Source organism: Maylandia zebra, linkage group LG19 (genome assembly GCF_041146795.1).
Source record: "Maylandia zebra isolate NMK-2024a linkage group LG19, Mzebra_GT3a, whole genome shotgun sequence".
Taxonomy (NCBI): domain Eukaryota; kingdom Metazoa; phylum Chordata; class Actinopteri; order Cichliformes; family Cichlidae; genus Maylandia; species Maylandia zebra.
The window spans coordinates 10340948-10460870 of record NC_135185.1 but is presented as its reverse complement, the minus strand read 5'-3'; the positions used below and the strand labels follow the sequence as shown (position 1 = coordinate 10460870).

General features: G+C 42.2%; 7 protein-coding genes, 3 long non-coding RNA genes and 1 pseudogene across 12 annotated transcripts; 6 read left to right on the top strand and 5 right to left on the bottom strand.

The window, feature by feature from the left end:
- Nucleotides 1-3011: 3011 nt before the first annotated feature.
- On the top strand, nucleotides 3012-50627 carry LOC101483449 (interferon-inducible GTPase 5-like; annotated as a pseudogene). Its single transcript, XR_013094680.1, has 4 exons — nucleotides 3012-3095; nucleotides 4069-4639; nucleotides 49998-50057; nucleotides 50263-50627. The product of XR_013094680.1 is annotated as an interferon-inducible GTPase 5-like (transcript).
- On the bottom strand, nucleotides 19473-29878 carry LOC143414008 (interferon-inducible GTPase 5-like). The gene is made up of 4 exons (XM_076877596.1): nucleotides 29316-29878; nucleotides 22191-22381; nucleotides 21003-21573; nucleotides 19473-20195 (listed from the first exon to the last, which is right to left on the bottom strand). The coding sequence occupies exons 1-4, from the start codon at nucleotides 29863-29865 to the stop codon at nucleotides 19573-19575; spliced, it is 1935 nt and encodes a 644-aa protein (XP_076733711.1). The 5' UTR covers nucleotides 29866-29878; the 3' UTR covers nucleotides 19473-19572.
- On the top strand, nucleotides 27115-28208 carry LOC106675415 (uncharacterized). The gene is made up of 3 exons (XR_003022527.2): nucleotides 27115-27273; nucleotides 27347-27405; nucleotides 27745-28208. It is a non-coding gene; the product is annotated as an uncharacterized LOC106675415 (long non-coding RNA).
- A 2533-nt stretch (nucleotides 50628-53160) lies between the features above and the next one.
- LOC112432373 (uncharacterized) lies at nucleotides 53161-54747 on the top strand. Its single transcript, XR_013094690.1, has 5 exons — nucleotides 53161-53226; nucleotides 53657-53735; nucleotides 53935-54052; nucleotides 54170-54231; nucleotides 54384-54747. It is a non-coding gene; the product is annotated as an uncharacterized LOC112432373 (long non-coding RNA).
- An 812-nt stretch (nucleotides 54748-55559) lies between these two features.
- On the top strand, nucleotides 55560-58156 carry LOC112432416 (uncharacterized). Its single transcript, XM_076877864.1, has 8 exons — nucleotides 55560-55710; nucleotides 55806-55899; nucleotides 56300-56663; nucleotides 56759-57042; nucleotides 57143-57257; nucleotides 57628-57729; nucleotides 57931-58098; nucleotides 58143-58156. Exons 4-8 carry the CDS (start codon nucleotides 56962-56964, stop codon nucleotides 58154-58156), a joined length of 480 nt encoding a protein of 159 aa, XP_076733979.1. The 5' UTR covers nucleotides 55560-55710; nucleotides 55806-55899; nucleotides 56300-56663; nucleotides 56759-56961.
- Nucleotides 58157-58317: 161 nt separating this feature from the next.
- LOC143413900 (uncharacterized) lies at nucleotides 58318-58866 on the top strand. The gene is made up of 2 exons (XR_013094458.1): nucleotides 58318-58375; nucleotides 58610-58866. It is a non-coding gene; the product is annotated as an uncharacterized LOC143413900 (long non-coding RNA).
- Nucleotides 58867-61469: 2603 nt separating this feature from the next.
- On the bottom strand, nucleotides 61470-66038 carry LOC143413986 (uncharacterized). The gene is made up of 7 exons (XM_076877562.1): nucleotides 65671-66038; nucleotides 65027-65233; nucleotides 64411-64576; nucleotides 62923-63444; nucleotides 62719-62786; nucleotides 62165-62208; nucleotides 61470-61678 (listed from the first exon to the last, which is right to left on the bottom strand). The coding sequence occupies exons 3-7, from the start codon at nucleotides 64445-64447 to the stop codon at nucleotides 61627-61629; spliced, it is 723 nt and encodes a 240-aa protein (XP_076733677.1). The 5' UTR covers nucleotides 64448-64576; nucleotides 65027-65233; nucleotides 65671-66038; the 3' UTR covers nucleotides 61470-61626.
- Nucleotides 66039-76115: 10077 nt separating this feature from the next.
- LOC143414139 (interferon-inducible GTPase 5-like) lies at nucleotides 76116-86152 on the bottom strand. Its single transcript, XM_076877863.1, has 3 exons — nucleotides 86140-86152; nucleotides 79916-80529; nucleotides 76116-76571 (listed from the first exon to the last, which is right to left on the bottom strand). The coding sequence occupies exons 1-3, from the start codon at nucleotides 86150-86152 to the stop codon at nucleotides 76116-76118; spliced, it is 1083 nt and encodes a 360-aa protein (XP_076733978.1).
- A 4528-nt stretch (nucleotides 86153-90680) lies between these two features.
- Nucleotides 90681-94350, bottom strand: LOC101482654 (interferon-inducible GTPase 5-like). The gene is made up of 2 exons (XM_076877862.1): nucleotides 93792-94350; nucleotides 90681-91318 (listed from the first exon to the last, which is right to left on the bottom strand). The coding sequence occupies exons 1-2, from the start codon at nucleotides 94348-94350 to the stop codon at nucleotides 90681-90683; spliced, it is 1197 nt and encodes a 398-aa protein (XP_076733977.1).
- Nucleotides 94351-106050: 11700 nt separating this feature from the next.
- Nucleotides 106051-111019, bottom strand: LOC143414124 (G2/M phase-specific E3 ubiquitin-protein ligase-like). Of its 2 annotated transcripts, none has more exons than XM_076877822.1 (8): nucleotides 110895-111019; nucleotides 110747-110812; nucleotides 109498-110541; nucleotides 109177-109391; nucleotides 108779-109046; nucleotides 108480-108634; nucleotides 108036-108274; nucleotides 106051-106781 (listed from the first exon to the last, which is right to left on the bottom strand). In XM_076877822.1, exons 3-8 carry the CDS (start codon nucleotides 109621-109623, stop codon nucleotides 106531-106533), a joined length of 1254 nt encoding a protein of 417 aa, XP_076733937.1. In that variant the 5' UTR covers nucleotides 109624-110541; nucleotides 110747-110812; nucleotides 110895-111019; the 3' UTR covers nucleotides 106051-106530. The 2 variants fall into 2 exon arrangements, with proteins under 2 accessions (XP_076733937.1, XP_076733938.1); XM_076877823.1 differs by having other exon boundaries at nucleotides 110476-110541.
- A 4359-nt stretch (nucleotides 111020-115378) lies between these two features.
- Nucleotides 115379-116812, top strand: LOC143414138 (uncharacterized). The gene is made up of 2 exons (XM_076877861.1): nucleotides 115379-115647; nucleotides 115948-116812. Exons 1-2 carry the CDS (start codon nucleotides 115379-115381, stop codon nucleotides 116810-116812), a joined length of 1134 nt encoding a protein of 377 aa, XP_076733976.1.
- The last annotated feature ends 3111 nt before the right edge of the window (nucleotides 116813-119923 follow it).

Below are 119923 nucleotides of genomic sequence, written 5' to 3'. Positions count from 1 at the left end.
TGGTGAATGTTTGGGTTTAGTGCGAACAACTGCATCCAATTTCCACAGTTGGCCTAATGTTCGTCACTGGTCACCAGTTATCTCAATATCTCAATCGTATCCATATGGCGTTCAAAACACAGTCTGAGTACTCACAGCCAATCGTCTATCATGTCGGGCAGCCTTGTGGGATTTCAAACAGCTGTAGCCGCTGCTTGTTCTTCGATAAGCCGGGTCTGAGCCAGCTCCGTTCAGCCAGAACTCTGTTATTGTGGTTCCAAATTGGTAGATGTCGTTCAATGTCTTCCATCGAGAGTGTCACCAGACACACGACCCAACCGAGCATCGAGTATCCGGCAGCAAATGTCTCCGCAGGACAATCGGGCTCTCCCAAGCCCAGGAAGCTGTCAATTCCGTTACGGGACCAGTTGATCAAATCCATAATTCTTTAGGTTTTAAAGAACAAGACTGAGAAACTCTTTGAGGGTTAGAGTTAGACGAGACTAGACGAACACATAGAAGCAGCAGCAGGGACGATAAGGGAGAGAGAGGGGAAAGATGCGTCCGCCTGCTCTGAGAGCCAAAGAAACTCTCTTTGGACAGTTCATGACTGAGTGTGAAGCCATCAGCTTCCTCGTGTCGCACACTCTGACCTCCACAGCAGCAGCATGAGCCCATACAGAGTCGGAGTGCCAACCTCTGGGGCTGAAATAAACTCAATGCAGGAGTCCACGACCTGCACCTGTTATACAAGAGATGCTTTTTAATGGTCGATTATATATAAATAGATATTATATTGAAGACATTTAAACTTAAGTGTGAATATTTTTACACTTAAGTCCAAATATTGATCACACACAGATACAAGTGAACAGATGAGAAGCTCACCTTGAACGCACCTCTCTGATTTTGTACTGAACTCTCTCATTCTTACCTCAGGACTGACATCGCTGTCGTCTCTGAGACACAAAAGACTTTTTCAGCAGGTACTCATCAGCTGAAACTTGAGTGTACAGATTCCCGGAAGATGGATGGATTTCAAAACTGGGATTGACTCTGTTGTTTCTGGGCTGATCAGAGAGAATGATGCTGAGGCCTCTGATACACTGATCACTGCACTGAGGTGTTCAGATCCAGAACTTTTTAAAAGCACTTCCTGAACATCATCAGGAGGCATGATGATCATAAAGTCTTTGTAGGTTGCTGTGGAAGAGAGGGCCACTGATGCTGCAGTCACTGTGTGCTTCCTCTGCTGCCGTCAGTGCAGCTGTGGGGCCTTCAGGAGGTTTTTTGATGCAGACAGTGGTGAACAGCACAACATGCTGTCAGAGAGTCTCTGCAGAAATGAGACATTAAGACCAAGTACATAATGTGTGTGACAGCACCAACATGCTGGAGTACTGGGGTAAGCAGGTCTGGTCTAACTGGGCAGTTCAGGAGTTGAATTGTCTTTAATAAAGTCCCACAGAAGCACTGGTTACATCCAAGTTCTTTCCAGTCTTAATTCAGTGCAGAGATAGTTGAATGGAGTCAACGGAGTCATAGATCATTACAGAAACAGTCACACCAGCGTCAATTTGTTGGCACCAGCAATAACTCAAAATGTCCACAAGAGGCCACTGTAGACCTTAAATAGCACATGATGGCAAAACTGTTTAATTAAACAGTGGAACAGTCCTTTAACTCATTCCAGAGGGGTTACGGGGGGTTATGACCCCCCCAATAATCAGACCCAACCAATATAACTCCCCCAATAAAATAATGAATTATCTCGCATAATTAGGCTGTTGATCTTCTTTACTCATTTCAGGTATTACCAGCAAAATAGTTGCATGTTTAATCATCTGGGAATTTACCCAAATTTACTTAATTATTTAGACAGAGATCTTGACACCCCCCCCCCCCCCCCCCCCCAAATGTGCAGCACAAAGTTACACCAATGTTCTTAATACAGCTGGATGTAATTATCGTGGCCACTGCTATTGAATTTGTACTAAATATAATCTTGCCACCATAACGTCAAGAGTACAGTAAAAATTGATCAGTGTGACATATAATCTTCACATGCCTGAACAGGTGTAACCACAACCACACGAAGTTGGGTTAAAACGGCAATGCTGTGCACCCGAATATCGACTCTGTAGTAACACAAAGAGGTAACGAAGCAGAATCCAGTAGAAGGAGGAAGATGTTGCAGCAAAGCTGAGGAAGATCAGGTGATTGTCTGGCAGGTAAACAACAGGTCTGAACTGACACCTGCCTGGCCATGAGGAGTGATGGCCTTCCCCAAATTGTTTTCTCAATTCCTGTTTCTCTATCAGTCACGGTCAAATCTAAACGAGGATGTGGTCTCAGCTCGTGAAATCAAACTGAATCAAATGTAAATGTCATTAAATGTGTCCTTGTTGGTCAGCGATAGACGGAGGAGACACTCTGTATCCTCCAGCCTCAGAGTGGACGTGACTTATTTATGGACAAGTCATTCCTATTTACTCAAACTCCCTGCACTCAGCGTTGTTGAGCAGCGTTGTTGGGTGCTCTGTGTAAATATGCTTCTGCCCTGCTTGTGGTGCTGTTTGTCTGTGATACAGCTGTCATATAGATGTTGGTCTGACACACTACAAGCTATGATAAGTATCTAAATGGCCTTTACACAGATGGCTGTAAAACCTGGTTTTACTGCAGTTATTAATTGTTAATCATTGGCTGAGTGCAGCATGCTGGTCTATACCTTTATGTTGGTAAAGAATAAATTCAGTGTCTAACTCAAGTCTAACACAAAAGTTCCAACTTTGTTCACTTTGTGATGAAGCTGCTCTTCATCAGAAAGTGAACAAAGTTGTACTGAGGAATGAAGAGCACAGGAGGAGGCCTCTGCTGTTTGACATGAGCAGCGTCACTCTGCAGCTCTTTGTGCTCCACCTGTAGCTGCTGCTCATCCATCAGCATCTAACAGGTCACTTTCAGTGTTTCAGGCCCTGCAGGATCATGTTTGCAGTATGTTTGTATGTTTGTTTTAGAACAGTGATCATTTTAGAACCGCTGACAGCTACAGAGACGACCAAAGATCATCGTGAGCTGTTTTCAGGGGGCGGAGCTACAGGTCACATGTACAGGTAGGAACAGAGTTCACTCTAAAGCTCTATAACAGACTGACCTCCACCATCAGACTCACTGCTGCATGCAGTACTTCTCATCAGCACAGCACGCAGGTAAACCTCCATCAACTTTCCAAGTTCTGTCTGCAGAATCTACTGTGACGGTCCTCGGTCAGTTTACGTTTTACTCTTTGAATGATGGTTTTCTGTTGTATTATATTTATTGTTCCTGGTTTCTGTTCTGTCTCTGTGCCTCGCCTCATGTTTCCATGTCTCAGTGTCTAGACTGTGTCATGCTGAAAGTCTCATGCTTCCTGTTTTATTGTGATAGTCCCTGTCCTGCGTTCAGTGTATTGAGTTTTGCTTCTCTGTGGCCCTATGTCTACTTTGTTTATTGCTGGTTCATCTGTTCTTCATCCTCTGCTTTCCTCTGTCGATGTTTCCATGTCTCAGGTTCTGTGTTCCTAGTTTCAGGCTTTTGTAATGTTTTATATTTTCCTCATGTTCTTTAGTTTAGCTTTTCCGTCCCCCTCGTCGTTGTTGCTTTGTAGTATTTCTGTTTAGCCAACGTAAAGACTCGCCTTTTGTTAATACCCACCTCATCGCCGTGTGTCTGTGCCTCCTCTCTCATCTCCACACGGTCTGCCTCACAGACTGTGATATCATCTCACCTGTTCTTACTCTGAACATGTCGTGTTTGTCTCAAATAGGTACGATGTGTACAATCATTTGTGTGTAACTGTTGAGGACTCACAAGCGCGTGCTTCAATCCACACACAAATACGAAACAATCTGACCACAAAACTATTTTACATCACCTGTCAGATCAAAGGAAATAATATTGTGATTAACAGAGATTGGAAATTATAGTTTTAATAAAATAAGGAAAAACACAAAGTTTAAATCATGTTTCACTGAAACAGTCTTCAGTCTTTACATTAGACTGTTTGTAGAAAACAAAAATGTAACACGGGTAGTTTCTTCTCTACAGCCATCAGGGACCAGCGTGAGTCTTCAGCCTGAGCGCGAATCAGTTACAAGAGAAATGAAGAAAGCTCTGCAACACACCGACAGACCATCAGATGTTGGAAAGATCATGGAGTCACTACAGGACAACAACACCCAACTAAATATCGCCATCACAGGAGAATCTGGCTCTGGGAAATCCACCTTTGTTAACGCTCTCAGAGACCTGTCCGATGGTGACGAGGGAGCTGCTCCTACTGGTGTTACAGAAACCACCTCAGAGGTCGCACCGTACCCCCATCCAAACTATCCCAATGTTACTTTTTGGGATCTCCCTGGAATCGGCACCACCAAGTTTCCAGCTGATGAGTACCTGGAGCTTGTTGGATTTGAGAAGTTTGACTTCTTAATCATCATCTCAGCCGTTCGCTTCAGAGAAAATGACGTGAAACTCGCTCAGGAGATTCAGAGGATGGAGAAGAAGTTCTAGTTTGTTCGCTCAAAGATTGACAACGATTTACGAGCTGAAGAAAGAAGTCAGAGAGAGTTTAAGGTGGAGAAGACTCTTTCGCAAATCAGACAAGACAGCATTCAAGGTGAGTGTCACATGAGATCATTTATGTGAGTGAGACCAGTTTCTGGATTTAATGATGGTGATGCAGTTGTTGGAGAGTTCAGGCCACAGTTGGACAGTTAAACTCTGTTAGTTTTATGACTGTGTGGCTGCAGGATGCTGGAGGATGCTGCTAGTGTCCAGCTTTCAGCTCCGCCAGTATGACTTCTCCCTCTTACACAAAGCCTTAGAGAGCGGCCTTCCTGAAGTCAAGAGAGATGCTCTGCTGTTGGCCACGCCCAGTATCAGCTGCGAGATCATCAACAAGAAGAAAGAAGCTTTCAAGGTATGATTGTACTGTCAGCCATTGTCTACAGCTTTACTGGAGTCTGTTCAGCATACTCAAGTCTTAATATACTCAATACTCATACTCAAGTCATACTGTCTTAAAGAAATATCCACATGCCACGACCAAGGGGGGTTGTACCCCGTAGATATGGAATATGTAACGGTGTGGAGAGATTAGGGATGGGTATTGATAAGATTTTCACGATTCCGATTCCATTTTTGATTCTGTTTAATGATTCGATTCTTTATCGATTCTTTTTAAAAAAGGAGAACACTAAGGTCGATTAGCTCAGAACTTTGTTTTATATCTTCTCTTTGAACAAGACAGAAATGTAGGAGTAACATGGCCTTACAAACCCAACAGTGAGATCTTAAGAGATCCAGCCTACGGCTCTTCAATGGGGTATCACAGGGTCCATCCATCCATCCATCCATCCATCTTCATCCGCTTTATCCGAGGCCGGGTCGCGGGGGCAGCAGCCTAAGCAAAGAGGCCCAGACCTCCCTCTCCCCAGCCACCTCCTCCAGCTTGTCCGGGGGAACACCAAGGCGTTCCCAGGCCAGCCGAGAGATATAATCTCTCCAGCGTGTCCTGGGTCTGCCCCGGGGCCTCCTCCCGGTGGGACATGCCTGGAACACCTCACCCAGGAGGCGCCCAGGGGGCATCCTTGTCAGATGCCCGAACCACCTCAGCTGGCTCCTTTCGATGTGGAGCAGCAGCTGCTCTACTCTGAGCCCCTCCCGGATGGCCGAACTTCTCACCCTATCTCTAAGGGAGAGGCCAGCCACCCTTCGGAGGAAGCTCATTTCTGCTGCTTGTATCCGCGATCTCGTTCTTTCGGTCACTACCCACAGCTCATGGCCATAGGTGAGGGTAGGGACGTAGATCGACCGGTAAATTGAGAGCTTCGCTTTTACACTCAGCTCCCTATCACAGGGTCCCCAGGAAAAAAATTGTAAATGTAAAATAATAAAATAAATATTCTTCTGTAGCAATTACACAAGAATATCCAGTAATGTCCCTGCCTACAATTAAACACATTCACTTACTGAAAATCATCTGCTGTGGCAAATGGGTGCAAGCCTTTTACCACAAACTTAGTCACTGCTTGGTGACATTCGTCTATCCTGGCTTGAAAGGAGACGCTACCGGTAGACTGCAGCGAGAACTGCCAGCATCTGAGCCAGACTCTGTCTGTCTGTCTCATCATGGTCACCTAAATGCACAGTAATGGCAGGTTTTGTAATAAGGCAGATCGCGCTAACATAATATGCACTGTTAGTTGATTATTTACCTGCCGCATTAACGGGAGAGGACGTGCAAACGTTACCGCTGCTGCTGGGTTGAGATTCACGAGTCCGGAGCGATTTAAAAACACGACATTCATTTAAGGTCAAAACACGCGATGAAATATCTACTTTGCAAGTATTGCAAGCTGCCCTGTTGTCATCCGTTCTCATAAAGTATAACCAAACTTTTGAGCGTTTGAGCCGCTTTCCTGCCAGGTAAATGATGCAACGTGGTGACGTCATTCGGGGCGACTGGAATCGATAAGTGAATCGTTTGCAAAAATGGCAAACAATTCCAAGGAATTAAATCAATGGGAACCGGTTCTCAACAAGGTTTCGATACCCATCCCCAGGAGAGATAGTCTCGATTTGCTAGAGAACACCAGGATACTTTTGTAGCTGACAGCTGGTAACTGTGCAGGGGCGGATCTAGCAAAGTTTTGCCAGGGGGGCAGGTGGGGCATTAACAAGGAGAGGGGGGCACAAAGAAATACTTTATTTTCTTATTCGCATTTGAAATGTCTAGCTTTAATAAATAACTATCTGGATCTTACAACCAAAGTTTTTATCTGATGTAAAATGTATAGAAATCCATTACTGTACGTAGTAATTTTTTTTCAGGGTCCCATCATAATTTCTTCAGAAGTAAGTACTGTACATGATGCCAGTATTTTCCCACATTTTCTAGATTCTGTACCAGTACTGTGTGTAAAATGCCATCAAAAAGTCAGTTAAGTTTTATTCTTTCTCACCTGTCTTTCTATCTCCTTTCACTTTTTAAAGGTTGCCATGTTAGAAAAAATATTTGCCCTACCATGCTGTTTATTGATGTGGCAAATGAATGGTTTATGAAAATATATCTAAATCTGTCATTTATTATTTTTAATATTCAGTAATGATCATGTCTCACCTCTAGTCTTCTCTGTCTTAATTTCAGGTTTCCACCATGTGTTGTAGATAGTTCAGAAGGTTAACTGGACCAAGCAGTCTTTGGGTTTTGGCCAAGTACTGTTTAGAATACCAGAATAGGGAGGATGGTGTAGGTTTAAGAAATATATATATACCAACAAGACAGCGTATATATAGAGAGAGTTTGTTTTCATTCAAAGGCTTTATGGTTTGTCCTATACCTGGTGGGCCAGTCTCTAGTCAAAATGCCCGGGCCGATGTTTTTGTCCCAGTCCAGCCCTGTTTGCTGGCAATGAGTCTTTTACAGCACTGTGTAGTGTTGTAATTCAACGATATTGGAGGGTTTTTGAGGATGAACCGCCTTTCTATGTCAGAAAGGTGGCAAAACAGTCCAGGTGGCCAACCACTGGTCCGGCAGGTAACAAAGTAACTAAATACACTCTGCATAAAGAATGTAATAGAACATTTTTGATATTAAGATGGTAAATGGTAAATGGCCTGCATTTGTATAGCTCTTTTCTAGTCCCTAATACGGTGGCTGGGAAGTGCAAATTGCAACAAATTAAAAAACCGCAACAAAATACAAAAACCCCACAACAAAATATAAAAACCCCACAACAAATTACAAAAACCCCACAACAAATTAAAAATCCTTGACGGAAAGGGATTGTCTGAAATACCGGAAGTGACACAAGCGTGATGTCACGAGAGGGGGCGTGGCCAGGATTTTTGGTTGAGGCGCCACATTTCTGGGCCGAACAAAGCGCTAGCGAAAGAGCGAAAGTACACGGATAACACCAGCTATGGTTCGTACTTGCTGTGCGGTCGGTTGTAAAGTTAGATCGCACGACCGGCAAGGGAATAAGGTTGAAAAGGGTTTATCTTTTCATTCTTTCCCCACCTGGAAGCAACATGAGGCAGCTCATGTATCGGATGTTACCAAAAGAATGCGTCTAGTCTGGATAGCAGTTGTGAGATGAGCTGATATCCAGTTCTCTTCCATCTCCAAATATCTGTTGGTGTGCTCCAGACATTTTCATTCCCGTAAGTTATAGATATGTCCATATCAATCTTTATCCGGTCTTTAAGTCTGACGTCACTAGCCGTGTCTGGGCTCAAACTCAGCTGCACGTCCATAAATCACAGGATCACTGTGGACCGCGGTAAAGTGAGCCGTCATTTGTGAGCCGCGGTCAAGCCAGCCGCCTCTTATCCGCCGCATAAATTTCTTGCGCTTTTACACCAGTCTTTACGGTAGCGCGTTTTCGCTTTATGTGCCGATTGAAAGCCTATACCCGTGCACACGTGCAGTCGCACACGCATGCGCGCACACAAATTACAATGAAACAGCCCAATACAGTCAATACAATTATGGAAATGTCAGAAATTCATTAAAAATCATCCTGAGTAGTTGAGGTCCAACTTTCAACAGATTCCTCCTCTGGGACACCTACTGTACCTGTGTGCCAAGTTTCATCCAGATTTACTGTAGAATTCCGTAACCAGGACTTTAATGATGTTAAATAGCGTGTTTCTAAGCGATTTGAAGAAAAAGAGCGAACATGTGTAGGTTCAGTCCAGACGGTTCTCATATTTCCTCTTTTTCCGAGGTCGTCATTTAGGAACGTGGTGGGTAGCCGAAAACGTAATATGGTGACGATTTGTCACCTAGCGTAAAATGTTACGCTTTGGGAGTGAGAACGTGTTGCAATACAGCCAATACAATAGAATTATGTCAATTTTCAAAAATTCATTAAAAATCATCCTGAGTAGTTGAGGTCCAACTTTCAACAGATTCCTTCTCTGGGACACCTACTGCACCTGTGTGCCAAGTTTCAGCCAGTTTTACTGTAAAATTCCTCAGAAATTAAAGGAAACTTATATTCAACGCAATCAGCCAATACACTACAATTATGTCAATTTTCAGAAATTCATTAAAAATCATCCTGAGTAGTTGATGTCCAACTTTCAACACATCCCTCCTCTGGGACACCTACTGCACCTGTGTGCCAAGTTTCATCCAGATTTACTGTAAAATTCCTCAGAAATTAAAGGACATTTATATGCCATTCAATACAGCCAATACAATAGAATTATGTCAATTTTGCAAAATTCATTAAAAATCATCCTGAGTAGTTGAGGTCCAACTTTCAACAGATTCCTTCTCTGGGACACCTACTGTACCTGTGTGCCAAGTTTCATCCAGATGTACTGTAAAAGTCCTCAGAAATTAAAGGAAACTTATATTCAACGCAATCAGCCAATACACTACAATTATGTCAATTTTCAAAAATTCATTTAAAATCATCCTGAGTAGTTGAGGTCCAACTTTCAACAGATTCCTTCTCTGGGACACCTACTGCACCTGTGTGCCAAGTTTCATCTAGATCTACTGTAATATTACTCAGAAATTACAAGAAACTTATATTCAACGCAATACAGCCAATACAATAGAATTATGGAAATTTCAAAAATTCATTAAAAATCATCCAGAATAGTTGAGGTCCAACTTTCAACAGATTCCTTCTCTGGGACACCTACTGTACCTCTGGGCCAGGTTTCATCTCAATCTGCTGCATCAATAATTGTTTAATATTGATGGATCAAAAGTGCTGCTGAGAGAGTCATGACAGGGACTATAAAGAGACAGCATATTTGCTTTTCTTCACTGACTCGCTCTGAAATCCAGATTTTAATTTTGGAATATTATGTGTACTTGTGGTTCCTATAGAAGTTTAAGGTTGAACGGTAATCAGAGTCTTCATCTCTTAGGCCTCTCTTCTGTGGATGCAGCTCACATCATTCTGTACAATACGATCATTTTTAATTCTACAACTGTTTATAACCTGCATAGTTCACATTTCTGTATAGCTGTATATCTCATATTCTGTATAGTTTTTTTTATTTCATATTCTGTATAGTTTTTTATATTTATATCCTGTTCATAGCCTGTACATAGCTTGTACTCACTACAGCCTGTAACTATACTTAAAGTTATAGCATATTCATAACATACCTTCATACCGTGTACATTGTAACATACCATAATAGACCCATTTCTGTAATATACTTACATACCTATATTATTGCTAATATAAATTCTAATATATCTATATCATGGCTAAAGCACTTCTGGATGGATGCAAACTGCATTTTCTTGCCTTGTACCTGTGACATGTGCAATGACAATAAAGTTGAATTCTATTCTATTCTAAATTAATTCAGAAGACAAACACCCGTCTCTGCTTTTGAGATTAGCATTAAAACCCTCAGTTTTGACAAATAATACAGTTATAGTGGATCAGGTGCCCCTGAATCTTCCCTTATTTGTGCTGCAATAAGCCTAGGCTCTTGCGGGCTTCCCATCATGTATGAATTTTTTCCTTCTTTGCTCGTTCTGTGTTTATACACCTCTCTGCATTTAATCATTAGTTAGTATGTATCTCTTGCCCAGTGTATATGTTGTCCTGTCTCCTTTTCATCAACCTCAGCCAGTCACAGTAGATGGCTGTCTCTCCTTGAGCCTGTTTCTGCCAGATGTTTCTACCTCTTCAAATGGAGTTTTTCCTTCCCACTCACACTAAATGTTAGCTCATATGGGGTACTTAAATTGTTGGGGTTTTCTTTGTATTATTGTTGTGTTTTTACCCAGCAACATAAAGTGTCTTTAGGTGACTGTTGTTGTGATTTGGCGCTGTACAGGGAGTGCAGAATTATTAGGCAAATGAGTATTTTGTCCACATCATCCTCTTCATGCATGTTGTCTTACTCCAAGCTGTATAGGCTTGAAAGCCTACTACCAACTAAGCATATTAGGTGATGTGCATCTCTGTAATGAGAAGGGGTGTGGTCTAATGACATCAACACCCTATATCAGGTGTGCATAATTATTAGGCAACATCCTTTCCTTTGGCAAAATGGGTCAAAAGAAGGACTTGACAGGCTCAGAAAAGTCAAAAATAGTGAGATATCTTGCAGAGGGATGCAGCAGTCTCAAAATTGCAAAGCTTCTGAAGCGTGATCATCGAACAATCAAGCGTTTCATTCAAAATAGTCAACAGGGTCGCAAGAAGCGTGTGGAAAAACCAAGGCGCAAAATAACTGCCCATGGACTGAGAAAAGTCAAGCGTGCAGCTGCCAAGATGCCACTTGCCACCAGTTTGGCCATATTTCAGAGCTGCAACATCACTGGAGTGCCCAAAAGCACAAGGTGTGCAATACTCAGAGACATGGCCAAGGTAAGAAAGGCTGAAAGACGACCACCACTGAACAAGACACACAAGCTGAAACGTCAAGACTGGGCCAAGAAATATCTCAAGACTGGTTTTTCTAAGGTTTTATGGACTGATGAAATGAGAGTGAGTCTTGATGGGCCAGATGGATGGGCCCGTGGCTGGATTGGTAAAGGGCAGAGAGCTCCGGTCCGACTCAGACGCCAGCAAGGTGGAGGTGGAGTACTGGTTTGGGCTGGTATCATCAAAGATGAGCTTGTGGGGCCTTTTCGGGTTGAGGATGGAGTCAAGCTCAACTCCCAGTCTTACTGCCAGTTTCTGGAAGACACCTTCTTCAAGCAGTGGTACAGGAAGAAGTCTGCATCCTTCAAGAAAAACATGATTTTCATGCAGGACAATGCTCCATCACACGCGTCCAAGTACTCCACAGCGTGGCTGGCAAGAAAGGGTATAAAAGAAGTAAAACTAATGACATGGCCTCATTGTTCACCTGATCTGAACCCCATTGAGAACCTGTGGTCCATCATCAAATGTGAGATTTACAAGGAGGGAAAACAGTACACCTCTCTGAACAGTGTCTGGGAGGCTGTGGTTGCTGCTGCACGCAATGTTGATGGTGAACAGATCAAAACACTGACAGAATCCATGGATGGCAGGCTTTTGAGTGTCCTTGCAAAGAAAGGTGGCTATATTGGTGGCTGATTTGTTTTTGTTTTGTTTTTGAATGTCAGAAATGTATATTTGTGAATGTGGAGATGTTATATTGGTTTCACTGGTAAAAATAAATAATTGAAATGGGTATATATTTGTTTTTTGTTAAGTTGCCTAATAATTATGCACAGTAATAGTCACCTGCACACACAGATATCCCCCTAAAATAGCTAAAACTAAAAACAAACTAAAAACTACTTCCAAAACCATTCAGCTTTGATATTAATGAGTTTTTTGGGTTCATTGAGAACATGGTTGTTGTTCAATAATAACATTATTCCTCAAAAATACAACTTGCCTAATAATTCTGCACTCCCTGTATAAATAGAATAGAATAGAATCGAGTACTTCAGACCGGGAGATTGGCAAAATGTATAAATAGGATGGCGATTAGGGGAATTGGAGACAGCTGTGTAACACAGCAGGGATACATTGGGAATAAGAAGACAGTGGACGTAAGACTCAACACAAGAAAGAGACAAGAGGCCACCAAACTAAAACACAGACCTAAGATACATGAGCTTGACACAAACAAAACCATAAACATACGTGAAGACAAGACTGTCTTTAACACTAGAGTGTTTTCACAAGTCTTCCATCCACTTGTGGAACGCTGAAAAAGACCTACACTTAAAAGCAATATGGAACTGAAAACAAAAGAATACATAATGTAAACATATCATCAAATAATCTAGGACTCACAAACAATGATATGATGAACAGAACTATAAAGAACAAAACTGAGAAATGCTTGGTAAACTGACCAAGAACTATGTCATCATGTCATTTTTTAAATATCATAGTTAATGTGTCCTGATTTGTAGATAGTGCCATCTTACAAATACAAGGAAATCCAACTGGGTGACAAGCCAGAGTTGTCTGCCCACACACCCACTGACTAGAAAAAGGGTTGAAACCTCAACTACTCAGGATGATTTTTAATGAATTTCTGAAATTGACATAATTCTGTTGTATTGGCTGTATTGCATTGAATATAAATGTCCTTTAATTTCTGAGGAATTTTACAGTAAATCTGGATGAAACTTGGCACACAGGTACAGTAGGTGTCCCAGAGGAGGGATGTGTTGAAAGTTGGACCTCAACTACTCAGGGTGATTTTTAATGAATTTTTGAAAATTGACATAATTGTAGTGTATTGGCTGCATTGCATTGGATACAAGTACCCTTTAATTTCTGAGGAATTCTACAGTAAGTCTGGATGAAACTTGGCACACAGGTACAGTGGGTGTCCCAGAGGGGGGATGTGTTGAAAGTTGGACCTCAACTACTCAGGATGATTTTTAATGAATTTTTGAAAATGGACATAATTCTATTGTATTGGCTGTATTGCATTGGATACAAGGAACCTTTAATTTCTGAGGAATTTTACAGTAAATCTGGCTGAAACTTGGCACACAGGTACAGTAGGTGTCCCAGAGAAGGAATCTGTTGAAAGTTGGACCTCAACTACTCAGGATGATTTTTAATGAATTTCTGAAAATTGACATAATTCTATTGTATTGGCTGATTGCGTTGAATATAAGTTTCCTTTAATTTCTGAGGAATTTTACAGTAAAACTGGCTGAAACTTGGCACACAGGTGCAGTAGGTGTCCCAGAGGGGAGATGTGTTGAATGTTGGACCTCAACTACTCAGGATGATTTTTAATGAATTTTTGAAAATTGACATATTTGTAGTGTATTGGCTGTATTGCATTGGATACAAGTACCCTTTAATTTCTGAGGAATTCTACAGTAAATTTGGCTGAAACTTGGCACACAGGTGCAGTAGGTGTCCCAGAGAAGGAATCTGTTGAAAGTTGGACCTCAACTACTCAGGATGATTTTTAATGAATTTCTGAAAATTGACATAATTCTATTGTATTGGCTGTATTGAATTGAATACAAGTACCCTTTAATTTCTGAGGAATTCTACAGTAAATCTGGCTGAAACTTGGCACACAGGTACAGTAGGTGTCCTAGAGGAGGGATGTTTTGAAAGTTGGACCTCAACTACTCAGGATGATTTTTAATGAATTTTTATATAAAGCGAAAAGGCGCTACCGTAAAGACTGGTGTAAAAGCGCAAGGAAATTTATGCGGCGGATAGGAAGCGGCTGGCTTGACCACGGCTCACAAATGACGGCTCACTTTACCACGGTCACTGTGGCATCACTGAGAGTTGAAAAACTATCTAAAGTCTTTCATCTGTAATAAAATGATCAGCGTTCTGCTCTACCATGTGTAACAATTGAGTTTATCATCAAGGCATCCATGAAAACGAAACGGAATATATGACATTTAACAGAGTTAGAAATTAGCAGGAAGTTAGCTTGCTAGCTTCCATCTAAATGAGGGATTTTGGAAACAAATTCAAACGTACAGCTCTGCTATCACTTCCAACATAAATGAAGACAGAAAACTAAACAGCAGTGACGTTTGTAGGGTACTGTGAGTAAAATGCGTTTGATCTTCTCTCGAACATTCAAATTAGTGCAATCATAAATTCATTCATGAGGTGCAAATTAGAGTGAGAACATGTGGAGGCTCTGGCTACGTTCACACTGCACGCGAAAGCGCATCAAATCCGACTTTTTTGACCGTATGCGACCCATATCCAATCATGGTATGACGGTGTAAAAACAGCACAAATCCGATATTTTCAAATCCGATCTGGGTCACTTTCGTATGTGGTACTTAATCTGATACATATCTGATGTTTTAGAAAGCAACTGCTGTTTGAATGGTCATGTCGCATTAAATCCGTCTTTTATTTCACTGACACAAAACATATGCCAATTATCAGCGCTGGAGAAGACATTGAGAACACACGAGCGCTTCGTGTGCATCCCGTGCAGATGTTAGTGAAACTGTTGGGAAGACAACGTGAACATTTTATTTATACTGTATAATCTGCAGATTCTGACAGAAATCTGCAACTATCCTTTGAAGCACCGCTCCTTTCTAAAACAACAATAAGGATAATTATTAGGCCATATATAAATAACAAAATAATAACTTAAAGCAAAATTGGACAACGTAAAGTCTGAAACAAGTCTTTATATTAAGGGCCATCAGTCAAACAATACTGTTTGGTCTGGGTCTAAACAGAGCGCGTTGTGTGTGACGTCTTCTTTTGCGCATGCGGGCCACTTTGAGGGTTCACAAAGGACCGCGTTTGCTGTCACATTTTATTTGTAGTGTGAACAAGCAGACACAAAATCAGATTTAAATAAAAAAAAAAAATCGGAATTGAGCATTAAGACCTCCAGTGTGAACGTAGTCATAGTGAGTTCGGTGCATTGATGTGACATTGTCCTGAAGGATTTAGTTATTCTCAATGGTTAAAGAAATTGCAATTATTTATTCATATTTATTATAAATAATCCTAATTATATATCTTGCTTCCATGTTTGTGTCCTGTGTCACAAAAAATAAATTTTTTACTATAATACATTGATTAATGACCTGCAGAATCTCCTTATCATATTACGTGTCCATAATTGTCACCTAAAGTCAAACTTTATGCTTTCTCCATCTTGAAAGTGATCACATCCTTGCATTACATACTTTAGGTTCATTTTCTGAAGGCAGGTTTCTGAAAGAGAACAGGCAGATTTGGAATATAACATGCAGCGTTCTATAGATGGACACATAAAAAAATGAAAAATTACATGTATGTGCTAACTTTCTAAATACTTTGTTACATTTATGATAAAATGGATTTGAAAGTAGATAAAACACATTTATGTCGGCCTTGTCTCATTAGAGTCCTTGTCTTTAAATTAACTTTGTATGTTTCAGGTACTGCACTCTCAAAGACTGAATGAACCAGCATTGGGTCATTGTGAGCATCACAGGGAAGGTTGAAGCTGCCCACTGCACCTGTATGGCCGGAGTCGTGGAGACCTGCATCCATGGCGCTGCTCTTCTGTTTAATGTAGAAGCAACAGTGCAGATCTGTGGCACAAGGACTGTTACAGATGAACCTGCATACTGGGTTTTTCTGGGTAATATGACCAAGATACAGCCAGAGGTTGGCCATAAGATAGACTTCTCCTCTTCAGCTGCCCAAAAACGGCTCTGCATCAAAACATAAACAGACCATCCGTATTGACAGGTAAAAGGAGCCGTCCTCAAAACAGAAAAATCCCACCTGCTACTTTGGAGGAGTTGTCACTGCTATTGGAATCTTTGCTGGAACACAGTAAAGCTGTGGGTTGTGGGAATGACCCATAATGTTTTATATAGGGATCTAGATTTATGCCTGAAATGCACTGCCATGTAAATAATTTGCATTTACTGAATATGTACTGACTGAGTACCACTGTTCAAAAGTTGAATAAAGAAACAAACTAATTTTTGCTCTTTTTTTATTAAAACCATTTTGTAGAACATCACATCAGTTACAATGTAGAATCCATGTCATTTATAGTTTATAAAGGACAAAATGTTTACATAAAATCATGACAGCATTTACATGATATCACCCACTACTAACGTTACTTTATTTACTATCAATTACTTCAATTTATCTTTTGAAAAATTACCGCTATTTATACAGCACAAGACTTAAGAATATTTAACAGGAGCAAGTTTCATTCTCCCCTGGTTTTACTATCACACTGTTCACCAAAACAGCAGCAAACCTTCACCATCTTATCCAGGAGGGTCACCTCTTCACCCTCACATGGAAGAAGTAATCTGGTTGGCATGGTGGTATGTTTGAAGCAGGTCCCTTGTGTAGCGCTGGAACCCAGTCACGATGTGTTTCATCCATTTCATAGGCTGGTTTGCTGCAATAATGCCAAATAATTAGCAACTCTATAAATAGAAGGTACTTCTGCAAAATCACTCTGTGGCTGCCGTCAGCAGCAGTTATGCAATTTAAGACAATTTTATGGTTCAAGTTACAATGAATAAGTGAAATACTTTATTGTTAATATATGTGTGTGATGTAATGTATGTTGTTGGTTGGAAATACATTTAAAAAGGGTTTACAGAATGTTTCCGGGGTGGAACCAATGTTTAGTCTGTTGTTTGAGGTCGACGGCATATTCTGGTACACGCTACACTTGGTAGAGCGCAGCATGCTTTCGTCTCTCTCTGGTGGTGGTAGAGACATGTAGACGCATGCAACGGAGTGTCCGACTATGGGAAAGAATGACACTACAAGAAGCGTTTTCATTAACCCCTGCAAGTTAATGCGGCCAATGAGGTATGCAATTTGTATATGTTGTGATAGAAAATAAGATGTTTGTTTGTGATAGAGCGAGCGAGTTTATGGTAACCACATGTATATGTTAGCATTTTGTAAAGGTCAAATTGTGAGCATTTATGTTGTTTAATAATGTACTTTATTGTTTATTCTCTATGAGAACAATGTACGGTGGAAATTGATTATTTTATGTTGTTGTACAGTTCTCACGGCATCGTTATGGCATCTCTGGTGGCATTGTTGGTGGCGCCCGTGTGCAATAAATGCCAGTAAATCAAGAACGCCTTGTGTTCGTTTTTCAACTTGGAGGGAGTTACACACTCAGTAGGATGTTTTTTTTCTAATTTGCTATGACCTCAGAGCGCATCGAAAATAAAACTAATAGGCTATAAAGAGTGATATGAACATATTTAGAACTTACCGGAATAAAAATGTCTGGAGCACCAACAGATATTTGGAGATGGAAGAGAACTGCACGTCAGCTCGTCTCACAGCTGCTATCCAGGCTAGACGCCTTCGTTTGGTAACACACGAGCTGCATCATGTTGCTTCCAGGTTGGGAAAGAATGAAAAGACAAACCCTTTTCAAGCTTATTCTCTTGCCGGTCGTGCGATCGAACATTGCAGCCGACCACACAGCAAGAACGAACCATGGCTATGCTTTCGCTCCTTTTTCACTTAGACCCCCAAAATGGCGGATCGGGCCAAAATCCTTTCCACGCCCACCCCGTGACATCACGCTCCAAAGCCTTATTAGGCTAATCGTTGTGTCACTTCCGGTATTTCAGACAATCCCTTTCCGTCAAGGATATTTAATTTGTTGTGGGCTTTTTGTAATTTGTTGTGGGCTTTTTGTATTTTGTTGTGGGTTTTTTTTTAATTTGTTGCGGTTTTTTAATTTGTTGCGATTTGCACTTCCCAGCCACCGTACCCTAAGGACCCCAAAGCGCTTTACACTACATTCAGTCATTCACCCATTCACACACACATTCACACAGATGATGAAAACTGTAAAGACTTCAGATTTTATTGCAGTTTAGCCAAACCTGAAAATGGTTTAGATTGTTGGAGTGTCTTTTGCAAAGGTGACCGTGTTATGAAAAACTGTTTGGAGAAGTGCAGGAAGAGTGGTGAGAATTATTTTTCTGCTGTGAGAAATGAGCCAAAGTGATTAAGAAAAAGTGAAATCATCTCATTTTTAAAGTGAACACAAAGCACCGTTTTTTTTTTATGTAAACCAAAGAATGAGAATTTAGAAACATTAAAAAAAAACAAAGTTGTGACAGACTGCAGATTCATGAATTTTCACTAATTTGCTCAAAGACTGTTCAGAGCTAACAGTGTGTCCAACTCACCAATGCCGAGAGAGCTGAAGAACTCTCTATGTTAAAATATATTTCATTTAAAACACTTCTTAAATAGAGACATAAATGGTAAAAATGTTTATCAAGAACAATTTATTAATGAAAAGCAGGAATAACGTTGATAAACATTTGGATTCATATCTGTATTATTTGTGTGGTAGTTCCTCACTGTGACCACTGGAGGGCAGTGAACTCTCATCACAATCTACAGTCAACAGGACAAAAACACCACAGAGCAGTTTCTGTTGCATTAAAAGTATTTATTATGCTGTAAGCGACGATATGATATTAAAAGAGTTTCATCACAAAGTAAATCAAACAGAGGAAATTCAGACGATGATGTTTCAGGAGCAACTATCACATCACCTGATCTGTAAACAGTGATGACATCACCAAATCAGACAAAGGATTAGAACAAAGCTCTTCTAGCAGGTTTTATCTGAATAACAACATCACATTTGTTCCTGTATTGATGTGATGAGAAGAAATGAGACCTGCTGAGGCCTCTGCTACATTTATCAGCTATAGTAGGATAATGGCTCAAATGTGCAGCTGCAACATGATTTGGTTCCAATATATTTATATTTAATCATCCATCCATCCATCCATTCGCTTCCGCTTATCCTTTTCAGGGTCGCGGGGGGCGCTGGAGCCTATCCCAGCTGTCATAGGGCGAGAGGCGGGGTACACCCTGGACAGTTCGCCAGTCTGTCGCAGGGCTAACACACAGGGACAGACAACCATTCACACTCACATTCATTCACACCTAGTGGCAATTTGGATTATCCAATTAACCTATCCCCACAAGATGCATGTCTTTGGACATATTTAATCATTTCAATTAATTTCAATTGAACTTTTTTAAGTTTCATTCATCTTTTACTTTTAGATTCACACTGATGTGTTCAGCCTAAAGCTCTTTCAAACACCCTCTGAGCATCATCAGCGAGCTTATCAAGGATCAATTTCAGAATTTTGTAAGTTGTGGTACCAGAGAGACCCGCTGATACTAGAATTCCAATAAATGGAATCCATCTGAGCACTTCCTCTGCTGCAATTAATGCAGCTACGGCCCCAAGTTGGGCTATCACCGTCAAGAGGAGCTTTTTAGTTATTTCTACTGCAGCCAGTGGTGAAATGATGACAGCACACAGATCAGCATATGGCACACCTGTTCTGTCAGAAAGTCTCATCAGAGACGGGACATCGAGACCAAACGCAAAAACATAATCTGTGACAACACCAACCAGCAAAACAGCATCAACAGCAATAGAAAGACCAGGAACTGGAACAGCTGCTCCAGCTGCAGACAGAGTAGCCCAGTATTTTACTTTGGATTTCAGAGCTTGTTTCTTCTTCCTGATGATCTCTGGGTTGAAGTTGGGCATGGCTCGCAGCAGAGCATCTCTCTTGTGTGCAGGAAGGTCTCTGTCTAAGGTCTCATGTAAGAGAGAGAAGTTGTACAGGTGGAGCTCAAAGCTGGACACCAGGAACACCTGTGGAGACTCGATGCCTTGTGTCTGAAGACCTGCGTCACAGAAGAAACACACAGTGTGAAGATTAAGTATGAAACAATAAATGATCTAAAACTAGGCTTTTCCATTCAGGGGATTCATTGACTCCTCTGACTCCACAGAGTTATAAAGGATTATAGTTTAGTTGTGTATAGTTTAGAATAATCTTGGATCATATCTGCTGCTGTTTGTCACGGGAATGATTAGAGTGTTTTTTATGTAAGATTAATATGAAGAGAAACTGCAGCCCAGAGAGTCTGAACAATACCAAACAAACACTGAGTTAGAGATTAACAGCAGCAGGCAGCTGTTCTTCAAGAAACATCAAACAACTAAAGTGTAATGTTTGTTGATGGAGACAAAAACTGGAGATAAAACTGATTATATGTTTATACATTGTTGACCCAATAAATGAATTTGATTGGATTGATCATTTTATCTTGTCAGTTAAAAATGAACAAATAAATTAAAAATCTGTTCTCATCCTAAATTTTGGTATCAACCTGAAAGAGGCAGTAGCAGTTTAATGAGTGATCAGTGTAATAAAGTTCAGCTGTCCAATAAAAGCCTGACCTCTCCAGCAGCTGCAGGAGGACAGATCTAAATAACTTTATACACTTGAAACATCAAATAAAGTTCATCCAGCTTCTCTCAGTGATTACTGATAATCAAAGTAATTTGTAATTTTTCTGAGTATGCGATGATGCAAACAATAGAAAATAAAGTTTATTCCATTCACACACAGCCACAAAGTGAACATTATTAAAGAACACATCCAGAAATTAATCTCACACTGGGATAAATGATCACTGAATACTCACCTTTAACGCAGTCGTCTCTGATTTTTGTCAGAGCTTTGCCTTCATTGAAGTCTCTCTTTCTTCTCTCAGCTCGCATATTGTTGTCAATCTTTGATCGAACAAAGTAGAACTTTTTCTTCATCCTCTGAATCTCCTGAGCGAGTTTCACATCGTTTTCTGTGAAGCGAGTGTCTGAGATGATGATGAAGAAGTCAAACTTCTCAAATCCAAAAAGCTTCAGGTACTTCTTAGCTGGAAACCTGGTGGTGCCGATCCCAGGAAGATCCCATAAAGTAACATTGGGATACTTTGGATGGGGGTACGGTGTGACCTCTGAGGTGGTTTCTGTAACACCAGTAGGAGCAGCTCTCTCATCATCATCGGGCAGGTCTCTGAGGGCGTTAACAAAGGTGGATTTACCTGCCCCTGATTCTCCTGTGATGGCGATATTTAGTCTGATGTTTTTCTCCTTCATCATTAACTCAGTGATCTTTGCAGCAGCTGCTGGTCGGTCATTCTTCAGCAGAGCTTCATTAATTTCTTCTTTAACTAATGCAAATCCAAATTGGTCATCTGTGCTTGTACTTAAAGCCTGAAACAGTAAAGGGGACAAAATGTACTTTTGTGATTTGGGAGGCATGAAATGTAACTATGTATGATCTAACATCATAACACACAACTGGCCTAAAATTCCACAATTAAATAATTCCACAAACAAAAATAAAATACCTGAAATATAAGCTGGAGCCAAATTATGGAGATTCATAATTAATTTCTTAATATTTATTCTTTTTCTGTCTCAGAGGACTGAAATATTTTTATTGGATTGAAATGGGCTTAAAATAAATCTGTGGTTGACATTTTTAACTCTGAATTGAAAAGTTAAAAAACAAAATGTTTGTTAGGCTGGAAAGAAAATGATCCGAGCTCAGACCAGCACACAGTGTGTAAAAACAGTCTGAATTGAGATGCTGTGTGAAGTTACAGGAAATGTTTGAAACCTAAAACTATGATGCCTGTCACAGTTGGGATTTAAAGCAGCAGCCAATGATCGGATCAGTGTGTTTTCACACAGGCCACAGTTACACTCATGAGAAAAACATTTTCTCAGTTCTCCTTCCTCAGGATTTACTAAGGTAAGCAGCAGCCAGGTACTGCTAACTGATCAACAGGACAATGATCCTAAACACAGCAACAATACAATCTTACCTTGAAAGCTTCTTTCTTCTTGCTGATGATCTCCAGGTTGAAACTGGGTGTAGCAAACAGCAGAGCATCTCTCTTGAGTTCAGGGAGCTCTCTCTCTAAGGTCTCTTGTAAGAGAGAGAAGTCGTACATGCTGAGATCAAAGCTGGACACTAGGAAGACCTGTGGAGACTCGATGCCCAGTCCTCTGACTCCTGTGTCACAGAAGGAAAACATGTTGTGACGATCACAAAAAGAAAATATAAAATGGTAGCTGTTCTTATTATTAGTTACAAAGAATTATCAGTTGATTCAGCTTCAGTTTCCTGCAACCCTGTGGAATAGCATTGTGAGTTTCAGGTTATTGTTTTGTCACAACATCTCAGATATAGAGGACCCAGACTATTGTCCCCCCCACTGAACAAGGCCAGTCAGACACAGAGGAGTCCTCCGATGAGTCCTCTGAAGAGAAAATGGATATTGAGTCTAACAGAATGAGCCCCTCTTACTGCTCTAGCCACAATATTCTGAATTAGTCGGCCAGGGCTTGCACCTGGGTTTAGTACTGTCTCCCCAATAGATGCATGGAAGATGTTCAGTGTTGGGACTAACGCGTTATTAAGTAACGCGTTACAGTAACTACGTTAATATTGTGGTAACGAGCACGGTAATTAGTTATTATGCCAAAACCAGGAACGCGTTACTCGTTACTGGGATTTAGATAGGCTCGTTATTCGTTACTTCGTGTGGTGGCTATCGCGGAGCTTCCACAGATTCAATAACATTAGCAAGTGGTGGAGGCCAGCAGGTGGATGAAGGAAAAGGGAGGCAAGAGGAGAGACCCGAAGCGGCCGCTGGTCCGAGTGTCAGGAGAACTGAACTTCAGGTAAGAAGTTATAACCTGCAGTCCATCTGGGTCAGATATGAACCAAGTTTAGGTGGAGTTTATTTTCGTTATGCTGACTTTTTCGTACTGTGTGCTAGCTAGCATCACGGAGTTTCTATACAGCTGGGTGGGTGCTATGTTACTGATGTTGAACTTTATTTTGTTCATAAGGTTAATTATTAGAGTTGCCAACCGTCCTGTAAAAAACGGAATCGTCTCGTATTCAGAGAAAATATTACGCGTTTCGTATTGAGGTGAAAAGGAACAGTTTGTCCCGGACTTCAGTTACAATGAAAAAGACACAAAGCTGGAGTTACTCTGTCTTTGCTGCACAGCTGCCTCTTCTTCTCTCATCCTCTCACCCTCCCTCTCCTGTTTCTACTTCAATCATGAAACTGATCAATGATCAGCTGATCGGCTTTTCTCTCTTGTTTATTTATCGCCCACTTTGCGCCAGAAAGAGGAAACCAAACAACAGCAGCACGTTTAAGCTTGATCAGCTGTTGTTAGAATTTATTTAATATTAATTTCTAGTATCAGGTGATGTTTGCTGGAGCCACAGCTGTAAAGCTGCTGGTCATGATATCAGTTTGGTTATCTGGTGAGAGGGAAACATGAAGATGAAACCAGGAGATGTCCTTACTGAATCATCAGAGCTGTGATGGAGAAACAGGTTTACCTTTTAGTTAACATGAATGAGTTGAAGGGAAGTTATGAACTGTTTCTGAGCGACAAATAACACCAGGATCCTTTTCTAAGTAGCTGACAGCTGGTAACTGTGCAGGAGCGGTTCTAGCAAAGTGTTGCCAGGGGGCCAGGTAGGGAATTAAAAGGGAAAGGGGGGCACAAAGAAATACTTTCTTATTCTCATTTAAAATGTCTCACTTTTAAAAAAATAATTATCTGAATCTTACAACAAACAATTGATAGATTGATACATATATACCATCAGAACAGTGTACATCACTGTCACAACAGTGTTTGTTTTCATTCAAAGGCTTTATGATTTTTCCTAGTCAAAATGCCCGGGACGATTTTTTTGTCCCAGTCCAGCCCTGTTTGCAGCTCATCTGCAGTCTGGTGTTGCCTACATCTTCCTATTCAGAAGGCAGAATTTCCGAGTTCTGAGTACAATCGAAAGCACCACGACTGCAGTTTTTGTGTTGGATGTAAAAAGCAGGCTAGGATAGAATCAGGTGTGGGATTTCTATCGTGGAAATGTGCACATTATTTTTTCCTTTCTATTGGTAGGTGGCACAGTGCACTTGTGGCAAGTAAGCAAGCTAGAAGACTGGCAATCTTGCTGGATATCCAGTTACGGAAGCAACACATTAACAAGAGAATTCTGAGTAAAACCAAAGTTACTTTCCCTAGTAACTAGTTACTCTGAAAGTAACGAGTAACTTGAAGTAACTGAGTTACTTTTGATAGAAGTAACTAGTAATGTAACTAAGTTACTAATTTAAAGTAACTTACCCAACACTGCTGATAATATAATAGAAGAGGTGCTGTCATACACAAACATGGAGGCACAAGGAGTAGCCACAGACAGGGGAAAAGAGTGGAAAAATGTAATCAAACATAAGCTGGCCTTCATTTGATTGACCATTCTTGCAGGAAGTGAGAAGAACTGGGAGGTACCAGTCGGTGTGCTTTTTGGGAGTCCTCTGCATAACCCATTGTACAAGGCCACTATGTCAATTCAAAGATTTAAAGATATTCGCCCGTCTTGCACTTTGATGACAAGAGGACCAGAGCCTACCGACTGAAAACAAACGACGTGGCAGCTTTCCGCTACATATGGGGCCTGTTCCTGGTCAACTGCAGGCAGAAATTCATGCATAGTGATTGTGTTACAGTGGATGAACAACTTGTGCCTTTCAGAGGGAAGACCCAGTTTTTGCAGTATATGCCGAGCAAGCTTACAAAAGTGATATACGTGATACAAAAACTCCAATTTCTTAAAATTAATGAAAAAATAAATAAAAATGCAAAGGGCCTCATGTCACAAACATGTTTTATGAGGAATACCTCAAATATGAAAATATTACAACTCTTCGTTTTAAAGATTTTGAAGAATAACAACCGAGTTTACAGCAAAATGCAATGATTTTATTTGGGGTCATTTTTGACCCCACTCGTGGAAGAGTGTAGGTATTGGTAGGTTGTGCATCCAAGGGTTAAACTCTCAAAGTTCTAACCTTTGTAAAAAAATATAATAAAATAACACATACATATAGGATCTTGGGGGTGGGCACGCTACACGTCATCCAGATGACAATCAGGGTGTACACCTCACCCCTGGCGTCGTTGCCCACCTCTCAATTTTAAATACACGTAGACATTGAGGGCTATCAGGAGGGACTATGTGCTTAACTGATGCTCTCTGGCAGGTAGCTCCATGCCCTCCTGGGTTTTAAATGCACCTTAGAACACACATGCATCAACACTACATATGAGCAGGCGGAGGGAGGTTTGGAGTCTTCACACACCCCCGGTCTCTGTTGCCTGTTGGGACGGGGGGGGCTGGAAGGAGGAGCTGGCCGTCCAATTGGGGTCTGGAACGTGGGGCCTCCCTGCTGCTGCGGAGTCGGGGCAGTCTGCTTCACTCCACCCAAGGGTAACACTACCTCGGTCTGGGTGCAGTTTCCCCCTCCAAGGGCAAGGGTACCTAGACCCGGGGCTTAGAGTACGCTTGGGGAGTGTGATTGTGTGCACAGCGTCTCTCTATGTCTGTCTCCACGTTGGTTGAGTGTGGAGTGAGTGCATATGAGAGCATGAGGGTGAGAATGGATGTTTGTATCTGTGTGTGCCTGTATGTCTGTGTCTATTTGTCAGGTTGGGTATCAGACGCCACCTCTCTGGGGACATCTCAGGCCCTCCAGGGTATGGAGGCCTATCTCCCCCCACCACCACTTCCCCTGCTGGTGGCGGACTCCCTCAGACATCGGTGCGTTGGTGGTTCTTTGTGTCTGGGGATGGGCGTCCAGGTACAAACCGGCTCACTCCTTGGTGGCTGCTTATCGGGGCCTGGAGCCTGGGGCTCGCTCGGGCCACTCCGGAGGTGGGGTGCCCCCGGCCCCTCGGCCTGGGGCTCGGTCACTCAGGCACAGCTGGCTGCCGGCGGAGCTCACGGGCGCGTCACTGCAACCCCCCCTGGCTTCTGCTCTGCGGCTGCTGAGTGAACCCTCATCTGGGACTCTCCTCAGCTCTTACTGGGACAGTGGCGCGGCTGCCCCTCTGTTGGTCTTCCTTGGTCTCTTGTGTTCTGGGGGCCTCTGGATGTCTGGAGTTTTGATCTCCTCCATACCTGCTTCATGCCCTGGAGGACGGGGCTGTGGCCCCCCCACACCCTCTAGCAGATCATTACATGAAGGAACCTTTTAAAAACAAACGCGCTCACAGGTGTACACACGGGTGATCACACACACAAACTACACCCTTTTTGGCTCCTACCTCAAAGCACACTGTGTTCTGTTGATCTTATGTGCTGCACAATAATGTTTAATATTTAGTATTTACTGTTATATTCCCATATATCATCGTGATGTTGTTTATTGTATTGCTCTCTTTTTCTTTGCTTGTTTTCTCTTTTTTCTTTCTCAACAGGTGATCCAGGTGATCGATAGATGGATATTTTGTCTTTTTTTTTGTTTGTTTTTTGCCCTTTATCCCCGTCCCTCTTCCCCGCTGTTTTTCTTTCCCTCTTTCTTTCTCCCTTTTCTTTTCCCCAGTCAAGTCTGTCCCGTGTTCAGCAAATGAAAATAAAATAAACAAAAAAAGCAAAGGTGAATCAAATGGACCAATACGGCAAGGCTGGGATTGGTCCATCTTTCTTCGCCTTTAGACAATAATTCTGATGGCAAAAGAACCAAACGGGACAGGCAAAAAAAAAAAAAAAAAAAAAGCACGCAAAATTGCACTAAAAGAATCCGTGAAACAGTGAGACTGCAAAAGGTGATCAGCGTTATAGCGAGGGACCACTGTAATTGTAAAGATAAGTCACAACACACCCTTTGTGAATACTAATATATAGAGACCCTTATGTAACCCAGAGTAATTTCCTGCACTTATTTCCTGCCATTGAACGCATCACAAATGCATGACTCCAACCACATGACTTTGCTCAGCCAATCGAATGGCATGTAGGTCATAGTAAGCCTGTCCCGGCTTCCTCCCGTCAGATGCGTGGAGGCAAGCCAGGTGACAGAGCTGTTGCAGGTGTGTATTGGCAAACATTTGCTTTTCCCGTTTTAATGCATTTTCTTAACACCAACTAACTTATGCAACTTAGATGCTGATTACTGTGAGCCAGAGCCATAATGTTGTTGTGCACTGAACAGAATGGAATTGGTGAGTTTGAACTTTTAATTGACTGTTTGTATTGCTACCAGCTGACCCTAATCGGCTGCTGCCGGTCCAAACAATTTGATTTTGATTTGACTGATAGTTGTTGAATAACAAATGTTGTGGAGCTACATAGTATGTATGTATGTATGTATGTAGCAGTTGAAATGTTTTCAGTTAAATCCTTATTGGTTAGAAATATTATATTTAACCAATATATTGTTTGTTTATTTTTATAAATTGTGTACACAGGAACAAGAATAACTTAATGTATTTAGCTTAATTGGCTGACATTTTTGTATGTTGTTCTTGTGATTTCTTATTGGCCTTGTTTATTTAATGCAGGCCAGGTGAACCTTTTTTGGGTATGGAAAAGGATGGCGAGCCAATGAACGGCTAGGAGCAGGACTCATTCTGCATTGAAGCTTCCACTGGACTGGTAGGAAGCTATCAAAGGCGACGCTCTGTCCCGTAATTTCCGAATACACTGATTTCCACAATCATACACACCAGTTCCCCCGTTTATGGACAATAGCGCTTGGACATCTCTCATGGATATTCAGATAAAACTCATGGACTTCAGTGTGGATCAGTGTTTTCGATGTTAACATGTGTTATTTATGGGGAACTTTTTTTGAGAATCTATATTGCTTGGTATAAGCCAGAAGAATTTGCTTAGTTGCCTTTGTGCACCCCCACTGGGTTTTTCTATTAATTAAATAGCTACAGCAGGAATGATTATTTAAGCTTTCATTTTCTTTTCTTAATTTTCTTTGCTTTCGGTTAAATACATGGTACCTGCAAAAGCATTTTGTGTTGTGTGTATTTAATTACTGCCCATCAGCTCCAGTAGCATTCCTAAATCTTCTGATTAATAATAATCACACTCAATCCCTAGCCTGTATTAACTCATTAGCGCTACATCAGTGTTACACTTACCTGTAATCATTCATGTATGTTTTAATATCCTGTGGCTTTTTTTCACGGTTTGTTGACATGCGGTGTAGGTGTGTACTGATATCGACATAACGGGGAAACATCTGGCTTTGACTATTGTTCACCTGTAGTTTGAATGCTGGACATTTGCCTGTTTAAATCATAAGAACTGTCACTATACAGAGATGTGCTTCTGCTGCAGTGATGCAGTTCTGCTTGTGTTGAGTGATGTAAACAAATTTGGATATCACACTGCAAGGTACAGAAGCAGTACATCCTCCAGCCACACAGTTAGTGTTCAGTATAATAAAACTTCCTCAAAGCAGATTTAAATTATTTTATTGTCCAGTTGCAGCTGAAACTAACACCATCATTAAATCCAGAAACTGACCTCAGGTACAAATCACACAGGTCTGCAACCAAAAAACTAAAGAGAAATTTGGGTTGTTTCTTACAGAGTTTTACTCACTGAAACTGGGAAAAATATTTAAAAAATTCCATCTTATCAGGTTTTCTTGCAAAATGCTTTTAGTTTTTATTAAACGTAAAAATTTCCCTTTTTAAACTGAAATCTGGTATCCTATACCTGAGTCAAAAAAACATCCAATAATGATTTCATACATTAATTAATGCAAAATGCAAATAGAAATTGGGGGGGGGGGGGGGGGTTGTGCTTGGCGGTATGAAGAAAACGGATGATCATGTCCCAAAAGGTTTATTCTGTTCACAGCCAAAGGTAATGGATCTCAGAACACTTATGCATAATTAATTGTAATAAAACATTGATTTTTTTCATCGCTGTTGTGCTTTTTTTAATGTAAGCTCCTCATGTTTTGAAGAGAAACTGTACATGATGGAGGGACATGGAGATCATTTTTTGATTTAGCACCATAAAAAACATAACATTTAACAAAAATATCTCATGCAGCTGAAATTTTTTTCAGACCTGTGTTATTTTGCATCTGAACGAGGTCGCTCACCTTGAAAGCAGTCGTCTCTGATTTTTGTCAGAGTCTCCTCTTCACTGAAGTTTCTCTTTTTTCTCTCAGCATTTATATCGTCATCAATCTTTGAGCGAACAAAGTAGAACTTTTTCTCCATCTTCTGAATCTCCTGAGCGAGTTTCACATCATTCTCTTTGAACCGAACAGCTGAGATGATGATGAAGAAGTCAAACTTCTCAAATCCAACACGTTCCAGGTACGTGTCAGATGGAAAATTTGGGGTACCAACTCCAGGAAGATCCCAGAATTTAACATTGGGATAGTTTGGATGGAAGTATTCTTTAACCTCCATGGTGCATTCTGTAACACCAGTAGGAGCAGCTCCCTCGTCATCATCACTCACACCTCTGAAGGCATTAACAAAGGTGGATTTGCCAGAACCAGTTTTCCCAGTGATGGCGATATTCAGTGTGATGCCGTCCATCCCCAGTGGCTTCTTGACTATTCCAACAGCTGATGGTTTGTCATGGAGTTGTAGAGCTTTAATTTCTTTTGTAACTGATTTACAGTCAGTTTGAACAGCCATCCTGATCCTCGATAACTGCAGTAAGAGAGATGTTGAAAGTTATTACACAACTGGAAAAATAATACCTAATTTTTTTTTCAGTTAACATACAAAACTGTATGATGTCAAGACCATTTCAGTGCATTGAAATTGTCTTAATACATTTCAAGGCACTGAAAATTTTAAGTTCTTAAAATTTCCTTCCATAATATCGGAGGAGTAGAGCTGGGCGATAGAACGATAACGATATGTATTGCGAAATAACTTTTTCTCGATAGAAAAATGAAACTATTGCGATAGACATCTCTCTCTCTCTTCCTCTCTTAAAAAAGCCGAACCAATTACAGCCGCAGCGTCACGTCACATGACTTGTTACGTACAGCACAAGTGCCAAGCCGCACATGTGTATTTGTTTGGGAAGCAGCCAGCTGCCGTGCCGGCCGGGTAATGGAGGCGGGTAATGAGTGTGCCGACTAGAGAAAAATCAACCGAGAGCGTGACCGAAGGTTACCGAAGAGAAAACAGATGATGGTTCCAATGCTGGAGAGATTGTCGAAAGGAAGGCCAGAGAAGTTGCATAGTGTGGAGGTATTTTGGCTATTTGAAGTCTTACAAAAAACAGAGTAGCACGCACTGTAAATTGTGCCAAAAGCATGTTCCCACAAAGTCACAAACCTTTTTGATCACCTGAAGCAGTGCCACCCACTAGAGCACGCTCAATCTCTGACTGAAAGTGCTTTCGTCATCGAAAACAACCAGGGGAATCCCTGCGAAGCAGCAACAGTCAATTGAGTCGGCTTTCTCCAGCGTCTTACCATATGACAAAAAAACTAAGAGACAGCGACATAATGAATGCCATAGCCTACTGTCTTGCTAAAGACATGCTACCAATAAATGAAGGATTCAAGCAGCTAATTAAGGTAATGGATCCTTGTTACAAACTCCATGGACGTGAACATTTCTCTCAGACAGCGCTTCCAAAGCTATATAGAGAGTGCCATGAGGCTGTTGAGAAGGAGCTACAAACTGTGTTGTTCTTCGCTACTACATCCGACATGTGGTCAAGTTGCACGTCAGAAACTTACCTTAGCCTTACTGCCCACTATATCGACCAAGACTGGAATCTCTACGTCTCTTAGCTTTTTTGTCATATGGGCTGCCTTTTGTGTAGTTTGCAATATTTGCCTTTATTTATCTGAAATTGAAGTCTCAGACACAGTGTGATTTTATCCTGGTGGAAGCAAAGCAGGAAAACTGAGGGAGTTCATGATGATGTTTATGTGAAGCGCAGTTTGGATCTTCTTTTGTTGCTGGTTCAGTCAATATTGTTTGGAGAGAGATCAAACTAACAGCTTTAGAATCAGCGCAAGAAGGAACACAAAGTGCGGACCCGCCGAAACATCAGAATCAGCGAGCTGTCGGCTTTCAGCCCCGACCGTGTCCGTGCTGTCGGGTGAGAAAGTCACATCTGACTGATTCTGATCCATCGGCGGGTCGAGCTTTGTGTTTACGTCTTTGTGCAGAATCCGTGTTCCTGCTCTCATTTACTGTTTTAGCTGTTTGGTGGTTGTAGAAATTTTGTGAGGTTTAAGCTGAGATTCTGGCATTTCGGGCAAAATAAAATTATATTAAAAAAATCAATTCAGGATTTTAATGAATTGATAACACGTTATCCAAGCCAGAATTGATTTTAATCGATAAATCGATAATCAAAATCCACCCCTACAAAGGTTTCACAGGGCCAAAGTAGTGTGATTTACATGCACAAACTGGAGTCCATTAGATAGATATGATACAAACCACTGCAGTGCAGTACCTGTAATACCTACAGCATGTTCTAATCGCTCTAATAGGATATTATGGTCAACAGTATCGAACGCTGCACTGAGGTCTAGCAGGACAAGCACAGAGATGAGTCCACTGTCAGAGGCCATAAGAAGATCATTGCAACCTTCACTAAAGCTGTTTCTGTGCTGTGATGAGCTCTGAAACCTGACTGAAACTCTTCAAATAAACCATTCCTCTGCAGATGATCTGTTAGCTGTTTGACAACTACTCTTTCAAGGATCTTTGATATAAAGGAAGGTTGGAGATTGGCCTATAATTAGCTAAGACTGCTGGGTCTAGAGATGCTTTTTGAGTAAAGGTTTAACTACAGCCAGCTTGAAGGCCTGTGGTACATAGCTGATTATTAGACATAGGTTGATCATATTTAAGATCGAAGAATTAATTAATGGCAGGACTTCTTTGAGCAGTTTTGTAGGAATGGGGTCTAAAAGACACGTTGATGGTTTGGAGGAAGTAATTATTGAAGTTAACTCAAAGTGTTTTCAGGAAACAAAATGTTCTGTTAGAGTTGATTCTTTTAAGATTGTCATTTGTGCAAAGTCACATGACCATTGCTTTTATGTGTGTTGATAATATGTTCTTTCCATATTAGATTTGAACCTTTGCATACAGGCAGCAGTCTCTTCACTGTAACTTTCTATTGCACATTTTGAAACCACAAGTTTCTGTTCTTTTTAAGATTAGCAGGATAAAACTATGCTCTGTTAACGCCCGGCTTCAGTTAATTCAATTTAAGGTTGTCCATAGACTGCACTATTCCAAAACCAAATTGAACAAGATTTTTCCTAACGTTTCCCCCAAATGTGATAAATGTAAACTTGTGGACGGTACTCTTGGCCATCTTTTTTGGTCCTGTTCTACGCTTACAGCCTTTTGGACTAGTATTTTTAGTTTCTATAGCATTGTTTACGATAGGCAACTGTATCCTGACTGTCTTATGGTGATCCTGGGCTGCTCCAGCGACTCCTTGGCACTTCCCTTTGCTGTTCAACAGGCCCTCATGTTTGGTATGGTGATTGCCAAACGTCTGATTCTGGGGGAGTGGAAATCTGCCTCCCCTCCCTGCTTTAAGAGGTGGCTCGAGGAGATGGTCTCCTGTTTATACCTGGAAGAAATTTGGTTCTCTACGTCTGATTCCATGGAGAAGTTCAGGAAGATATGGGGGCCCTTTATAGACCACATTCACGTCGGCAGTAATGACACCCGGTTACGCCAATCGGAGGTCACTAAAATCAATATTGAATCGGTGTGCAACTTTGCTAAAACAATGTCGGACTCTGTAGTTTTCTCTGGTCCCCTCCCCAATCAGACCAGGAGTGACATGTTTAGCCGCATGTTCTCCTTAAATTGCTGGCTGTCTGAGTGGTGTCCCAGAAACGATGTGGGCTTCATAGATAATTGGCAAACCTTCTGGAGGAAACCTGGAGTTGTTAGGAGAGACGGCATCCATCCCACTTTGGATGGAGCAGCTCTCATTTCTAGAAATATGGACAAATTTATTAAACCCCCCAAAATATGACTATCCAGAGTTGGGACCAGGAAGCAGAGTTGCAGTCTTACACGCCTCTCTGCAGCTTCTCTCCTCCTGCTACCCCCCCAAAAACCCATCTCCATAGAGACTGTGTCAGCTTCCAAAAAGACAAAAAACAAACTAAAAACCAGCAACAAACAACTTAAACAGAAACAATCACAAAGAAAGAACAATACAGTATCCACATCTGAACCAAAGAGTAAAACAGTGAAATGTGGATTATTAAATATTAGGTCTCTCTCCTCCAAGTCTCTGTTAGTACATGACTTAATAATTGATCAACAAATCGATTTACTCTGCCTTACAGAAACCTGGTTGCAGCAGGATGATTATATTAGTTTAAATGAATCAACACCCCCGAGTCATTCTAACTACCAGAAATCTCGAAGCACAGGCCAAGGGGGCGGTGTGGCAGCAATTTTTCACACCAGCCTACAGTGGGGCAAAAAAGTATTTAGTCAGCCACCGATTGTGCAAGTTCCCCCACCTAAAATGATGACAGAGGTCAGTAATTTGCACCAGAGGTACACGTCAACTGTGAGAGACAGAATGTGAAAAAAAAAATCCATGAATCCACATGGTAGGATTTGTAAAGAATTTATTCGTAAATCAGGGTGGCAAATAAGTATTTGGTCAATAACAAAAATACAACTCAATACTTTGTAACATAACCTTTGTTGGCAATAACAGAGGTCAAATGTTTACTATAGGTCTTTACCAGGTTTGCACACACAGTAGCTGGTATTTTGGCCCATTCCTCCATGCAGATCTTCTCGAGAGCAGTGATGTTTTGGGGCTGTCGCCGAGCAACACGGACTTTCAACTCCCGCCACAGATTTTCTATGGGGTTGAGGTCTGGAGACTGGCTAGGCCACTCCAGGACTTTCAAATGCTTCTTACGGAGCCACTCCTTTGTTGCCCGGGCGGTGTGTTTTGGATCATTGTCATGTTGGAAGACCCAGCCGCGTTTCATCTTCAAAGTTCTCACTGATGGAAGGAGGTTTTGGCTCAAAATCTCACGATACATGGGCCCATTCATTCTGTCCTTAACACGGATCAGTCGTCCTGTCCCCTTGGCAGAGAAACAGCCCCATAGCATGATGTTTCCACCCCCATGCTTCACAGTAGGTATGGTGTTCTTGGGATGCAACTCAGTATTCTTCGTCCTCCAAACACGACGAGTTGAGTTTATACCAAAAAGTTCTACTTTGGTTTCATCTGACCACATGACATTCTCCCAATCCTCTGCTGTATCATCCATGTGCTCTCTGGCAAACTTCAGACGGGCCTGGACATGCACTGGCTTCAGCAGCGGAACACGTCTGGCACTGCGGGATTTGATTCCCTGCCGTTTTAGTGTGTTACTGATGGTGACCTTTGTTACTTTGGTCCCAGCTCTCTGCAGGTCATTCACCAGGTCCCCCCGTGTGGTTCTGGGATCTTTGCTCACCGTTCTCATGATCATTTTGACCCCACGGGATGAGATCTTGCGTGGAGCCCCAGATCGTGGGAGATTATCAGTGGTCTTGTATGTCTTCCATTTTCTGATGATTGCTCCCACAGTTGATTTCTTCACAGCAAGCTGCTTGCCTATTGTAGATTCACTCTTCCCAGTCTGGTGCAGGTCTACAATACTTTTCCTGGTGTCCTTCGAGAGCTCTTTGGTCTTGGCCATGGCGGAGTTTGGAGTCTGACTGTTTGAGGCTGTGGACAGGTGTCTTTTATACAGATGATGAGTTCAAACAGGTGCCATTCATACAGGTAACGAGTGGGGGACAGAAAAGCTTCTTACAGAAGACGTTACAGGTCTGTGAGAGCCAGAGATTTTCCATGTTTGAGGTGACCAAATACTTATTTGCCACCCTGATTTACGGATAAATTCTTTACAAATCCTACCATGTGAATTCATGGATTTTTTTTTCACATTCTGTCTCTCACAGTTGAAGTGTACCTCTGGTGCAAATTACTGACCTCTGTCATCATTTTAAGTGGGGGAACTTGCACAATCGGTGGCTGACTAAATACTTTTTTGCCCCACTGTATTAATTAATGAAAGACCAAGACAGACTTTTAATTCATTTGAAAGCCTGATGCTTAACATTGTCCACCCCAGCTGTAAAACTCAGAAACCAGTCTTACTTGTTATCATCTATCGTCCACCTGGGCCTTACACAGAGTTTCTGTCTGATTTCTCAGACTTTTTATCTGATTTAGTTCTCAGCTCAGATAAAATAATTATTGCGGGTGATTTTAACATCCATGTAGATGCTAAAAATGACAGCCTCAACATGGCATTTAATCTGTTATTAGACTCAATTGGTTTCTCTCAAAATGTAAAAGAACCCACCCACCACTTTAATCACACTCTAGATCTTGTTTTAACATATGGCATAGAAACTGAACATTTAACAGTGTTTCCTGAAAACCCTCTCCTGTCTGATCATTTCCTGATAACATTTACATTTACAATAATTGATTACACAGCGGTGAAGAGTAGACTTTATCAAAGTAGATGTCTTTCTGAAAGTGCTGTAACTAAGTTTAAGAATATAATCCACCCGCTGTTATCATCTCCAATGCCCTGTACCAACATAGAGCAGAGCAGCTATCTGAACGCTACCCCAACAGAGGTCGATTATCTTGTTAATAATTTCACCTCCTCACTACGTACGACTCTGGATACTGTAGCTCCAGTGAAAACTAAGGTCTCTAATCAGAAGTACCTGACTCCATGGTATAATTCTCAAACACGTACCCTAAAGCAGATGACTCGTAATCTGGAGAGGAAATGGCGTGTCACAAATCTAGAGGATCATCATTTAGCCTGGAGAAATAGTTTGCTGCTTTATAAGAAAGCCCTCCGCAAAGCCAGAACATCTTACTATTCATCACTGATTGAAGAAAATAAGAACGACCCCAGGTTTCTCTTCAGCACTGTAGCCAGGCTGACAAAAAGTCAGAGCTCTTTTGAGCCAACCATCCCTTTAACGTTCACTAGTAATGACTTCATGAACTTCTTCACAAATAAAATTTTTATCATTAGAGAAAAAATTACCAATAATCATCCCACAGATGTAATATTATCTACAGCTACTCTTAGTGCCATTGATGTTAAGTTAGACTCTTTTTCTCCAATTGATCTTTCTGAGTTAACTTCAATAATTACTTCCTCCAAACCATCAACGTGTCTTTTAGACCCCATTCCTACAAAACTGCTCAAAGAAGTCCTGCCATTAATTAATTCTTCGATCTTAAATATGATCAACCTATGTCTAATAATCGGCTATGTACCACAGGCCTTCAAGCTGGCTATAGTTAAACCTTTACTCAAAAAGCCATCTCTAGACCCAGCAGTCTTAGCTAATTATAGGCCAATCTCCAACCTTCCTTTCATATCAAAAATCCTTGAAAGAGTAGTTGTCAAACAGCTAACAGATCATCTGCAGAGGAATGGTTTATTTGAAGAGTTTCAGTCAGGTTTCAGAGCTCATCACAGCACAGAAACAGCTTTAGTGAAGGTTACAAATGATCTTCTTATGGCCTCTGACAGTGGACTCATCTCTGTGCTTGTCCTGCTAGACCTTAGCGCAGCATTCGATACTGTTGACCATAATATCCTATTAGAGCAGTGGTTCTTAACCTGGGTTCGATCGAACCCTAGGGGTTCGGTGAGTCGGTCTCAGGGGTTCGGCAGAGCCTCCACCATGACATGCACGGCTCATTTTGTGCACCAATAAAAAACATATCTATGTCTTGAATTTGAATTTTTTTTTTTTTTTTTCACTAAAGAGGGGTTCAGTGAATGCGCATATGAAACTGGTTGGGTTCGGTACCTCCAACAAGGTTAAGAACCACTGTATTAGAGCGATTAGAACATGCTGTAGGTATTACAGGTACTGCGCTGCAGTGGTTTGTATCATATCTATCTAATAGACTCCAATTTGTTCATGTAAATGGAGAGTCCTCTTCACACACTGAGGTTAATTATGGAGTTCCACAGGGTTCAGTGCTAGGACCAATTCTGTTTACATTATACATGCTTCCCTTAGGCAGTATCATTAGAAGACATAGCATACATTTACACTGCTATGCAGATGACACCCAGCTCTATCTGTCCATGAAGCCAGATAACACACACCAATTAGTAAAACTGCAGGAATGTCTTAAAGACATAAAGACCTGGATGGCCGCTAACTTTCTGCTTCTTAATTCAGATAAAACTGAGGTTATTGTACTCGGCCCTGAAAATCTTAGAAATATGGTATCTAACCAGATTCTTACCCTGGATGGCATTACCTTGGCCTCCAGTAACGCTGTGAGGAACCTTGGAGTCATTTTTGACCAGGACATGTCCTTCAACGCACATATAAAACAAATATGTAAGACTGCTTTCTTCCATTTGCGCAACATCTCTAAAATTAGAAATATCCTGTCTCAGAGTGACGCTGAAAAACTAGTTCATGCATTTATTACTTCCAGGCTGGACGACTGTAATTCATTATTATCAGGATGTCCAAAAAACTCGCTGAAAAGCCTTCAGCTAATCCAAAATGCTGCAGCAAGAGTACTGACAGGGACTAGAAAGAGAGAGCATATTTCTCCTGTTTTGGCTTCCCTTCATTGGCTTCCTGTTAAATCCAGAATTGAATTCAAAATCCTGCTCCTCACATACAAGGTCTTAAATAATCAGGCCCCATCTTATCTTAATGACCTTGTAGTACCATATCACCCTATTAGAGCACTTCGCTCTCACTCTGCAGGCCTACTTGTTGTTAGTTAAAGCATATAGTTAGGGCTGGACCAGGTGACCCTGAATCCTCCCTTAGTTATGCTGCAATAGATGTAGGCTGCCGGGGGATTCCCATGATGCATTGAGTTTTTCCTTTCCAGTCACCTTTCTCACTCACTATGTATTAACAGGCCTCTCTGCATTGAATCATATCTGTTATTAACCTCTGTCTCTCTTCCACAGCATGTCTTTATCCTGTCTTCCTTCTCTCACCCCAACCGGTCGCAGCAGATGGCCGCCCCTCCCTGAGCCTGGTTCTGCCGGAGGTTTCTTCCTGTTAAAAGGGAGTTTTTCCTTCCCACTGTCGCCAAAGTGCTTGCTCATAGGGGGTCATATGATTGTTGGGTTTTTCTCTGTATCTATGAAGTGCCTTGACTTTTGTTGTGATTTGGCGCTATATAAATAAAATTGAATTGAATTGAATTGAATTGAATTAAGAAGGACAGTTCACGCCCTGGGTCCTGACCATGTTGTTTTAACTGCTTTCATTCTGAGCTGTTGCCCATAACTGTTATTGCATAATTGGTATCGGCTCCTCCTAGCGATCTTTGGATTTGATCTTGTGGATTGGACTCACTAGATTATGAGTTGTTTGACATGTATACCAGTTGCTTTTTTTTCTTCTCTGCTGTTCTTAATAAGTGCTGGCCGTGTACCCTGTTGTGGGGTTTGTTGCTCTGTTTCTTTTTTTTTTTTTTTTTTTTTTTGTTTGTTTGTTTGTTCCTGTGTTTTGTTTTTGATTTTTTGTTGTTGTTATTGTCTTTATTGTCTGTGTTCCTCTGTCCCGCTGTTTGTGAATGTGTAAAAATTTTGAAACTTGCATAAATAAATACATTAAAAAAATAAAAAATAAAAAAAAAGATTAGCAGGACTGTTTACTTCTGCTTTTGTACATGTTGGTTTGTTAAAAGGTCATGCCCTATATGGAGTGACTTGAGAAGAGGTCGCGTCATGTACGATGTGACAGGAAAATCTCACACACACACACGCTCTGCTTAACTACTTGTAATTGCTGGTTGTCAATAAAAGAGACGACGAGGGAAGTCGGAGAGAGAACTTCCCTTGCGGGCAAGTAAAACCGACTGAGCTCTGAGTGTCTTGCTTCGTTCACAGTTATAGTCTCTGAGACAGCGAGGTCTGCAAGTTGAGACCTAACATGTTCAGTTTCTATGCCATATGTTAAAACAAGATCTAGAGTGTGATTGATCTGCTGTGTCAAAAGGGTCATGAATTGATTAGGTCCTGGCTTCTTTCAAACATGCTGTCATACAGCCCCCTCATCAAAAAGAGCAACTTGAACTCTTGTGTTTTTTCTCATTCCAGGCCCATTTTGGATACTATATTGTTTTGCTTTGATTTTTGTTTCAGATTTTTGGCTTGGAAGCTGACACAGTCTGTCAGGTTTATATTGCTGATTGTCATTTATGCTTAGAAATATTTAACCATATATGCTTAGAAGTGCATAATCGATTGTGTAGTGATAGGATGTGTGATCCTTAGGAGTCTGCAAAGGCTTTGTGTGCATTCCAGAGTGTTCTGGCATTCACACCCACATCCTGGGAGCATGGGAGAGGTCGTACCTGCTCTTATTGTTTTATGGTAGAATAAACGTGGCTATGTCTGTTTTACTCTAAGTGCTTTTTGTTTAAATGAACTGTTGGACTTCCAGACCAGCAGGTTTAGGGAAGTCTTTATGGGGTCACACTCTGACACACACACACACACACACACACACACACACACACACACACACACACACACACACACACACAGGCAAGGTACTCTTTGTGTGTATGATGTCATATGTTAATGAACCTATGTATATTCATGTAACCTCAATAAAAGAGCAGTGTTACGGGGGAGCGGACGAGAGCAACTGGGGTCAAGCGAAGGAACGGCGTTTGTCCAGTTCTCTCCCGTGCACGAGAAACATAACGAACTTTGCCTACTCGTGTCTTGCTTCTGCTGTGTACTTAAATTGTCTTGAACGTTCCAGCGAAAAGGTTTAAGCTACAAACCTATCACAGTCTCTAATGGATGGGGTGTTGGGTGATAACAGGAGACGAGAAGCTGCAGATGTGCTAACACAAAGTCAGAATAACTTAATTTGTTTTGCAGGATGTTTCACAAAATGAAAATACATATGTGGTGGGGCGTGCACTGCGGTGCCATGCGGACACACCTTCAGAGTATCCACAATCACACCTGTTTTGTTAAAACACAGGGAATCAGCGTTGGAAGTTGATGTGGACTGTGGTGCGATGTGTAATAAAGATGGCTCTGAACTACGTGTCTCAATCACACCACAATGGTGCCAAAAACCCAGGAAGCGGCACAGCGGGTCCTTACCGGAGCCAGAAAAGAGAGGAACTGCTCCAGATGGCAGCCGTCCAGCGGGAGCAGGCGGCGGAGCAGCAGGAAGAGCAGCTGTGCCTACTGGGGGAGGAGAAGCCGCTGCGTGAGGGCCCACTCCACACTGTGAGACAAACTGCACACAAACAGTTTGTGTGTTTGCTGATGTTTGTTGAGCTGATAGAAACACTGTATCTGAAATTACCTGACACTTAAATAAAAGTAACTCCCTGGATGCTGAAGTACTGCAACCACAATTTATAGACACCTGCAATCAGTAGCGGTTTTTGATATGGGCGACATGGGTGGTTGCCCAGGGCGACATCACGGGCATTAATAACAACAAAAAATTGCTCGCGCATATTTGGAATGTCATAGGCACCGATCGGTTTTCTATCGCCCATTTGCTGGGAGTAAAGGCGTCCTCCATTTGCGAGGTGCGCCTGCTGCTTTGCAGTACAGGAGAGGGCGGGGCTTCTCTGGCTGGCTGGAGCAGCATCTAATAACCAACTCGCAAAATAAAACAAAATAAAAACAAACCAACAAACACAAAAACACCAGACATCATGATACAGACCTACAATTTACACCGATGTTTTTTCGAAATTCTATAACAGTGAGCGTGAGAGCCCTCGGTGCGCCTGCTCGCTGCTGAAGTCAAAGTAAACTTTATTGTCATCTCCGCTACCGGTTGCCGCTACATACAGTCCAGTATATAGCGAGACGAGACGACGAGGCTCCAGTTACAGCAGTGCAAGTAAACAAACAATAAATATAAGTTCAAGGTTCAAGGTTCTTTATTTGTCACATGCATAGTCATACAAGTATAACACACAGTGAAATGTAGCCTGACACGCTCCTCGACATGTGCAAAAATGGGGGGAGGGGGGGGTAGAGGAAGAACATTATATATATATATATATAGTATATACATTGGGTGAATGTGCAGTAGTAGCAGCAAGCAGGTGAATTCTGTACATTAATAAGAATAGACATCTGACTATTTTACAGGATAGACAATATAAACATATTTAAAATTAAAGGAATTTGAAATGTACATTGTTCCTTGGTTTAGTGTCTGGAAGAGAGTCCTGTCTCAGTCAATTATAGATGATGTGAGAGGGCGGGTGTGTGTGTTTAGGGCCCGGATGGCTTGGGGATAGAAGCTCCTCTTGAGTCTCTCTGTCCTTGCCCGGATGATGCGGAACCTTCTACCAGATTGCAGGAGTTGGAACAGTTTGTTGCAATAATGGGACGGGTCCTTCAGTATCTGCGTGCTCTAGTCTGGTATCTCCTGGTGTAGGTGTCCTGAAGCGGGGGGAGAGCAATCCTGCAGCAGCGTTCTGCTGTACGGATCACTCTCTGGAGAACTTTTTGGTCCTTCACACAGCTGTTCCCAAACCACGATGTCATGTTCTGTGTGAGGATGCTCTCCACAGCGCCTGTATAGAAAATCCTGAGGATCTTTGGAGAGACCCTGAACTTCCTCAGTTGTCGTAGGTGATACAGGCGCTGCCTAGCCTTTTTGGTCTGGGCCTGAATGTGGGCAGCCCATGTCAGGTCTGAGGAGATGTGGACACCAAGATACTTGAAGGACTGCACCCTCTCCACTGGAGCTCCATTGATGATAATGGGCTTGTAGTCTCTGTGCTGACTCCTTCTGAAGTCCACCACCAGCTCCTTGGTCTTGCCGACGTTCAGCTGGAGGTGGTTGTCCTGGCACCAAGATGCCAGATTCTTCACTTCATCCATGTAGGCCGCCTCATCGTTGTTGGAGATGGCACCCAACACCACTGTGTCGTCAGCAAACTTCACAATGGTGTTGGAGCCATGGGTGGCCACACAGTCTGAAGTGTAGAGGGAGTAGAGCAGTGGCGAGAGGACACATCCCTGTGGTGCTCCTGTGTTGATGGTGATACTGTTGGAGAAGCACCTGCCTACCCTCACCACCTGAGTTCTGCCAGTGAGGAAGTCCAACACCCATGCACACAGACGGCTGTTAAGTCCCAGATCCCTCAGCTTTGTGAACAGTCTGCAGGGCACTATTGTGTTAAACGCTGAACTGTAATCAACAAACAGCATTCGCACATAGTTACCCTGTTTCTTGTCCACGTGGCTGAGAGTGGTGTGCAGGACGTGGGTGATGGCATCCTCTGTGGATCTGTTGGATCTGTAGGGGAACTGCAGCGGATCTGTGGTGTCTGGGATGGAGGAGGAGATGATGTTCTTCAGCAGCCTCTCAAACACCTTCATTACTACCGAGGTCAGTGCAACTGGCCAGTAATCGTTCAGGGATGAGGGTTTGCTGTTCTTGGGCACAGGGATGATGGTGGATCTTTTGAAGCATGTGGGGACCACAGACTTCGCCAGGGACTCGTTGAAGATGTAAGTGAACACACCTGCTAGCTGGTCAGCACAGCAGCGCAGCAGACGGCCGGTGATGCCGTCTGGCCCCGCCGCTTTCCTTGTGTTCACTCTCCTCAATGCCGCTCGGACGTCATGCTCCACGATGCTGGTCACCGGTCTCTCGCTGATGACGTCACTGTCCTCGGTAGTCAGGCGGTAGATAGCATTAGCCGCCTGGCTAACCTCGAAATGGGCGTAGAACTGATTCAGCTCGTTGGTGAATGCAGAGTCGGCGTTGATCGGCGCAGTGTCCCTGGCTTTGTAGTCCGTAATGGTGCGTAGTCCGTGCCACATACTCCGTGTGTCGCCCTGGTGGAAGCAGGACTCCACACGTTCCCGGTACCAGCGTTTGGCATCTCTCACCGTGCGCCGCACACTGTATGAGGCCGCTTTGTAGGCGCTCATATCGCCAGTGGTGAGACCCGCGTTGTAGGAGGCGGTCCTGGCGTTTACTGCAGTGCGGATCGATCTGTCCATCCACGGTTTCTGGTTTGGGAATGTGGTGACTCTCGCAGTGGGGATAATCTCCTCCGCTAGCATATTGACGAAGCATCCGGGCAAGGACAGAGAGACTCAAGAGGAGCTTCTATCCCCAAGCCATCCGGGCCCTAAACACACACACCCGCCCTCTCACATCATCTGTAATTGACTGAGACAGGACTCTCTTCCAGACACTAAACCAAGGCACAATGTACATTCCAAATTCCTTTAATTTTAAATATGTTTATATTGTCTATCCTGTAAAATAGTCAGATGTCTATTCATATTAATGTACAGAATTCACCTGCTTGCTGCTACTACTGCACATTCACCCAATGTATATGTCACGGGGTGAAACGGGACAAGTTATTTAGAGTTTTTACTGTGCATGTTTTGCATGTTTTAATATTTTAATATTGTATATTGGGTTTGTTTGGATGAGTTCTATTGCATGTTTTTATCCTATTTAATTGAACACCTGTCCTGTAAAGACTCCACCCCTATCTGATTACTAACTTGATTTCACCTGAGAGGTACCAGAGAGGCCAATAAGAGGGCCGGGTAGACGACAGAAAGGAGCGCTCTTTGAGGACGAGTGGGGAAGGAAAGCTTTGCTTTGAGGAGTTGCGCTCGAAGGCTAGAGGCTGAGCGCCTCGGCTTCGGGCTGGAGGCTCGGAGCGGAAGAGACGAAAGAGAGTGACCGGAGTGACTGAGAAGCCGAGCCAGAGATATAGAGAGAAGGCTTGGGCTGTAGAACTGTGATTGACGGCTGCGCTTGAAGGCTAGAGGCTGAGGGCCTCGGCTGAGGGCTGGAGACTCGAGACGAATGAGACCAGAGAGGCTGGAGAAAGACAGCCAGTAGTGATGCATAAAGAGTTGGAGTGTGCCATGAGCAGAGGCGGCGAAGCAGCTGGTGTTGATACACGGTTCACGAAAAGCGGCGGGCGGAGTTGAGAGCTCTGCCCACCGGGGTAAGTCTCTGACTTATCCCTTTTTATGAAGTAAAACTGTCTAGAGGAATAGTGACTGCCGCTCCTCCCTTTCTCCAGCATATCGGGACGCGAATGCGGAAAGGAAGGAGAGGACTCCGCTGGGTTTCCCTTTTTATACTACTTCGCTGGATTTCTTAGCTCCCTGGGACTTTTAGGTCGTGGCGCAGGCCACAGGACTTTTAATGTTGGTTTATTGATTGTTTGTGTTATCCCTTGGCCAGGGTTGTTTTAATTTATTTTATATTTTTTAAAGATAATAAATCATATTTTAATCTGACAGTTTTAATGTGTGCTTCCCCTCGGTGGCTCCACTGCTCAATCCGGTTGGAGGAAGATTTTCTTCCTTCGCACAAAACCCACGGTGGTAATAAAGTCGGGGCTTTCTTTCCTTGTTTTTTCTTCCTTTACACGCCCACGCGCCCCGCTCCGCCGTGATATATATATATATATATATATATATATATATATATATATTGAGATATATATATATATATATATATATATATATATATATATATATATATATATATATATATACACACAACCAACACCCAGCACGCCCCTGCGGGCGGTTTATCCTTCAAGCTCGGGTCCTCTACCAGAGGCCTGGGAGCTTGAGGGTCCTGCGCAGTATCTTAGCTGTTCCCAGGACTGCGCTCTTCTGGACAGAGATCTCCGATGTTGTTCCCGGGATCTGCTGGAGCCACTCGCCTAGCTTGGGAGTCACCGCACCTAGTGCTCCGATTACCACGGGGACCACCGTTACCTTCACCCTCCACATCCTCTCGAGCTCTTCTCTGAGCCCTTGGTATTTCTCCAGCTTCTCGTGTTCCTTCTTCCTGATATTGCTGTCATTCGGAACCGCTACATCGATCACTACGGCCGTCTTCTTCTGTTTGTCTACCACCACTATGTCCGGTTGGTTAGCCACCACCATTTTGTCCGTCTGTATCTGGAAGTCCCACAGGATCTTAGCTCGGTCATTCTCCACCACCCTTGGGGGCATCTCCCATTTTGACCTCGGGACTTCCAGGTTATACTCCGCACAGATGTTCCTGTACACTATGCCGGCCACTTGGTTATGGCGTTCCATGTATGCCTTGCCTGCTAGCATCTTGCACCCTGCTGTTATGTGCTGGATTGTCTCTGGGGCATCTTTACACAGCCTGCACCTGGGGTCTTGCCTGGTGTGATAGACCCCAGCCTCTATGGATCTTGTGCTCAGAGCTTGTTCTTGTGCTGCCATGATTAGTGCCTCTGTGCTGTCTTTCAGTCCAGCTTTGTCCAGCCACTGGTAGGATTTCTGGATATCAGCCACCTCCTCTATCTGCCGGTGGTACATACCGTGCAGGGGCCTGTCCTTCCATGATGGTTCCTCGTCTCCCTCCTCTTTCTTGGGTTTCTGCTGCCTGAGGTATTCACTGAGCACATTTAGATTGGTCATTTTAATGCAATTTTATTTAATGCAATTTTATTCAACAGAAACTCAATTTCCCCTTTTTAGAATTGACAATAAATATTGAATTTTATTTATCTCCACTGTGTATGTATATATATATATATATATATATATATATATATATATATATATATATATATATATATATATATATATATATATATATGTGTGTGTGTATATGTATACATATGTGTATATGTATATATATATATACATTATATATATATGTGTGTGTATATATATATATATACATTATATATATGTGTGTGTGTATATATATATATACATTATATATATGTGTGTGTGTATATATATATATATATATATACATTATATATATGTGTGTGTGTATATATATATATATATATATACATTATATATGTGTATGTGTGTGTATATGTGTATATATGTATGTGTGTATATATGTATGTATATATATATATATGTTCTTCCTCTACCCCCCATTTTTGCACATGTCGAGGAGCGTGTCAGGCTACATTTCACTGTGTGTTATACTTGTATAACTATGCATGTGACAAATAAAAAATCTTGAATCTTGAATTGAATCATACTGCTACTTCCGTAAACTCGTTGATGTCGACTGCGCATGCTCTGAACATGTCCCAGTCGACGTCGTTGAGTGCGTCCTGTAGCTTAGCTTCTGATCGGGCAGTCCACCGTTTTACCTCCCTCGTGGTTACGTCTTCCCTCCGTATGTTTTGTTTATACTGGGGAATGAGGAAGATGGCGTTGTGGTCAGACTTCCCAAAAGCCGGGTGTGAGACAGCTTTGTAGCCCTGCTTGTATGGCGTGTAGCAGTGATCCAAAATACGATCCCCTCGCGTTGGACACGAGACATGCTGGTAAAAGTTTGGCATGACAGTAAGAGAGTAAGAAAATAAATACACACTTTAGGACTCGGGGTAAAGGGATCAATAACAATTTATAATTTACAGTTTGATGATTTAAAGTCTCACAAAAGCCGTCGAAAGGGGAGGAGGGGGGCCTGCTGCTTCCAAATAGAGCACATTTCATTCATAATGATGTAAATCCAAGCCCATCATGTATTCATGATTTGGATCATGAATACGTTTGATCTGTGTGAAATCCCAGAAATAAACAAAGTGAATCTGTGAACTAAGGTGTAGGTGTGTTAGGTTATGTTGTGGTGATCCTTGGGTTGGTGGATTTGTGTTCATACTGGAGTGCAAAATTAAAACCAAGATGGACAAGAAAAGTTTAAAGCCATCAGGTGCTCAGTTTAGAAGAAAGAGAAGAGGAGGAGAAACGAGCAAAAGATACAGGTAAGCAGATGTGTGATTGGATAATGGCAGGTCATCCTGAAACAATCAGAATACTTTATTAATCCCTAAAGAAATTATATGTTACAGTTGCTCCAAGAAGAAATGGTAAAAATAGATCATCCTGTTGCAGCTTTTACACATTTAAAAAAAAGCACCAATGAACATGCTCCAGTGACTAGCCAGCACGTCATGGAGTGGGTGGGAGGTATTATCCAACTTTGTCTTTATCTTGGACAACAGCCACCTCTCAGACACCACCCTAACAGAGGCCAGCTCCATCCTCACAACATTACTGGCCTTGTGATCAGTTTATTGAGTCTGTTGGCTGCCTCTACCAGTGTGTGAATGGATGGATGACTGGGTGTGTAAAGCACTTTGGGGTCCCTAGGGGGGACTAGTAAAAGTGCTACACAAATACAGGCCATTTACCATTCTTTACAACATCAAGTGAGCTATATACAAATGTGGGGAAGGCCAGGGGTTCCACGGGATGGAGAGGGACACCACACTCGATTGTTGATCCACACACAACCGTACACACGCTCCGCTCTCGCCACACGCATGCACAGGTATCCAGGGAACGTTCATCATACTTTAAGCCAGCGACAAGAAGCTCTGAGCCACTGTCTTAAATATTGGCCATGAGAAGCAGGATAACGAGCCACAGGTAAGTGATTGTTTGCAGGTGTGTGGGCCAAAGGCTGGAGCCCACAGTAAGCTCCGCCCAGGCAGAAAGGAGACAGGAGAGAGAGAGAGAGCGAGAGAAAAGCAACAGCAAAAACACGTAGCCCACCTGAGCTGACCGGGTAGACACAGGGACCATGACAGCTATAGATGAACTTAAGTCTGTTTTGAGAATATAAGTACTAGAAAGTACAGATATTTGTTTAAAAATGTTGGGATTAAAAGGAAAAAGTTGTCAGAAATACAAACACTCAAGTAAAGTGCAGGAACTTTACAATTCTACTTAAGTACACTAACAAAGTATCTGTAAAGCCACTGCCATTATCATAATGAAAATAACTCAGCCTTTACCAAGAAACTAGAAGTAATATATTAGAAGGAAAAATAAAAAGTTTCAAAACAGAAACTGCTGGTCAAAAGCCAGAATCAAGAAACTTTTATATATGTAGTTCCAACTGTCCGTGTCCTGCTGAGCTTAAGATGCTGAAAGCTGTTGAACTCAGAGACTCTTCTTCTTTGAGGCAGTTGGCAAACAAAAAATTGCTAAAATCCAACAGAACCACAAAGCAGCAGGGAGTGCAGATCAAAATGTCAGGTAGCATATTCAGAGCTTTTAAATGAAGAAAACCTTAATTAAAAAAAGATAAAAGTTCAGACAGCTGGGGGTAGAACTGCAGACTGCCCAGTAAATCAGCAGCCTCACTTTTACAGTAAGGGGGATAAATGTTGCAGTTCAACAAGTTAAAACTAATCATATAGGTAACTGATGATGAACCAGAATCTTGATAATAATTTAGTTACATGAATTTTTGTGAAGAACATTTAAAAGTTCCACATTGTAACGGCGGTCTGGCGAGGAAGGAGCGACCAGTAGGTCCAGAGGGGCACGTGGTGTGAAGGTTAGCCGGACATCTCGGAGGTCAGTCAGTCAAAGTAACAGTCCTTTATTTGGCGTTAACAGAACAAGACCATACAAGCCAGGTCTCCGCGGCTCTACCCTGTTCATACATACGTACATGTGCCAGGGTTAAGTAGTCACCGACGCCATTTTACGTTCTCTGTAAACAGATGCACGGAGAGCAACGTGCTCGCCTGTAATGGCGGCCGCTGCACTCACACTAGTGAACCTTCCAACTATTACAATAATAGGACGACACCCCGTAGCAGTATTATACCATAATAAGTGTTGTTGCAACATGTAGAACTAAATGTGTAGAAGTTTGAAATATTCAAAAACCAAAGCAACAACAAAGTAATGATTAGAAGTTTAACAGGAATGTACCAGCTTTTAACAACCTCACCAGCTATTTGTGTAGAGATTGTTACGTTTACGAGGCGCACCCAAATGCATCACAGTCATTGATTTTTGCCATGTAGACACAAAGGTTTACATTTCACTACATATAACTTAAGTTATAGTTTCATATCTGGACTGATTTATGAAGCATTTTCACACCACAGAAATACAAACTTACACGTACCTGCGTCTCCAGTTTCTTGAGCTCTTTCTGGTTTCAGTTTAGTTTCAGTTTATAACTTCAATTGTCAGCAGCAGAAGTTACTGTGGACCTCCAACCAATCAGAGCACTGCTGGATGTTTTATGGTACCATAACCGTGTTTACTTTAAAGTTATTATAGTTCAGTGAAACTAAATACTAAAAACAGATGTGGATAATCATTTTAGTGACCTAAAATAAAAAATAATTTTGAAAACAAAACAAATGATTTTGTGATCTCAGAAACTTAAACTAAAATAAGTTCTTCTGTGACACACCGTAATGTGTGGTCACATTATGTGAATTCATTTTGTATACCGTGTAAGTTTTCAGGTGTAGTTTTGTTAAAGAAGAGCCTTAATTTTGGGATTTTTGTTGGAGAGCCAACATGTTGTGTGATCCTAAGTTACGTGGGGCACCTAGTGAGATGGTTTATTGTGATATTACCGCTTGTCTCCAGATCTGACAGAAACGAGAGAGGAAAACACAATACATGTCCTCCATCTCATCACTATTACTCATCACATTAGCTTAAATGTTACACATAAAATGCCACAGTGTATTATAAAATGTATAAATATATAATAAGCTTAATAAGGAATATATAGCAACAGTAAGCTATAAAATCACCAATATGAAAACACGACTCCAGTCTGTACATGGTGGCTTACAAGTTACACTATGAGTTCAAATCCTTTACACATGTATAAAGTCAGTCGGCTCACTGAATCTGCTGAATGATAAAATGCAGTTTTAGATGTTTTTATTATTTTGTATCTTAACATCATATTGTGTGTTTTTTCTGTGCCAGGACTCAGAGATTTAGGTGTCGAGTCTCCGCAGGTGTTCCTGGTGTCCAGCTTTAAGCTCCACCTTATTTGGGCAATGAGGGCGCCAAAGCACATCAGGTTTAAATTTCGCGGGCAAAACAAACTAGCTCACAATTGCTATTGCGCCATCCAATGGACACAATTGGAACAGCAGTTTCTTTATTGAAAAATTGCTGCTCATTTTTATACTTTACAAAATCATCTCATGGGCCGGATTAAACCTGTTTGCGGGCCTGATCCGGCCCGGGGGCCATACGTTTGACACCCCTGCCTTAGACAGAGACCTTCCTTCAAAGAAGAGAGATGCTCTGCTGTTCGTCATGCCCAACATAAACCCAGAGATCATCAGGAAGAAGAAAAAAACTTTCAAGCGCCGATTATATTGGTTGGCCACTCTGTCTGCAGCTGGAGCAGCTGTTCCACTTCCTGGTCTTTCTATTGCTGTTGATGCTGCTGTGCTGGTTGGTGCCGTCACAGATTATGTTTTTGCGTTTGGTCTCGATATCCCGTCTCTGAAGAGACTTTCTGACAGAACAGGTGTGTCATACGTTGATCTGCAGGCCGTCATCATTTCACCACTGGCTGCAGCAGAACTACACTACAACGTATAAAGTTCTGAATGTTATCCTCAGTGAGCTCGCTGAAGATGCTCAGAGTGTGTTTGAAAAAGCTCTGGGTCAGTGAAAGTTAAATGAAGCTTAGTGACTGTGTGCTGTGTGTAAATTCTCCTAAACGACTGAATCCAGGCACCAGTTTAGCTCACAGGTTCAACAGGTGACCTCATGTGTGGCTAAATGCAGAGTCCTGGATTTGACCTCTGACCCTGATGTGTGTCTGCTCCACACTCTCGCTCTCACTGCAATATTTAACAAAGGCAAAACAATATATATGTACTGAGTTACATTCATGGTGTAGCTGCACATTTATCTTTACTGGCGATCGTGGCTCAAGAGTTGGCAGTTCGTCCTGTAATCGGAAGTTTGCTGGTTTGAGCCCTGGCTCGGACAGTCTCCGGTGCCTACTGCTGGTCATCACAGGGCCCGGTGGCGCCAGTGTCCGGCAGCCTCGCCTCTGTCAGTGCGCCCCAGGGCAGCTGTGGCTACAATGTAGCTGCCATCACCAGTGTGTGAATGTGTGGATGACTGAATGTAGTGTAAAGCGCTTTGGGGTCCTTAGTGACTAGTAAAGCGTTATATAAATACAGACCATTTACCATTTCACAGTGATCAGAATAAATTTGATCCTGTTTGACAGATAAAACCTGTTTATAACGTAGAGGAGCTGCTGAATCATTGCTGTGATGCTTTTTCACATTGTGTGTGTAATCAGCTGATATGACGGCTGCTGCTTATTCATCTAAATTTATCTGAACTTGTATTTTATTTTTGATTTAGTAAAATGATAAAACAGTTTGTGTTCACTGCCCTCCAGTGGTCAGAATCAGGAACTACAACACAATATAAACTGTTTATAACCATCAGCCATGTTAATAATAAAATGCTTTTTATAAACATATTAGCATTAGTGTAAGTGTGTTTGATTTGTTTTTAATTCAACAACATATTTCACTGAATAAGTTTAAATTAAATTTTATTTATATGGCGCATTCATAACAACTGTCCAATTATTCATCTGTTAGAAAATAACAGAAATGGCAGGCATTTCACAGAGAATGATGGAAAAAGAAAAACCCTGTTAATGATAAACCGCGATGAGGAAGAGAAAAATGTCACAGTGTGTCAGAGCTCTGAGTTCAGGAGCTGAAAGCAGGAAAGGGTTTGACCACAAAGACAGAAGCTGACAATGTACCACAAATTTATTTCTTCTTGTAGGTCTGAAGTTTAATTATTAAATGAAAAGTGTTTACATTAATTCCTGAAATGAGTCAAAGGCAATAAACAATCACAATCATTACAAACAAGAACCCTAAAATAAGCAGTTCATTCATAAAAACATTTAAAAGCACCGCTATAAAAGAGAGTTCATGTCCTTTGGTGTTCAGCCTAAAGGCAGGAAACTCAGTGAGGTATAATGGAATATTTGCATTTAGATTTTTGATGTTTGTTTGTTTGAGTTTTAACTTCCTCATTTTGTTTTATTATCACTGGAGGATGATGAGCGTTTAGCTCTTGATGCAATATTTGAGTTTTGGTTCTTTTACATTATTCGGTGCTGCTGAAGTTTTTATTCGTGGGTTTAGTTCCTCGTTTCAAAATTATTGTTTCTAAGTTCCCTCCTATTGGTTGGACTGATTATTCAGGACTTTATTGTTGAGCTGCAGGATTTTAAATTAAATTCTGCATTTAACAGGAGCCAGAGAAGAGAAGCTTGTATAGAGGAAATATGATCTCTACTTTAGTCCCCTTCAGTACTCGAGATCCTGAGAGACAGCACTTCCTGACAATAATGAATTACAGTCGTCCATCCCAGAAGTAATAAATGCATGAACTAGTTTTTAAGCATCACTCTGAGACAGGATGTTTATAATTTTACAGATATTGTGCAAATGGAAGAAAGCAGTCCTACATATTTTTTTTAAATATCTACATTAAAAGTCGATGGTTAAATGTTCCTTAGAGTTCCTGAACAACCCGTTCTCACTCCCGACGCGTAAAATAATGACGATTTGTCACGTCCCTTAACTTCTCATGCTGACGCCTAAGGTACCCTTCCACGTTTTTATGTGACGCTGTGGGTTGTCAATTCATTCCAATATGAACCCGCTCGCGGCGATCAGAGACGCTTCGAGCAGAGGCTCCAGCCATCCATTTACTCCAATAATAACCCCGTCACGGCGAAACATGACGCCGTGAAGCACAATCTAACTGGAGAACCGGGGACCCTCTCCGCGAACGGGTTTTTCTCCCTAATTTAATGCTTTCTTTTAATGACATCGTTAACATTTCTCAACAAAAACACGAAAGTATCACTGATAATTCAACAATAAAATCGCTTCATGTTGTGGCCATCACACAGTGTTTTCCAAACTGATTCACGATCTGAAAGTGCGCAGATTTAACGTACATAATCCTTTGTTAGGTTTATTATTTTCATTTCACACGTAAAACACATTTATAGATTCATTCACCACTCCTGTTAGTTTTGGACGCGCTCGGCTCCAGCCAATCAGACGCAAAGGCTGATGGGAGAACAGAGAGACCCATTTATAAGAATAAGAAAATGAGGCGGAACTGATTGATTCTAATGCAGGTATGTAAAAAATACATATATTTAAAGTAATACCTTGATGTGTGTTTCAAAGTTTGTTTTTTCATAAACGCTTCAAACAAACAGAGGTGACTGATCTCGGAAACGGTGTAATGTATTTAAAAATGGCTACAGCTACCGTCAGCATGCTTGCTAGGTAACGACTACACGTGTCTACTGCAGCATTAGCCATTTAATCCAACGATGATGGATTAAATCTATTACAAACGTTAAAGGACTTGTGTGCTGCAAAATACCCTCACATGGTGCGTAAAGCAGTTTTTGCGCTAAGAGTTCTGCTAGCTCTTTACAAACTGATGATGCTAACGTTAATTGCTAACATTAACCGGAGCGCCAAGACTGAAAATCATTTGAATTGCGTTAGTTATGTGTTTATGTCACTGAGTTCTGCAAAAATCTCTTTCCTCTTTAGCTTGCAAATGAGTGATTCAGAGGATCCCGAGCTGGAGGAAGAGCTTCAGGCTGCTGACGAACTCCTTCAAGATATGCAGGTAACATTTTTAGTGGAAACAGTTGTTAAAGAGGGAACACGCTTGTCTAATATTTTGTACGGAGTAAACGTTATGTTATTTGAATTTTTTTTTTAAGTTTATGTCAAATTAAGTTGGTTAACTTAACATGTTTTATAATCTTTGCTTTAATCATAGACTGTATTTTAGGTGTTCCCTTTTTTCCTTGTTAATTGCGTAGAATGATGCACAGAGTGAACCTCAGCCAAGACCAGTGCGCTGGAAAAAACGTGACAGACAGGGAGCTTTTATTCCTCAAAGACCATCAACCAGTCGAAGTACTAGTTGCATGCCACGTGGTCAGTGTTCACACAACCATTGATTTTATCTCACAACTTGTTTTCACCAAAGAATTTCAGTAAGTAAATATTCTTCATCCCCCCCCCCCCCCCCCCCCCCCCCCCCCCACTGTCCAGAGAGCAGCATCAATGTCCACGTGAAGAACCTAGTTATGTTGCCAGTGTCAACCCAACAAAAGGTACTTTACCTTCTTGTATATATTGTGATTTCTGTTTACTTTTATATTTGTTGTTATAGTTGAGTTATGCAGGGCTTTTGTGGAGTCCTAAGAAACATACTGCCTAGAGTGTTTTTCAGAGTTTCTTCCTTTCTTTATTTTTTTTCTGTTAGTGTATGGAACTGAGGTGCTTCGTCAGGAGCTCCTTCAGTTGTTGGAGGATGGAGAAGAGGACGCAGCCATGACTTGTGAGACGTCGTCTGAGTCAGCTGCTACTCACTGGGCGATCAGAAATATGGTGTCCTCGCAAAAGTGGAAAGAGGCCAGGCCTTGTCTTATAGACAATATGTTAGCTACTCTGGATCCACAGTCACACCGTGTGTGTCAGTGTGGCAAACAAGTAGTTGTGAGGTGTCTGGACTGCCTGCCTCTTCCATTCCTTTGTGCTGACTGTGATATTGCAGTTCACACACGCTTTGTCCTGCACAACAGAGAGGCAGTAACAGGAGGGTTTTTGCAGCCTTCATCAGAGTTTCACAAGCCAATAGGTACAGTTTTTAAGTCTTATGCATTTCTTGCTATGTATGAGTATGAGTGGGTGCTGTTATTGTATATTTATTGTGTATCAGTTAATTTCTAATTCTTTTTATATATATTGTGTGTTTTAATGTTAGTTCGACTGTTGCCTGTGCAAAGACCAGACTGTGTGTGACTGCCCAGCAGGTAACGTTGAGGTTTCACCCGGTGCAATTGTGGCTCTTGTAACCATAAATGGTAAGTTGCCCTTTTGTCACACACTACATACACAATAGATGTGTTTGGAGGTTTTATTGCAAATTGTGCATTGCTATCTTGGTTTTAATTACCCTCGGCCCGCAGTATATGTGGGCACCTGTCAAAGGTCATTTGGATTTACCAGACCGATTTGAAAACAACATGAAAAAAATGAATGCTTTGAGCCATGACTGAATTTATCCTTATCCTTTCTAAAGGCCGTTATAACCTTGCACTGCCAGTGGTGAGCTGCACCAGCTGTAGCCTAATGTGGTCCCCCTCAGTTAAGGACATCCTGGGTAGTGGATATTGGCCTGGCACCTTAAATTTCTGCACCCTGTTTTCAATGGATGTCTTTCAGTCTTTCTATGACATTAAGAAGCTGCACCAGGGATGTCACTTAAGGCATTTGTCAAAATGCTGGATGAACGAACAGCCCATTTTGGAAGGGTGAGTTTCTAAATTTGCTAAGTTTAAGGAAATTGTGCAAATCAATGTTTATGATGACTGTCCTTGAATATTCTGTTGTATGTCCTCTATGTAAAAGAATGGCCGAATATCAGCTGATGCCTTCAGTAAAAGTTTCTTGGAGTGGAGTGCTGTAAAGTTTGAGGTGGACAGGATGTGCAAGGAGCCATGCTTTAGCTGCCCTGCCTGCACTCCAGACATGCTTGCCGTCTCAGTTGATGGAAACCGCAAGCTTTATCGCTTTCAGTCTAATGCAAGGTACGTTATGCATTGTGTACATAAGTCAAATATGGATTTGTAGAAAAATGTATTTTAATGTTTCTTTTCAAACAACTGTCACTGTGTTCGTTCAGCACTTCAGAGCAGGGGAACTTTGAAGGTGTCTTCATTGAAAAAGATGAGGAAGTTGCTGAGTTTGTGAAATACATCCAGAGACACACAAATCATGTAAGATACACATATATATATATATTAGTGCTGTTAGCGTTACTCTTGTTAAAATGACGTTAATGCCGTAACCATATACACATACGTGTGTGTGTGTGTGTGTGTGTGTGTGTGTGTGTGTAGACATATATGGATGGGTCGATATTTTTTTTTATTTTTCTCTTGGTGTTGTCGTAATACTATTTACTTTACTTTATCTTAATGTTTACTTAATTTTGTCACCATGTGTATTTAAAAAAAACAACATGATTTTTATTTTGTGTTATCAGTGCTGTCCTGGGGAGATCTGAGGTCTTGTGTGACTCGAGGCTAATTCAGCTAATTGTTATGCATTTGTTTTAAAAAGTTTGTCCCTGATAGGGCTTAATCATGTCATATCTTTTATGTTAAAATCTTTGAGTGTATAGGTCCCGGGGAAAGGGTTGTGCGGATCTTCATCTTGGACTGCAGCAAAGGAGTCGTCCAAAAAGTCCACTGGGAAGTTGGATGAGGAGGGCGTGGAAATAGCTGTTTGTCGCCACGGAGTCCTCTTAGCTGCATTGAACATGTTTCGAGGGGAGATCTTTGCTTACCCCCTTTTTCTCCAGAGGAAGTTGGCAGCTAGCATCCCAGGACATATTACGTTCCTTTGCTCCGATGTGGCCTGTAAATATTTCCCCTATTTAACCAAGGTGGCTCAGCAGTGCCCTGAGCTGAGGAACCTCTTGTCAATGCGTCCTTTTCTCTCCGTCATGCATGCAAAGGCTCACACTTGGAAATGCGAGGTATACTGCAGCTTGTAGTTTTGGATTAGTTTGAGACATTTTGTTATAAGGTTGAATGAATTCAGCAGTCATGTATTGTGACCTCCTTTCCATAGATCAAATGGGGAGGTGCGTTTCAGGATGGGGCCGGTTCAACAGTTGGAGAAGAGGTGGAACAAGTAAACAGTTTCCTTTCTAGGGCGGCCATCACAACGAAGTACATGTCTAAAGCAGGTGTGTGTCCGTGTCTGAGATTCCACTCAGTCTCCTGCTCATTAATTCTAATTTGTATACTAACTGAAATGCAGGGCGAACAGACATGCTGACCCTCCTGGCTTTGGGGTGGAACAAAAGGAAAGTGGAACAACTGGGCCGCACTTTGAGCCAGCGATATCTAAAGGTCATTTTTTCAACACCCATTTTAATGTGTGTGGTAATGGGGGAAAACACCAGTACTCTTTTAATGTCAATATGAATGACATTTATGAATGCATTCTTAGATCATAAGGATCCTTAGAGAACAAGTGGAGAGCCTGAATGCGACCAGAAATGAGCTGGGTGTGGATGACGACACACTGCAGCAATGGGTGGCCGATGTGCAGAAATGGGCTGAAGGTGAGTCTCAATATAATGCACTCATGTATAACAATAGGACCCACCATGGCCTCATTAAAGAACTTAGAGTTAAGATCTTTCTGACAGTGTCAACAAACAATGAAAAATAAGCCTTGTAAAAGCAAATTTATGGCAGAGTTGTTGCGTTTCATCAAATTGGATAGAACCTGGGTTGAAATGATGTCGTACTAGTTGGTTTTATAAACCTGAACACCAACATACTTGTTATCTCATGATCATCATGAGATAGCAGCACATGAAGGCTCCAGATGTCTTATAATGAATGTCATCAAGTCAGTGATTACAGAGTCCACTGTAGTTTGGTGACTGTTACTCATCCTGTATTCTGATTAATATTCCTCTCACTTAGAAAGTGATCTAACTGATGGCAGCCTTGGAGCGTTGCAGGCACGAATAGAGGAGCTTGTCGTCATCATCAGAGTGCGAACACAAAGTCTTTACAGACAAAATGGTACGTCCCAGTTTCTTTGAAACGGACCGTTTGATGCTCAGTTTGTACAGCTTGTGCAGCTACTTTGTAAACAGAATCAAATCAGATCCAGGTTTGTTTAAGCTGGATGTGATTTGTTCTAGCAAACAAATTGATGAGTGTAGATTAAAATGAAACTATATACATTATGTGAAGGTGTGAATTTTTTATGATTATTTACAGATAGCAACAAGAGGCGACACAGAATTCGCAAGGTCATCTTAGTTGAGAAGAAACGCTTGGCGGCTGCTGTTGACGACTACAACAAGCTCGCTGAACCAACAAAGCAAATCGTATCCAGTGATGCCCTCATGCAGACCGATATTTGGCCCTGGCAGAGCACAAGTGAACGTAAGCTCTTGATTTCTAAATATCCTTTTTAAACAAACTCCCAGTATCTGAGCAGTAGTTGAATGTTTTGTTCTTGAATCATAATATGCTGCTATGTTTTCCCATCTGATGTTGTTAAACTGTAGCTGCTGCTGACCTCCGGACAAAGAGGTCTTTGAGAAGGTGATGGCTGTGAGGCGCCTGAGAGAGGAGGAGATGATCCTTTGCAGGGAGATGCAGCATCACTGGACAGTGTTGCGAATGCGTTCTGTGGTGTTGGGGACAATCTCCTCAGACTGTAAGCACTTTATTTATTTATTAATTTTTTGATGAATCGATTGAAAATAAGAGCAGATGCTAAAGTCTTACTGGATCTTTTACCTATATCTAGATTGCTAGCTAACACTGCCTTCTCCCTTTTAAAAAAATGTTTAATTACAGCATCCTAATTCCTTGTGTTTATGAGGTGATGTTTTTTTGTTGTTTGTTTTTTTTACTTTTCTCATATTTATTTGTTTTGTTCTTTTTACAGCCTCCTTTGTTGGCATGTCGGAGGATGCACAGAAGGGACTCTGTAGCCTGGTTTTAAAAAAACAAAGTGAACTGAAAGCTGAAATGCTCAAAGTAAAGGACGTGTACAAGAGAATCCTCAGCCACCAACCACTCCTGGAAATGGACTCGGAGGAGGACATTCCAGACGATGCCACTGAGAGTGATTTGAGCACTTCTGATGAAGACTGATTGTGTCATCATTGATGTTATGTTTGGTAAAATAAAAAGTTAATCACATCTCTGTTCAATGTGATTTTTCAACAGACATTTTACATTTTGAGAAGAAAAATGGAATTTCCTTGGTGCAGTTGTTTACCCTGAATCATTATTTCCCATCTAAGTTAATGACTCGTGCACATGTTCAGATACGATAACATAATTTAATTCATGGGATGCTTTCTGGGCTGCTCAAATAATCACAAAATTTAAAAGCACCAGGCAGCACACTCACAAGTACATTTTTTGTTCAGTGTTTTGTCCAAGAAATCAACAAGTACAATTGAGATGTTTGCTGTAGTGGTGTGTTTGTTAAGAAGCATGCCAGCACACTGGTGAACTGACAGTCCCAGAATGCACCCGAGCCATTGACTCGCCCCAGAGCAAATGAAATTGCTTATCTAGAAAGACAACCGTCATCAAAGAAGAAGTAAAAGAGTAGGAAACAAATGGTAAGGGAAGGTACTGTGGGGTAGGAAAGAAAGGCCAGAGCTGTGCAAAATGACCTCCAGCAGGCCACAAATGTGCACGTCTGCTCAAACGGTCAGAAATGGACTCCATGAGGGTGGTATGAGGGCCCGACGTCCACAGGTGGGGTTGTGCTTACAGCCCAACACAGTGCCGTATGTTTGGCATTTGCCAGACAACACAAAGATTGGAAACTTTGCCACTGGCGCCCTGTGCTCCTCACAGATGAAAGCAGGTTCACACTGAGCACTTGTGACAGTCTGGAGACGCTGTGGAGAACCTTCTGCTTCCTGCAACATCCTCCAGCATGAGTTTGGCAGTGGGTCAGTTTTGGTGTGGGGTGGCATTTCTTTGGGGAGCTGCACAGCCCTCCATGTGTTCGGCAGAGGTAGCCTGACTGCCATTAGGTACTGAGATGAGATCCTCAGACCCCTTGTGAGACCATATGCTGGTGCGGTTGGCCCCGGGTTCCTCCTCATGCAAGACAATCCTAGACCTCATGTGGCTGGAGTGTGTCAGCAGTTCCTGCAAGACGAAGGCATTGATGCTGTGGACTGGCCCGCCCATTCCCCAGAACTGAATCCAATTGAGGACATCTGGGACATTATGTCTCGCTCCATCCACCAACTGCACCACAAAATGTCCAGGAGTGGGCAGATGCTTTAGTCCTGGAGTCTGGGAGGAGATCCATCAGGAGAGCATCTGCCACTTCATCAGGAGCATGCCCAGATGTTGTAGGGAGGTCATACAGGCATGTGGAGGCCACACAGACTAGTGAGCCTCATTTTGACATGTTTTGAGGACATTACATAAAACCAGATTAATGATTCTGTATTGCATTGATCAAGGAACCAACCCAATAGGAGCTAAAGGAATCCTCTTGACATTACTTCACTCAGTAAGTTTATACTATGTTTAATGTGCATTTTCTTCATCAGTTTAGAACATAACATGTTAGCGCTCCCTGGTCCTTTTTGGAGACAGATCCTGAGACAGCAGGCAGCTTTGGAGAACTCATGCCAGCTGTGGTCATTAAGGAATACTTTGATTTAATATTGATTTCATGACAACTATCCTCTGGCACATATTCCTGGATATATATAATGACATAAGTAAACTCCCATTTTAGAATCATTGCCTTCTTTGATCTGACTTATTGCCTCAGACTTTGGCCCTGTGTCCCCAAAAGTATAGAAAATCCATGACACTGAGTAAGAGGCCTTCATCATGTTATAAGTGAGAGAGTTTGGTGTAACAGTGGTTGAACATGCCAAATCAATCCACAACATACTGCCATTCCCCAGCTGTAACCTGCATATGCATCAAACCAAAATCCAGTATCATAGCCACAAAAAAGACATAAAGATTAGGTTAAAAGGGTTGTCTCATTTTGCCAGATAGCTTCATCCCAAAAAAGATAAACATTCTTCAAAAACAAAAGTTTGTGAATATTTGCTGTATTGCCAGGCCTAAACCAACCTGTTAAACTTATCAAATTATTGTCATAGATACAAACCTATTGATTGAAACAGAATAATCCATTGAAGCCTCCATCATCATCCACAATCACTGTTACTGTTCAGATTATTTTATCTCTGTTTTCCTCTAGAATGTTTTGAAAATCAGCATTTGATCAACAGACTTTTTAAAAGTTTATTTTGATCCTATTGTTTACGTGTGTAATTGCATTTTTATTGAAATTATGACAGGAAAACCCTCAATCAAATTGTATCTTTGATATCTAATAATAATATTAACAATAATGTTACATATGTAATATGTACACAATAATATTGTGCAAACAAACAAGAAAAATAGCAAAAAATGTCAATTTTTTTTAATACCCTGTATATAAAGACCACATATGACCACAACTCCAAATGTGCAATTGTCACTGCATCTAAACATGACACATTACAAAAAGGTAGAAACATATAATATACAATATGTTCTGAAGCTGGTACTGGTGCAGTTAACTTTGCTTTAGGCTCCCATACACAGTAGGTGTTACTCACTATACGTGCAGTGCAGTATTACTTTACCTTGTAATATGTTATAATAAGCAAGTCACTTCTATATTTATGAGGATGTAGACAATAATGTTGGCTGATATGTAAAACTATGAGATGTCGAGTGCAGGGAAGATATTATTGATCGATCAGATTCATGAATATGTTAGGTACTTAAGCCACAATTAGAGAGTGAAACAGAGACTGACACTGGTTGAAATGTATAGTAAATATTTTATTTTGAACTTTTATGCTGAACTACAAGCTGTGAACTGTGCGATCTCTGCGACCTGTGGTGCCTGGTTTACTGTGTGTAAAACTGCGCAGGTTCCCATGTGTCATCCCACACTTTGCCACTGTCAGGAGAAAAACATAACAAACAACAACGACAACCACACACAAAATAGGACAATTTAGGTTGTGACATATGACAATTTTTTAGGATGAAATATCTTCTATATTCATGTCATGCTTTATACACCTTCATTGTAATATAAATTAATCAAATCAAGTCAGAGAGTATTAATATATGTAGTAGATGTCAAGCAGGACCACAGCAGCAGCCACGATCCATTGGAACCTGCTGAACCAGCCCTAACTATAAGCTCTATAAAGAAGTAAAGTCTTATGCCTACTCTTAAAAGTGTTGACCATGTCCACCTCCAAAAACTCATAATGGACTTTGGAGGTGGACAGCTATCAAGCTCCTCACAGAAGAGGAGCTCGATAGCTAAAAGCTCCCAATTTACTTTAGTCCAAATACATGAATTCAAATTGAGTTGATAACTATTTATCAACAATATGAATGTCTGTTCCCGTCCAACAAAGTTGTTACTACATACCATGTTGAGCAAGGCTTCCACTTGACTTTAACTTCTTCTTTTTCCTGAAAAACATGATATAAACAAACAATTAATTAAGAAAGACATGCAAGTTGCATACAAAAAGGAGCTTATAAACATTTGTGTACTATTGAATGGCTCAATATATTATACAATTAGTTTACAAAAACATAAGAACCACTACAATGCTTGTACTGCCAGCATCGAGTGCATGTCAGCAAAGCAACACTGCTTACATTGTGGCTCACAAGCAAAACTAACTGAAGCAGATGTTACTGAATGGGAAGGAGCACCTCCACATCAATCACTCCTTCTGAGCATGATGTCAGGAGGACTTTAAAGAACGTAAACATCAGGAAGGCAGCATGACCAAGTCGTATCAGGTGGTCTGTTATTATTTAATGTCCTATTTGGAGTGAAATCCTGACTCAGTGGCTGAATTAGTGTAGATTCATCAAATACAAAAGCTTATGGATATTCAGTCAGGCACAGTTCAAATCCGGGAAGTCCAAAGACGCAAACAAATCTGCACAACAGCGGGCTAAATTACTTACATTTACAAATCTCCTGTCTACTATCTCTTCATATTTGAAAATCTTCTGTGTACGGTGTTTTCGGCATTCTGAAAAATAACAAATGAAATATTTACATGAGTTCTGTAAAACTGGAAAAAATGCAAAAATTAAGAAAAAGAAATCTTAACAAACTTAACGAACATGTCATGTGTTTCGTACATTTACAATACCATAACGTCTAACCTTTCCTTGTCCTTTTTTTGTTTGGGACATCCGAGGTGTACACCGTAGAAATTGAGGGAGATGCAGGATGTGGAGATGGAGAGGAGGATGCAGGAGAAAGCAGAGATGAAGAGGAGGATGCAGGAGGAAGCAGAGATGGAGAGGAGGATGCAGGAGGAAGCAGAGATGGAGAGGAGGATGCAGGATGAAGCAGAGATGGAGAGGAGGATGCAGGAGAAAGCAGAGATGAAGAGGAGGATGCAGGAGGAAGCAGAGATGGAGAGGAGGATGCAGGAGGAAGCAGAGATGGAGAGGAGGATGCAGGAGGAAGCAGAGATGGAGAGGAGGATGCAGGAGGAAGCAGAGATGGAGAGGAGGATGCAGGAGGCTGACAGAGGGAAGATGTTGGTACAGGCTCTAAATGAAGAATAAATTCCTCGTTTAGAGCCTCTGGGTCTGGGACTGGTCCAGCATCGACACTGTCAGCAGAGGATGGTCCAGCTGCTGGTGTAGAACTTTTAGCAGGAGGTGAAGCTTGTAATTCTGAAAAATTTTAAATATTAAACATTCATTAAAATGGGTTGAAAAAATGTACAGTACACATAAACACATAATAAGTAGTGATTTGCATGTTTTCAGTTAAGTTTTTACTAAAGATACAACTGGTAAATATTGGCATCAAATAAGTCATCTCGCACACTCACTGACCCAAATAATTCAGTACAAGTGCCCTCTAGGGTAGTGTGACATCTGTAGTGCTTTTCTACATTATACATTAATAAATTAATGAGTGTGACTATAAATCCAGATAGATAATGACTTTTTCCTCTGATGACACTACTTTCCTGACTTTGTAGTGAATAACATTTGACACTTCAAGCTAGTACTGTGACTTAGGAGTTTTGTACAATGGTGATGCTAACTACCTCAGGGAGGTAATCAGGTAACCTCTTAAGAAGTATATAAGTTATTTAAGAATCTTGGTGTTCATATTGGTAACATTATATAACATTTGTTATACTAGAAAGTCTCGAAGAGAATTATCAGGTCTGGTTTTCGTGAAGATTTTTAAAATTACATTTGTATATACATGAGTGTGAAAGACCATACTATACACACACACATACAAAATTGTTCAGGTGGGTAACACCAGAGGTTCAGTATGGCTAGCTTTGGTGATGTGACCGACACATGGGGAGGTAATAAGGCAGATATAACACTATTTTCATGTTAGCAACAGGACACGTAGGGCAGCTGTCACCTCACAGCAAGAAGGTTACTGGTCTGAACCTTGGCTGAATAATAGAATAGAACAGAATAGAGTAGAGTAGAACAGAATAGCTGGTGACTGTTAACTATCCTCATCCTCACCATCTTGTTTGTCTCTATGTACCCCGTGATGATCTGCCTTCTTATCTAGGGTGTACCATGAGTATCACCCAAAGACAGCTAGGATAGGCTACCTGATAAGGACACCTGGTTACAGATAATGGACAAAGCATATCTTACTTCTCAGAAGGTGTTCATAAAGCTTCCTCATCTTCATGAGGATGTCACGTGCAGCACCTTCTGCTGGTTCGATCTGAGTGATCACATCCCCTACTATACGGCCCTTACGGTCAAACTGTCCAAGAAACAGAATTGGTTGGTAGCCCAGGGCATGTAGCTTTGAAACCTGCAAGAACAACAAAGAAAAACATGCAGCCAGTCTTTCATGTAAGCAAATTGATGTATAACAAACCTTTAAGTTTCACATCTTTGTTGTTTTATTGTTGTCGATAGTTAAAAAGTATTTATGGTGACCAAACCTGTAAATGTATGATAAAATCCATCTTGAAATGTTTTGTCTCTCAGTTAATAGCCGATTAAATTAAAAATCAGAAGTAGCTTGAATAAAAATAGTTTTTAACAAGTTTTTTCTAGTTTGATGTCTTTAGTGTGATGATGTTATTCTGATGTGAATAACTTTTTTATTTATGCTCTTTTATAAATTAATATTTTATGTGTATATACATGTCTTGTTAGTTTCTTACTTCATGATATACAAGAAAACATTGACAACTGTGATTAATAAAGAATTGTCTACCAGACCAACCACTTATTAGATCAGAACTTTTAAACTTACTGACAACTGGGCTGAATTAACCACCCTGCTCGCATTTCTGTTTTTTTTTAACAGAGGCAGCCCAGTTACTGTTTTTAAACTGTTCTTGTTTTTTTTTCAATCCCTCCTTTAGGTTCAGGCTGCCCAGGCATCCACTGCATGTCTTCCTGTTGCAGGTGTTTGGGGCCTGACAGGAAGGGCATGGTTTGGTTTTTGGCTTTGTCATTTCTGCAAATGAAAATGGAACATGTAGGGATTATTTCAGGTCTGTTTTGGTGAAACGATTACAAAAATAATTTATGACCAAAGAAATAACTTATATTACGAGGCAGTATTACACCATATTTAGAAGAAAAAAATCAATTACGAGATTAAAGTAATTAATATTGAGTTAATTACGTGAATAGGGTTAAAAAAAACCCTGAATTGATTACAGAAAAGATACATTGCTAAAATAGAGCAGTACTAACATTAGCTGGGTGGCCAAGCAAGTGTCTTACACATGAGAATACATCACAAAAAAATTTAAATAAACTTTTGCAGAAGTAGTTCTCTTGGTACACAGACTGCTCTGTGAAAACATTTCAAGTTTAATATCAGTTTAATATCACTGAAATTAATATTTCAGTGAACATGCAAATTACCCACAGTTTATCACAACTTACTTAGCTAGGATCTGCCTCGTGTCCAGTCGAAAACTTCGCTGCAGGACCGTGAGTTGAAAGATACATTTACTACGACTCCCAAGATGCATTGCAGTAAAAACCATCCAATCGCCTTGCTTAAGATCTGTTGACGTGTCGCTAAAGGCGCGCTGTAGATAAATATTGCAATTTGTAAAAAATAAAATAATACAATTTGCATTTTTTAATTACATAATTAAACACTGGGCCAGTTTAATTTCGTATTATCGCTGGTTATTATTTTAGAGTAAATAAAGGAATAACGGGTAGCACCAAGCTGTTGTTATCTTCATTTCCATAGCGACGGCGGTTGAGGATTATGGGTAGTGTGCAGTTACGGGATTAGTGCGTCTGCGTAAATTGGTCTGATTGGTTGGAGCCAAGCGCATCCAAAACTAGCAGGAGTGGTGAATGAATCTATAAATGTGTTTTACGTGTGAAATGAAAATAATAAACCTAACAAAGGATTATGTACGTTAAATCTGCGCACTTTCAGATCGTGAATCAGTTTGGAAAACACTGTGTGATGGCCACAACATGAAGCGATTTTATTGTTGAATTATCAGTGATACTTTCGTGTTTTTGTTGAGAAATGTTAACGATGTCATTAAAAGAAAGCATTAAATTAGGGAGAAAAACCCGTTCGCGGAGAGGGTCCCCGGTTCTCAAGTTAGATTGTGCTTCACGGCGTCATGTTTCGCCGTGACGGGGTTATTATTGGAGTAAATGGATGGCTGGAGCCTCTGCTCGAAGCGTCTCTGATCGCCGCGAGCGGGTTCATATTGGAATGAATTGACAACCCACAGCGTCACATAAAAACGTGGAAGGGTACCTTAGGCGTCAGCATGAGAAGTTAAGGGACGTGACAAATCGTCATTATTTTACGCGTCGGGAGTGAGAACGGGTTGTCCTGAAAGGAGGGGAAATTGGATCTAAACTAAGAATCTGATTTTTAGGGACAAATTTTAAAACCTTGTTTTTTTCTGAATTTAGAAATACAATTCATTCAGACATTTATGTGATTAAGATAAATAACATAAATAAAACAGGTTCTCATCTGCGTAATAATGAAAATACAGTCCCGATCAAAAGTTTAAGACCACCTGAAAAATGTCAAAAATCATATTTTGCATGTTTAGATCTTAACAAGGTTCCAAGTAAAGCTTCAATGTGCAACAAGAAGAAATGAGAATGAGACAAAACATTTTTTGAGCGTGTAATTAATTGAAAACATCACTTAAACTCAAACAGACTGTTTTACAGCTGATCAAAAGTTCAGGACCACATGCCTTTAAAAGACCAAATCTGTGCAAAAATGTGGATTCATTATCAATAATGGCAATATTATGGAAAACACTGCTGATAAGGTCAACAGCTTTAATCATTATTTTGTAAATATTGGACCAAAACTGGCAGAACAAATTCATGAGTCACTGCCATCAGTAGAATGTAGTGAAAACCTGATTGATAGGAACCCTAACTCAATGTTCCTCACATCAGTGGAGGAAAAAGAAATAATTGACATTGTACACATGTGTAAATATAAAACATCCACTGATTGTAATGATATTGACATGAAAATCGTCAAGAAGGTCATTGAAGGAATTGTAGGACCTCTAACATATATTTGCAACTTATCATTTCAGACGGGAAAAGTGCCAAACAAAATGAAAATAGCTAAAGTTGTGCCGCTGTATAAAACCGGGGATAGACGCCACTTCACAAATTACAGGCCTGTTTCTTTACTACCACAATTCTCCAAAATCCTAGAAAACCTGTTTAATAAACGATTAGACAAATTCTTAGATAAATATAAATTACTCTCTGACAGTCAATATGGATTCAGATCAAAAAGATCAACATCTCTGGCATTAATCGAATCAATTGAGGAGATTACGAATGCTATAGATCAGAACCAGTATGCAGCTGGAGTATTTCTGGATCTCAAGAAAGCATTCGACACAATCAATCATGACATATTAATTAATAAACTGGAACGGTATGGGATTAGGGGGGTTGTACTGCAATGGGTGAAAAATTATTTAAGTGACCGGAAACAATTTGTGAAGCTGGGTGTCCATTCCTCATCATGCTTGGACATTGCTTGTGGTGTTCCACAAGGCTCTGTACTGGGTCCAAAAATATTTATTATTTATATAAATGATATTTGTAAGGCATCTGATATATTAAAATTAGTATTATTTGCAGATGACACAAATATTTTTTGTTCTGGGGGGAATCTAAAGGAGCTGCTGGATACAATTACTTCAGAAATGTGCAAAATTAAAAAATGGTTTAACAGGAACAAACTATCGCTAAATCTAAGTAAAACTAAAATTATCTTATTTGGGAATTCCCTTAGAAATGCACAAGTGCAGATTCATGTAGATGGTGTGGAAATTGAAAGAGTACTTGAACATAAGTTTCTTGGTGTGATTATAGATGATAAATTAAACTGGAAGTCTCATATAAATCATATACATAACAAAATTTCAAGAAGTGTCTCAATCTTGAGTAAAGTAAAACACATTCTGGACCACAAATCACTCCACATTCTCTATTGTTCCCTGATTGCACCGTATTTGAATTACTGTGCAGAGGTTTGGGGCAATACTTACAAATGTTCGCTATCATCAATCTTTATATTACAAAAAAGGGCCATAAGGATAATCCATAAAACTGGTTACAGAGATCATACAAATCCACTATTCTTAAAATCAAAAATTCTAAAATTCACAGATCTGGTTCATTTTCTCACAGCACAAATTATATATAAAGCAATAAATAACCTGCTTCCTGACAATATTCTAAAAATGTTTTCTAAAAGGGAACGGGGATACAATTTGAGGGGGGAATTAAATTTAAAACATCCTCGTATCCGTACAACATTAAAAAGTTTTTGCATCTCTGTGTGTGGAGTGAAGCTGTGGAACAGACTAAGTAAAGATATGAAGCAATGTCCAAGCATGGCGCAGTTTAAAAAGCGGTTTAAGGATATGGTTTTTACAGGGTACAGGGAAAAGGTAGAGATTTGATAGGGTGTTCTTGTCTAATATTTTCATGTGTGTGCGCATGCACGGGTTTGTTGGTATGGGTATATATGTATGTGTATATGTATGTATGTATGTATGTATGTATATATATATGTGTATATGTATATATAAAACACCCAGCACGCCCCTGTGGGCGGTTTATCCTTCAAGCTCGGGTCCTCTACCAGAGGCCTGGGAGCTTGAGGGTCCTGCGCAGTATCTTAGCTGTTCCCAGGACTGCGCTCTTCTGGACAGAGATCTCCGATGTTGTTCCCGGGATCTGCTGGAGCCACTCGCCTATCTTGGGAGTCACCGCACCTAGTGCTCCGATTACCACGGGGACCACCGTTACCTTCACCCTCCACATCCTCTCGAGCTCTTCTCTGAGCCCTTGGTATTTCTCCAGCTTCTCGTGTTCCTTCTTCCTGATATTGCTGTCATTGGGAACCGCTACATCGATCACTACGGCCGTCTTCTTCTGTTTGTCTACCACCACTATGTCCGGTTGGTTAGCCACCACCATTTTGTCCGTCTGTATCTGGAAGTCCCACAGGATCTTAGCTCGGTCATTCTCCACCACCCTTGGGGGCATCTCCCATTTTGACCTCGGGACTTCCAGGTTATACTCAGCACAGATGTTCCTGTACACTATGCCGGCCACTTGGTTATGGCGTTCCATGTATGCCTTGCCTGCTAGCATCTTGCACCCTGCTGTTATGTGCTGGATTGTCTCTGGGGCATCTTTACACAGCCTGTATATATATATACACATATATATATATATATATATATATATGTGTATATATATATATATATATATATATATATATATATATATATATATATATGTATGTATATATATATGTATATATATATATGTATGTGTGTGTGTATATGTATATATATACAGTGGGGCAAAAAAGTATTTAGTCAGCCACCGATTGTGCAAGTTCCCCCACTTAAAATGATGACAGAGGTCAGTAATTTGCACCAGAGGTACACTTCAACTGTGGGAGACAGAATGTGAAAAAAAAATCCATGAATTCACATGGTAGGATTTGTAAAGAATTTATTCGTAAATCAGGGTGGAAAATAAGTATTTGGGCACCTCAAACAAGGAAAATCTCTGGCTCTCACAGACCTGTAACGTCTTCTGTAAGAAGCTTTTCTGTCCCCCACTCGTTACCTGTATGAATGGCACCTGTTTGAACTCATCATCTGTATAAAAGACACCTGTCCACAGCCTCAAACAGTCAGACTCCAAACTCCGCCATGGCCAAGACCAAAGAGCTTTCGAAGGACACCAGGAAAAGTATTGTGGACCTGCACCAGACTGGGAAGAGTGAATCTACAATAGGCAAGCAGCTTGGTGTGAAAAAATCAACTGTGGGAGCAATCATCAGAAAATGGAAGACATACAAGACCACTGATAATCTCCCTCCATCTGGGGCTCCACGCAAGATCTCATCCCGTGGGGTCAAAATGATCATGAGAACGGTGAGCAAAGATCCCAGAACCACACGGGGGGACCTGGTGAATGACCTGCAGAGAGCTGGGACCAAAGTAACAAAGGTCACCATTAGTAACACACTACAACGGCAGGGAATCAAATCCCGCAGTGCCAGACGTGTTCCGCTGCTGAAGCCAGTGCATGTCCAGGCCCGTCTGAAGTTTGCCAGAGAGCACATGGATGATACAGCAGAGGATTGGGAGAATGTCATGTGGTCAGATGAAACCAAAGTAGAACTTTTTGCTATAAACTCAACTCGTCGTGTTTGGAGGAAGAAGAATACTGAGTTGCATCCCAAGAACACCATACCTACTGTGAAGCATGGGGGTGGAAACATCATGCTATGGGGCTGTTTTTCTGCCAAGGGGACAGGACGACTGATCCGTGTTAAGGACAGAATGAATGGGGCCATGTATCGTGAGATTTTGAGCCAAAACCTCCTTCCATCAGTGAGAACTTTGAAGATGAAACGAGGCTGGGTCTTCCAACATGACAATGATCCAAAACACACCGCCCGGGCAACAAAGGAGTGGCTCCGTAAGAAGCATTTGAAAGTCCTGGAGTGGCCTAGCCAGTCTCCAGACCTCAACCCCATAGAAAATCTGTGGCTGGAGTTGAAAGTCCGTGTTGCTCGGCGACAGCCCCAAAACATCACTGCTCTCGAGAAGATCTGCATGGAGGAATGGGCCAAAATACCAGCTACTGTGTGTGCAAACCTGGTAAAGACCTATAGTAAACGTTTGACCTCTGTTATTGCCAACAAAGGTTATGTTACAAAGTATTGAGTTGTATTTTTGTTATTGACCAAATACTTATTTTCCACCCTGATTTACGAATAAATCCTTTACAAATCCTACCATGTGGATTCATGGATTTTTTTTTCACATTCTGTCTCTCACAGTTGAAGTGTACCTCTGGTGCAAATTACTGACCTCTGTCATCATTTTAAGTGGGGGAACTTGCACAATCGGTGGCTGACTAAATACTTTTTTGCCCCACTGTATATGTGTGTATGTATGTATGTATGTATGTATGTATGTATGTATGTATGTATATATATATATATATATATATATATATATATATATATATATATATATATATATATGTGTATATATAAATAACCTGCCTCAGTACTACATGGAAGCTCCTGTCAGGCATCATATCGGCTAAGATGAACAGGCACATGGGTCAATACATGAGCGGGACACAGAAAGGAATTGGCAAGAATACCAGAGGTGCAAAACACCAGCTACTGGTAGACAGAACAATCAGCCGAGACTGCAAGACCAGACTGACCAACCTGTGCACTGCCTGGATTGATTACAAGAAGGCCTATGACTCAATGCCCCACAGCTGGATACTGGAATGCCTAGAATTGTACAAGATCAATGGGACCCTAAGAGCCTTCATCAGGAACTCAATGGGGATGTGGCGTACAACACTAGAGGCCAACTCCAAGCCCATAGCACAAGTCACCATCAAGTGCGGGATCTACCAAGGAGATGCTCTGTCCCCACTGCTGTTCTGCATAGGCCTGAACCCCCTCAGTGAGATCATTAACAAGACTGGCTACGGATACCGACTACGGAACGGAGCAGTTGTCAGCCACCTCCTGTACATGGATGACATCAAGCTGTATGCCAAGAGTGAACGAGACATCGATTCACTGATCCACACTACCAGGCTATACAGCAATGACATTGGAATGTCGTTCGGACTGGAGAAGTGTAGTCGGATGGTAACAAAGAGAGGGAAGGTAGTCAGAACTGAGGGGATTGAACTACCAGAAGGCAACATTGCAGACATAGAGGACAGTTACAAGTACTTGGGGATCCCGCAGGCGAATGGGAACCATGAAGAGGCCGCTAGAAAAGCTGCAACCACCAAGTACCTGCAGAGGGTCAGGCAAGTCCTGAGGAGTCAGCTGAATGGTAAGAACAAGATCCGGGCCATCAACACGTACGCCCTGCCCGTGATCAGGTACCCTGCTGGGGTAATAGGCTGGCCAAAGGAGGAGATAGAAGCCACTGACATAAAGACAAGAAAGCTCCTTACCATGCATGGAGGGTTTCACCCCAAGTCCAGCACCCTGAGGCTGTACGCTAAGCGGAAGGAAGGGGGCCGGGGACTGGTGAGTGTCAGCACCACAGTCCAGGATGAGACAACGAACATCCAAGAATACATTGGGAAGATGGCCCCAACTGACCGAGTGCTCAGTGAATACCTCAGGCAGCAGAAACCCAAGAAAGAGGAGGGAGACGAGGAACCATCATGGAAGGACAGGCCCCTGCACGGTATGTACCACCGGCAGATAGAGGAGGTGGCTGATATCCAGAAATCCTACCAGTGGCTGGACAAAGCTGGACTGAAAGACAGCACAGAGGCACTAATCATGGCAGCACAAGAACAAGCTCTGAGCACAAGATCCATAGAGGCTGGGGTCTATCACACCAGGCAAGACCCCAGGTGCAGGCTGTGTAAAGATGCCCCAGAGACAATCCAGCACATAACAGCAGGGTGCAAGATGCTAGCAGGCAAGGCATACATGGAACGCCATAACCAAGTGGCCGGCATAGTGTACAGGAACATCTGTGCGGAGTATAACCTGGAAGTCCCGAGGTCAAAATGGGAGATGCCCCCAAGGGTGGTGGAGAATGACCGAGCTAAGATCCTGTGGGACTTCCAGATACAGACGGACAAAATGGTGGTGGCTAACCAACCGGACATAGTGGTGGTAGACAAACAGAAGAAGACGGCCGTAGTGATCGATGTAGCGGTTCCGAATGACAGCAATATCAGGAAGAAGGAACACGAGAAGCTGGAGAAATACCAAGGGCTCAGAGAAGAGCTCGAGAGGATGTGGAGGGTGAAGGTAACGGTGGTCCCCGTGGTAATCGGAGCACTAGGTGCGGTGACTCCCAAGATAGGCGAGTGGCTCCAGCAGATCCCAGGAACAACATCGGAGATCTCTGTCCAGAAGAGCGCAGTCCTGGGAACAGCTAAGATACTGCGCAGGACCCTCAAGCTCCCAGGCCTCTGGTAGAGGACCCGAGCTTGAAGGATAAACCGCCCGCAGGGGCGTGCTGGGTGTTTTTTTTATATATATATATATATATATATGTATATGTGTGTGTATATATATATATATATATATTAAATATATATAAAATTGTAGGTTGTGTATCCTTCAGGTGTTAATGGGGTTATTGAAAATGTGTATATGTGCGTATGTGTGTATATACGTAGGTATGGATAGATAGAAACATATATGTGTATATATTAAAAAAAAAAAAAAAAAAAATTACACATAACATATAATGTAATTACAAGGAGGTATTTCTGTAGTCTATTGATACTAGATAGTGGAAAAGGGGTGGGATTAAATAAGCTTATGCTTCTTCCTGCTCCTTTTTGAACATGGACGTTATTTGGAGTTGTGGTTGCTCGTTTTCCTTTTGTTTGCTTTGTTCATTTGTCTCTTTTAATTCTATTTTTTTTATACTTTTTCAACATGTTCAAAATAAAGATTCAATCAATCAATCAATTTTATGTCAGGTAGTTACACTGTCATGATGTTATATGGCAAAGGCAAAAAAATGTTCCCTTTTTGAACGTGGTTGGGTTGTTGAACTTCATGAACTGCTTCTCTCTGAGGTGGGACGAAAAATGTAAATGTAAAGTAAAATGTCATTTGGAATTTCTTAAATGATCCTGAGGGTTATGGAATAAAAAAGTCAAGTGGAAGACCCAAAAAATGTCACCATTACTGAGCTGGAGGATCCAATTGGCTGTCAGTCAAGACCCTCAACCCAAATTAAGGCCGTTACTGTTGCCCCATAACCATCAGACGGCATCTGACACTGAAGGGCTTCAAAAACAAAAAAACTTCTTTGTCTCCTTGAACGCCACAGAACTGACTGTTTGGACCAGGGCTGTCCAACTCCAGGCCTCGAGGGCCGGTATCCTGCAGGTTTTAGATGTGTCCTTGATCCAACACTGTCATGGTTCGGAGTCTGCGACTCCGTGTTTATGTTTAGTTTATTAGTATTCTGTGATTTTGGTTACCTTGGGTGTTTGTACTCTTCTGTTTCATGGTTCATGTTCCTATGTTCTGTGTCCCCCCAGGCTGTGTTTAGTTTTTTTTTTTTGCCTGTCCCGTTTGGCTCTTTTGCCATCAGAATTATTGTCTAAAGGCAAAGAAAGATGCCCAACGGATTTACTTTACCAAATTGACCATCCCAGCCTTGCCATAATGGTCCATTTGATTCAACCTTTATTGTTTATTTTATTTTCACTTGCTGTATACGGGACAGACTTGACTGGAGAAAGAAGGAGAGAAAGAAAGAGGGAAAGAGAAACAGCTGAGAAGAGGGACGGGGGAGAAGGGCAAAAAACAAAAACCAACAGAATGGGCAGGAAAAAAAAAAATTAAAAAAAATTAAAAAAAAATGCATATATCGATCACCTGGATCACCTGTTGAGAAAGAAAAAAGAAAACAAGCAGAAGAGAACAGGAGTAATAGAATAAACAACATCACAATGATAGCACATAAGATCAACAGAACACAGTGTGCTTTGAGGTAGGAGCCAAAAGGGTGTAGTTTGTGGGTGCGATCACCCGTGTGTACACCTGTGAGCATGGACGCGCTTGTTTTTTTTTTTTAAAAGGTTCCTTCATGTAATGATCTGCTAGAGGGTGTGGGGGGGCCACAGCCCCGTCCTCCAGGGCATGAAGCAGGTATGGAGGAGATCAAAACTCCAGACATCCAGAGGCCCCCAGAACACAAGAGACCAAGGAAGACTAACAGAGGGGCAGCCACGCCACTGTCCCAGAAAGAGCTGAGGAGAGTCCCAGATGAGGGCTCACCCAGCAGCCACGGAGCAGAAGCCAGGGGGAGTTGCAGTGACGCGCCCGTGAGCTCCGCCGGCAGCCAGCTGTGCCTGAGTGACCGAGCCCCAGGCCGAGAGGCCGGGGGGCACCCCACCTCCGAAGTGGCCCGAGCGAGCCCCAGGCTCCAGGCCCCGATAAGCGGCCGCCAAGGAGTGAGCCGGCGTGTACCTGGACGCCCATCCCCAGACAGGCTGTGTTTAGTTGGTGTGTTACGTCATTGCGTGTATGTGTTTCCTGTTTTATTGCGAAGGTCTGCGTCTTATGTGAGTGTTTTCAGTTTGCCTCCCTAGTCTTGTCACGTTAATCACTCCCAGCTGTGTTCCCCACCTGTGTGTGATCTCCCTGTGTTCTCTGAGTGTATTTAAGTTGTGTCTTCTGTCATAGTAGTTGCTGGTTCGTCTGTGTTGTTTCCCCTCGGTCTCCCTGCATCTCTCCATGTGTATTTCCCCGGACCTCCCTGCATCTTCGTTTCTGGTTTGTTTTGTTAGTTTTACCCAGTTTAGGTTCCAGTTTCATGTTCCCAGTGCCTTTGTTATTTGTTTTTCCCTTCATTAATAAATACTCACCTGCACCAGAGCTGCCGCGTCCTGGTCCTAAATATTCCACACGGCTTGCCCCGGCAAACCGTGACAGTACGAACCAGCCACCATGGACCCAGCGGCAGTATATCCGTCCGAGGAGCTCCGGGACGACATTACATATAATGTGGAGATTCTCCTCGGGCTGTGGCTAGAGAACCCTCCAGAGGAGCTTCGCCGCACCGTGGAAAGTCGGCTACAACGGCTCTTTTCTGGCCTGCCATGGCTTCTGAAGTCGCTTCCTCCGACCATGCAGGCTTTTCCCCAGCACACACCGCACCTTCTCTCAGCCACTCCTGCCTCGCTGCCCGACTCGCCGGATGTGATCTTGCCCGGCCCGTCGGAGCCGTCTGCGGGGAGGAAACGCCGATCGCGCCGCTGGCGCGCCACCCCACAGCCGGACGTTCGGGCTTCTAATTCGCCGGCTGTGGTGAGTGAGGACTCTTTTCCGTTTTCGGACTGTATGACTGTTCATTCAGGGGCTGTGTTCTGTGCGGCGGATGATTATGTGAACAACGTATCCCCTGCCCCGCAGCCACACTCTGCTCAGTTAGCTGCCCCGCAGCCACACTCTGCTCGGTCACCAGTGTCTCCCTCTTTTCAGTGCCCAGTGCCACTTTCAGTTCAGTCTCCAGCGCCTCCAGTGCCACTTTCAGTTCAGGCCCCCGTAGCTCCAGAGTCACCTGTAGCTCAGGCCCCCGTAGCTCCAGAGTCACCTGTTTCTCAGGCCCCCGTAGCTCCAGTACCCCCGCTACCCGTAGCTCCAGTGCCCCCGCTACCCGTAGCTCCAGTGCCCCCGCTACCCGCAGCTCCAGTGCCCCCGCTACCTGCAGCTCTGGCTCCAGTGTCACCGGTCTCACACACTCACTCTATGCAGGGAGAAAGTCTAAGTTCCAGTCAGGGAATTTCTCGCGCTTTAGCTGCTTCAGGCATCGTTCTGCACTCCAGGGCTTCCCCAGAGGCTAGGTCTCAGTCCCCAGCTGATTCTGGACCCCTGAAGTCTAAGCAGCCACCTGAGAACTGCACCATGTCAGCATTGCCTGGGCAGAGCCCGTGCTCAGTGCATTGCCAGTCGCCTTTGTGTCAGCTAGTGGCCTCCATGACTGCTGGCTTAGTGATAACTTCGTCTCCTGTCCCCGCTGGAGGGTCCGAAGGACCGCTCCGGCCTTCGTCTCCTGTCTCCGCTGGAGGGTCCAAGGGGCCCGTCCGGCCTTCGTCTCCTGTGTCCGCTGGAGGTTCCAAGGGGCCCGTCCGGCCTTCGTCCCCTGTCATCACTGGAGGGTCCAAGGGATCCGTCCAGTCTGCAGCGCCTCTGGCTTCCACGCCGCCGCCTGCAGCGCTTCCGTCTCCGGCTTCCACGCCGCCGCCTGCAGCGCCTCCGTCTCCGGCTTCCACGCCGCCGCCTGCAGCGCCGTCTGGTCCAGCTGCAGAGCCGTCAGCCTCGTCTGGTCCAGCTGCAGCCTCGTCAGCCTCGCCTGGCCCAGCCTCCGTGTCTTCAGCCTCGCCTGGCCCAGCCTCCGTGTCTTCAGCGTCGCCTGGCCCAGCCTCCGTGTCTTCAGCCTCACCTGGCCCAGCCTCCGTGTCTTCAGCGTTGCCTGGCCCAGCCTCCGTGTCTCTGCCTTCAGCGTCGCCTGGCCCTGCCTCGTTTGGGTCTGCAGCTAAACGGCCGCTTTCTAGGCCGCTGGCCAGGCCACTGGCCAGGCGCCGTCGTGGGCGGCCCCCAGACCCTCTTCGCCTGAGTGGCCACCGTGGCCTTCCGCACGGCCGGCCCCTGGACCGCCATTGCCTGAGTGGCCGCCGTGGCCTTCCGCACGGCCGGCCCCTGGACCCTCTTTGCCTGAGTGGCCGCCGTTGCCTTCCGCACGGCCGGCCCCCGGACCAGTGCTGTCGTCGTTGCCGTTGCCTTCCGCACGGCCGGCCCCCGGACCCTCTTCGCCTGAGTGGCCACCGTTGCCTTCTGCACGGCCGACCTCCCGAACTGTGTCCACGTCGCCGCCGTTGCCGTCCGCACGGTCGGCCCCCTGAACTGTTTGGACTCCTGTGCTGGCCGGCCCCCTGGCCTCTTCTGTTTTGGGCTCTGTTTTCCTGTGCTCTAGTGTGCTTTTCTTTTGGTTTTGGACTCGTGTTTTGTTTTTCTTTTTGTCTTTTGATCTTCTGGTGCTCCTGTTTTGTTTTGCCTCGAGCCCTCCGTCCTGGGCCCCCACCGCCCGCCCTGGTCGGGTTGTTTTCTGTTTTTTCTGGCTGTTTTGTTCTTGTTGGGCTGTCTGGAGCCAGCCTTTGAGGGGAGGGGGGTCCTGTCATGGTTCGGAGTCTGCGACTCCGTGTTTATGTTTAGTTTATTAGTATTCTGTGATTTTGGTTACCTTGGGTGTTTGTACTCTTCTGTTTCATGGTTCATGTTCCTATGTTCTGTGTCCCCCAGGCTGTGTTTAGTTGGTGTGTTACATCATTGCGTGTATGTGTTTCCTGTTTTATTGCGAAGGTCTGCGTCTTATGTGAGTGTTTTCAGTTTGCCTCCCTAGTCTCGTCACGTTAATCACTCCCAGCTGTGTTCCCCACCTGTGTGTGATCTCCCTGTGTTCTCTGAGTGTATTTAAGTTGTGTCTTCTGTCATAGTAGTTGCTGGTTCGTCTGTATTGTTTCCCCTCGGTCTCCCTGCATCTCTCCATGTGTATTTCCCCGGTCCTCCCTGCATCTTCATTTCTGGTTTGTTTTGTTAGTTTTACCCAGTTTAGGTTCCAGTTTCATGTTCCCAGTGCCTTTGTTGTTTGTTTTTCCCTTCGTTAATAAATACTCACCTGAACCAGAGCTGCCGCGTCCTGGTCCTAAATATTCCACACGGCTTGCCCTGGCAAACCGTGACAAACGCAGCTGATTTAAATGGCTAAATGACCTCCTCAACATGTCTTGAAGTTCTCCAGAGGCCTGGTAATGAACTAATCCTTTGATTCAGGTGTGTTGACCCTGGGTGAGACCTAAAACCTGCAGAACACCGGCCCTTGAGCCGGCTCTTCACCACTTGGAGAAATGTTCCCACTCACCTCATGGAGATGCTTGCATCAAGCATGCCGCTACAAATTTTTGAAGTGATCAACAATAACGCTGCAGCTCCTCATTACTGAGTTCATGTTTGGAACTTTTATTTTAGGTTTTCAGATTTTTGTGGAGATGTGGTCCTAAACTTTTGATCAGCTGTAAAACAGCCTGTTTCAGTTTAAGTGTTGTTTTCAACAAATTGCATGCTCAAAAAATGTTTTGTCTCATTTCTTCTTGTTGCATGTTGAAGCTCTACTTGGAACCTTGTTAAGATCCAACCACTCAAAATATTATTTTTTGCCATTTTTCAGGTGGTCTTTAACTTCGGGACTGTATATGTCTTCTAATAATGTTGCCAAAGGGAAGCATGCAAAACATAAAAAGTAGAGTTTATCGTCATCACTCCATGACTAACTTTGTGTGTGCCAAAGACTCACAAACACACTGAAATATATTAAATGAGATTCTACTTAGGAAAATGTGAAGTTCAGGCAGTGGTGTTTGGGGGTCGGGTCACAAAAGTAACGTCAGATTTTGAAGTGACCACAGCTTCATTTCTCAGTATTACGATGATCTCAAAAACTCTACCAGTACAGTAAAAGCAAAAACAAACACACACAAAAAACGACACAGTGGAAGATTATCAGTCATGGATTGGTCTCCCCAGAGCCTCGACCTCAACATTACTGAAGCAGTGTGGGATCATCTCAACAGAGAACAGAAAGCTTTTTCTCACATACAAAGTGCAGATTTGAACAGATACACAAAGAATGTGAAAAAGCTCCACAATGATTAAACAGCTGCACTGTAAACAGTTTATGTACAACCTTGTTTCCAAAAGAAGTTGGAAGAAAAGAGCTGACATTTGGTTTTTATCTGAATGCCTGCTGTCGGTCACTTAGCTCGGTACACTGGGATCATGCAGCACTCTGGGATTTCTAAACCTTTTTCCACTTTCATCTGCAATGATCTACCTGAACAAACAAACAGACCAGTGGACGCTGATAGAAGCAAATCTCCTGGATAAGAGGGGAAACTGCTGCACTTTTCCAGATATAGAGTGATATGGAACACTAAACGACCCACAGCTCAGAGAAACACTGGTTTTCCTCCAGTTTACAGCTTGTCTAAAAATGGTGAAATTTGTGAGGAATGCTAGATTTTAACAGTACCACACTGAGGTGGTCAAACTCAGAGCCCTTCTAAACACCCTCTCAGCATCATCAGCGAGCTCACTGAGGAAAAACTGCAGAGCTCGACTGGTTATAGTGAAAGAGAAACCAGCTGTCAGCAGGGATCCAAACAGTGGAATGAACCTGCACACGTTATCTGCTCTCATTATTTTAGCTGTGCTTGGAAGTGTCGTCAACTCATTCAGGATAAGATCTGTAGTTATGGTGTTTGTGGCCAGCGGTGAATTGATGACAGCGCACAGATCAGTGTAGGAGACACCTGTGATGGCAGCAAGTCTCTTCAGCGATGGGCTGTCAAGACCAAACCCAGCTACATAACCTGTGACAGCAGCCTTTAAGGTGCTGTCAACCAGAGCAGAAATCCCCAGAGGAGCTGTACGTACAGCTGCAGACAGAGTAGCATAGAGTATTATTTCAGCCTGAAAAACTTCTTTCTTCTTCTTGATGATGTTGCATATGCCAAACAGCAGAACATCTCTCTGGTGTTCAGGAAGTTCTCTCTCTAGGGTCTCATGTAACAGAGGGAAGTCGTACAGGTGGAGCTCAAAGCTGGACACCAGGAAGACCTGCGGTGACTCGATGCCTAAATCTCTGAGTCCTGCGTAACAGAAGAAACACACGGTGTGAAGATTAAATGAGAAATGCAGACTAACACATCTGACTGTGGATTTCTTTGTGCGCTGCATCCTGGTGTAACTTCTGGTAATGTTTGGAGAAACTGTCTCAGTAATTGATGCCACGGCCTGCTTACACCAACACATCCTTTCACCCCTCAGCTGTGAAAGGCTGATAGCGGATTGTCATCATCTCGGCGAGAACGACGTGACGTTGGATTTTCAGATGGACACCATAGACGCATCTAGTAAAAACCTCAGACGAGTACAAATCTCATTGACCTTAACCTCAAGCTGAAGGTCGGAGGTCAACCTTTCTAAAAGTCTTGTAAAGATGATAACACAAGAAGGAAGTCAGCTGGGACTTTCATATTTATTCCATAGGTGCATCTACTCAGAGGCTGCAGGGTCACCAGTGATGTTTTTGTGAAACATCTTGCAAAACTAACTAAAATATAACACTTTTGTGTTACTCAAAGGTTGCATGAAAATACAGTTTAGTCATTAGTATGCAGAACTGTGGTGACGTTTACAGTGATGCACTATTGTGGACTGGTGCAGAGCAGCTGTGGTGTTCATGGTCAGTGTTAGGAGGAGGATTAGATTAGATTTATTCATCTACATCTTGCTTTTATAGTAATTAAACTGTCTATATGGGAGAAATGAACCATATAGCATGTGAAATATGTGCATATATATTGTTGTATTCAGTTAGCTCCATTGTAAGAGCAATCTTATTGCAGCAAGTTATTATGTGATTATTGCTGTGATCCTTCTGTTCATGCTGCATCACTACACCTGATCAGTGTTGGGAAGGTTCTTTTAAAATGATTACAGATTACAGATTACATGCCTCAAAATGTATTTGTAATGTAATCCGTGACATTACTCAATAAGAGTAACGTATTCTGAATACTCTGGATTACTTAATATATTATCAGGCGTTTTACAACTACATGAATGTCCTATTGCTGTGTGATTTATTACTATTACTGAAGGTTACTCTCCATACCAACACCAACTAGATGTTTAAATCTTAATATAAATGAGTAACCCCACAAGCTTGTGGGGATAGGTTAATTGGATAATCCAAATTGTCACTAGGTGTGAATGTGAGTGCGAATGATTGTCTGTCCCTGTGTGTTGGCCCTGCGACAGACTGGCGACCTGTCCAGGGTGTACCCTGCCTCTCGCCCTATGACAGCTGGGATAGGCTCCAGCGCCCCCCGCGACCCTGAAAAAGGATAAGCGGAAGCGAATGGATGGATGGATGGATAAATGAGTAACAGTGGACATTAGGTAAGGCTGCACTTTTTGCAGCGATCTCGTATAGAAAACTATTCCGCGCGTATATAAAACAGGTCCGCGGCTCCGAACCGTAGTAAAGGGACCTCTGGCTAATACGTTGGGTTCGTGTCGGGCTCGTAGCTGAAAACTAGCTTTACTTTGTTGTCTGGGTCAAGTTTGCTAGCGAGAGACAGAGAGAGGCATTGAAAGGCTGCTCCAACAGAGCACGAACACAGCGTACAGTCGAGTCTTAATAGCTTACTTACAACTGGGCTCGTCAGGCTCTCTTTTTGGCTGCAGTGGTTATTGTTATATTTACATGCTTCCAGCTCCTGTTTCTGCTTGGTGACAGCTCGTACTTTTCCTTTTTCTCCCTCCTCGCGCTCACAGACACATCACGGGTATGGCAGTCCATTCTCCCTGCAGCACAGACTACACTGCCGATCAGGCTACATGCTTTAGGGCAATGCCTGTAACACTCTGCCTATTGCCTTCATATTAAATAACTTTTTGAATAATAATTTAAAAAATATTTCTTCACATTATTATGCAGGCTGCCGGTAGAGGTTACATGGATTGAGACATGGGCTTTAGAGCCTTCTAATGCGTGTTTTGTTTGGGTTTCTGTCAATGGAGAATTGTACTTAGAGGTCAGTATAAACTTTTAATGATATAAGTTTGCATATGATAGAATACTGCATGATGACCTTTTGATGACTCAGACTGTTGTTCACTACAAGACTTGTTCTGTTCCCTCTTATCATACAAAGCAGTTTCTTCCCACAGCGATAATAAGAGTTTCACTCCCTACCAGGAAGAGGAGCCGCTTCTCGGCTCACACACACACACACACACACACACACACACACACACACACACACACACACACACACACACACACACACACACACACACACACACACAGATCAACATTCCTCTGATATGAACAGACATATTCACTAGGGGTGCAACGGTACACAAAATTCACGGTTTGGTTCATACTTTGGTGTCACGGTTCGATATTTTTTCGATACAAAAAAAAATGTTCATGCCTTTTTAATTTGTCATTTATTAAAATTATAAATATATATTTTAACTAAAAAGTACAGTTTTTAAATTATTATAATGAATCTGATTGAGGAATCACTCATCTTTGGAAAAGAGTTTGATGTAGGATGCTGTCAGAGTAAATGTGCAGTCATATTCATTGTGTTCCCACTAGTGCTGTCAGCGTTAATCTCGTTGAAATTACATTAACGCCACAACACGGCAAATCTCCGTTAACGAGCTACCGCGGATCGCCCCGTGCGTGGGGCTGGACGGCCAACACGTTAACGAGCTAACTGCGCTAACACACTAGCTCCCACCCATGTAATTGAGCATTGCGTGGTACATCCAACATACTGTTTTACTTTTGTCCATGACGCGCTTACCTTCAGGGTCATACGTCACATGAAAACCAAAATAGCTCCAAACGCCAGATCTGAATGAGGGTGGGGGAGGTTCAATTTGCCATGTTGCAAGGAGAGCTTAACTTCTGTCTCGCTAGCTTGCGCTGCGCTCAGTGGATCTGCGGTCAACAGTGCAGCCTAGGCGGAGTAGTCGAGCGCAGATCCACTGAGCGCTCAACACAGACAGCATCGTCAGAAGAAAAGTTGATAAAATAAATTAAAAATTTTGTATCGTTCGATACATATGCGTACCGAACCGAAAGCACTGTATCGAACGGTTCAATATCGATACGAGTATCGTTGCACCCCTAGTATTCACTGTTGTATTACCCTTATATACAGTGGGGCAAAAAAGTATTTAGTCAGCCACCGATTGTGCAAGTTCCCCCACCTAAAATGATGACAGAGGTCAGTAATTTGCACCAGAGGTACACTTCAACTGTGAGAGACAGAATGTGAAAAAAAAAATCCATGAATTCACATGGTAGGATTTGTAAAGAATTTATTCGTAAATCAGGGTGGCAAATAAGTATTTGGTCAATAACAGAAATACAACTCAATACTTTGTAACATAACCTTTGTTGGCAATAACAGAGGTCAAATGTTTACTATAGGTCTTTACCAGGTTTGCACACACAGTAGCTGGTATTTTGGCCCATTCCTCCATGCAGACCTTCTCGAGAGCAGTGATGTTTTGGGTCTGTCGCCGAGCAACACGGACTTTCAACTCCCGCCACAGATTTTCTATGGGGTTGAGGTCTGGAGACTGGCTAGGCCACTCCAGGACTTTCAAATGCTTCTTACGGAGCCACTCCTTTGTTGCCCGGGCGGTGTGTTTTGGATCATTGTCATGTTGGAAGACCCAGCCGCGTTTCATCTTCAAAGTTCTCACTGATGGAAGGAGGTTTTGGCTCAAAATCTCACGATACATGGCCCCATTCATTCTGTCCTTAACACGGATCAGTCGTCCTGTCCCCTTGGCAGAAAAACAGCCCCATAGCATGATGTTTCCACCCCCATGCTTCACAGTAGGTATGGTGTTCTTGGGATGCAACTCAGTATTCTTCGTCCTCCAAACACGACGAGTTGAGTTTATACCAAAAAGTTCTACTTTGGTTTCATCTGACCACATGACATTCTCCCAATCCTCTGCCGTATCATCCATGTGCTCTCTGGCAAACTTCAGACGGGCCTGGACATGCACTGGCTTCAGCAGCGGAACACGTCTGGCACTGCAGGATTTGATTCCCTGCCGTTGTAGTGTGTTACTGATGGTGACCTTTGTTACTTTGGTCCCAGCTCTCTGCAGGTCATTCACCAGGTCCCCCTGTGTGGTTCTGGGATCTTTGCTCACCGTTCTCATGATCATTTTGACCCCACGGGATGAGATCTTGCGTGGAGCCCCAGATCGTGGGAGATTATCAGTGGTCTTGTATGTCTTCCATTTTCTGATGATTGCTCCCACAGTTGATTTCTTCACAGCAAGCTGCTTGCCTATTGTAGATTCACTCTTCCCAGTCTGGTGCAGGTCTACAATACTTTTCCTGGTGTCCTTCGAGAGCTCTTTGGTCTTGGCCATGGGAGAGTTTGGAGTCTGACTGTTTGAGGCTGTGGACAGGTGTCTTTTATACAGATGATGAGTTCAAACAGGTGCCATTCATACAGGTAACGAGTGGGGGACAGAAAAGCGTCTTACAGAAGACGTTACAGGTCTGTGAGAGCCAGAGATTTTCCATGTTTGAGGTGACCAAATACTTATTTTCCACCCTAATTTACGAATAAATTCTTTACAAATCCTACCATGTGAATTCATGGATTTTTTTTTCCACATTCTGTCTCTCACAGTTGAAGTGTACCTCTGGTGCAAATTACTGACCTCTGTCATCATTTTAAGTGGGGGAACTTGCACAATCGGTGGCTGACTAAATACTTTTTTGCCCCACTGTATAAATAAAGACAAGAGCAGAAACAGAGCGTGAGTCACAGGGCCCCCACTCTCGTATGAGCGCTCTGTGACTGCCCTTGCAAGTAAAAACTGCAGCGTGTGTGTTTTCACTCTCTCACTCTCTTTAGAATACATCTCTTGACAGTTTCCACCGGCGTGGAATTACCAAAAACTAGAGAGGGCATAGCCTAACATATGAAACAGGAAAAGACCTCCATGTAATCCATTGATTCCTTCTGGTGTCCATGGACAGCGGTACTTTAGAGAATTAATGGTCACAAGTAATTGCAAGGTAAAAGACAACATTCATAAATCAAATACGTTTATATGTGAAAAATGACTTAAACATATAGATTAATACCATAAAGTCTCTTATAATGAAGAATGTCGTGGTCCCAGGGGTGAAAGGAGCATTAGGAGCTGTAACCCTGAAACTGTCATGGTCCTCCTGTGCTTCCCCGCCCTTCAGTCTTTCTCTATGTATCTGTGTGAATGTGTGTGAGCATCTAACCATGCCATTGTCTTGCTGGGCAGGACCACTTCTAGCTTCCTGCCCTTTGTTTGTTTCACCTGAATTTAATGAGCTCACCTGTTTGTCATGTTAGTCACTATGTTAGTGAAGTTACTCTACATTAATAAGTTGACTCTGTTTTACTTGCAGTCAACCTCATTTCACCACCTCACAGCCCTGGTGTTACCCTGAGAGAGAGAGAAAACTATCTGACTCTGACCTGTCAGTGACTGAGCTCTGGGCAATCAACACCTACACCCTGCTGCTCATCAGATACCCTGCTGGGATGATAAGATTCAGTAAAAGGACTAGATGTTACAATCCCTGATAATGCATTGCTTTAAATGGAGAAAATCTTGCGGGATGGCTGTTATGAGGAGAGGCAGCCCAGAAACTTTACCTGTGGCACCCATCGTTGTGTGCCTCAACTTTCGGTCTTTTACCGAAGCTAATCTGCCATTTTTTTTACTTGGTTGACGGGATGATCAGCAGGTGGAATCCATTTTCTTTCATCTGAGACAGCTGGCAAAAAAGCGTTTAACTGGAACATGGAAGAGAGAGCAAACTACTCCTGTGTATCCTCACTGCACTGTCTGTCCATTTTTACAGGGCAGCTTTGTAAAGTGACCTGTGCCAAATGGCCACCAGCTTTGACTGGGTGCCAGTCCAGTTCGTTTACACTGGTGCCAACTCTGGATCTGCCTCTAATAGTGGTGAAACAGAGCGTTATCATCAGGTTCTCAACAGGCACAGGGACCGGTCGGCTGACTCGGCATGGCTACAAGTGTTTTTGTTTATTTTGTCCCTTCTTGCTCCCTGTGCTCTACTGGGGTGGAGTTCATTGTGACTCCCGCCCCTGCAAACAATCATCTGATCAACACTCTCATGGGCTCACTACTTAAGGCAGCTGCTGGGAATGCCTCGTTGCTGGATTATTGTGTAACCCTCGTCAGTGTTTTCTGTAGTCATCAGCTTTCTTCAAGTTTCTCTTTGAAGGGCTATTCTAATACCAATCTCCTCTTTTCATGCCAGACTCTGCATGCCCTGCCCGAGGACCTGCTGCTGATCTGTTGTGAGTGTGGTGTGTTGGTGCAGTGTGAGCACGAAGAGGAATCCCCGGGAGGAGGAGTCCTGTGTGTGAATCACCCGCATGTGTTTTCCCCTCACTGCCCTCGTGACCCCTGGACGACCCAAATCCCCTTCCTTCACCTGTACATAGTGGCACTCGGTTTTACTGTATACCCTGTATAATAAATAAATATGTAGCCCAATAAGTATAAAATCCAGAAAGCTACACAACATGGGGCGGTTTTGTCACAAAACGGCTGTGTGCAGGTAAGAGAAGGAACCAAACGCAAACTGGCAGAGACGAAAAGTAAACTAAAAAACCCCACAGCTTTATTGCTGCCGTGGAAGGGAAACAGAACAAAACCAAACTGGGAAAACTAATAATAAATCATACAAGAAAACACAGGGAGAATCACACAGCTATGAGGGAGGACACAACACTGAACACGGGAAGACAGAGGACTTAAATAGACACGAGGTAATCAGGGGAAATGGCAACACATGGGGAAACAGCTGACACATATGAACCTAACCACATCACAGGGGAAACATAGGCTGTGTCCCAATTCAGGGTCTGCACGCTTGAAGTACGCATTTTAAGTGCGATTACATCACCTCCACGCGACGACGGCTGTCCCAATTCGAAGTGTACTTCAAATGCGTACTCCAAATGCGCCGTCGATTTCCCCAAATATCAAGCGTGGTCTGGTGCACGCTTCGTGGTCCCATATATCCCACAATTCATAGCGCGGCGGTGGGTGTGGATTATTTTGCTGCAAAATACGGCAGAAGGGAGCGGCCGAAGAGTGAACTGTCAAAAGTAAGTACTCAATATGACGTCACTTATTCATGTGCGAATGTTTAATAATGAAGAACATTAAAACAACAACATGCTGTTGGCCACATGTCGGCAAAGTTGTGTGACATTAGTGATGTTTGTACTTTCAGCGTTAACTTGGTTTTAGAGCCTCTACACACACACACACACACACACACACACACACACACACACACACACACACACACACACACACATACATACATACATACATACATACATACATACATACATACATACCATAATAATCTGACAATACTATAATATTGGCCATATTATATTTACATTACCACAGTGAGATGACTTTAGTCTCATGAACAACATTAGCTAATTGTTATTTACTAACTAATCTTAAATGACTGTTCAGCACAGAAATGAAGCCCAAAAATCATGTTTTACTGTCCTGTGGTCTCAGCCTCAGATACTCAACTAATCACAGTGATGTCATGACAAAAATGATTGACCTACTAAGTTTTAAAATTACTCATACTAATCTTTCTGGGTCACAAAATAAACTTTTAACATATTTTCAGGCGAGAAAGTAGCTGTGTAAACATCAAAAATCTGCTCGGTTTATCAAGATATCGCATATTTGCAAAAATGCTTCGACGTTTTCAGAGACGTCTTCTACCCACCAGCTCGATAGCTCGCCGGGAGCTCGAGGGTTACTGATGCGGCCGAGAACGGCACAACTCCCGGCACATCATTTTCAGATCAGCGCGGACTTTCGCTGCTCGTGTTAAACGTAATATATAAGTCACTTAGACAACCTAAAAATGTTATTGTTGGGCTTTTTTCAGTGTTTTGTTTGTTCGTGAGTAAATCGGTTTGGCTGAGATTAGAGTTATTAGATTAGATTAGTTAAAATAAAACTTTATTAATCCCCCGGGCGGGTTCCTCCTTGGTTTTTACACAGCTGAATAAACGTCAAACAGAAAACTGATTAAACAGAAGTGTGAGATGGTCAAGAATTTACGCCAGTGTCCTGTTATATTTTAGATAGCAAGGAGCAGACGGCTGAGTTTATTAAACTCCACCGAGACAGCGGTGACGCTAATCGGAAGGCTAGACCGTCCAATTTCACGGCCGTTTACTTCCGGCCTACCCGACCTTCTGAGGACCCGGCCCACGTAGACCGCGAAGGCCGGGTCCTCAGGAGGATGCAGCCCATGAATTTGGACACGACCATAGTACGCGTAGTGCGCGTACTTCAAGCGTGCAGATCCTGACTTGGGACACAGCCATAAAACTAAACACAATGAACACAGGAACTGGGACCTCTTTCAAAATAAAACAGGAAACATAATGAGACGCAGATGACAACATGAACTTGACAACATAAGACACACAGACATGAAACACATGAAGGGCAAGGGAGACTTAACAGGGGTTGAAAACACAAGTGGAATAAAATAAACAAATGAACTCGTAAATTATTGAGCTTAAACATACACTATAAACATCAAAATAAACTAAAATTCAAAATACTGGGTTAAAAGACCCAAGATCATGACAGGTTTAACTACAAGCAAAGTCTAACTTAGTTTGACACGTTTTTGTTAGAAAAAAATCAAATTGTTGCTTAAATTTACACTAAATGCCAGAAATCTAAGCTGCCATGAACAAAAACAGTATGCAATATATTCAGTTTTAGAATTTATATTCAGTGTTAACTGTAGCTGCACTCAAAGTGTTAATGCTACCTTATTTTAATAATCAACACAGTTATGCCAAACTAGGGTGGAACTAAAGGAGGCAAGAGATCATTTTAGGGAGTAACATGTCACCCTTCTACATCTGCCCCTGAACTTACATTTATAGATTCATTCCAACCTGCTCTCTCTATATTGTAATATATCTATATCACTAAAGCACTTGGATGGATGCAAACTGCATTTTGTTGCCCTGTACCTGTGCATGTGCAATGACAATAAAGTTGAATTCTATTCTAATTCTATTCTCTCATGCCTCTGGACGCGTAACATACCGACAATTTTTCACATAGCGTTGGTTTGTTAACACGTTCTCATCACAACACTTGAGTGAAAGTATGAGTGCATTTATTGATGACCCTATGGACAAATTCTTCTGCAATTTAATGAGAGAAAACCAGATATTCTTCCACTGCTTCTTAATTTGTCTATAGACCAAATATCTAAAAACCAATTAGCTTTGAAAGAAAATAATTAATTGCAGCAGCAGACGTTTAAAGATGTTTTATTTAGCTACATTAGGACAGAAAAAGCTCAAGTCTTTTGTAGGGAAGAACGATTAGTGTCAAACTAAGGTTTCTAATATTTTGTCCACCGAAGATAAGACTCATAATGTATTGTTTGGTGCAGTGGAATCTATTGTTTCATCAAAATCAAATACTACTACTACTACTACTACTAATAACAATTAATGTTAATATCTTTATTAATAACATTTTATTATAAGCAAGCAGGAATAACGTTGATGAACATGCAGTCATATCTGTATTATTTGTGTTGTAGTTCCTCACTGTGACCGCTGGAGGGCGGTAAACACTCATCACAAATTACAGTCAACAGGACTCAAACACCACAGAGCAGTTTCTGTTCTACACACCTCTGTTTTATCACATTACATCATCCACTCTTTAATAGCTGGTATTTATTATGCTGGATGCTATGATGTGATAACAAAACAATCAGACTCATCACACTCTAGTGCTGGCAATAACAACAACACAAAGAACAAAGAAACACATCATTGCAATGATTCAGTAGCTCTTCTACAGTATACACAGTTCATATCTGAATAATAAGATCACATTAGTTCCTGTGATGTGATGGAAAGTTTGAGAGTTTGAGTGTGAGAAGCTGGGAGAAGTTACTCTTCTGTTTCTGCTCTGATCAGAGGAACTACTCTACACTACAAGCCTCGGTTATAATTTAAGCAATCGATTTCAGGAGATTTAATTCAGTCTACTTTAAAAAAAAAAAAAATCAAAATCTAATTTTTTTGGTTTAAACTAGTTTTAAGTGTCATTAAAGAAGTTGCCATTTATAATATCACACTGAGGTGTTCAGACCCAGAGCCCTTTTAAACACCCTCTGAGCATCATCAGCGAGCTCAGTGAGGAAATATTTCAGAGCTCTGTAGGTTGTGGTGAAGGAGAGGCCCGCAGCCAGAGGGATTCCTATTAATGGAATCAACCTGGATCCTTCCTCTAGCGCCATGAGTGCAACTGTGCTGGTCAGTTGGGACAACAGCTTCAGGAGAAGCTCTGGGGTTATTTTTGCTGCAGCCAGTGGTGATTTAAGGACATTAAGCAGCTCAGTGTAGGGCACACCTGAGGTGGCAGAGAGTTTCTGCAGTGATGGCTTATTAAGCCCAAACCCAACTACATAATCTATGGCTACATTAACCATCATGGACAGGTCCATACAAATGGAAAGTCCAGGAACTGGAGCCCCTGCTGCAGCTGCAGACAGAGTAGCCCAGTATTTTATTTTAGACTGAAACGCTTTTTTCTTCTTGTTGATGATCTCCAGGTTGATGTTGGGCATGGCTCGCAGCAGAGCATCTCTCTGCTGTGCAGGAAGGTCTATCTCTAAGGTCTCATGTAAGAGAGAGAAATCGTACAAGTGGAGCTCGAAGCTGGACACCAGGAAGACCTGTGGAGACTTGATGCCTTGTTCCTGAAGACCTGAGTTATAAAAGAGAAACAACAACATTCAGAGTTTATGATTGAGAATCAGTAAGATTAGTAAAATGGTATTTACATAAACCATGTGGGGAAAAAAAACAGAGAAAGCACATGTACAATATGATTTTAATATTCAGTTTGCAAAATTAAACATTAAACAAATGATCCTGCACACCTTACTGTGACTCAGTGAAACAAGAACCCAATTACAAAGTTCAGATTTTAGAAAGGACACACAGAGGCTGCAAACCAGACTGAATTCAGTTGTTTAATTTTATTTTTAGTTTAATATTGTAATCTGTTGGGTGTTGTTCAGTGTTAATACTGAAAACAAACTTTAAAAAGAGCTTTTGCTTTTGTTTGTGAGCAATAACTACACTTTTTACCACAGAAATTTTTAAAAAGGGACTCACCTTGAACACAGTTTTCCCTGATTTTTACCAGAGTTGACTCTGCATTGAAATCTTTTTTCTGCAGTGCAGAGTTTGGGATGATGGACACACAAATCTCACTTAGTGATAAAGGATTTCATAGGCAGAGATGGGCAGTAACGCATTACAAGTAACGCATTACTGCCGGATTACAGTAACGCGATTACTTTTTTCAAGTAACGAGTAATGTAAGGGATTACTATTGCAAAAAAGGTAACTAGATTACCGTTACTTTCCCATAGGAACGCTGCGTTACTGCGTTACTAAAACCGTGGCCCTTTCTCAATTCTCAAGTACGCGAGTACGAACTCGCGATTTGTACAATTGGAACACCAGCGTACTTGATGATGTCACCGGTCTGGAGTTTTTACTGCCGTCCCCTCTTAATTCAACTGTGAGTAATATGTTATGAAGCTTAACTTTAATCGCAGCCAAACCGGTTTACTCAGGAACAAATAAAACCAAACATTAACATTTAGAAGTGATCTAAGTGACTTATATATCATGTTTAACCTCAGTAGTGAAATCTCTATTAAAAAAAGTAGTGTACATGTACATACGTGTACATACCTTAATAAAAACAAGCAGGTGAGATGTTAGAACGCTTTTATTTTTATTGTAGTGGACACTCATTACAATAGACAGCTACTGGGGTTTGGGGTTTGTTTAACCTGAGTAGCGAAAAGACCGCGGGGGGGTTGAAAACGATGTGCTGGGAGCCCGCTGTTCTCGCCGGCTCTAATAATCCTCAACCTCGCTGTCTGCTATGGAGCGGGCGGGTCACAGACGTCTCCGAAAACGTCGGAGCGCGTTTGGAAATATGTGATATCTTGATAAATCGAGCAGATATTTGAAGTTTACACAGCTACATTCTCGCTGGAAAATAACTTAAAAGTTTATTTTGTGACCCAGAAAGAGTAATATTTAAAAGTTTTTAGCCCCGCTCGTCCACCATTGCCGCGTTTGAGTTTCGGACTAAATGCATTCTGGGATATTTAGCTGTACAAAGTCCACACAAGTCACCACCAATGCATGCTCAATAAAACGGGCGGAGCGAGAACACATCCGGGACTTTTTCGCGTTCTCGGCTTGATGCGTACTTCGAATTGGAACAGTACTTGGTCTCTGACTGATGACGTATCACGAGTACACGAGAACGAAAGTACACACAAGTACGCATATTGAGAAAGGCCCCGTGATTTTTTTGCGAGAGTGTCTCATGACAGTGACGTAAGCGAGTGCGACGTTCGTGGCAACAGCTGTGTGCAGATCAACAATGGATCATATATCGAGTGCGGGAGAGAGTATGAGCGTACAGCGTTTAAAGCGTGGAAGTACTGACCTTACTTTGAGTTTGATTCCATAAAAAGTAACAAAAACATTAGTGTCCGTTGTGCGTGGGAAGAAAACTTCTTTTTACAGCAAAAAACCCCCTAAACTTCTGAGCAAGCACCGAGTAGCTACGACGTGATGGGAAACTCACAGAGAAACTCGCGGATTCTTCCACTGACCGCTGCGGCACACCTGCACCAGGGTAAACCTCCGCGTGCCCCAGTCCTGCTTTACAGGTGAAAATAGAGCAACAGGACCGCTAGTGTGTGAATGTGAGAGTGAATGAATAGTGGCATTGTAAAGCGCTTTGGGTGCCTTGAAAAGCGCTATATAAATCCAATCCATTATTATTATTAGTCTTTGACTTTATTTTCTGCCGTGTTTTACTTGTATCTATTTGAAAGAGTGAGTGTAAACACACACAAAAAATTATTTTATGTGCTGGAATGTGCAGAAAATAGGTTTAAATGTTAAACTAATTTCTTCAAGTCAGAGAATGTTGCATATAATTAATTTGTTTTAAAGATTAAAACTAATAAAACAAGTTTAAAATGAGACTTTTCCATTTGATTACATTTTGTATGATGGATTATGCAGAAAAAGTAGAATTGACATGGAAAAGACATTTTATCAGCACATACACAAGCAATGGTTATATATATCTTTGCACAAATGACAATCTTAAAAGAATTAACTCTAACAACACTCACCTCCGATGCAGTTTTCCCTCATTTTCGAAAGGGTCCTCTCTTGACTGAAGTCTCTCTTTCTTCGTTCAGCTCGTATATCGTTGTCGATCTTTGAGCGAACAAAGTAGAACTTTTTCTCCATCTTCTGAATCTCCTGAGCGAGTTTCACATCATTTTCTCTGAAGCGAGTGTCTGAGATGATGATGAAGAAGTCAAACTTCTCAAATTCAACAAGCTTCAGGTACTTATCAGCTGGAAACTTGGTGGTGCCGATTCCAGGGAGATCCCAAAAAGTAACATTGGGATAGTTTGGATGGGGGTATTCTTTAACCACCATGGTGCATTCTGTAACACCAGTAGGTGCAGCTCCCTCATCGTCATCGGACAGCCCTCTGAAGGCATTAATAAAGGTGGATTTACCAGCTCCAGACTCCCCTGTGATGGCGATATTTAGTGGAACGTTATTTTGCTTGTCTAAATATTCTCGAATCTTTGCAGCTGCTGCAGCAGTGTCATTGTTTTCCAGGTCTTCTTTAACGGCAGCGATTTCCTCTGCAAATGAATCATTTGGATCTTCCATGCTCATCTTTAAATACAAAAAGAAAAAGTATAAAAATCACTGCATTATCTGCAACTACAGTGTGTATATACAGTGGGATGCAAAAGTTTGGGCAACGTTGTTGATAGTCATTATTTTGCTGTATAAATCGTTGGTTGTTACATTAAAAAATGTCAGTTAAATATATCTTAGGAGGAGACACGCACAGTGATATTTGAGAAGTGAAATGAAGCTTATCGGATTTACAGAAAGTGTGCAAGAATTGTTTAAACAAAATTAGGCAGGTGCAAAAATTTGTGCACCACAAAAAAGAAATGAAATCTGTATTTAGTAGATCCACCTTTTGCAGAAATTACAGCCTCTAAATTCTTCCTGTAGGTTCCAATGAGAGTCTGGATTGTGGTTGAAGATATTTTGGACTGTTCCTCTTTACAAAACATCTCTAGTTCATTCAGGTTTGATGGCTTCCGACCATGGACAGCTCTCTTTAACTCACACCACAGATTTCAATAATATTCAGGTCTGGACTGAGATGGCCGTTCCAGAACATTGTACTTGTTCCTCTGCATGAAAGCCTTAGTGGATTTTGAGCAGTGTTTCGGGTCGTTGTCTTGTTGAAAGATCCAGCCCCGGCACAGCTTCAGCTTTGTCACTGATTCCTGGACATTGGTCTCCAGAATCTCCTGATACTGAGTGGAATCCATGTGTCCCTCAACTTTGACAAGATTCCCAGTCCCTGCACTGGATCCCCCGTAGCCGGTTACCAAGATTACGTGAAGTACCCCCAGAAGGTCTGCTAGATGATGTTAATGCAGCACTACGGATAATACCTACAACCACGATTACCGACACTAACAAGCTGATCTACAATACGGCAGCAGTGATCAGTGAGATGCTTGGCTACAAGTTGAACAGCCACAAGGGGCAGTACCCTCCATGGAGAAGGAGGCTAGTGGGCAAGATCAAAGTAGCACGGAGGGAGGTTAGCCAACTAATGGAGTTGCAGAAAGGTGCATAAGAAATACAGCAAGCTGTCCATACCTGAGGCCTTGGAAACTGCCAAGCAAACACTCACAGCCTTGGCCAGCCGCTTGAGGAGGTACACCAGAGAGATAGAAGGCAGGAGAATAAACCAGCTGTTCTCCACAGAACCAGCAAAGGTGTACTCTCAGTGGCAAGGGAACAATAATAATAAGAGAACAGCACCCCCAAGGCTGGAGACGGAGCCTTGGGCCTTGACGGAGCAATACTGGAAGAGCACATGGGAGAAGGACGCAACCCATAACGGCAATGCTCAGTAGCTAGTGGATCTGAGGGCAGACCACAGCGACCTCCCTGAACAGGGTCCAGTAACCATCACAGTAGCAGATATCCAAGAAAGGGTCTCCAGTATGAAGAGTTGGACAGCACCAGGGCCCGACATGGTTCACGCCTACTGGCTAAAGAAGCTGACTGGACTCCACGAGCGTCTGGCAGCACAAATGAACCAGCTGCTAGTTAACGAGAGACACCCAGAATGGCTAACCGAAGGTCGGACGGTCCTGATCCCCAAGGACCCCAAGAAGGGACCGGTCCCCTCCAACTACCGACCAATAACCTGCCTCAGCACCACGTGGAAGCTCCTGTCAGGCATCATATCGGCTAAGATGAACAGGCACATGGGTCAATACATGAGCGGGACACAGAAAGGAATTGGCAAGAATACCAGAGGCGCAAAACACCAGCTACTGGTAAACAGAACAGTCAGCCGAGACTGCAAGATCAGACTGACCAACCTGTGCACTGCCTGGATTGATTACAAGAAGGCCTATGACTCAATGCCCCACAGCTGGATACTGGAATGCCTAGAATTGTACAAGATCAATGGGACCCTAAGAGCCTTCATCAGGAACTCAATGGGGATGTGGCGTACAACACTAGAGGCCAACTCCAAGCCCATAGCACAAGTCACCATCAAGTGCGGGATCTACCAAGGAGATGCTCTGTCTCCACTGCTGTTCTGCATAGGCCTGAACCCCCTCAGTGAGATCATTAACAAGACTGGCTACGGATACCGACTACGGAACGGAGCAGTTGTCAGCCACCTCCTGTACATGGATGACATCAAGCTGTATGCCAAGAGTGAACGAGACATCGATTCACTGATCCACACTACCAGGCTATACAGCAATGACATTGGAATGTCGTTCAGACTGGAGAAGTGTAGTCGGATGGTAACAAAGAGAGGGAAGGTAGTCAGAACTGTGTGTTCTGGCTACCTACCTGAAGATGTGCCTGTTCATCTTAGCCGCTATGATGCCTGACAGGAGCTTCCACGTGGTGCTGAGGCAGGTTATTGGTCGGTAGTTGGAGGGGACCGGTCCCTTCTTGGGGTCCTTGAGGATCAGGACTGTCCGGCTTTCGGTTAGCCATTCCGGGTGTCTCTCGTCAACTAGCAGCTGGTTCATTTGTGCTGCCAGGCGCTCGGCAAAGAGAGGGAAGGTAGTCAGAACTGAGGGGATCGAACTACCAGAAGGCAACATTGCAGACATAGAAGACAGCTACAAGTACCTGGGGATCCCGCAGGCGAATGGAAACCAGGAAGAGGCCGCTAGGAAAGCTGCAACCACCAAGTACCTGCAGAGGGTCAGGCAAGTCCTGAGGAGTCAGCTGAACGGTAAGAACAAGATCCGGGCCATCAACACCTACGCCCTGCCCGTGATCAGGTACCCTGCTGGGGTAATAGGCTGGCCAAAGGAGGAGATAGAAGCCACTGACATCAAGACAAGAAAGCTCCTTACCATGCATGGAGGGTTTCACCCCAAGACCAGCACCATGAGGCTGTACGCTAAGCGGAAGGAAGGGGGCCGGGGACTGGTGAGTGTCAGCACCACAGTCCAGGATGAGACAACGAACATCCAAGAATACATTGGGAAGATGGCCCCAACTGACTGAGTGCTCAGTGAATACCTCAGGCAGCAGAAACCCAAGAAAGAGGAGGGAGACGAGGAACCATCATGGAAGGACAGGCCCCTGCACGGTATGTACCACCGGCAGATAGAGGAGGTGGCTGATATCCAGAAATCCTACCAGTGGCTGGACAAAGCTGGACTGAAAGACAGCACAGAGGCACTAATCATGGCAGCACAAGAACAAGCTCTGAGTACAAGATCCATAGAGGCTGGGGTCTATCACACCAGGCAAGACCCCAGGTGCAGGCTGTGTAAAGATGGCCCAGAGACAATCCAGCACATAACAGCAGGGTGCAAGATGCTAGCAGGCAAGGCATACATGGAACGCCATAACCAAGTGGCCGGCATAGTGTACAGGAACATCTGTGCGGAGTATAACCTGGAAGTCCCGAGGTCAAAATGGGAGACGCCCCCAAGGGTGGTGGAGAATGACCGAGCTAAGATCCTGTGGGACTTCCAGATACAGACGGACAAAATGGTGGTGGCTAACCAACCGGACATAGTGGTGGTAGACAAACAGAAGAAGACGGCCGTAGTGATCGATGTAGCGGTTCCGAATGACAGCAATATCAGGAAGAAGGAACACGAGAAGCTGGAGAAATACCAAGGGCTCAGAGAAGAGCTCGAGAGGATGTGGAGGGTGAAGGTAACGGTGGTCCCCGTGGTAATCGGAGCACTAGGTGCGGTGACTCCCAAGCTAGGCGAGTGGCTCCAGCAGATCCCGGGAATAACATCGGAGATCTCTGTCCAGAAGAGCGCAGTCCTGGGAACAGCTAAGATACTGCGCAGGACCCTCAAGCTCCCGGGCCTCTGGTAGAGGACCCGAGCTTGAAGTGTGTGTGTGTGTGTGTGTGTGTATACACACACACACACACACACACACACACACACACACACACACACACACACACACACATATAAATTTGAAATTGACTCGTAAGTCTAAGTTTCACACCAATCACTGTCATTCTTTAGAGAAAACTTCATGTACTGAGCTATGCTATTACTAACCAATTCATATTGTACACCAGAGTAATAAAGTTCACTTTAAATGAATCAAATTAAATTTGAGGAAATTTAATTTTGCACAGAGACAGAAACTGGAAACACTCACCAAATGATGGCGTTTATCTGCGTGCTGTGATAGAGTGATAACAGGTTGGAGGTCAGTCTGCACACAGTCGAGTCTTGTAGCTGCTGCTCCTGTTTCGGACTCTGTCACCCCACCTATATTTGTCTTAAAGCTCCGCCCCTTGAAAGAATTAAAAGTGAAACTGGTTAAAACACTGAATGTGTGAGTGATGCAGCTGCTGAGATGAGGGCTGATCAGAGGGTGAAAACAATTCAGTCGTGCTGTTATGTCTGAATTACTTTAATGTTGAAAAAGAAAAAACACGTTGCATGTTAGCAGAATATGACAGATACTTTTTATGGACCACAGCAATATCTGTAAAACAGCTGATTTACAAGAAATCACGTGTTCAGTGATGAGCTTAAGTCACTGACAAACTGCACCATTGCAGGAGAGAGACACAGAACATCAGGAGGATGAACAAGCACAAAGCAATGCAGTGGTGAGATGCAAAGTTGTAAGAAGTCATTAAAAGCCCAAAATTCCCATGAGATTTGTATCCATGATGAATGTAACTGTGTAAAATGGGCAAGTGGAACATTTCAACAGAACCTTTTGTTGAGACAAAGCATTGAAAAAGAGGACTGGAAGGACTTGCTGGTAAAAGTAGTGCACGCCTACAACTGCACTCGGAATGAGGTTACTGGATTTTTCCTGTACTATTTGTTGTTTGGCCGCACTCCAAGACTTCCTGTAGACATTTTGTTCAACTTGCCTTCACAGTAACAACAAATGAGCTACCAGGAGGATGTGACAAAATGGCAATCGTGAGCAGCCCAAAAAGAATCAAAACAGTATTACAACCATAAGCTCTGGAGCTCAACTTCATCCAGGAAACAGAGTCCTGCTGCGCAACCGCAAAAAGTTAGGAGGGGCAGGCAAGCTTTGGTTATACTGGAAGCATATAGAGTATGTGGTAGTGATAAAAAAAAAAGCCCTGACATCTCAGTTTATAAGATCAAACCGGAGAAGGGAGGAAAGAGTTTCACAGCACACAGGAACTTGTTGCTTCCAGCTGACCGCTTGTGGAAAAACCATACAGGCAGGAGCAAAACAAAAGAAGTAAAAGCCTGAGACAAAGGTTGGAGAAGCTCAACAATGTCTACTACAGAAACATACGAACATGGAGAGTGAAGATGAACTTATACGGAATTTTCCACAAGGAAACAATAACACCATTATCCCTCCAACTCTGGAATCTGAGGTGGGTGAAAAACAACTGGGGGAGCCTCAAATAGCTGACAGGGACCCTTACTTACAAGACAACAGAAAAGTACACAAACATGAGCTGCAAACAGCAAAGCAACATTACAACCAACAGGACTCAGAAGATGGGAAAACATCAGATGTACAGGGTGGGCCATTTATATGGATACACCGTAATAACATGGGAATGGTTGGTGATATATTAAAGTCCTGTTTGTGGCACATTAGTATATGTGAGGGGGCAAACTCCTCAAGATGGGTGGTGACCATGGTGGCCATTTAGAAGTCGGCCATCTTGGATACAACTTTTGTTTTTCAATAGGAAGAGGGCCATGTGACACATCAAACTTATTGGTAATGTGACAAGAAAAACAATGGTGTGCTTGGTTTCAACGTAACTCCCAAATCCAATCACAGGAGAGAGTTCATCCTCCCTGATTCTAGTTCTGCTGGAGGTCTCTTCCTGTTAAAAGGGAGTTCTTCCTCCCCATTGTACCAAAGTGCTCCTCATCATCTGATTGTTGAGGTGTTCTCTGTAACATTGTAGGGTCTTTACCTTTTAATATAAATCTCACTGAGCTTTTTGTGAGTTGGTGCTGTATAAATAAAACTGGAGCAGATGTAAACGTCATTATGTCCTTGTTGGTCAGCCACAGCAGGAGGAGACCTGCTTTGTATCCTGTCAATAACACCTCCAGCCTCAAAGTGAAAACAAAAACAGAATGAAGACTGACCACATGAGTCATTTATGACACATTATTCTTCTTAATTCTCTTCACCCAGACTCACTGCACTCAGTGAGTCCGGGTTCATCTGCTGTAGATGGTGCAGTTTGTCAGTGAAGATATCACTGTGACCTGACTGTCATCGAAACTATGATAAGACTCTACATTGTACTCATGCAGCTGGCTGTAAAACCAGGCTTTAAGCATTCAGTGTTTACAGTAGCTGATACTGAAACTCTAATTACTCTTACTGTTCATCATTAACTGACTGCAACATCTTGGGATGTTTTTTTTACATCTGTTTTCTGCTTTAAAATTTAAAATTACATAACTGATGTCAACAGTTCGTGGGCATTATGCACAAACACAGAGGAGTATTTCCCAGCCTGGCAGTTCACAGACTCCAGGACCCTACAAAATTCAAACCTCACAAGTCACTTTGAGTTTTCAAGTCTCTGCAGAATCCTGCTTGTAGTGCTCTGTGCACGCTTGTCTTTGGAGCAGAGACCATTCTTAGCCACTCACAGCTACAGGACACGTACAGGTATGTGTCCCTGCTCTTGATTGGTTTAGAGGGTCGTTCTTGTGTTTCTGTGTCATTAATGCAGCAGATTTCATTCTGCTGTCACAGAGAAAGCACGTACACACCACTTTCAGGACATCTGTGGGTTTGTGGTTGTAATTAAGCTACGAATACAGAATTTCTACACACACACACACACACACCTGGTAAGACGTGGTAAGATTTTGAGTTTTTGCAGTGTGGGGCTGGAAAAAATAATTCTCTTCATATTTGTTATGGTTTGTACGCGGTTCAGAGTTTGTAAGTGTTTTGGAGTTTTGTACGTGCTTTGTCTCTAGGGGCCACCATGGTTTGTTGGGTCTAAAACTTAAACCCCGCTGACTCAGAGACAGATCCGTGTGAACAAAGCAAGACCACACAGCGCTCTTTGTCTTTTTACTTGCAGCAGAGATGTCCGGTCAGGGTCTCAGAGTTGAAAGCTCTTCACCTGATCTCAGCCAACTTCCAACCTGACTTGTCTCTTTTATTGACAACAGCAGTTATAAAAACATCTCGTTAGTTATGTGACAGTTAAGGCGCGCGTACGTGAGCAAGTGAGTGTGTGTGTGTGACGTTTGCTATCACACCACATATGGCGTGAGCTTTCAATGAACCAACAAAGCAGAAGTGAGCGGTATAGCTGAACTTATAAAAACAGGAACTTGTGGTTTCTTATGTGCAATGGAAAATTACAGCAAAGAGACCAGCCCCCACATCTTATGCATGCAAGAGAAGCTAAAACCTAATATGGAAAAAACATTTTATCAGCACACATGTAAGCAATGGTTCTGTGACTTTCCCATCAATCTTTATGGTTTGATGGGAAATTGGTTAAATGATTGTTTAGCTCATGTCTGGATGACAGCAGATAATTCTGATGAAAAGGAAACTAAACCCGTAACTAACTGTAAGCACGTTGCAGCTGAGTCGAGGGCTAATAAAGATAAGACCATGTGGTGTCCAGCAGGACTACGCGTGCCACGGACAGTCCATCTGAGACATCTGAAAGACTCATTGTGTAACTCAGGGTGTAAGCAGCAAGTCCTATATAGTAGACATAAGAAAGTAATGTGCAGTAGTTAGTGCTTTTTTTAACCGAGATTCCTGGGCTCATGTTCCTCATGCTCACATGGTTTTCTTTTGTCCAAAGACAGGTTAGTTTGGCGATTGATTACACAGCAGTGGAGAGTAGACTTTATAACAGTAGATGTCTTTCTTAAAGCGCTGTAACTTAGTTTAAGACTATAATCCACCCACTGTTACAGGCACATGCAGGGGGGGGGGGGGGGGGCTGGAGGGGCGCCCCTTTCCTCAGGGACGTGCAGAGACGTTTAAAGGGGCGGGTGCTCAAAGTTAAAAAGGGGCACATTGAACCAGGCTGAATAACAACAACACACATTCATCAAGAATCTAATATGGGAAGGGCAGGGCTGTGTTGATCTGAGACTGTAGACATTAAAAAGTCCACAGGAGAGATGGTAGCTGATTAAACAAGTGTCATGAGATAATAACAAAATGCAAAGATTGGTGACAGCGCTTGGAACCATAAGGCAACGAAAAACTGTGACATAAACTCGGCTCTGCCTGTGAATCACTCTTTGCTTCTCTTCTTCCTTCCTTCCCATCATTTCATACATCACTCTCCACTTGCTGTCTGAGAACAAGGCACAACTTGCTATTGCAATAAACTATAATCTAATTATCCACACCTAACAACTCTTGCACTTAATCTATAATAAAATGATGACAGAAAAATGTTATAGCACTGCCTTTAGTAGCCTCATACAGCTCCTACTGTTTCCTCCTCATGTCCTTACCAGCCATGTCTGCACAATGTTATATCATGAGTAATATTTTTTTAAATCCAGCTAAATAAAACACACACATGCACACACAGTGACATTTTAGACCTTCTTCAGAATACTGTATATACTATGGGCATCACGGTGCTGATCCAGAATCCTTACATTATTATTTATTACTAGAGCTACAATAATAAAGCAAAGAGGAGGGGGAAGTAATAAATATGAAATAATGTATTTATGATGATTCCATTTGTTTCACTATCCACTCTGTGCAGGGCAAAGCTTATTACATGTTTAAACTGTAGAGATACAATAATTTTACTGCTGTAAAATCCAACTTTTGTCTTATTTAAAATATAAATCTAATATAATCTGCTTCTTAATGTATGTTCTTTAAAATACAGCGTGTGTTTTTTAATATATTATAATTATAATAATTATTATGTGGACATGCATATTAGATCGTTTTTTAGTGAAATATAATCCCTCCAGAAAGGCAGGAAATGCCCAGAAACTTACTTTAAAACTAAATATGTTCCCTAAAACGGTGACAGAGCTACAGACCCATGACAGCCTTACGGTGTGTTCACACCGAACGCGATGGACGCGAATAGAGCGTCAGGTTTACATGTAAAGTTATGGCAAGCCATTAGTATGGCAAGCCGTTAGAGCCATAAATCGCCACTTTCCTAACCCGTTTGGTGAAGAAATGGCGTAAAAAACGCCGTTTAATTATTCAAAACGCCGAAAAAAGCGGCGTTCTGTTCCGACAAACGCCGCTTTTTCCGCCACTCGGATGGCGCCCTGAACGCACCATCCGAGTGACGTAAAAAGCGGCGTTCAAAGACAGACGGAAACGCCGTTTTTTACGTTACTCGGCACAAAACGCCGTTTTTATGCATCTTTGAACGGCGTTTTTTACGGCGTTCTCTGCCAGCTGTAACGGCGTTTAAAACGGCGTTTTATTGAAATTATACAGGGCACTCCCCATGGTTCCCTCATCCAATTACTTTCAACTCATTTCACCCAATCAAAGAAGAGGAAGTGCAGACCACACTAATGCATCACCGATTCACCTTGCTGCTAAGTGATTGCCTATTCAGTACCAGTGCTTGTCACAGTATTCACTTGTATTATAATCCCACTATGCATTTTGATGTGTTTAAGGCATGATCGAGCAAACAAACGACAGAATACTTTTTCTGAAACCTTAACTGTGTTACCTGTTATGGCAGCTAACAGGTAATGATTTCTGAGCTTCTTTCTTATTTTCCTCTTTACTTCTCTTAACCTTTAACTTATGTTTTAGCAATCAGATCCTGCCATCTTGCATTACCGCTTCGTGCTAGTTATGTTGACTTTTCTCTTCTTTTGTCTCCACTTTTTTCACCCGTGTTTGGACACTCGGCGCATGGCTCCTTTGTTTACATTAGGGATCAGCTGTTAGCGCTGCGCCCTGCAGCTGCGCTACCGGCAGACAGACCCTACATCCCCAGTGAGGGAAGAAACGGGGGTGATGTCTCCCGAGGACACCTCACACACCATCTCTCCTTCCTGTAATCACTTTAAATGTGAGATCGCTCCCTGATATGATTGAGGAGCTAATGACGCTAACCCGGTCACAGTGGCAGTATCCCGGTACTCCCTCTGTGAGTAGGCTGCCCGGCTTCCAGCTGCTGCGGGCGGACAAGACGAGAGACAGCGGTGAGAGGAAAGGAGGGGGGCTGGCAGTGTTTGTTAAAGACGGTTGTGGTATCTCTGGGCACATCGCTGTGAAAGAACAACTCTGCAACACAGACATTGCGCTATTAGCGGTTAGCATCCGTGGAGGTAGCCTGTGACTCTCTGTGGTCCGCAGACTGCAAACGCAATCTCCGAGAGCTCTTCTTCTAATATCAGGGGACTTTAATCATGTCTCGCTGGACTCCACACTGCCCACCTTCACCCAGTATGTGACCTGCCCCCACCGTAGGCAATAAAACATTGTACTTAATGTATGCCAATGAAAAAGTGGCATACAGTTCATCACCTCCCCCTGCCCAGGGAAGATCCGATCGTAACCGAGTGCGTCTTGTCCCTGTGTGTGCAGCCCTTACTGTGCAGGGAGCCACTAATCACCCACGCAGTGCAGAGATGGTCCGCGGAGGGCATATAAATAAATAATAAAAGCAAGTAAATGACAGTATGCTCTTTCTGAAACAAACGGAGACCTTAACTTTTATCAAAATACCGTTTTACTCAGTTTAAAGTAATACCACTTTTTTCTTTTCGAAATAAGTGGAGACATTAACTTTGATCAAAATTCTTTCCCCCGCCATCTCCCTCCTAAGTGGTTAAACTGTCACACTGCTAGACTGCAACTGCACTCTTTGGTATCAACTTCTGTAATCCTGTAATTTCTGTGTAAAAGAATTAGATTGTGTATTATATTGTTAGTTTATACACCTGTGTGCGTGTGTATTTATGTATGTCCATACACATATATGGATTGTGTTTTACTTTTTTGTGCTTGAAAGACGCCCTCAAATGGAACCAAATTCCTTGTATGTGTTTGCGCATATACTTTTCCAATAAATGCGATTCTGATTGAGATATTTCCCTCTGTATGGCACACACGAGTAAATTAAGTAGAAAAAATGTCATGTGTATAGCCTCTTTTAAAATTGTTTTTAGGCTTGTAGAGATGACAGTAGGCAAGCAGACAAGTTTCCTGAGGTTGGGCTGAATGAACCTATAACACAGAGATAAACCTAAACAAGCAGAAGGAACTTTAGCTAAATATATTTTCACGTACAGCCAAATGACTGTAATAAAGTAGGTAAGCCGTGACCATAGAAAAAGCAAAGCAATCACTGGATATACTGTCCAAATTGCTACACACTTTTTAAGCATCGTTCACCAACAAACTGAGTCTAACAAATCATTTTCTTTACTTTGGTAATTACAGTTATTGCCTTATGTATAAAATATAATTTTAATACCAGTGTTCATTATCTTGACGTGATTCTTTTTTTTTTTTTTTTTTTTACAAAAAAGCTTTACAGCCTCTTACATAATTCTACCACAATTACATAATTGATTTTTAACCAGGTTATAGTAAAAGGCCAGGTGTCAATCTCAGAGTTAACGCCGGAGCTTAAAGTCAGTTTGTTAAAACTGCTTTGTTCTCGAAACCAGTAAAATTAATTCGTAACTTTTAATTCTGAGTTGAGATTGATTCTTCAGTTCTTGGTTTGAGAACAGATGAGGGTAAATTCATTTAACCTTTTACCTTGACTTAAGCACATAATTGTACTACATAGCCCTCGTCAATGGAACCCAATACCAGTATTTGACAGTAACAGGTAAGCCTCAAATTTAATTTTTAAATAGACAAGACACCATGAGAACTGACATTACAATATTTTATTTTACAAAAGTCAGTGTCTTTTAGTTCAAAGTTTGTCTGGCATCTCTTGTACATCTTGAAAATAAAAAACAAAAACCACTCTATGCAGTGTACTATAATTGAACATAAACAACAATATTTCAAAAGAATATTTCTAGATGAATTGTCATTTGAACTATTTCCTGGAAACTTTCTGAACACCACTTATTTTGCATAGCTTGATGCATGAATACCCTAGTTGTCTTAACTGGACTATAAATATAACTATATACACAATGAACAGTCATTTGTAAAAACACTTTTAAAATGTAAAATCTTTAAGAAGCCTGAGTGCCAGGAGCAATCCCCTTTAAGAACATTTACAATAAGAACTTCATCCCAAAAGCCCACATGTTTTAACCACAGCTTCCCAGCATCAGTTCATGTATGCAGCTACACCTTTCCAAATCCCAGGGATCCTTTTAAGGCATCATTCATAAGATCTTTGAATTGATCTTCATCTGCAACACCTCTTGGGAGATACAGGGATAAGCTGCACGTTGATGTGTACGGGATACGCCGCATCCCTGACTCCTGATCGTAGAAGTCGATGTTGCAGGACTGTGGGAACCCCAGTGGTGGAAGTAAGTCAGCCCCAGTTATAAAGACGAGGAGCTCTTCAAATGTGTGGTCCACCTCTCGCTCTGTTAAAATACATACAAGTGTTAAATAAGGTGCAATGTGTAGATTTATAATCAGTTACACTGACTGCATAGTAGAACAGTTGCGTTAATGACTATTTTGGAGTCAAAAACAGGTTGTTAGGCAAAACAATTATTGCAAAGCATTGCATTAAAAAAAAAAAAAAAAAATTACTTAAAGCAATCCTGCCCTGCTAAGACAGGAAATTAATTTTGTCCTCCGAGTCAGACCTATATGTCAAGGAGTGTTTATGCAATGTGTATTTTTTTTTTAAAGAAGTTATTCATTCTGTCCTTGCAAGAGTACATTGGCTTTCTAGTGATGTCACATTTGCGTGGGTGTTGTCATTGCACCACTCGATTACTCTAAGACACTAATATACAGGAGGTTTCGTTATAGTCAACGTAATACCTGAAGGTTCTAGTTAGGCAGTGCATCTAATTAACAAATGACCTTTGTCTCAAAGGGAGACAAGTTTCAAATTGTGTTATTCTATCTTAAACACTGCAAAAACACTGGGGGTGATCGTGGCTCAAGAGTCTTGAGTCTTGTAATCGGAAGGTTGCCGGTTCGAGCCCCGGCTCGGACAGTCTCGGTCGTTGTGTCCTTGGGCGAGACACTTCACCCGTTGCCTACTGGTGGTGGTCAGAGGGCCCGGTGGCGCCAGTGCCCGGCAGCCTCACCTCTGTCAGTGTGGCTGTGGCTACAATGTAGCTGCCATCACCAGTGTGTGAATGCGTGGATGACTGCTTTAGTAAAGCGCTATACAAATACAGGCCATTTACCATTTACTTAATTCTCAGATGTGCTAATACAATTGAATCATAAATTTTACCATATTTTAAATACAAGTATGTAATATAACTATTTAATATTTTAGTGTTAGAAGTTTTCGGTCATGTAATAAAATTAATGTTTTACCAGAAATCACAATGAAAATCAAATTACATCCTATCTATCAGTCTAAACAAGCAAGATCTGGTAGAGATGACAGAGGATAAAAGAAATAATCTTCCAAAAATATTTGTTGTAGGTGGTTTCCTTTCAAATACCTCACCTAAAAAGGTAAAATAATCAAAAACTTCCTCATATGCTCTAAGAAGGGGTGGATTTTGCAAAGTTCTAAGGTTTTATTGCACCCAAGTGTTGTTTCGATTTAGTTGTCTGTATTTTGTATTGTGGACACTGTATTTAACATGAAATGCCTGAAGCAATTCAAACAGAAACAAGACATGTGTTGTATTCTATGTACTCACCCTGAATGGCCATAAGCCACCATTCCCACTGAAAGATGGTTGCTTCCTCTTCTTCACGTCTGTTACTTCCAGCTGGACTCCATCCAATGGTGAAGAGATCCTGGAAGCTGTTCCTTGTAAGTTTATTTCCTGCATTTGTAAATACAGGAAGGAACTGCTTCCAGCATCTCTTCACCATTTGCCAGAACCGACCACATGAGTCCATACCGGCAACAAACTGCTGAATCATGCTGGCAACCCTGTTGACCACAGATTGTACTCTCAATTCATACAACATAGCAAAATTGTGAAACAAAACAAAAAGTTTTGTCAATTTAAACACCACCTTAACTGCAATACAGATATAAACTCAGCAGATTGATGATTTGTTTAAGTGTTAACTATTAGGGGGGAACACGAGCACTGACCAGGAAAGTACTTTGTAATTTTCTAACAAATTCTCACCTGTGAAACGCAAAATGAGATACAATCTCGCCCCTTATCCTCTTAACATCAAGTAGTGTGGCAGTGTAGATGTCAGGGATACCACAGCCTGCAATCCAGTCCCCAAGGTGACTTTTCAAGTCTGCCAGGTCTTCTGGGGTGCTGCAGCTGGAAACCTTGAAAATTAGGCACCTCCATAAATACATACGTTTAAAGCATTCACTAAGTGTACTTACATTTTGAGACGTTCCACTGATGAGTTAAGCTATGCATTGTGTTTCACTGAATTTAATTACACCTCAGCATGCACACAGCTTTACCTTTTCTATGTTCTGTTTGACGTCTTCGTCCATGAAGACCTCTACATCGAAGTCATCAAGAGATGTCTTCTGGCCACACATCATACAGAACAGGTGTCTGTTGATACACCGTGGCCCTGGCCCATTGTGTGCTATCGACCAAGCAATCAGTTTACCAGCCGTATAAAACTTGTTGCTTGACAGCAACTGCTGGCTATAGCTGAACAACAGACTGCCAGGCTTCCCCTCAAAAATCCCTAGGGAATTCTGAGTTTCGACCATAAGTAATCTGCAGGAAAAGATAGTAAAAAAAAAAAAAAAAAAAAAAAAATTGAGTCAAATTGTGATTTCATCTTTGCAACAACAAAAAACACATTCATGCATTCTATTATTGTGTGGGAGAGATGGGAATGGGTTACCGAAAAAATTCCCGCCTTGGGCCTCCATAATCATCGGCCATTTCACCAACAAATTCAATATTTGGCAATTTATGCCAGGCAAAATATGACTTGGAAAGTGCCATGCAGGCACTATGTAGGATTTTCCTACGTCGGGCTATTATTGCACAATAATTGCTGGTGTCAAGATGCGTTTCCTGGAAATCTTTCATCACAGTCGCAAGGTCCATCTCGTCCTGAAGAAGGGGGGGGGGGGGGGGGGGAAGGGGGGAGAGAGAGAAGGGTCATGACTACATGAAACACATACACAGCAGTTCTGGCAGTGTTGTTCATGAGACATACATGCGAGTCATTTTGTTCAGGGGAAGCCAGGACAGCCTCATCCAGGTCTGATACTTCTGACTCTGCAGAGTCGATGTAAAACTCTTCCCTAAACAGAACAAATGCATTTGATTTTTTTAATATCATGTATACATACTGAAATGGAATGACTCATCTGATAAAAGAATCTGATTTCACATTATTTGGTCCTTGATTGCATCTGTTGGAGCCATTTGGATTTAAACAAATTTCAAAATATTAAAATATAAAGTTTGTTGTTAGTTTACTTCTATTTCTGGGTTAATCATTTTTTTATTTGTAGGTTAATGCTCACTTCATTGTTTTGTTGTTTATCTTATCAAGTCAGCCAGGAAGAATTTCAGGGCTATTTTTGATAACTTAAGAGACTGGTATAAGACCAGCATGCACTGAGATGGGCCTTTTGTTTTGTTTGTTTGTTTTTTAATTTGAGAGACAAGCAGCATGAAGGAACAAAAATGGATCTTGTTATTGGTTGCCAAAATGGATCAATAAACTATAAAATGCAACTTTCAAGTTTTGACAGTGCAGTTTTCCTGCGCACAAAAGATTATCACAGGCCAGCAGTGTCTTCTTTTCCTTTTTTTGTGAAACATAAGGAACTGCCCATTTACTGGGAATAGTTTGGGTGATTTGTAGTTCCAAGTGTCTGAATGGTCAGGCTGACTAAAGTGTTATCGATGCATTTTCAGCAATTAAAAATACCTATATCATGACATCAACAAATCTGAAAAACATGAAAAAGCAAAACAGAAACCGAATGAGGCAATTAAACCATTGGTCTATATTCAGAGCACATAAATGTTATCAGTTCAATACATGCAACCTTTCAAATTTTAATATTCGCTGGTCTCACCCCGTATATTGTACTTATTGAGTGTCTATTTACCTATAGTGTGTGCTTTATAAGTTCCAGTTTACACTTAAGTTTTGGCATGTTATTCAACAACTACCACTTGCCTGTTAACCTCTGGTTCCTGGAGACCATGCCTACTAGAATGAGCTGTATGGTTTTCATGCAGACCACTGCAAAGGAATAGCAGAAATATTTCATAGCAGGAAGAGGACCCCAATGCAGATATTTATTGATCTAGACTACACAAAATGATCCAAGTTATAATAATGATATAATTAGTTTGTACCAAACTAGTTTTTACCAAAAAAATAAATGAAATTGTGCAATAGTTTAAGATTAAAATTCCAACTCATAAACAAACAGAGTGCCATTTACCTGATAACCTCTGGCTCCTGTACATTGTGCCTGCTATGGTCAGGTGTCTCGGTGTCATGCAGCACACTGCAATATGGTAAATATTGTTGATGAGAGGGTGTAATGCATTTACAGTGCTACAGTCCAAAGGCAGTTGTCAAAGACTTACATTGCCATCTCAGACTGCACAACTTCTCCACCAGTTGAGTCCTCATTGGCCTCTGTAATCTAAAACACCAGATTATTAAAATATAAAAGAAATGGAACAACAAATGACAAACAAGAACAGAGGACAACGCGCCAACTGGCAGGGAAACACACAAGGCTTAAATACATACTGAGGTGATTAGGGAATGTGAAACAGGAGGAGAGCACAGCTGGGACTCATCAGACATGACGAGGCAAAACTCAACACATTGACATAGTACACAGACTTTCAAAGTAAAACAGGAAACTGAACAGACGTGGACTAACCTAGGGGATACGGTGACAGAACAAGAGACACACTGACAGAGACGACTGTATACTAACAGAACACAGAACCACGACCTAAGAAGGAGAACACAAGAAATGCCCAGGACCTAGGAAGTTAGGAATACTAGCGACAGAAATCAAACCCAAGAGAATCAAAACACATCATGAAATCAAAGCTAACTAATACAAACAGAAAAACACCGAGTCCACAGACTCAGGACCGTGACACTTTGGGTAGGTAGAACTTAGGATAACTGAGGGGGAAAAAAATAAATAAATAAATAAAGGAAAGGTTAAGGACATTAACAAAAGACAATGAAAAAGCCAGAACCCAGGAAACTAAGATTACAAGAATAAAATGACCCTAACCCTAAAATACTGTTAGACCACAGTTGAAGCTTGCTCTACTGCATTTCTGTTATTAACAGTGAATCAATTGGCGGGGCATTATTTAAGCATAGCCATCTGGCATAGTGATCAGATGAATGTCTCAAATCCTTTGGGGAAAATCACAGCATTTATTATTCTGAGCAGTAACATGTTAAAGATGTCTTATACAATACTAGGGTGACTGGAGTGCCACTGAGTTACAGTAATAGTGACAATTATGCCATATCAGCCACCCGAGTGGAACATTTGAATACCTTTGGACGGATATAAAGATTGGAGCGACCCAGTAGGTTTCTTGCTCTAATTTCTTGGGGCGTCTCCTCTTCAAGAGGAAGAATGAGCCGCTGTCCATTCACTTTGCATAGATCGAACTGCAAGGGTATGTCTGCAATATTGTCCCGTAGTGCCTGCCTGAATTCAGCTGCATTTAGGTTTACAGGAACGACCACCCGAGTAGCAGGAGTGGCATCTGTAATCAAATTTAAACCAAATTAGCTTTCCCTAAAAACGGAAAAGGGTAAATTGTCACATTGTAGTGTCTCAACATCAACTTATTGGTGCAAGGAAATAAAGATTACAAAGGTGCTAAAAATCTAATGCCAAATTCTACAATTTGTAAACAACTGACACCATGATGTAATTCTCATTTTTCAAACCCATCACTCCAAATAATTAATATTAATATAAATATTGATTACCCCTATGAGATCGGTAGTGTGTCAGTGTGGGATTCCTTAGTACTGACACCTTAAACGTTAACTGGCGATGTCTGGTTCTCCCGCCTCTTGGTCTGCGCACTGGCCCACCTCCGTGCTGTTGGCGGAAAACTCCAAAGCTATCATTAGACCATGAGATAATTTTAGTGAAACTAATCACACAGAGACACCCCCCCCAAGAAAAAAAAGAAAAGAAAAAAAAACCACCCAACACACTCAGAGTAAGGAATGAGTGTTCAATCGGTGTTTATTGCATGCATTTTTCTATTGTCTCGCAAATTAAATGCTCCCTGAAAATATGGGATATGCTACATTTATAAACTAAAATCTTTATGCATAAATGCACATAACAGGGATTAAAATGACTGTCATTTGAAGTCGTCAATCTAGGATAGACATTTATGATTACAGAATTTGTTGTTGAATTGTAACAGATAATTAGTAAACGAGCCATTTATTATTTAAAAATGTAAAAGTTATTTCCTTTTGCAAAAACAAAAAAGGCGCAAAGCTAAAAGCTTGCCAATAGAGTAACCACCACCAAAGCATTTCACCTTTGTAGAAGAGATGTCCCCTCTTCACTGTCATCTTGATTCAGTAGCCGGTTAAATTGGGCATTCATTCTGTCTCTGATATCAGTGACTCTCCGTCGAAATGCAGCGCTCCGTTCGGACATGACTGTTCCCAAAAAGTCCGCCAAAAGGCTGGGCAGATATATATATATAGCATCCCTAAAATTCAAAGTACGGCGGGAGAAGGTACATTGTTTGTGATTGGATCAGCAAGACTGAAGGTTGTGTTTTTTTTTTAATCCACCCCTTACCACAACCTGTGATCAGAATTTGTGTTAACCAATCACAGTCAACCTCATATTTGTGTTGTCTCAATCAAGCTATGTGCGACAAACTACATACAGATGAATGCATGCGAAATCTCTGCGCCAACAAAAAACACCGTAAGTACCCTAGTTAATCTCAATTATTGTTCGTCTTTGCTAACTAAAAGCTAAGCGATGATTCAAAAACATTGCTTTGTCCTTTTAAGCACATGTTATATGTTAGCTTTGTATTGTAGTAAGCGAAAAAAAAGTCATGCTGAGAACCTTCACAGACAAGTCATGCTAACCTTTGTCCGTTAGGAATGTTGCCAACATGCCATTTTAGGTGAGGCATGTTAATAAGGTCTTTAATATGGTACTCCGTTTAGCCACTTTATATTATTTAAAATACGGTTTTATATCACTTGTTACATTAGCCGGATTAGGCTACACGTTACTGCACTGCCATCCCAGATAGCAAGACGACATTGAATTGATGTTGATTTTTTTCTATAAAGTACCGGAGAAAGTAGATTGAATGTTCTTTTGTTATCACTGATTTATGGTCTAGTTACAGTTCACTAGCTATGTCGACGTGCAATTTAGGTATATCTGACCGGTAAATTAAAGCAGCGATCACCTGGACTGTTCCGTATCACCCCTCTCACAGTGGTACATCCCTCCAGGTAACCATTCACAAGTCTTGTACAGTAGAGCGGGAATTAATCTCAGCGGAATTGAGAGGAGAAAGTGGATGCAAGCTGCCGTTAAACTTGACTGAAGAAGAAGAGAGGAGAAAGTAGAGAAATGAATAAAGAACAGTCAGTATATGCAGAAAAGAAATAATAAAGTTAAAAGACAGCATGGTCTTCATGAACCCAGGGTACAATACAAAAATGTCGTTTTATTTAAGTGAGCAAAACAATGTAGACCATGTTCATTTTGGTAATTAGTTGGAAAAAAAAAACTAATGACAGCATTTAAAATAAACAAAGATGAATAACATGGATGGGAACATTTGACAATGGAATCGGAACATTATCAAAAATGATTTTTCAGATCTGCTGAGTAGAAGATGCGGAGATTCAAATTTTTAACTTGGGTGTGTGTTTGAAATATGAAAATATTGGTTGACATCGTTGACATACTGCTATTAAAGATAGGAATATGTATGAAACGTAGATTCAAAAGCTCTATTAACAGAACTATAACCTGTTAGAATGTGACATTTATTTCAGATGCATTCTGTAACTGTTCACAGTCCCAATACTTAGTGATGACATAGTGTTTCCAAAAGTGCTCAGTCACAATTTTCAGAAGACTAACATGAAATTTTTTGATTTATTTAAATATATAAACCTGTTGAAAGCAATAATTTAAATTTTTGTCTTTGTAGAATCACAGTACAAAGTATGGCCTGGAGGATTTTCATCTCAAGGTGCAAGAACATTCATAATGACTGTACACGGCGGCTGCTGATGGACGATGTTGGACCAGATGTGCTACAGTTAGCGTTAAGGAGGTATGATGAAAGCATGATGGAAAACATTTAACATTTTAACTTGCATAAAATGTTTAAGGGGAATATGGCCTGAAAATATAACATGAATTAAGAAGTAATTTTTTGATGTCTTTGAGGTTGGAGACAATGCAGAGAAGCCTTCGGTGGGCAAGAGGAAGACTGATCAGTGTAACTGCAGCAGATCAACTTCTGCGTGACTTGGCTGAATTGATTCAGGAGGTCGAACTGTCTACTCAGCATGGCCAACAAGGTAAGCACATATTGTGTCGATTCCTTGACTGATCAAAAGTGTGAAATAAATTATGACTCTGTCTTAACCTATTTTCCAAATACACCAAACGCTTATATATTTTCAGGCTCTTTTGGATACCAGGCACCAGTGGTTTTCAACAGAGGTAGAGGCAGATCCCTTTACCTTATCACTCGGGAACAGCTTTCATTCCTGAAGTCATGTGGATTCACTGCACCTCAGATGGCTGATATTTTGAATGTTTCACTTCGTACAATTCGAAGATGTCTGCGGTCAGTGACTTTTGAAACCAGTGTGACTTTCAGTTCTTTTGTGACACACACCCACTGTTTATTCAAATTAAATGGTATTGTGAAATTGTAAAAATTAGTATATTTGAATGTGCACTAACTAGTCAAGTAATGATGTGTGTTGTTATGGCAGTGATAAAATACTCGTGTTCTTTTTGTCTGATTTCAGACAGTATAATTTCACCCGTGCATCAATGTATGCGGAACTGACTGACAGTGCGCTGGATGAACATGTGCAGGACATTGTCGCTGGCAATGAACAAATTGGTCCTGAGGCTGTCAGAGCCTCCCTGCGAGTACGTGGACTACGTGTACAGCGAAGGAGGGTTCGAGCAAGCATGCTACGGATAAATCCTGGAGCAGCTGCCATAAGAGCAGTTTTGCGGAGACCAGAACGAAGAACATATCAGGTTGCAGGTCCAAACTCATTGTGGCACATTGATGGAAATCACAAGCTGATAAGGTAACCAAGCACACTGATTTGTTGAACACCTATTTTGACCAAAGTGAAATTCAGCATTACATCAAATATAACTGTTGAACAGTAAGACACATCCAATAGAGCCAGGCCCTGTGATGGGCAGTCCTCTAACACAACTGGTTATGTTTAAAGGGGAAAATGAGAGAACACAGACATCGCAAGCAACGTACAGACAAACTTGACATGCAATAGTGCCATGTAAATCAATTAAGAGTGTGTGTTTCCATTGTTTCAATAACAAAGCAGAAATAAGATTTTTCTTCTTATGGACCACTGTTTTAGGTGGAGGATAGTCATTCATGGGGCTATTGATGGATACAGTCGTCTTGTGGTCTTCCTTCATGCCTCAAACAACAACCGTAGCAGTACTGTTTTATCAAGTTTCATCAGAGCCGTGGTATCCTATGGTGTACCCTCGAGGGTCCGGACAGACAGAGGAGGGGAAAACAATGCTGTCTGCCTGATGATGAACATTTTCAGAGGCTTTGATCGTGGAAGTGCCCTAAGAGGAAGGAGTACCCATAATCAGAGAATTGAGAGGCTCTGGGGTGATCTGTGGCGAGGAATGACCAATGTGTACTGTGATTTATTTCACCACCTGGAGGAGGAAGGCATCATTGACATTGACAATGAAATGCACCTTTGGGCTCTCCATTACATCTATCTCCCAAGGATCAACAGAGATTTGAAAGACTTCACTCAACAGTGGAACAATCATGGCTTGCGGACAGAGAGACACTTGAGCCCATTACAGATTTTTGTCCGAGGCAGCCTCCAGCAACAGGGCCGAGCCTCAACTGCCATGCAGGACATCTTTCAGACCAGAGCAGCTGCTGCTGATGGGACTATTGGTGGGACAGCTGATGGTGGTGTGACAGCCACTGAGAGTGAGACGACTGCTGCTCAGGGCTCAGGTGCAGATTCTGGTGGTGGTGCTGCTGCTCATGGTACAGATGAGCTGGGATTGCTGGTCGACTGGCCTGAGAGGATTACTGTGCCAGACATTGAATTTACTCTGGACGGAATGGTGATGGAGCAAGTGGTAGAACTGTTTAATCCACTAAGTGGCACCAGAGGGAGTCATGGTATTGAGCTCATCACTGGCCTACTTTCTGGACTCCACATATCACTGAGACAGTTCAATTAATGACTGAAACATAATAGCAGCAAGTGGAAAGACTTCAAAATATCTAGGTGACTGGATACATATAATGTGAAAAGTTATGATACGTGTTTACTATGTACCATTGAGTAGTGGTGTAAATGCTGTTAAAATGTTCTGTGTGGATTTCATGATGTAGATGACTGATTTGTAATAAGTTACATAATATCATGAATATATATATAGTTTGTGTTGAAATGTCTTTATTTGAAATGTACATGTGTAAAGTGTAAGAGCTAGTGTCTCGTGAGAATACCCTTAACGAGAGTACACGAGACTTTGCATGGACTGCGAGGGAGCAGATGTCTCTCATGAAGCGATTTTAAGTTAAAAGTTTACTAAAAGAAAAAGCAACACAAGGACTTAAGGACCTCTTTTCAGGACAAGCAGCCAACGAGGTATTTGTCATTTGAGAAATGTTGTTATTTGTGTTTGGACTTAATATGTGTACTCTAAAGTTGCTAATTGATTTGTACTGTTCGCTTGTGACCAGTTCTCATGGTGTATCGGCGTACTGGTGATGGTGAAGCCAAGGAGAGAAGGCCCAAGTAATAAACGCCCGTTTCAAAGAACCGACCTGTGTCTGTGTTGTTGTGAATTCTGTCATGGAAATCAATGCATTTCCTGAAAGAAATCTCTCCTTCCGGGTCATCCGTGGATCGAGTTTCCTTCGAGACATGGGCAGCGATAAGCAGAGTTTTGTATAAGATTAATTATTCAAAGTAAGCTCAGGTATGCCGTTCAGCGGGTTAGTTACAGCGCCGGGAGTAGCCTGGGAGAACAAAATGATACAGAGACTGCTTCAGGTTGCTTTCCCAAAATCAACTCAAAGTTTATTCTTCTGTGCAGGGTTTTTATAGGCAGAAGGGTAAAAGTGTGTCAACAAGTTTCAAGTTACAAGTTACAACCATATAAGGAAGTTCCCCCTAGCTCTGAAAGGGGCCTTCTATAATCTCAACATACTTTTGACAGGTCCATTAAACACTAGACAGTTAGAATCCTTTAGTGATATAAGTTTGCACATGGTAGAATACTGCATGTAGTTATTTGCATTAGGAAATGTTTAACCATATATACCTAAAGGCACATAATCAATGGTGTGTGATCTTTAGCAGGCTGCAAACTTGATGTGCACTCGAGGAATGCACTGTCCCACTATACCACAGCAGGATCAACGCAGCTATGCCTGTTCCAGTTTAAGTGCCTTCTTTACATATAGATGAACTGTTGGATTTTCCAGACCAGCAGGCCAAAGGAAGTTGCCCGTGGGGTCGCAGCAAGAGGAGATGAAGTTCAAACAAAGGGCATTGCACAAACAGGGTCCTTTGTATAATATCATCAAAAAAGGTATTCAGTACATGCTCCCAAAATACTAAAATATCTAACATTTCCTGTATCCTTTGGGGCAACAGACCTGAGTCACACTTTTAGAGAAGTACCTGGTGAGGTGGATTGAGAGGAATATCCATGATGCATGGCAGTTTGTTCACTCACTTCCTCTCCACCACAGCTTCCGAAGTGCAGCCAATCACAGAGCTTGCTCTCCTGATCCAAGAAGAACACATCAAAGTGCGCTGCACAAGCTTGCTCACAAAAAATAGCCTGCCCATACACTGCTTGTGTACAGCTTCTGTTTTGATCTTCCAGTTCAGCAAATGTATATATGTGGGTGTCCAGGTATTTGTGCTCCTCCACCACATCATATCAGTGGGTTCAGTATCTTATACTTTTGTCAAGATAATGCACACTGCAGCCGACAGTTATCAGAAAGAAGCCATTACCAAGTTACATGGATTCTTTTTTTTTTTTATAACTTCATGTCATATAAACTAGTTATGTTATGTGCAACACTGTCATGTGCCACTCTGGTTTTATGTTTCAAATTCGTGTAAGACATCCACAGTACTCTGATGACATTGACAAGGACATCTCCAGTTTACGTGGGAAACTATTATTTCAGGTTCTTGAGATTACTTATTTACGTCAATTTTGAGAAAACGTACATACAGGTCTGATTCAAAACTGTATATCTATTTTTTTAATGCATGTTGAAAGGGCAAAAATATTCATGAGATACTGTTAACATTATTAAATTTGAAGGCTATTATACAGTGGTATTACTTTAAACTGAGTAAAACGGTATTTTGATAAAAGTTAAGGTCTCCGTTTGTTTCAGAAAGAGCATACTGTCATTTACTTGCTTTTATTATTTATTTATATGCCCTCCGCGGACCATCTCTGCACTGCGTGGGCGATTAGTGGCTCCCTGCACAGTAAGGGCTGCACACACAGGGACAAGACGCACTCGGTTACGATCGGATCTTCCCTGGGCAGGGGGAGGTGATGAACTGTATGCCACTTTTTCATTGGCATACATTAAGTACAATGTTTTATTGCCTACGGTGGGGGCAGGTCACATACTGGGTGAAGGTGGGCAGTGTGGAGTCCAGCGAGACATGATTAAAGTCCCCTGATATTAGAAGAAGAGCTCTCGGAGATTGCGTTTGCAGTCTGCGGACCACAGAGAGTCACAGGCTACCTCCACGGATGCTAACCGCTAATAGCGCAATGTCTGTGTTGCAGAGTTGTTCTTTCACAGCGATGTGCCCAGAGATACCACAACCGTCTTTAACAAACACTGCCAGCCCCCCTCCTTTCCTCTCACCGCTGTCTCTCGTCTTGTCCGCCCGCAGCAGCTGGAAGCCGGGCAGCCTACTCACAGAGGGAGTACCGGGCAGTGCCGGGATACTGCCACTGTGACCGGGTTAGCGTCATTAGCTCCTCAATCATATCAGGGAGCGATCTCACATTTAAAGTGATTACAGGAAGGAGAGATGGTGTGTGAGGTGTCCTCGGGAGACATCACCCCCGTTTCTTCCCTCACTGGGGATGTAGGGTCTGTTTGCCGGTAGCGCAGCTGCAGGGCGCAGCGCTAACAGCTGATCCCTAATGTAAACAAAGGAGCCATGCGCCGAGTGTCCAAACACGGGTGAAAAAAGTGGAGACAAAAGAAGAGAAAAGTCAACATAACTAGCACGAAGCGGTAATGCAAGATGGCAGGATCTGATTGCTAAAACATAAGTTAAAGGTTAAGAG

What these genes read in the sequence shown, in the direction of transcription:
- LOC143414008 (XM_076877596.1), bottom strand. Translation starts at nt 29,865, where the DNA reads ATGGCTGTTCAAACTGACTGTAAATCAGTTACAAAAGAAATTAAAGCT. An exon ending in AGAAGAAAGAAGCTTTCAAG is followed by an intron (nt 21,574 to 22,190) that starts GTAAGATTGTAT and finishes TTACTGTTTCAG; the next exon opens with GCTTTAAGTACAAGCACAGA. An exon ending in CAGAGACGACTGCGTTAAAG is followed by an intron (nt 20,196 to 21,002) that starts GTGAGTATTCAG and finishes TCTGTGACGCAG; the next exon opens with GTCTTCAGACACAAGGCATC.
- LOC112432416 (XM_076877864.1), top strand. Translation starts at nt 56,962, where the DNA reads ATGCTGACCCTCCTGGCTTTGGGGTGGAACAAAAGGAAAGTGGAACAA. An exon ending in TGTGCAGAAATGGGCTGAAG is followed by an intron (nt 57,258 to 57,627) that starts GTGAGTCTCAAT and finishes CCTCTCACTTAG; the next exon opens with AAAGTGATCTAACTGATGGC. An exon ending in AAGTCTTTACAGACAAAATG is followed by an intron (nt 57,730 to 57,930) that starts GTACGTCCCAGT and finishes GATTATTTACAG; the next exon opens with ATAGCAACAAGAGGCGACAC.
- LOC143413986 (XM_076877562.1), bottom strand. Translation starts at nt 64,447, where the DNA reads ATGAAGATGAGGAAGCTTTATGAACACCTTCTGAGAA. An exon ending in TTATGAACACCTTCTGAGAA is followed by an intron (nt 63,445 to 64,410) that starts GTAAGATATGCT and finishes AAAATTTTTCAG; the next exon opens with AATTACAAGCTTCACCTCCT. An exon ending in TGGAAGCCTTGCTCAACATG is followed by an intron (nt 61,679 to 62,164) that starts GTATGTAGTAAC and finishes TTCTCCTGACAG; the next exon opens with TGGCAAAGTGTGGGATGACA.
- LOC143414139 (XM_076877863.1), bottom strand. An exon ending in CTCTGAGTTTGACCACCTCA is followed by an intron (nt 76,572 to 79,915) that starts GTGTGGTACTGT and finishes CTCCCTGCATAG; the next exon opens with AGTGAGTGTGTGAGACCGGT.
- LOC101482654 (XM_076877862.1), bottom strand. Translation starts at nt 94,350, where the DNA reads ATGGAAGATCCAAATGATTCATTTGCAGAGGAAATCGCTGCCGTTAAA. An exon ending in GAGGGAAAACTGCATCGGAG is followed by an intron (nt 91,319 to 93,791) that starts GTGAGTGTTGTT and finishes TTTATAACTCAG; the next exon opens with GTCTTCAGGAACAAGGCATC.
- LOC143414124 (XM_076877822.1), bottom strand. Translation starts at nt 109,623, where the DNA reads ATGATATTAAAAAAATCAAATGCATTTGTTCTGTTTAGGGAAGAGTTT. An exon ending in TCAAACAGAACATAGAAAAG is followed by an intron (nt 108,635 to 108,778) that starts GTAAAGCTGTGT and finishes CTAATTTTCAAG; the next exon opens with GTTTCCAGCTGCAGCACCCC. An exon ending in GTGGCTTATGGCCATTCAGG is followed by an intron (nt 106,782 to 108,035) that starts GTGAGTACATAG and finishes GTATTTTAACAG; the next exon opens with AGCGAGAGGTGGACCACACA.
- LOC143414138 (XM_076877861.1), top strand. Translation starts at nt 115,379, where the DNA reads ATGTATGCGGAACTGACTGACAGTGCGCTGGATGAACATGTGCAGGAC. An exon ending in GGAAATCACAAGCTGATAAG is followed by an intron (nt 115,648 to 115,947) that starts GTAACCAAGCAC and finishes CCACTGTTTTAG; the next exon opens with GTGGAGGATAGTCATTCATG.